This window comes from Meles meles, chromosome 21 (assembly GCF_922984935.1).
Source record: "Meles meles chromosome 21, mMelMel3.1 paternal haplotype, whole genome shotgun sequence".
NCBI lineage: Eukaryota > Metazoa > Chordata > Mammalia > Carnivora > Mustelidae > Meles > Meles meles.
Window position 1 is genome coordinate 21,062,711 of NC_060086.1, and position 121,896 is coordinate 21,184,606.

At 46.2% G+C, this 121,896-nt stretch overlaps 1 protein-coding gene across 2 annotated transcripts; it reads left to right on the plus strand.

Annotated features, from left to right (window-relative positions):
- Positions 1–19,201: 19,201 nt before the first annotated feature.
- On the plus strand, positions 19,202–121,111 carry XPO6 (exportin 6). 2 transcript variants are annotated; one of them, XM_045992988.1, is made up of 24 exons: positions 19,202–19,807; positions 50,344–50,434; positions 54,493–54,605; positions 55,391–55,588; positions 61,246–61,405; positions 63,287–63,364; positions 71,112–71,565; positions 74,869–74,995; positions 81,674–81,783; positions 90,539–90,647; positions 92,775–92,867; positions 94,036–94,105; positions 100,394–100,553; positions 103,760–103,852; positions 106,546–106,690; positions 108,060–108,206; positions 109,068–109,257; positions 113,554–113,709; positions 114,667–114,781; positions 114,958–115,129; positions 116,520–116,681; positions 117,444–117,542; positions 117,707–117,937; positions 120,425–121,111. In XM_045992988.1, the coding sequence occupies exons 1-24, from the start codon at positions 19,805–19,807 to the stop codon at positions 120,524–120,526; spliced, it is 3,378 nt and encodes a 1,125-aa protein (XP_045848944.1). In that variant the 5' UTR covers positions 19,202–19,804; the 3' UTR covers positions 120,527–121,111. The 2 variants fall into 2 exon arrangements, with proteins under 2 accessions (XP_045848944.1, XP_045848946.1); XM_045992990.1 differs by having other exon boundaries at positions 92,778–92,867.
- Positions 121,112–121,896: the final 785 nt, after the last annotated feature.

Sequence of the window (121,896 nt, forward strand, 5' to 3'; positions counted from 1 at the left end):
CATCCTGCTATTTTTTACTCACCAATATCTTGGAGCTTGTTCCAAATAGGTGCATATAGATTTGCTTAATTTGTTTATAGGTTGATTTTATAGGCTACTACAGCATGCCTAGTATTGTAATTTATTTAACTGCTCCCCTACTGATGGGAAATTAGGTTGTTTCCAGGCTTCCTCTGTTCCAGGCAAGGCTGCAATAAGCATTTTGTAACCACAATATCGCATAGAGATAAGGGCGGTGGCGCTGGGCACAGCACGTCTGGGACTGGAAACCCATGGCTGCTGCTAAGGCCAGTTATTTCATCTTTGTGTCCCTCGGTTTCTGTGAAATGGGGATAAAAACAACACCTACCTCAAAGGTGGTGGGGAGGAATGCATTCAGCAAATATTTGTTGAGCATCTAACATGTGTTTGTTGAGCATCTACTATGTGCCAGGCACTGTTTTAGACACAAAGAATTCAGTAATGAGCAGAACATAAAAAATCCCTGCCAGTGTGGAGTTTATATTCCAGTGGTGGGAGATGGATAATAAGCAAGATTAATTAATAAAATATATGATGATGAGTGCTAAGGAAGGGAAGCAGGGAAGAGGGATGGAGTGGGAGGTTTACAATTTTAGATTAGGCGGTCACAGATGGGCTCACTGATACAGGGACACTTGAGTGACAGAGAGCTGAAGGAGATGAGTGGTGAGTCATGTCAATACTGGAGGGAACACGCTCCAGGCAAAGGATCAGGGATGGGGAACTCAAGCCTTCCCAAGACGGCTGCTGGCAACGGGAAGGGCCCTACACCTTCCATCCTTGAGCCCTAAGTCTGTCCTTGGGGAGTCACACAAAATAGAACCCCTCCCCTGCATACAGCAGCCTGGCCAACAGATGCCAGCAAGAGCCCTGCTGCCACATGATCCTGTCTTATGATGGGTTGGATCCCCTGGCACCAGGGGACTTTGCCTTGAGGCCTTAGTGCTTCTTCTGGAATGGTACGTGCCTGGGAGGAGGACCCAGAGACCCAGAGAGTGAGGGGCTGGGAATGCCAACTCTGAGTCAGTACCCCCTGCGTGGGCTCGGCTCTGCAAAGACAAGTTGCACGGTTTGGGTGAGCAGTGTGTGTGTGTGTAGGTCCCCCGAGGCAGGTCTCAGGTCTGGGACAGCAGCCCTGTTAGGGCTTGGTGATCTTTCCTTCTGAACCCAAGTATGATCCACTCTAGAATTTCTTTGTAGACAACTTTGGGAAGGCAATCTGATGGAAAGAGAAAGAGGAGTTTGTTTTGAGGCGACAGTGGGTTTAGAACATGCTTATGTGGGATGACTTGGCCGGGATCTAATGAAGGGGGAGGAGGGCTAAAGCCCCTGAAGTCACCCCTTAGCATCACCCTAGCTCCAGGGTCCTAGCTTCAGGGGCAGGATGGTACTTCTCATTCTCCAGCCTCAAAAATCTATCTCTAGCGCCCCCTATGGGCAGAGTGTACACGGCGCTGACCCAGAAGAAAGCTGGCTTGCAGAGCCCTGCCCTTCGCCTTGCTGAGCGAGTGTAAAGAGGTAGATTTGAGCTTACTATCTGGCATGAGGGCACTTCAAATTCGTGAGGAAAAGATGGGCTACTCTATTTTCTTTTTTTTTTTCTATTTTCTTTGAAAAAGATAAATCCAGATCCTTACCCACTGCATATTTCACTCTTTAAAGCATAGGAAACACCAGACAGATCAAGGTTTTCAAAACACTAAAAATGTAAAAGAATTAGGAGAAAATACGAATGGATTAAAAAAAAAATCTCAATGGGAAAGTGTCCTGCTGGCGAGAAACCCAGTTCAGAAATCATAAATTTTAATATAAAAAATGTTAAAATCTCTACACAGTAAAAACTACCACAAACAAAATAAACACAGCCAGCTATTTTTTATTTATTTTTTATTATTTTTAAACTTTTAAAAAAGATTTAATTTATTTATTTGAGAGGGAGCGAGAGAGAGCAGAAGAGCAGGGGGAAGGAGAAGCAGGAAGCAGGTTCCCCGCTGAGCAGGGAGCCCCGATGGATGCAGGGTTCCACCCCAGGACCCTGGGATCATGACCCGAGCCGAAGACAGACGCTTAACTGACTGAGCCACCTAGGCGCCCCAACAAATGGTCAACTATTTTTAAAGTATGCAATCCAAATGACAGATAAAGGCTAGGATCCTACTCCAAAATTAGCTCTTCCAAATCAGAAAGAGATGGCCCACGAACCCCAGAGGACACACAGCAAAGACCATGAACTGGCAGTTCCAAAATAAAGAAACACAAACCGCCAAAAAGTATGTGGGGAAATATATTCCATTTGTCTTGTTCCTCAAGGGTCTTTGCACTTCCTGGTCTTTTATCTGGAACACTCTTGCCCCAGGTCGCAACACAGGTTGCCACTTAATTCCTTCAGGTCTGTGTCACTCAAGTGTAACTTTGTCAAGTGACACTAAGGGCTCTAAGTGACCAGGGGCCTGAATTATGGGACCTCTCAGGTGGAAAGTCCCCTGTAATGTCTTCTGGGGTGGGAACCCTTGCTGCTGCTATGAGATAAGTGGGTAAAGGGTTTTGATTTGATCTTAAGAGCAAGTGGAGGTTGATGTGGGGTTTGAAAATCTCCCTGTGGGTGCTGGGGGCCAGGGCGGTGGTGGAGAACCCACATGGATGATACGGTGGTCCAGGGTCAAGGTGACGGTGATCTGGAGAGGACTGGTGGTAGTGAGACTGGGGAGAAGTGAATGAATTAGAGAGAAAGGGTACATCTCAGGACTTGGTGAGGCTTGATGAAGAGGAAGGTGTTGAGGATCCCAGCATCTGGCTAGCATCTCTAGACTGATGGTTTTACCAGTTACTGAGGGTGAAATGGGGGACCCAGAAGGCAAGCTGGGCCTGATGGGCGCCAGGGACCTTGGAAACAAGGTGGAACTGTGGGGCAGGAAGTTAGTGCTATAAAACTGAAGGTCTAAGGTGAGGTTCGGCCAGACAGCGATTAAAGCCAAGGGTGTGTGTGATGTCAACTAGGGTCAGTGTGGAGTGAGAGGACCCCAACCTCAAGGAACCCCAGCACTGGATTGCCATGTATGGGGCATGAACCTAGGAAAGGAATGGAGGGGAGGGCAGCATCAGAGAAGTCAACTTTTTGGAAAGGAGGAAGGGAGAGCCAGTCAACACGCTGAATGCTATGAGGGGTCAACGTACATGAAAACTTAGAAAAAGTCCACCAGATTGGACACCAGAGATAATCCTAATGCCAGGAATCTCAACGTTGGCACTGTTGACATTTAGGCTGGATGATTCTGCAGTGCGGGGCCCGTCCTCTGCCTTGGAGGACGTTTAGAAGCATTCCTGACCTTTACTCTCCGAATGCTGGTAACACCCCAGCCCCAGCCGTGACAACGATAATTCTTTCCAGCATTGCCTGATGTCCCCTGAGGGGCAAAATCACACCGGGTTGAGAACTCCTGCCTTGGCAGTGTTTGGGGTAGGCATGCACATGGAAGCAGTGACATTAGACAGATGTTTCTAGAAGTTTCCTTGTGGAGTAGAGATGAGAAATAGGATAGCACCTGGAGAGGACAAAGGAGAGCACTTTGAAAATGTATAAATAATGGGGGTGCCTGACTGGTTCAGTCTCAAGAAGGCGTGACTCTTGATCTCAGGGTAATGGGTTCGAGCGCTACGTTGGGTGTAGAGATTACTTAAATAAATAAAAAACTTAAAAAAAGAAAATGTACAAATAATGAGGAAATGTCAACCTTTTGCATTTTTTGGTCACTGTTTAATAGGTGAAAAATAGCTCTTGGTATTTTTTTTAAGATTTTATTTATTTATTTGCCAGAGAAAGAAATCACAAGTAGGCAGAGAGGCAGGCAGAGAGAGAGGAAGAAGGTTCCCTGATGAGCAGAGAGCCTGATATGGGACTCAATCTCAGGACCCTGGGATCATGACCTGAGCCGAAGGCAGAAGCTTAACCCACTGAGCCACCCAGGTATGTTTGGTGGACATTTCATTTCCCTTATTACAGGTGAACTTGGCAGCTTTTCATCGGTATGGGGATATTTAGAGACTATCTTTTTTATGTTTTTAATCCATTTTTATATTGGTTCCCTGGTGTTTTTATTATTGATTTTAAGTGTTGTATGTATTAGGCAGGGGAGTCCTTCATTTGTGATTTGGGTTACAAATATTTTCCCCTAGTTTGTCATTTTTCTTCTGACTCTAGGGAGCCAAAAGAGACATAGCCACTTGTGTACATTTCTGAGGGGTTTGGCAAATTTGTACAATTCTTGTGATTGACGATTTGTCACTATCTATCAAAATGACAGGTGCTTTTATCCTTGACTCAACAGTCTCGCTTCTGGGAATTTATGCTATGGAGCTACTTGGCATGGAAAAAAATGTGTGTGTGTGTGTGTGTGTGTGTGTGTGTGTGTGTGTGTTGGTCATTGTTGCTGTTGACTTTTTTCTCACGAGACTGGAAAAGCCCAATGGGGCACAGATTAAATAAACCATGGTACAGGCATAAACGGAATATTTTGCTGCTATAAAAAAATGAAGAAAGTTTCTATGTACTGTAATGGAAAGATTGCTGGGATATACCATTGGGGGGGGAAGGCAATGGGAGGAAGTGTGTATTCGGCTTGCCATCTTTTGTGTAAGTCATGGGGAAAATAGGAACGATGACAATATTTCTGTATTTGCTTATATTTGCATAAAAAACACTGGGGAAAACAGCAAAATGTGGTCCCACCAGGGGTCAGGGCATGGGGAGGGTAGGGAACAGGGGTGACAAATATAACTTCATTTTTGTTTTTAGGGTTTTTTTAAAACTGGTAAATTATCTTTATTTTTATTTTTTTTAATTAATTAATTAATTTAACAGAGAGAGAGAGAGAAAGGTAGCAAGAAAGGGAACACAAGAAGGGGGAGTGGGAGAGGGAGAAGCAGGTTTCCCGCTAGTGGGGAGCCTGATGCGGGGCTCGATCCCAGGATCCTGAGATTATGACTTGCACTGAACGCAGATGCTTAACACGACTGAGCCACCCAGCCACTTCCATGAATTATCTTTAAAAAGTTAATGGGATGGGTCCAGTTAAAAGGGGTTGAAAATATAAAAGAGAGAAGTTTTCAAGAAGGTGGGAGAGGGTGGGATTCCAGACCCTGGTATAAAGGTAGGGATTTGCTTCAGTTTCTCCATCTGTAAAATGAAGGTTCTCCAGCTAACCATGAAAGGCATCTAGAATGGACTTTGGTCAGATGGAACTCTTGTCTCTTCTCTGAAGCCTAGGGAGGGCTGACCACAGGGACAGGCCTCGTCCTCAACTTCTTCAGGTGCATCATGGGAGGACTGTCGGTGGTCAGTGTAGGGCCTGAGCCAGTCCTAGCCTCCTGGCGGGAGAAGGAGGGAGGCCAGGAGGGAAACTGTGGGCTCTCAGCCAGCACTGTGTCAGTCTGCCCACACTCTTCTCCAGCTACACCAAGCCCACGATGGGACAGATTGGCCCTAAATTTAGCTGAAAAGCATCCCTACAGGGAGCTTTTGAGAAGCAACGTGAACAACAGCAGCCATCGACCTTTTAAGCCCCTTGCTTGACAAGAGAGGAAACTGAGTCGCCGCAAGGGCAGGAACGTGACTTACACAGAGCTGCGTCACGAGGTAGGCCTGGCTCCTGTGAGCAAGTGTGTGTGGGAGCTGAGTGGTATGGCCCTCTTACAGGGCACGTGCTGAAGTCCTAACCCCCGCAGCTCCAAATGTGACCATGTTTGGAGATGGGGGCTTTGAAGAGGTGATGAAGGTGAGAATGAAGTCATTCAGGGGGGCCCCGATCCAGTATGACTGGAAGAAGCGGACGGACACAGAGACACACAGAGGGAAGACCATACGAAGACAGGGATAAGATGGCCACCTACGCGCCAAAGAGGGAGGCCTGCTGACACCTTGCTCTCGGGTTTCTAGCCTCCAGAATAGTGAGAAAATATGTTTCTGTTCTTTAAGTCCCTCGGCCTGTGGCATTTTGTTTGATGTAGTGCGTCTCCCATTCATGTCAAATATGTCCAGAGGCAGTCAGGCCACATCCCAGAGACTCAGGCTCCACTCCCCTCCCCCTTCTGTTTTCAAGGTCACCTCTTGGACCAAGATGGCTGCTGGAGCTGCTTATGCCAGGTAGCAACAAGGAAGGAGGGGGAAAGACAGATGCTTCCTTTTGTTTGTTTGTTTACTTATTTGAGAGAGAGAGAGAGAGAGAGAATGAGTTGGAGGGGAGGGGCAGAGGAAGAGAGAGAGAGAATCTTAAGCAGACTCCAGGTACAGTGTAGAGCCTGACTTGGGTTCAATCTCACGACCCTGAGACCAGGACCTGAGCCAAAATTAAGAGTCAAATGCTTAACTTACTGAGCCACCCAGGCTCCCAGGTCTGTCTCTCTCTCTCTTATGTAACAGAGAGAGGGAAAGAGAGATCATAAGTAGGCAGAGAGGGAAGCAGGCTCCCCGTTGAGCAGAGAGCCCATGCGGGGCTCCATACCAGGACCCTGAGATCGTGACCTGAGCCGAAGTCAGAGGCTTAACCCACTAAATCACCCAGGCTCCCAGGTCCCTCTCTTTGAAGGCGACTTCCTGTAAATCCCACAGGGCAGTTCTGTAATGACTTTTTGGCCACCACGTGGTCACATGATCACACCTTGCTGCAAGGGAGTCTGGGAAATGTGTTCAGCTAAAAGTAAGGGTTCATTCCTAGGGGACAAGGGGAGAATGAATGCTGGGGGAGGCTACCAGCCATCTCTGTCACAGACTATCCCCTCAGTCCACATACTCAAGGATACGTTTTTCATAATTCACCGCCATTTCTGTTGCAAGCCAAGATGGCAGGTGCACCTTTCTGTGTGAATGTGTCTAATTCCTAGGTGGCTTCTGAAATGCCTGGCTATGGTAGGCAGTGTCGGTCCTGAAGTCCATGTAGGTGTGCCCAAGGCATCCATTCTCAACCATCCATCCCTGGCCATCAGCTTACACAGGCCACTCAGTTTCTGTCTGTGCAACTGCTTTGGCATCTCCTGGACTATTGCCACGGCTCAGGGATCATTCTGCTGCTCTCATGCCCGCTGGGAACCAAGGTACTCTGGGAAGCATTTTTTCCATCCACTCTTGGGCTTCTCAAACTTTCTTTGGAGTCTTGCTGCATCCCCCACAAGAAGGAGGGCTCAGGGTCTGGCCTTCAGAGACTTTCCAAACTCTCTCTTTTTTCATTGCATCTCCTCTTTCTCTTTTCCCCTATACCCCAGGGAAATATTCCTGATCTGAAGGTGGAAAACCTTATTTTTGACTTTTATGTTTCTCTGATTAGGACTTAAAGTATTGATACACAAACCCAGACTCATGGCTTTTTTCTGTTTTTCACTTTTTCACATTCTTCTCATGAGGGGACAAGCACAACTTTTAGCTGGATGGCAGGGAAGAAAAAAAAATCAGGAAATTGAAAAGAACAGAGGTTGATGTCCCCAAAACATTATGCCAGCATATTTATAATAAACTTTCCTGTGGTTGACACTGTCTGGGATTCCTCACTCTTTCTACAATCACTGTAGTCTAGTAAACTAGATTGTCTCCTTTCCTAGCTGCTCTTGCTGCTTAAGGAAGCTGTTTTTCTCTGTTCTGATCAATAAGATGGGAGCAGAAGGCTGCTCAAGGTTTATAGGAAGGCTTTTCCTTTATCCAAAAAAGGCAGGGGCCAGTGTGGCTGGCACATTTTCTTTCCCTCTTCTTCTTACTTAGAATGTGGACACAATGTCTGGTGCTGCAGCAGCCACCTTGCCACCATGAGGGCAAGGCTAAGAGAATCATAGAGAAGCCATAACACCACTGAACAGCTGAGTCTACATAGTGTCCTATCGTTTATTTACTATTAGGCCAAAAAAAAAAAGTCCTCATTTTTAAGTCTTTGTTACTTGTTGCTGAAGCATTCCTGATGTATATACTGTCACTGTATTTAAATGAGCACAAATGGGTTTTTGTTTATTGTCACATATGCTGCCTAAACAGTGGCAGCCTCTTGAATTCTGAGCCACGTGGATGCAAGACCGCTCCTAACCCCACTCCAGCCTGCTCAGCTCAGGCTCAGCCACCAGTTCTGTCCCAGTGGTTCCCATGCCAGGCTCTGTTTGTCAAAGCAAGTCATGTGGATAAGAGAATGCTGCTCAGGGGTACTGAACAGAACACCTTGCTCCTTCAAGCAGGCTGGAGGGTGGGGATGGCTCACCAACTGTTGTCAATGTTGGGACCTATCACATCTTTTTGGCTCCCTTTTGTCCAGCAGAAGCCTTGATTCACTGAATGTTTAAAGAAAATCCAGACCTGTCTACTAAAGGTTTCTATAACATGTGTTATTGAGCAGGTTCCTGCTCCAAGAGGAGGTGCCAGGCTAAGGTCTCCTTTTATGCAGGGAGAAGTCCCTTTGCTAGTCTTTCCCTTCTCCATCCTTCTTCACCAGAGGTTACCAAGCTCTGGAAATAAAGGAGTGATAGAGTACAGATAAGTATCATCCAGGACTTCAAATTAAATTCCATCCTGCTCAAAAGTGATGGCTCAACTAAAGCTAATCGAGATTAAGTCCTAGAATCCTTTCCAGAACAATTCAGGAAGAAAACTGTTCTTTCCTTTAGACTTATTCCTGAGAGGGTAAGTCTGGTACAGCTAGGGTCTAACACTAGCGGAGAGCTTGGCCAAGAGCAAAGAATCAACTAAAAGACAGCAAGATCAAGTTCCAAGGACCTGGTAGGAGTCCCTGGATAAAACTATGCCTGAAGGCCACCTATACCCAGACTTTTAATATACATGAATCAGAATATATACCTGTTTTGTTAGAGCCAATTTGAATTGCTTTTCTCTCATACAAGCTAAAATACTTTTGAGAATTTCAGCCCATGACAAATAGTGTGGCAGGTGAGCATTTAGGCTGACACCGAAAGTCCAAATTGCCTGCTGTCGAATCCAGTGCAGCGTGCTGTTTGACCAGAGTCTGAATCCAAAATGTCCCTGGGAGAATTTGTGTACACATAGCTTCTCTTGATGTTTGAGCTCTGCCTTTTCTTTGAAGATTTCCCAGACCACTGGGTTCAGCCCAGAGTGAATCTCTCTTGGCATGGAAGTGTGTGCCATTTTATTCCATTGGTGTCCTGAGATGGTCTTTAAATCTTGGCAAACTTGGCTCTTCTTCAACTTTTCTCTTTTGATGTCAAGTCCTCCAGGCCAAAGGCTGGCTCTGATCAATTTCATTTTCCCCACACAGCTCAGGGCTCAGCACACAGATGGAGTGGCACAATGATTGGGGTGACCTCCATGATGAACAAGTACAGGCCACCCAGATTCGGGTAGAGAGGTTAAGGAGAACTTCCCAGAGGAAGTGATATTTGATCTGAGGCTGGAAATCTGATAGGAATCTATTACGTAGGGGTGCCTGGGTTGCTCAGCCATTAAGCATCTACCTTTGGCTCAGGTCATGATATCGGTGTCCTGGGATCAAGCCCCACATTGGACTCCCTGCTCAGCAGGGAGCCTGTTTCTCCCTCTCCCTCTGTAGCTCCCCCTGCTTGTGCTCTCTCTCTCTCTCTCTCTCTTGATCATGCTCTCTGAAATAAATAAATAAAATCTTAAAAAAAGAAATAAATAAATAAAGAAATTTACTACATAAAGGGAGAGGGCGTGGAAGAGGAGTGAGCCTGCATAAAGGTTAGGAGGTACCAGAGGAGATGTGAATTTCTTTTTTTTTTTCTCCTCACTGAACGTTCAGGACTTGGAATCAGTGAAAACACTCTCCTAAAAAAAAAAAAAAAGAAAAGAAAAGAAAAGAAAACCCTCTTCTCGATTTTCAGTCATCTCTAAGAAATGAATGAAGGGAGGTTTCCTTCATACAGATTTTTTTAAAACATTTTTTTTTATTTATTTGACAGAGATCACAGGTAGGCATAGAGGCAGGCAGAGAGAGAGGGGGGGAAGCAGGCTCCCCGCTGAGCAGAGAACCTGATGCGGGGCTTGATCCCAGGACCCTGGGATCATGACCTGAGGAGAAAGCAGAGGCTTAACCCACTGAGCCACCCAGGCGCCCCCAGATTTTTTTTAAAGTAATCTCTACACCCAACATGGGGCTCGAACTCATGACCCCAAGATTCAGAGTTGTGTGCTCTACCAACTGAGCCAGACAGGCGCCCCTTAGATGATACAGTTTCATACCTGGAAAACCTAAGTGAATCTGTTGGGAAAATAAAGCAAAACAAAACAATAAAACACTCAGTTGGCTGGGTCCAAAATTTAACGAAGGAAATCAATAGCTTCCCTATTTTTACTAACAACAACCACTTAGAAGAGATAATGGAAGTGATGACCTCCCTCCACAACAGCAACCCAAAAGGTAAAAGACCCAAAAATAAATTTCGTAAGAAATGCATAAAATCTATATGAAGGAGGGACACCCAGATGGCTCAGTAGGAAGAACATGCCACACTGGATCTCGGAGTCATGAGTTCAATCCCCACACTGGGTGTAGAGATTACTTAAAAAAATTTTTTTTGTATGAAGGAAACTTTAAAATGCTTTTGAATGATGTAGAAGAACAATGCATTTATTTATTTTTTCCTAGGCTGGAGAACGGAAGCTGCTACCCAGGTCCTTCTCCTGATCTCCTTGTATCCTAGTGCTGGGTTAACCCACTGAGGTTTGCTGTCTTCTTGCTGTCACCTTCCTGGAATGTGGTGCTGCCCTGGCTGTCCTGGCCAGTTGTGGGCACTTCTTTCGTTTCATGCATCAGGTTCAGACAATAGGTCTGGTGTCTTTCTGGGAACTCAATCACCTTACTCTGTGCCTGGTTTGAGTTTGGCTTCTCCTAGCTCAAACAACAGATTGGATTCATACCTCATGCCATATACCTAAATAAATTCTATGTAGATCGTACTGGAAGAGAGTGTGGGTAAATTCCTTTAAACATTGGCATGGAATCATCCTTATTAAGTATGACTCAAAAATCAGAAGCCATTAAAGATTGATTCATTCAACTATTAAAAAATACCAGGGGGCGCCTGCATGGCTCAGTGGGTTAAAGCCTCTGCCTTCTGCTCGGGTCATGATCTCAGGGTCCTGGGATAGAGCTCTGCATCGGGCTCTCTGCTCAGCGGGGAGCCTGCTTCCCTTCCTCTCTCTCTCTGCCTGCCTCTCTGCCTACTTGGGATCTCTGTCAAATACATTTAAAAAAATCTTTAAAAAAATATCAGAACTTCTTCATTGAAAAGCAAAACCATAAGCAAAGTCAAAAGACAAAAATCTGGGGAAAATATTTGCAAGTCAATACCACAAAGGGTTACTCTCCCTATTGCATAAAGAATTCCTAGAAACGTAGCCAAAGAACCCAACAACTCAAGAGCAAAGAGGGGCAAAGTACAAAAATGGACAGTTCACCAAAAAAATCATGATGTTGGGGCATTTAGGTGGCTCAGTTGGTTAAATGTCTGTCTTCGGCTCAGGTCATAATCTCTGGGTCCTGGGATTGAACCCTATGTTGGGCACCCCCTGCCCAGTCAGTGGGGAATATGCTTGTCCCTCTCCTTTTTCCTCTACCTCGCTCCCTGCTTCTGCTCTTTCTCTCAAATAAATAAATAAATAAAATCTTCAAAAAGAAAGAATGAGAATTATGATGTCAACTCTCAGATGGGCAAAAATTCAGAAGATTGACAGTATATCCTATTGGCCAGTCTGTGTGGAAATAGATATAGTCCTTATACCTGGTAAGAGTAGACAACTCTTACCTATAGAGGGCGACTCAGGAAAATCATCAGATCACAAAGGCATTTATCCTTTGACTTAGAAGTTCTACTTTTGTGAATTTCTCCTACAGACACACCTGTGCATTTATGTGTATGCATAAGATTGGCTTTTATGGCATTGGTTTTGTTAATAGATGAACAGAAACCACATTATCTTGGGTCACATGCTTACCTCTGACACCAAGGAGAGGGGTCAGCCCCACCCAAAAACTTCAAAAACTGAGTATAAAGGAAAGGTGGTTCTTCATAGCAAAACTGGAGTTATCAGAAGGGATATGAAAACCAAATCAAACCAAACCAAACCAGATATCCCCGCATCATCTATACCCTTCTTGTTTCACACGATGGAGACAACTTTGTATATGGGAATGCTCCAGAGCAAACACAGTCGATACAGCACTTGGGTGTGGTCAAGTAACCAGCAATGGTGGGTCTACCACCTTCTATTAATGGTGGGTTCTATTAATGAGAGGGCCCTTTGCACTGCCCATAATGAGCATGAATATACAAAGATGGGGTAGCATCATGGGCAATGTTGACGTGCCTCTCTGCACCATAGGAGAGAAACTTCAGATTTGGAATGAAATTCTGGAGGGAAGAAAGATAAAGGAGACAGTCAGGCATTATGAGGGGTAAGTAGCTAAGGCAAAAATAATCTAGGAGCAGTATGGAGGATGAACGATTGCAGAAAATGAGAAAGAAGGGCTTAGATTGTTTGCTATGGAATGTGCGATGTAAGTCCTTTCTTCTGCGTCCTTATGAAATCTTCAGTAAATATCGGTCCCTATTGTTCTGGTGCAGGGTCTCTCTGTTGAGGGGAATACTGCCTCCAGGGACACTGGAAACATGTGGGCTTGGTTTTACTTGTCGTAATGACTGCTGGGGGTTGAGGGCATGGTCGTTACTGACTTGGTGACCAGGATCACATTACCTGGTGAGATGTCTCTCACACAATGCCAGTGGCATCCCCACTGGAAACATTGCTTTGGTATGAGTGGATTGTTATGGGAAACTTAAAGATGCTCAGAAGTTTGTATCTGGGTTGAAGTTGGACAAAACCAAAGCACACAGGAGCCAGAGGACAAAGGAACAGCTGACACTTGGGTCACACCTGTATTGAAGACTTTGAGGATGCATACAGTCATCACATAATGAGTCTTTTTCTATCTTCCTTTGTTACAGCCTTAGTTTATTTCCTCATTTGTCATCTGCTTCATAACAAGCTGTTCTTTTAATTTTCTGCCTTTTACATTTTTTATTCGTTCTAATCTGCATATAAAATAGACGTATTTTGTACTCAATTTGTATGCATTGGTCCACAGACCAGGTCCCATCCTCTCTTTTGTCAGCACCATATTTTTGGATCCATTTGTGATCTTTTATTATCCTCCCCATTCTTGTGTGCCATTAAAAAAGTAATTATTGTTCCATAACACACTGGATTTCCTAAATTTAGATCTTGTTCGGGAAACAATTTAGATAAAAATAACTATCACACACATTGTTCAGAATTGAGGTATTGCAACATCCACAGACTTTTCACTTTGTCATTTCTTCTGAAGTTTCCCAAGCCAACAGAAATCCATTTCAGCAACTAGCTCACAGTGAAGGTGATGAGTTGGCCTCAAGCTGGAGGGTCTCTATCCAGAAGGTCACCTGGGGCTCACTGAAGCTGGGAGACCTGGGTGTGTTTTGGGGTTGGAAGAGAGGTGACCTTGCATAATGTGGGCCTGAGGTACCTTTGGTCCTTTAAGGACCCAGTCAACAGAGATAGGCCAGGTCTTATGTTAGGGGGTTGCTCAGTGGTTGATTGGAGCTATAGACAACTGATTTTTCACAGGGCTCCAAGAAAGGAGCCGTGATGGCTCCTTATGAGTTGTTTTATCCCCAAATGTAATGACTTAAAATAACTATTTATTGTTATCCCTTCTAGTCCTGCACAGTGCTGGGGCCTGGTTGGGTGGTTCTCGTTTGGGCCTCCCATGCAGTTGCAGTCAGAGAAGTGCCGGCAGCTGGAGTCTTCCCAAGTCATGACTGGGCTCAACAGTCCAAGATGGCCTCTTCCCTCCCATGGCTGGTGCCTCAGCTGAGCCAGCTATGATGGATGGAACTGGTCAGACAATACTCTCTCTTTTCACATGGTCTTTCCACCTATCTGGTTAGAACTTTCTCACAGCTTGGGGTTCTCAGGTAATCAGACTTCTTCTTTTTTTAAGATTTTATTTATTTATTTGACAGACAGAGATCACAAGTAGGCAGAGAGGCAGGCAGAGAGAGGAGGAAGCAGGCTCCCCGTGGAGCAGAGAGCCCGATGTGGGGCTTGATCCCAGGACCCTGGGATCATGACCTGGGCCGAAGGCAGAGGCTTTAACCCACTGAGCCACCCAGGCGCCCCAGTAATCAGACTTCTTAAATGCTAGCTGGCTTGTCCCAAAGGAAATACCTAAGAAACCTAAGCAAAAACCATGCAGCTTTTTAAGACCTGACTTTGGAAGTCACGTTCAATTCCATTCCATTTTACTGGTCAGAAGTCAACCCAGAGACAAAGTCAAGGGACTGTACAAAGATGGGAATTCTGACAAATATGGTTCAATGGGGGCCCTTCTTTGTAGACTACCCACCACACATAGTCTCATGTGCTAGTCAAGATAGGTCAGGTTGTGTTCCAGTAACCAAGCACCCCTAAGTCCCCGTCCCTCAAAACACAAAGTTTGTTTCTTGCTCTTTCTGCTGGCCTGGTATAGTTGAGGGCAGAATTCTGCCCCATGTAGTCACTCCATCCATCTCATGGTTCCCCCCCCCCCCCCAGTCTCGACATGATGCCTCAGAGTTCTCTGTGGCAGGAGAAAGCAGAATCAGAGGGATTTGGACAGGCAAGGGAACACTCTGCCTCAGAAGTGACACGGTCACTTGCACCCAGTTGCCATTGTCCTATTCAGCTGCAAGAAGTGGGGAGGTATAAACCTCCCTTGAACTTGGAAGAGACCCAAGGCCGATGTTGCTGAGCATTAGAAGTCTCTCTCTCATCATGCCTTGCCCATGGATAATTCCTGTTGGATATTTCTGGTGGATGTCCTAACTAGGTAAGTCTTCAGACAAGATTTCTCCTTTATTCGTACTAATGGATATTTGTAAATTGCTATTTATTTATGGGAGGAGGTCACTCAGGAGGAGACATTTGAATTGGGTCTTTGGGGTAAGTAGGAATGCAAGGGAATAGATGAGGAAAAGGACATTCCAAATGATGGAATGACATAAGCACAGGCTCAGAGACAGGGAAGAGCCTGCTGCTTTCCAGGATCCATGAGAAGTCTAGCTCAGTGGGCTTGCAGAGGGAAAGGAGATGGGAAGGTGGGCTGCAACTCGGATGGAAACAATAATCAATAATTAATGTCTAAACCTTATGGAACATCTTTTCCATGTGCCACAGTTGTAAATATCGTGTGCTTTGCCACAGTAACGGTAATGTCCTGCTGGATCTCTTCCATGTGCACCTCTGGAGTCCCCTTCCCCCTTCTCTGTGTCCAGGAAGTTGGCCCCAACAACCACATCACAAGACCCCCTTCCTCTCTGGCTTCTGGATGGATTTGTCCAATGGGGATCCCCAACGGGAGATAGAGGGTGGGAAGAGAGTGAGGCCGGGGTATTTATTCCACTGTCTTCCTCCCTGCAGGAACACCTCGGCTAGCTGCTTCCCCAAGCTCTGCTCACACCATTCTCTCTATAGAGGTTCTGGCAACTGTTCCTCCTCTTGTCCCTTCAGGCCTAGTGGTACTCAGAGTCCTGTTGTTACTAGACAGGGGCTATTGTATGATCTTTGGTAGGGTTTCCTACACCTCTTTAAAAATAGTTCCTTTGTCAATTCTTCAAATTCTAACTAGAATTTCCTGATAGGAGCCAAATGATACAGGTATCTAAGGTGGGTACTGGTACTATTCCCATTTTATGGATGAGGAAATTGAGGTACAGAGAGCTTAGGTGACCTGCTCAAGGCCATCCAGCTGCATAAGAAGAGTAAAAACTCGACCAGAGAGTATGGCAGGAGGTTCAAAGGCCTTGAATGCCATGTTAAACAGAGACTGTTCCTGTCACCTACAGAGGGTGCCAGAAGCTCATCTTTTCTTTATTCATTAAATCCATATTGAGTGATAAGACCTCTGCCTCTTGAGAAATCAATTCCTTGCAGGAAAAAGGAGAGAATTTCTCATGCTCCGATGGCTTCACAGAGTTATGGTGGGGCTCAGAGAGATTTTAGTCATAGGAAGAGCTATTCTGGAAATTGGGGTATAGCATGTGACTGAGGTTCAGCCAATCAGTGCATCACATTCCCCTGGTCACAGTGATTGGCTCAGGAGTGATCCAATCAAAGCCAAGGGGATTATTTCGCTGGAATACTTGGAGGAGAGGCACGCTTTCTTCTCTGCCAGGCTTCCATCTGGGAGAAGATAAAGCCTAGATATGCCAATGGCGACGGTGTGGATAAAGGACCCCTGGTCAAGGAATTAGAACCAAGAAATGGAGAGAAACGGAGTTCCGTGATGACATTTCAGATTCTGCATGTAGCCATGTCTGAAATCAATGTAAATCTTTGGATGATTCTCTTACATGAGACAATAAAGTTCCCTTTCCCCTCTGATAGAGTTCCAAATTTCAGAGCTACAGTCTCATCACTTGCAATGGAAACAGTCTGGATGCCGTGGGAGACCTTGGAGTGGGAAGGGGAGTGGGGTCTCTGTAGCAGTCAGGAGAAACTCTGTTCATCCAGCAAGACCCAATGAAAATGTTACCATCTTTGTTCAACCTTCCAGTCACTCCTCTGTCTATAGCGAGTTGCTCCTTCCCTTCTTCCTTGCGCACTTAGGTTTGCACACACCTCTATTACAGTGCCTTCTTGTGCCGGAATTTTTTTTTTCTATGAGGCATTGAACAATTTGCCTGAATCTTATTCATTTCAGAGTTTTCAGTCTTTAGGAAAAGGCCTGGCAAAACGTAGATACTCACCAGATGTTTGTTGAATGAATAACTGAACGAATGGGACCAAGGCAGGAGAGTAGGAATGGGGCAGAGAGATGGATGGGGACCATCTCTGGAGTGCCAACAAAAAGTAATAGCAGCCTTAAGTCTTTTTTTCAGAGTAGACAGGCTTGAGATTAATATTAATAACAAAGTGTTATTTAGTTGACTTGGACAAAATCCCTGGAGAAAAATTAAAAATAGCTGTGATTTACTGCATGCCTTATGTGCCAGGTGAAGAGTTGAAATCAGCTCCAGGAGAGGGTTCTCAAAGCCAGTCATAATCAATTCTATCCTCCTCCACAGTAGCTAGCTCAGGGATGGGCAGGCATAGGGCCAACCAGGACCAGTAGGATACAGCTTATTACCACGAGAAAGGATGTGAGATAAGGGGGTCTCTCTTGCTGGATGTGAAATTGGATGCTTGTGGTCTTGGCTGTTCCTAGCAGTCATCTTGAGGACGAGGCTGATCCGCTGACAAGAGCAGAGCCAAGAAAATCCTAGAGGAATGGACCCAGGGCCTCCATTACTCACAGCATGAACCTGACTTCTCTTCTCCTCTCTTCCCTTTCCCTACCTTCCTTCCTTCCACCTTCCTTCCTACCTTCCTAGCTCTCTGCCTAATATGGGGCTTGAACTCATGAGCACGCATGTACTATGGACAGAAACAGTCTAGTGCCCTGAACACGACCTATTTCCAGATGTCCAGTTATGGAAATTATGTGAGTCAAAGGCATACCTCTAATTGAGTCTGACTTGAGTTTCTGTTATTTCATCCACTTACACAGTGAGGAAGTCAAGACTTTGATAGTCATGCGCTTAACATTCTTCAGCGAGTGCTAAGAGCTGGGATTCCACTCCAAATCTGTCTTATCCTACAGCCTTTGGTCATCCCACTAAGCTGAGCCAGGAAAGGTCAAGTTGCTTGATCTCGCTTCTGATTCATTCATTTACCTTCGGATGGATTCTCTAATACATGCCGTTTCTACTGCCTAGAATAGTCTATGCCTCCTCTCTCTGCCTAGCAAACTACAAGGTGTCTTTCAGGCCTCAGCTTAAATAAATGTCATTTCCTGACCTCCTCCCCATTTCTACCCTGGTGATTAACCTAGATCCCTTGGCCATTAATTCTCATGGTGGTTTGTATTTTTCTTTCACACCCTTATCACAATTATAACTGATGACTTATCATATAATACTTTTATAATAATGTGTCTATTTCATAAGAGCACATGTGTATGTTTTCTTGGCACTGAATCCTCAGAACCCTGGATGTCACTTAGTGGGTTGCCATAAATATTTGACGAAGGAATAAATGAAAGCTGTTGCTCTTTGGAGGGTCAGGAGTTCCCCCAGCAGCTCTCCAAGGGTGGTCCCAGGACCCGCCAGTATTAGCATCATCTGGGAACTTAGAAATGTAAATTAGGCTCCCCCCAGACCTACTGAGCGAGAATCTTTGAGACGCGGGGGTGGCATGGGTGATTCTGGTTCTCGCTAGTTTCAAAACCACCGGGTCGTACAGATTTGCTCTAGTCTATGCGGTGGGAACACGCGAGGGCTCAACCTCTACTGGTCGGTGTTCTTTACTGCCTCTGTTCCTTAAAATCAGCACTTTCACAAGTAAAGCATGTTGGAGGATAGGAACAGGAACGCCTCACATTCTACCCCCTCAGCACCTCTGCTGTTGTTCTTTAGCTTTTTTTTTTAAGTAATCTCTACACCCAAGGTAGGGCTCAAACTCAGAACCCTGAGATCAGCAAGCTCCATCGACTGAGCCGGCAGCCGCCTCTTACTGCTCCTTCGGCTTTGATCATGCTTTCCATTATTGACTTTATTCTTCGGGCGTCAGTTTACATTTCCATGCCTCCCTTGCATTTTCTATCTCAGCCCGCTGCAGTTTGTTGCGTTTACAACATTCACTCCTCCTTTCTTACGGTTAATTTATTCATTTGCCCTCGTTGCTTCTGGCCTCCTCGAGTGTAGGGTCTACAGCAGGCTTGCTGACTGTACCAGTCCTAGCGCCTGGGCCATAGCAGGGCTAAATGAAGGACTGTAGGCTCCACGAGGGCAGAGGCTGTGGGCCACGGACTTCCCGGTCCGGAGCCTGGCGCGTAGAAGACGCTCCCTAAAGACTGGCGGAATGAATGGGCTACCGAAGCGAAAGGGAAACCGCCCCTTTACTAAGATGGCAGACCCGGGCCCTTTACCAACATGGCCGCCGGCCCGCGTGGATGGGCGGGGCCAGGAGGGGGCGGGGCCAGGAGGGAGCCGTCAGGTGCGGCCCCGCCCCGCACCCCCCCCACCCCCCCCTCCCCGCTCGATTCCGGATTGGTCCGGTTCCAGCGCCGCAGCCCGGCGGCCGCGCCGTGGGGCCGCGCCGGGCGCTCGCCACTTCCGGCGCGTTGGGGCTGTTGGTCCGGGGCGGCCGCGCGGCGCGAGCTGGTAGCTCCGGGGCGGGCGCGCGCAGGGATGCTCCGGGGGGCGGTGGCGGCGGCCGTGTGGGCTGAGGCGGCGAGGACAGCGCGGGCCCCCGGGCCTCTTCCCTGAGCCGGCCGCTGGGCTGCGTCGCCGAGGCCCCTTCAGCCTCCGCCCCTTCAGCCTCCGGGCCGGGCCCGCAGCCGCTTCTGAACGCGGAGGCCGGGAGCCCCTGCCTGGGTCCGGAGCCTCCCCTCGGGGGTCGGGCCCGGGCGGGGGGCCCCCCGAGCCGCTGCCCTCCTCACCGGCTTCCGAGCCCCATTTCCTGCTTTTTCAGTTTCCTTGGGGAGGGGCGGGTGGTTCTAGATGAATTGTTCAGGGGGTCCCCGATGAGGTGGGCCGGGGGGCTGCGCTCTTTTTAGAGGGTCCCCGCGGGGCCCGGGTGGAGCAGCGGTTGTCTTTGCATGGGCGGGGGACTTCCCGAGCCTGCCGGGACCATGACCTGAACTGTGCGAGCGGGACGTGTCCGAAGCTCGAGAGCCAGCTCACCTGAGCCGCCCCTCCTCCGGCCAGCATGGTAAGTGGGATCCGAACCCCTTTCCCTCCCCAGTGCCGGGTCTGAGGGGTGGAAGCGGGCCCCGGGACTGCTGAGCCATCGCTTCTGCCCGGGGCGGGGAGAGGCGCGTGCCGAGCCCAGCAGTGACACATGCGTGCAGGCTTTGCAGCCCGGGCTCGGTGCTCCCATCCCCCCAGGGATGTCTCAGGACTGGGAGGGACCCGAAAGCGCAGCAGGCACTACCCTGGCATCTGGGGTTTGCTTCCCTTACAATGTAGCCTATTTGACTGGAGCTATCCTGTATTTTGAGGGCTTACTATGTGCCTGGGCCTGTGCTGAGTGATTGACATGTGTTACTTAATGAGTTCAGTAGCTCTCTCCTGAAATGGGGAGACTGAGGCACAGAGCAACTAGTTACCTAGCTCAAGGTCACTCTTAAGTGACAGTGGCACGATTTGAACTTGGCCCTTTGACTTCAGAGCTTCTGCTAGCTGTAACACAGGGTTGGATGGGGTCTTGCAGTGGGTTTATATAGAAGGAAACAGGGTTTGTGATTTGCAGAGGTCACCTATCCGGGTAATAGCAAAGTCAGAATGGGGGTGTTCTTTTGACACCCAGCATGCTGTTGTTTCTGCTTCATGCCCTGGCCTTTTTCCCTGGTAGTGCCTGGAAAGCTCTTCATTCTTCCAGATCCAGCTCAGAAGCCACCTCTTCTGAAGATCCTTTCCACGTTTTTCAGACCCAGAGACACTCTCATCACTCCCTTCGATTTGTGTACTCACATCTGTTTATTAAGCCTTTGTCTTGTTATAATCGTTCCTGAGCCTTATCTCTCCACAGCAGTGGATTCAGTGCCCTCCAAGATGAAATTGTCTGAACCTTTATCTGCTCCAGCTCCTGGTACATAGTAAGCCTGTGGGGGAGTGCTTGAGTGCTCAGGCTGTGTTTGAGCACCTCCAGTGAAGGAAGTGTTGTTAAGGCCGTCCATTTTACTCCTGTTAGGGACTTAGTAGAAAAAGGGACATAATGACATCTGTGATGTAGATATTTAGGCCAGTGGGACTTTTTAAAAAACATTCAAGGGGCCTGTGGGTGTTGTGTTAGGTTCTGGGCATAGAAAGAAGACCTCAGTCATGGCCCTTTTCTTCATGGGGCTTACAACCAGTGGGGTAAAATACACCATGAATGCTGGGCAGCTCTGTGTAGTAGATACTGTATGTAATGTAGTGGCAGATAGGTTAAGCTCTCTGATGCCCAGTTTTCTCATCTGTAAAATACGGTGGTAGGAATTCCTTAATGAATAATCCGGAGGTATGAGATAGAACACTGAGTGAGCGATGAAGGTAGTACTCAGTATTCCTTTCTTCATGTATTCTTTCAGTTAATTTTCTGGTTTTTCTTTTTAAGTTGTAAAATACATAGAACATAAAAAGTACCATTTTAACCATTTTTAGGCATTACAGTTCAGTAGCATTAAGTACAGCTGACCCTTGAACAACGTGGGGGTCATGGGCGCTGCCCCCCCATGATGTGGAAGGTCACCTATAATTTTGACTCCCCCAAAACTTTACTGTTAGTCTCCTGTTGACCAGAAGCCTTACTGATAACGTTACCTGTCAATTAATATTTATTTTGTATGTTATATGTATTCTATACTGTATTCTTAACAAAGTAAGCTAGAGAAAATAATACCACTAAGAAAATCATAAGAGAAAATGCATTTACAGTGCTGTGCTGTTTTTATTGGGGAAAAAAAAAAAATCCTTGTGTAAGTGGCCCGTGTTGTTCAAAGCCATGTTGTTCAAGGGTCACATTGTACTTTCACATTGTGGTGAATGTACATCCCTACATCCCCAGAACTTTTTTCATCTTGTAAAACTGAAACTGTACCCATGGAGCAATAACTTCATTCCCTTCTTCCTCATCTGCTACACCACGCTCTGTTTTCTGTCTCTGGGAATTTGACTACTCTAGGTATCTCACAGAAGCAGAATCATACAGTATTGGGTCTTTTGTGACTGGCTTCACTCAGCATGATGTCCGGGAGGTCCACCCATGTTGTAGCATGCGTCAGATTTCCTTCATTTTAAACACTAAATAATGTTCTGTTGTGAGTACATTACCACCTTTTGTTTATCCATTCATCTGTTGACGGACACCTGGGTTCCTTCCACCTTTTGGCTGTTTGGAGTGATACTGCCTAGAACAGGGGTGTAGAAATCTTTCCTTGAATTTTAAGTTGCCACTGGACACCAGGCTCTAGGGAATGTCTGATGAAGGGGGAGACAAGCTCCTCCCCTCAGGGAGCTTGTCAGGAATGGTGGTTTAGGACCCCTGGGCAGAATCTTGCCAGCTCTTGACTAAGCTAGCCAAGCATCCTTGCATTCAGAATTCATTTTAATTGGCAATCAGAACATTATGAAAATGGCCACTTCTGAGCAACTGTTGTAGAGTAGTTGACTTCACGATTACAGTGTACATTTTTTTCTGGGGCTAAGTTTTGAGTCAAGGTTTTTGTCAGCTAGACCTCACATACTTGAGCAGGCAAGGGGTGGCTACAGTGGCTGTGACCAGGTTAGGACCTTCTAATCACATCCTTTCTTCATCACTGACACCAGGGGTTCATATCCTGTAGGTATCCAAGGGTCAGGGGTGTGGTTGGGGCAGATGACAAGTCACCAGAATGCGAGGAAACCATTGCCTGGTGTGTGTCTTACAGGAGGAGGAGCTTTTTTCCCTGGGATCACATCTCTTGCTTTATTCCAGGAACTTTTTTGCCTTTTTATTTCTTACTTAACATTTTTACTTTTAGGAGTAATAGTTGACACATGTTTGAGCCTCTCCCCCCGCCTTTTTTTTTTTTTTTTTTAAGATTTTATTTATTGACAGAGATCACAAGTAGGCAGAGAGGCAGGCAGAGAGATAGAGGAGGAAGCAGGCTCCCCACTGAGCAGAGAGCTCAATAAGGGACTTAATCCCAGGACCCTGGGATCATGACCTGAGCGGAAGGCAGAGGCTTTAACCCACTGAGCCACCCAGGCGCCCCAACCCCTGCTTTTTTAAAATAGAGATTTTATTCATTTATTTGAGAGCGATCGTGTAAGAGCTCCTGCACAAGCAGGGTGGAGGGGTGGAGGGAGAGGGAGAAGCAGACTCCCCACTGAGCAGGGAGCCCAGTGCAGGGCTCTATCCCAGGACCCCCGAGAACCTGACCTGAGCCGAAGGCAGACGCTTAACTGACTGAGCCAGCCAGGCCGCCCCTGTTTGAACCTTTTTCATGTCTTTGTAAAACTTCAATCCTGATGAGATAAAAATAGTATAATACGATAATAGTATAATTACGTATCTGCTGTAAGCTAGCTATCATTTTTCTTGTAGTCAGTCCGTCTGGTCTGGTTAAGGAGACCACCCTGCTAGGTTACATTCTTGCCAGTTTTACCAGAGGGGCTGAGGACAGAGGAGCTGTAGGATACTTGGGTGGAGCTGGCATCTGGACCAAGGCACTCTACTGCAAAGCCTGCGCTTTTTGGCAGGACAGATCTTCCTCCATTTACAGTGGAGTTATGTCCCAATAAACCCCTTGTAAGCTGAAAATACTGTCAGTCGAAAATGCATTTACTACACCTGACCTGCCGAACATCAGAGCTTGGCCTAGCCTCCCTTCGATGTGTTTAGAACATGGAAGCATACAAGGGATGGCTTGTTGGGCAGAACCATCTAACACAAAGCTCGTTTTATATTAGAGTGTTGACTATCTCATGTCACTTATTGAATATTGTACTGAAGGTGAAGGACAGAATGGTTGTGGCTATATTGGTTGTTGACCCTGGTGTTCATGGGCTGACTATGAGTTGCAGCCAGCTGCCACTGCCCAGCATCTTGAGAGAATTTTGTACTGCATGTCACTGGCCCAGGAATAGATCCAAAGTCAAAATTCCAAGTATGGTTTCTACTGATTGTGAATTGCATTTGCAGCCTCCTAAAGTCGAACCATTTGTAAGTTGGGGCCTGTCCGTCTGCACATGCGCGGGTCTCACACGGAAGATCATCCGATATATTTTGTTTGGTTTGGAGGTAGATGGTGATGGGGGCTGGTTAAGTGTCTGACTTAGGCTAGAGTCCTCATCTCGGGGTCCTGGGACTGAGCCCTGCGTCTGGCTCCCTCCTCAGTGGGGAGTCTGCTTATCCCTTTACCTCTGCTCCTCCCCACTGCTTGTTCTCTCTCTCAACTAAATAAATAAAAATCGTAAGAACAAAAAATTTTGTAGTGTTGTCCAGAATTACTGTAACAACTATACTGTAAGTACATTTGATTAAATCATTGGGTTTTGTTGAATTCCCATGAGTTCCTAAGTGATGTAATATCTTAGAGGTTCCCACTACTTCTCTGAAAAGTTGTTACCTAATACCGAGTGAGCTGTTGGTTATTATGGAATTTGTGTGCAAAACAGAGTTCTTGCTTAAATTAGTGTTTCTCTAGTTGCTTAGAAAATTGCTTTGGTTACAAAGACTTAAGCTTGAATGTCCCCTTCTGTGGCATTCCCGTAACGAGTGGGGAGTGGTCCCTATAACGGAGGCAGAATCAGACCTTAGATTCGGCCACTCGGGTGGTGTGTCATCCGCTTGCTCATCAGTGTTGTTCCATGGTCCCCCCATGCGTGGGAGGTATGAAGAAGCCATGGTGGTGTGGGGAGATGCTAGGGAAGGGGTCCGTGGTCCTCAGAGGTTCTGTAGGCAGTCGCGTAATTAGAGCTAGGTTGGGAGGCAGGTTCAGTAATCAAGAAATGACTTTAACAGCTTTTGAGAAAATTTGACATGACCTGGTTCAAATGATGGAATTACTTTACTGGTAAAGTAGACAAAAACACAGTCTTGTAATGTACAGAGCTTTTTAATGCCTCAGTTTATTCATTCATGATATCATTGATTGATTTCCTATGTCAAGCTTATAATCTTAGGTACTCTGGATACAATATAATAATACAATAGTTAATAGTTAATAGCGTTTAGAGTATGCCCTGTATTTTACATAGGTTAACTCCTTGACTCTTCCAGACAATGCCAGGCGGTAGAGGCTATTTTTATTTCTCATTTAATGGATGAGAATATCCAGGGCCCTTCCACACTGCAGCTGAGTGATGAAGTTGGGGTTCGAACCCAGGCAGTCTGGCTCAAGAGTCAGAGCACAGCGAGAGCTTTTCATTGTTACACTTTGACCCCACAGGGGTTAGTAGCGCCTGTCCTCCAGGAGTCATTTTCGTGAGGCAGATGGGACTGTCTTCCAGCCGTTGCAAGAGGCCGTGGTGACGGTGAGAGTGGAAGAATGCGTGGGTACAAAGGTAGCCCAGCTGAGTGGGACTCGCTGAGGAGAGGTGCCAGGGAAGCGGTCCCAGGAGGCCCATTTGAGTCTTGAAGGGTTAGGAAAAGTTTGCAGGTAGTTGCACAGATCAGGTATGCGCCAGTAAGAGCAAAATCGCAGGTATCAAGGGAAAGTGAAGGAATGAACGTTTGTTGAGTGCTGAGGACTTTCTCAGGGGCTGGGTACTTGGAGGACACAAACATGTCATGTCTTCTCATGGTAAATATCTTTCTTTACTGTTCCTACCCAGGTTGGCTGTTGCCCCATTTCTTTCTTCCCCTTTGCAGTAGAACTCCAGGGGAGAGCGCTCCCAGACCCCGGCCTTCCATTCTCTCTAGCTCACAGTCAAGGTCCCTCCCTCTTCCGACGCATAGCGGTGGTTGGTTCTCAAGTCCTCCCCGGAGCTTCTGCTCCTACTCCTTCACACACTGCTTTACTTCTGTTTGTAGCATTGACCTTCTTTCTTATTTATTTCTAGTAAGCTTGATGTTCAACGTGGGGCTTGAACCCATGACCTTGAGATCTAGAATTGCGTGCTCTACTGAATGAGTCAGCTAGGCACCCTGTGTAGCATTTACCATTTTATTTATTTTTAAAAAATATTTTATTTATTTATTTGACAGAGAGAAATAGTGAGAGAGGGAACACAAGCAGGGGGAGTGGGAGAGAGAGAAGCAGTCTTCCCACAGAGCAGGAGCCCGATGCAGAGCTCGATCCTAGGACCCTATTAGAAAATTGCTTTGGTTACAAAGACTTAAGTTTGAATGTCCCCTTCCGTGGCATTCCCATAACGAGTGGGGAGTGGTCCCTATAACGGAGGCAAAATCAGACCTTAGATTCGGCCACTCGGGTGGTGTGTCATCCGCTTGCTCATCAGTGTTGTTCCATGGTCCCCCCATGCGCTTGAGGTATGAAGAAGCTGTGGTGGTGTGGGGAGATGCTAGGGATCATGACCTGAGCTGACACTGAACAACTGAGCCACTCAGGCGCCCCATCTATTTTTATTTTTTAAAATTTATTATTAAATTATTTATTTTATTTTTAAAAAATATTTATTCATTTAAGAAAGCACAGGCAGAGGGAGAAGCAGACTCCCTGCTGAGCTGCGAGCCCAATGTGGGGCTTCATCCCAGGGATCATGACCTGAGCCATCCAAGCCCCCTCACAACAGACTCTGTCTGACCAGGCCATTTGGTTAGAATTTCTCAAAACGCAATACCCCAGAACCAACTGTGAAATTTAAAAACCCAGTCACAAATTAGTTACTGTAATTAGGGCCCTGCAGCCCGATTTTCACGTGATTTGTTCAGGGCTGGCAGTGTCGCCGGGGCTGCCCATGTCTCACTGGACTAACGCTACGTGGTGTTCCTGCAGGCTTCCGCCATTCTTCGAAGAGACAGCTTCACCCTGCAGGACTTCTTTTTCAAGTACCCAGGTCATCACATCTTCACCCTGCACGCTGCCCTTCAGAACTGGTTGGCAGCCCCACAGGCCCGTAGGCTCCCGCCACCCTCCTAAAATTTATTATTATTTTTTAAAGACTTTATTTATTTATTTGACAGAGAGCATGAGAGGGAACACAAGCAGGGGGAGTGAGAGAGGGAGAAGTAGACCTCCTGCTGAGCAGGGAGCCCGACGTCGGGCTTGATCCCAGGACCCTGGGATCATGGCTTGAGCCACAGGCAACTGCCAAACAACTGAGCCACTTTGGTGCCCTGCATTTACCATTTTTAAACATTTTATATACATAACGTTATTTATGAGGTCTTTTTTTGTTACCTCCTTCTGCTAAAATATTGACTCCCTAGAGCCTGGGATCTTCACTTTGTTCATTGATGTGTCCCAAGAGCCTGGAACGGTTTCTGGCATGGGAGACAGTTACATTGGGGTAGGAATGCCACGGAGGTCTTGGGTGCTCACGGGGCCTTTAGAGCATGGGAGTCAGTGAGGCTCCCTGTGATGAACAGAACTTGCAGAGAGAGCACGTATTTCAGAAGAGAAGGCTGTAACTAACTGTGTAGTGTTCAAACCATTGGATAGACTGGTTTGGCTGTGGTGGTTTTTGTCAAGTAGTAGTTGGAGAGAAGGCCATAGAGGCGGTTTATGGCTAGATCATGGAGGGCTTTCGATACTACTCTCAGGAGTTTGGCTTTGTGTTTTCCGTGAAGGAGAAGGAATCCATCTGCCGTGCAGGGTTAGATCAGTGTGGGAAACCGGATATGACACCTTGCATGTCTGGATGTGACAAAGGTCGGTTCTAGGATGTGGAATTAGGGTGAGGAGGACTTGAACAAGAGAGTTTTCACTGCTTGAAAAACTGATTCTAGAATCAAGGGATAAAGGAAAGGGGGGATAGTGGGGGTTTTACTGGGTGATTTAATGGGTGATTTGGATTTGGTGGGAATGGAGATGACAGGTAAAGAAACTGACAGGAAGATGACAGGAGACTTTGCTGTGTGGGGAGATGGGCAGCTACTGCTGTGTTGAGATGCAGGTGGTTGGCGTTGGGCAGGACAAGGGTCTCGACGATGTTACGAAAGTGGATTGTTGGTAAATGTGTCCAAGTCAAGGAAGATGTGACAGTACAGGCTGGGGTGAAGAGGGAGGGGGCTCCTGAGCTTGTAGCTGCTGCTCTCGGCCTGCACTTTTTACAGCCCATTGTATACTGACCTTCTGTCTTCAGTTTTCCAGATCACCTCTAACTTATGTGTGCTGAAGCCGATATAAAGGGCCTCTTTTCAGTCCTTATGCTGACTTTTCCTTTTGGCCCCTGGCAACCACTGGACTTTTTCTTGGCTCCCATGATATTACTGCCTTGGTTCAGAATCCCTTGGTCTTTCTCATGGCTTCAGTTAGGACCTGTGTGTCCCAGAGAACTCAGCCTTACTCTCCTGCCATTGGTATCCACCTGTGTCCTGCAGTCATCAGATTAAACATGTCTAAAACCAAATCCATCATCTTTCCCTCAGGTTAGTGCCTCCCCCTCCACGCCCCCCAGACCCCCCTGCCTTGTGCCCCGGTTCTGTTCATGACTTTATTCACGGACACTCAAGTGGTAAACCTGAGTCATCTTTAACTTCCTCTTCACTTTTAGTCCCCTTCTTATAGACCTGTGGATGCTCTCCTGACTTGTGTTCTGACCCCAGCCTTTCTTTCCATTCCGTCCACTTTGGTCAGGCCACGTCTCTTGCTTTTTCACTGGTAGTGTCTTGACAGCTTCCAGGTTCTCCCCCTAGCAGTTCATCATCTGTATTCCTGCCCGAGCCACCTTGTGGAGCTCAGATGGGAGCCTGCACTTTGACCCCAGATCATTCAGAGCAGAGGGCCCCCTTTGTTAGAGACCAAGTTTGTTTGTTTTGTTGTTGTTGTTTTGAGAGAGAATTGAATGAGAGGGAAGGAGGGAGGGGCAGAGGGAGAAGCAGAGAGAGAATCCTAAGCCCAGTGAGAAGATGGGCTTTATCTCCTGACCTGAGCTGAAATCAGGAGTCGGATGCTTAACCTACTGAACTGCCCAGACTCCCCAAAGACCAAGTTTTTATCACTGCAGAATGATGGAAAGCACTTGGGCCTTGGATTTTTCATTTTTACTTTTAGTCCTCTCAGTACGGATTGAAGATGATTTATTAAATGCTTAAGGTGATTGATTTGGAATGTCTTTTAAGACTTCCCAGACTGTACCTGTTCTCTAGCCACAACAAACCACCTGTCATTGCCAGAACACTGAGTATGCTTCATACTTCTCTTTGCTCAGTGCTGTTCCCTCTGCTCTGCTGTCCTTTTCTTTTTTGCAGGTGAGACCTTCCCTACCATTTCAAGGTCACCCTAAACACCATCTCTTTGAGGCCTTCCAGCTAGTAGTTTAACAGTTACCATCTTTTATTATAGTTAGGTTTTTTCTTTTGGCTTTTATTATTTTGATGTATTTGTTATTGCTATATGGAAATTATGAGACTACATTCTTCTAGTAAGTGTCAAACAGTTCAGAAGTTTGAAGAGCACAGTATAAGACTCTTCAAATCCTCTGGTCTCTGTTTAGTCCCACTCCAAGCCTGCAGGTGGGGAGGATTAGTTCTTTGTCTTTAGGAGTCCATATCAGAGTGAGTCTTAGGCCTCTGCATTTCCAGTGCCTCTTAAGCATTCGGCACATAGTGAGGCAGTCAAAAGAGGCAGGGTTGAAAAAAAAAAAATCCGGGAAGGTCAAGGTGGGCCCTAGACCTTAGTAAATGACAGTGGCAGTATTTGGAGAGTGTGGTAAGATTGAAAGAGTATGAATATAGTAAGCACTGTCTTTTTCCAAAACCCATGCAGCCAGCAAGCTCTGATAAGGGCATTTTTCTTCTGGGCAAGTAGACAGGATGGGGAGGGGCGGGGGGAGTGAGGGTGGTGGTGGTGGTGGTGGTGGTGGTGGTTTATGGGGCTGGGGGCGCTGGACAGGCAAACAGGGGAAGTCGTTACAAGAAATGCTGTGTAGATGTGTACTTAGGGGGAGGCTCCAGACAGTAATTGCTTCTGGGAGAACTGCTGGGGCACAGTTGGGGTGTGGTGTGGTGAGGGAAGGGGTTGTGGATACTGAGGAAACTCCCAGTGTAGAGAGAAGTGAGGGAGGTGCAGGAGGCTGATGGGAAAGGAAGGAAGCTGGGGGTCAGAGGGAGCAGAAGGTCTGCGTGTTTCATAATTACACTCGGCACTAGTCATTGTTGAGGGGCCCTCGTGTACACTGTGCACGGTACTTCATTCAGTTTAACGGCAGCCCGGCAAGGTAGGTCTTACCTGTCCCCATTGTCCATTTGGGAAGATGAGGATACTGAGGGTCAGGGAGGGCAATGTAAGTAACTTGACCAAAGTTACACAGCAAGTTGGTAGAGGTGGGATTCGGACTGAAGGTTCTAACTCCACAGCCCATGTTTTTTCTGTATGAGTAGGTTTCTCCTTAAGCCAGTGCACATTTACACAGGCATATTCACTTGAAACGTAGCCCAACTTGGTGTACTGTCCCAGGAAAAATAGTACATCTAGTCCTCTAACTGTAAAACCTGTAAAACTGACTTCCTAACAGAAAGGGCAGGATGGTAGAAGTTTGCTGATAACAGAGAAGCTAGGTGTCTGCATATCCTCTAGTGCTATAGGAATAGAAAAAGCATGATGGTTGAGGGCACAGTGGTAGCTGGACCACATTACAGGATGTCAGCAGTGAGGAGGGTGGCTTGACTTTCTGCAGTTGAGTTCAGCAAAGCCCATTAGGTCTAGCAGGTGCAGTAGCTCAGGTACCTCACAGAGCCTGTGGCTCTTTTATACAAACGTCATCATGAAAAAGATCTCTGGTCTCAGACTCCCTGGAAAGGTAAAGGTATTTTATGAGCTGAATGCACCTGGGGGGAAAAAATCATTGGTTTCTAAATTGGCTTGTAAGCAGACCTGAGAAGATGTCTTTATTTATTTAGAAAAGAGTAATAACTGGGTAATTTTTACAAAAACGACATGTGCTTATTAAAAACAAAGTAGTATTAAAAGGTGCCAAGAACGTTGGCAAAAAAAGTTACCCCAAATCCTACCAGCCTGAACTACGATTAACCTTACATAAACATCCATATGTTTTTGTATGTATGTATCTATCTGGATAAATGAGATGAAGTCCTAAAATACGTACTTTCATTTAAAAAATGACCATTCTGATTTTTGGGATCATGTTTTTTTTTAAGTGAATGAAAAATCAATTTACTATTACTTGCATTTTTTAACAAAGTGTATACTTTTTGAAATACTTAACTACAGAAAGTTGCAAAAGGAGTATTATGAGTCCCCAGTGGTGACATCTTTAATAGCTGTGTCCAGTGTCAAAACCAGGAAATTGACGTTGGTCTGTGTCAGTTATTGACTCTAGACCCCATTTAGTTTTCACCTGTTTTAACCTACAGTCACTTATATTATGATGCTGTGCAGTTTAGTCCATGTGTTGATTCGTGTAACTACCACCTCAGTCAAGGTACAGAGCGGTCCCATCAGCACAGAACTCCCTCAAGCCTAATGCTCTCTGTGTTCTAGCCCCACACCCTCTCTCCTAGCATCCACTTGTTTCTGTGTATAGTTTTGGCATTTTAAGAATGCTGTATAACTGTAGTCAGTATGTGACCTTTTGAGATGGACTCTTTTCACAAAGCATAGTGCCTTTGAGGTCACTTGAATTTAATAGCAAAAAAAGAAAACAAGTGAAATGGAAAAAGGAATTGTCAAATTTCAAATAAATCTTTGCTTTAGCAATCATTAGCTCTTAATAAATCGCTGTAGGTTAAGGAAAAAGATTATGAAAGTTATTAAGAAGATGGCATCATTTTTATTTACTTATTTTTAAGTAAGTCTTATGCCCAATGTGAGGGTTGAACTCATGACCCCAACATCAAGAGTTGTGTTTTCTACTGACTGAATCAGCCCAGTGCTCCAAGAAGATGGCATCATTTTAAATAAATACATTCCATGTTTCACTTCTAGGCAGTATCAGCGAACTTAATAATAGGGAAAATAAGAACATTTAGACTCCTATTCCCTCTTCTCATTCTTGGTTGTTATTGTACTTTGTCAGGGTCTTTAGAGCATTTATAGTATGTTCCATGACCATAACCAGTATTTAGTCTTCGTTTTATATTTTATTTTAAGATTTTATTTATTTACTTGACAGAGAGAGATCATAAGTAGGCAGAGAGGTGGACAGAGAGAGAGGGGGAAGCAGGCTCCCTGCTGAGCAGAGAACCCGATGCGGGGCTTGGGACCCTGGGATCATGGCCCGAATCGAAGGCAGAGGCTGTAACCCACTGAGCCACTCAGGCGCCCCTTCGTTTTATATTTTAAAGGAATCAGTGTTCCCCATTGGTTCTTTTAACTGTGGTTCATATCTGAAGTCTTTAATTCATCTTCCTGCTGGCCAGATTTTATCATCACTTATTTGGTGAATCAGGAATGCCTGCTTTTATGCTTGAAGAACATCTTGGCTAGGTATAAAATTCTGGGTTTGCATTCTCTCTTGCAGATCCTTGAACAAGTCATCATTTGGGATTAAGCATTTTGTTGACCCTTTTAGTCTATTCAACATTGATTAGCTGATAATTTGGGGGGAAGATTTTATTTATTTATTTGTTTGTCCGAGAAAGGAGAGAGAGGGAGCACAGGCAGAGTGAACAGCAGGCAGAGGGAGAAGTAGGCCTCCTGTTGAGCAAGGAGCCCAATGCAGGGCTCATTCCCAAAGGCAGATGCTTAAATGACTGCACCACCCAGGCATCCCTAATAATTTTTTCAGAAGAGTTTATGGTTGCTATATTCCTTGAGTTATTTCATGTTTGAGTATGCCTATCTGTTGTCCTCCATAAATGGTAATCCTCAGGGTTCGTGTATTCTTTTCATAAGTATTTTGTTGATATTTCTGCATTGTTTTCTGCCATGGAATGGTGTTGTGTAGAAAAGCATTGTTAGGGGTGCCTGGGTGGCTCAGTGGGTTAAGTGTCTGCCTTCGGCTCAGGTCATGATCTCAGGGTCCTGGGATCAAGCCCAGCATCGGGCTCTCTCCTCTGTGGGGAGCCTGCTTCCCCCTGTCTCTCTCTGCCTGCCTCTCTGCCTACTTGTGATCTCTGTCAAATAAATAAAATCTTAAAAAAAAAAAAAGCATTGTTAGCCTAATTCATATAGTGCTGTTCCTTTACGCCAGTTAGAGATAGCTTGCTTTTTATATGTGGTTGTTAGAAGAAATCTATGTTGCTGAAGTTCAGTAACTCAGGATATCTTTTAGTGTGGATTTTTTTTAAAGATTTATTTATATTTTGTTTTATTTTAAATTTTTTTTTTAAAGATTTTATTTACTTGACAGGGAGCAAGATCACAATTAGGTAGAGAGGCAGGCAGAGGGAGGGGGAAAGCAGGCTTCCTGCTGAGCAGGGAGCCTGATGTGGGGCTCGATCCCAGGACCCTGGGATCATGACCTGAGCTGAAGGCAGACGCTTTACCATCTGAGCCACCCAGGAGCCCCCAAAGATTTATTTATATTTTAGAGAGAGAGTGCAAGCAGGGGCAGAGGGAGAGAATCTCAAGCAGACACCCCACTGAGTATGGAGCTTGCCTTGGGACTTAATCCCATGATCACAAGATCATGACCTGAACTGAAATCAAGAGTTGTATGCTCAACCGACTGAGTCACCTGGGCACCCCAAGTGTGGATTCTTTTTTTGTCATTTTGCCCTGGAACTTTGTATGCTTGCCTTAAGGTATTGTAGCTAATTCCCTGATGTTGGCTCTTTTAGATTTCTAGTGTTTGCTGCTAATACTGTAGTAAACATGTTGAATATATCTTTATCCACTTTGGGAAATTGTAGGATAAATTTCTAGAAGAATTGTGGGACAAACAGTAAGTGTATTTAAAAATTCTGATAGTGCTAGTCCTGTGAAAAGATACCAGTTTCTATTCTCATTGATGCAGTAACTTCCTGTTTCCCTGCCTTCTGGTCGACCATTATAACTTTTTTTAACGTGAAGAGTGAAAATGGCACATCATATGCAAGCCTTTCTTTAGTTGTCAGTGAAGTGGAATATCTTTTGATCTGATCTTTTATTGCCATATGTATTTTTCCCATGTCTGCTGACCATTCCTGGTCTTCTGATCTTTGTACGTTTTTCTTTTGGGTCAGCCAGCAATTTTTTTTTAATGTAATTTGGCTGAATTTTAGAATCGATAAAGTTATGTTTGGAATGGCTTGCGCATTTGGTTGGTGAATTTTATGCTGCTGATTTTATTCAGAATAAGAACACTAACATTTCCTGTATACTAAAATTTGGACTTGACTAATGTGTTTGTTTTAGTGATGGGACTGTATAACCTTACCATTCTCTCAACTTTTTTTCTGATGATCCATGTGGTTAAGGCTTACGTTCTTTCCCACTTGGCTTCGTGTTTGTCATAACATCCCATAAAAACGGGTTTAATTGTAGGAAGCAATTCCATTGCCAGAAAGCTGTGGAGCTCACCTTGGTGAAGAGAGTTTTTTTGGTAATCGTCTGTTAACTGGGTTTATGAACCAGAATGTTATTTTAGAATGCTAAAGGATATATGAAGTAATTTCACAAAGGAGTTTACCAGTCATGCATAGTGTGTCTCTGATTTTATTTTCTCCTGAAACTCCCCTAATGGCAGAGAGCACCTCCACCTGGTTAAAGGAAGGCACCTGTCCTGGGATATAGGTCAGAGCATCTCTGTAAATCTCACATTTCTTGAAAATCTTGGGTTGTACCTTAAGCATTTATTGTTTAAAAATCATTATACTTTCATTCTCTTTTCCGTCCTCCCTACCTGCCCTCCTCAATCTTCACAAGTGAATTAAAGACCCAGGCACATATGTTATCTTTAAGGAACTCCAGGTGGCCTTCATCTCATTTTACTGTGGGAGTGACCGGTCCATGTTTCCAGACCTTTGTGGACAGACCTACTTGGCTGAGAAGTGCTGAAAAATCCCATGCTGGTGTAATCTTAAAGGAGAGTTCTTATGAAGAGAAGATACTTGAAGGCTTTCAAAGACCTTGAAGAAATATCAGAAAAGATTTTGAGAAAAAGAATACCTTGATAATGAACAGCTCGAAAGTGAAAGGGCTTTGAGTGGACCACTTTTATCCGCACATACTCCTTGACATTTACCCCTTGTGGTTTTGGTGATTGCCAGTGACCTTCAAAGCCTTTGATAAATCATTTGTTATTTTAAAAAGGTATTTCTTGCAGTGTCTAGAACAAGTCACTTGGCTAGTGAGTGGGTCCAGCTGACCTCCTAGCTCAGTGCAACCTGGGTTTTTTTACCATTCTGGGTTGTGACTTGGGAGTTACAAGAGTCTTCATTACTTTATAGAAGATAATCCCCAACTGGTGATACAAATGAAAAGATGAGGAAGTTAAAGTTCTTAGTGAGGAAGTAGAAGTCCTGGATAAATTCAAGAGTAGAATGTTAAGTTTGGTGTCTTGGATTCACCATGCACTAGGTGTAGAAGGAAAGGAAAGCAGTTCCTAATACTGGAGGAGTGCTGGGCTACTGCAAATTTTGCTGATGATGGAGGGAAAGTTGAAAAGACTTTTTAACTTGTGAGGCTCCTGGGTGGCTCACTCAGTAGAGCGTTGGAGTCTTGGTTTTGGCTCAGGTCATGATCTTGTGGTTGTGGGATTAAGCTCTGCATTGGGATCTGCGCTCATGTGTAGTCTGCTTCAGGTTCTTTCTCCCTCCCTCTGTCCCTCCCCACTCATATGTCTCATTCTTTCTCTCAAATGAATATCTTAAGAAAAAGGAAAGATTTATGGTACGAAGTCTATGCATTGATATGTGTGTGTGTGGTTTTTTGTTTTTTTTTAAGATTTTGTTTATTAGAGAAAGAGCAGGAACAGTAGGGGAGAGGGAAATGTAGGAAAGGGAGAAACAGACTCCCCACTGAGCAGGAGTCCAGTGTGGGGCTGGATCCCAGGACTCTGAGATCATGACCTGAGCTGAAGGCAGACACTTATCCCACTTAGCTACCCAGGCGTCCCTATGTGTGTGATTTGTAATTTGGTAATTCTTTTACCAAAATGGAAAGTTAGGAGGTGGAGGAAGCACTGTTGGTGAATTTGAGGCTTTCTTGTAATAGCGTTGCAAAATAATTGGGAAGAAATCTGCTCTACAGTTAATGTGAGGATGGAAAGGGTAAAGAGAAGTTCTAGAATTTTTTAACTTCTGGAATTTTATAACTCTGGATGAGGAGGTACATGTCAGCAGATGATTACTGTGCTAGGGGATAAGTGCAGAAATAGAGCCTTGTAAGGGGTACAACTATATTAAAAAAAAAAAGCCTGGCCAAATTGGAGAGCTGTATCAAGGAAGGCTTCCCAAAGGAGTTGATACCTGGGTTAGGTTTCAGAGCAAAAATAGGAAGTCACGAGGCAAAGAATTTGGCTCTTGAGGTGGAGAAGCAGAAGGGCCACTTTAGGGCAGATGGAGCCACAGATGTGCATGGAAGAATGGTCAGTTCTTGAAAACAAAAGCTTTGAAATGCTGCAGAGTGAGCTGTCTACCAGGCAGCCCCGATGATTTCTGTAAAGGCATCCATTCCAGAAAAGGCTTTATTTAATTCATGACAAAAGGAGCCCTGTGCTTTTATCCAGCCCAGGAAATTATTCATCTATATTCCACATTGTGTTTTGAGAGAAAGCTTAGTGATCTTCCAAGGATTTATTTATTTACCTTAAACATCTTATTTTGAAGTACTTTTAGACTGCAGAGGAGTTGCACAAATAGCACAGGGCGTTTCTGCATCCTCTTCTCCCATGGGGATTTAGTTTTTAAAAAAGTAGTCAAGCCTTCCGAGACTTGTGACCAGTGAGTTAGTTGAGTTTCTGTGGCTACTTCGTTCTCTTACCGTTTGGTGACTGAAGTAGCTGCTGACGCTGTCACGGTCTTCTCCGCCACCTCTTGATTTTGCATAGTTATTTTTTCCCCTCATAGGAAAAAGTATTTTGAACTCTGTAGGTTATTGTTAAAAGTACAAAACAGACAGGAGCTCACTGTCCTCTGATTCAGCTTCTTGCATTTTGTTTCCTTCTAGTCTTTTTTCCTGTTTACTTTTTAAATATGGCTGAGATCACACTGTAAATGCACTTTTTTCCTTCTGTTTTTTCCATGTAACATTATAGTATAAGTGGTTTTCCAGATCATCAAATACTTCATAAATATTTACAGTGGCTGTGTAATATTGCATTGCATGGATTCTTGGGCAGTTGGGTTGTTCCATTTTTTTTGCCATTGTAAATAATAATGTGATTAATGTTTTCGCAAAGAGCTTTTTCTGTATTTCAGAAAATTGCCTTAGGCTAGATTCCCAGAAGGACCCAAGGGTATGAAGATTTTTTAATAAACGTTTTATTTTAAAATAGTTTAAGATTTAGTATGAACATTTTTAAGGTACGTCACCAGATATTTTCTGGAAAGTTTATACCAGTTTATCCTTGCCACCAGCTGTAGATAATGCACCCCTCAACACTGGGTACTCTTAAGAAAATTGTTGCAAACTTAATAGGTTAAAAAAAATGGCTTCATTTTTCTGTAATATCTTTTGGGGGGCAGGGTAGGAAAAATTATCACCAACTTAGATTTTATTTTTGTTTTTTTTCTCCTATCTGTGTCCTCCCCGTTTTTGTCTCTTTATAGGATTTATGGGTCACACTTGTAGGTTTATTTTATGTTTACTTAACTATTTACTTAAGCATCCTTTATACTTAACTTTAATGTATTAGAAATGGTGCCTTAACATATTTTTTTCCCCCTACAGTCAAGGGTTTTTTTTTTGTGTGTGTATGGTAAAATAAACCTGAAATTTACCATTTTCAAATGTACAGTTCAGTAACAGTAGAGAGTGTACATTCACGGTGGTGCGCCGGTGTCCTCACTCCTGGCTTGGCACGCATGTGAGGCGTGGTCATCTGTACCCTGGGTGGGAGCAGTACTGGAGCGCCTTCTTCTGAGTGCTTTCTTCCTCTTCTCGTTCTTTCCTTCCCACAGGAAGGATGTAGCTCCTGATTTATTCATGAGGGTTGCATTGGGAAGAGCCCAACACCACTGGCCCGTGTCTCCCAGGTGTGAGGTCTCTGTGTCAGAACACTGCCTGGCTCTGTCCTTGGACTTCTCTCCCCTGCTTATCTTCAAAAGAAGCTGTCACCTGCCGTGTCCTGCCTTCCTATTGTTGCTAAGCCTGACTGGGCAGTTCAGGATGGGAAGGAGGAGGCATTGTAGCTTGGCCAGTCGTGAAGAGGACATTGGACTTTGATCTGCACTTGGTTGCTTGTGACTATGTAGCAGCTGGCTAGAACCTGGAAGGGAGAAAGGAAGTGATTATGCTCCTTCAAAACCCAACAGTCTGAAACGGCCTGCCGCTTTTTGCCAAAATGAAATAAATGTTATTTTAACTGGTATGTAAAAGGCCAGTGCTGTCTGGGAATAGTTCAGGATGAAGGTGGCATGGGTTTTTACAAACTTGCCCTTAAACAGTTGCAGGTAGTAAGAGCAACTGATGTGAAACCCTTTATGTATGAGCTGTAGCGTCGATTGGGGTTTTAGATGGGCAGCATGCATTTATCATGCTCTGTCAGCTTCATACTCATTCATTCCCTGATTTCATGCTCTGCAAGGTAACGCCAGCTCACTCATCATCCTCATAGCCCTAGAACGCTGTGTCCTCCTTTAAGGGGTAGAGGAGCTGCTGCTGGGAGAGAGGGCTCTGGTGGCCGTGTTCAGAGCCTTCACTTCACCAATAATAGCTGGTCGACTTTGGGCAGGATACTCTCTCTGAGCTTCGTTTTCCTTCTTTGAAAATGAGGTTGGACTTGCTGTTCTCTGGGGTTTGTGTTTCTCTCTTAAGATTCAGTGGTTCTGTTTTAGGATTTCTTGATAGCATGCTTTTTGTTAATGTGCTCAGTATCTCTTGCGTTTAATTGACTAGGCGTGCAGATATAAATATTCATCCTCCTGGGAGAAGTACCTGGGAAAACGCAGCAGATGGAATTGTGAAGAGAGAGCCTATTTGGGGCTCTATTACTCACTTATGTTAGACAGTTTCTTGCACAATAACTATTCTTATCATTTGCTTTTTTGGCTGTGTAATTAAAGCCTTCCACTGTAATCTAAATAAATAAGCATGTAACTTACATGTATTTGAGCTCCTAGTGGGATATGCTTGTTGCCCAGCCAGCAGATGTAAAATTTTTAATGCCTAGGCTATGTACTATTCTCTTTAGAAAACAGCGTGTGATAGTAAACCTGGCATCTGAGAGAACCGTCAGTCTCCTCTTGCCTGTTGGATCCTTGTTTCTTACTTTCCTGTTCCTCTTTACCCAGGCAGGTTGGAGCAGTGCGGAGCAAAGTCGGAGGTACCAATCTAACAGAAGTTTTAAAAAAACTTTTTATTTTTACTTTTTTATTAACATGTACTGTATTATTTGCTTCAGGGGTACAGGTCTGTGATTCATCAGTCCTAATGCAATTCACAGCACTCACCATAGCGCATACCCTCCCCAGTGTCCCATCAGCCAGCATCCTTCCCACCCCGCTCCCCTCCAGCAACCCTGTTTGTTTCCTGAAATTAAGAGTCTCTCATGGTTTGTATCCCTTCTCTGGTTTGTCTTGTTTCTTTTTTCCCCTCCCTTCCCCTATGATCCTCTGCCTTATTTCTCAAATTCCTCATATCAGTGAGATCATATGATTGTCTTTCTCTGAATTTTTTGCTTAGTGTAATACATCTAGTTCTATCCACGTCTTTGCAGATGGCAAGAGTTCATTTTTTTTTGATGGCTACATTTAAAAAACTTTTTATTTGGAAATCATGTCAAGCTGACAGAGATTGCAAGGAATGAGTAGTACCGAGAACACTCTCATGCCCTTGACCCAGACTCCACTATTGCCAACATTTTGCCCTGTTTGCCCTATTACTTATGCCTTTTCTGTGTATGTATATATGCACATACGTATATATACACATGTATGCATGTGTAGTGGTTTTTTTCTGAACTGTTGGAGAGGAAGTCACCTCCATCCTGGCCATTGACCCCGTGTAGTGTATTTTCTCACAGGGATGTTCTCTTACAAAGCCACAGTGCAGTTATCAACATTGGTTAATATAACATTGATTCAGGACTTTGATCTGATCTACTGTCCATATCCAGTGTTGTCCTTTGGCCCAGTTCTGTCCTTCATAGCATGTTTTCCCCTTAAGCACAGGATCTAGCCTTAGAGTGTAGCATTTACTTGTCATGATGTTGTCATCTTCTTTAGATTTGTTCTAAATTTTTGAAACCGGTGCTTCTGTCCAGCGGTAGCTAATTGGTTCTTCTTGTTTTTATGTATTGTCCCATATGTACATGGATAGGTTTTCCCAGCATCAAACATACTGTCCTCCGTGTATAAGATGTTTCCTCTAATTAGTCCCTTGGTGGGGGGCAGAAAAAGTTGCTTTGATTTTATCACCACCACAGGGGGACCAGTTGCACCTTCTGGCCCAGATGCCTGGCAGTTATCCTGTTTCTACCTCCTAGTCCCCAGAAGCAGACCCCTTTTGTTCATGGAAGAGTCTGACCCAAGCCCAAGAAATACTTGGAGGTATTTTTTTTTTTGCCATTGGTCAGCTTAATGCAGAAAAGTGCCTTTTAATGGTTAGAATTCTGTTCAGATGTGGCTAAAGTCCGTGTTTTAATCAGATATTGATCTGATCATTATGCATCAGTATGTGTGTGATGATACTGTACAAAATTATATCCGTGGTTACTCCCAAAGGGCACATATTTTCAGGGTTATGCTGTAGGCAAGACAGTACACAGCCCTTGTGAGGCAAATGCATAACTTTAGTAGTTAGTTCCAGACATCCGTTCACGGACTCATGGTAAGTGCATCGCTCCGGACTTGCTTTCCCAGAACATGGAGTGTCTCCCTTTCTCTCCTACAGTAGGAAACATTTTTTTTCCTGTAACTCCTGTACATAATTTTTGGAGTTAATTACTTCCCTGTACATCTGGAGCCCTAGATGACCCCTCTGTTTAGCCTTGCCTCTACTTCTCTATCACAGACTGATTAAGGGACACCTGGACAATGAGCGTGGCTTGACAGAGCCTTGTGTGAGCAAGGCACTCGGCTCACCTGGTTTCAGGGCCTGCCCTTCTGAGCGCTGGACTTCCAAGGTCTAATTGGTTTTGACACTGCTTTTAGAGAGGTTAAGTGAGATTTCTACTTAATCATGATGTGTGGTTTCTTTCTTTCTTTCTTTATTTTTTTTTTTAAAGGTTAGTATCTGCCCTTTCAGACACACAGAACAGAGACAGGAAAGTGGGAAAAGACGGGTGAACGTTGCCCTCCTGGCTGGGGCTTCCTCTCCAGGCTTTCCTATCTTAGCATTCTGAGCTGGGTGACATCAGAGGGGCCAGGGAGATGTCACACTGATTGCCGTCATGCCTTCTTTTAAGCTTTGTATTTCATCTCATGTTCGTAGGGAGGCCTCAGGGCCGGAGGGACTTCTTTGCTCATCTGTTTTCTTTGCCGTGAAGAGAGTAGGGGACAAAGAGTGGAGAGTTTGAACACCCACGATAATCCTGTTAGGTTCCCAGAAGTTTATATGAGATTGAATGTCTCTGCCGATGGTATCTGTCCTGACACATCAGGCATGCTTCGCGCACTTCACAGCCTTGCTCAGCGGCTAGTACAGAATCGCTTTTCTCAGATACCTTCTTTGTACACAGGCAGGTGGAGTAGTAACATTGTTCTGGATATGCCATGGGAATGTTGAATGAGGCTCTGGGATGCTAGTCCTTATTTTTTTAGGTTTGGTGTCAAGGAGGCTGTGAACCTAAATATAGGGGGCTCATCTGATTCGCCTTTAGGATATGTGAGATGTGGCTCCTGGAAATGGTGCCAAAAAGCTTGATAAAAGCTTCTTTGAAAAAGAGTCATTTTTTCCCCCAGCATCAATTTTGTAAAAAGGTTATGCTTTATTTATTACTTTTTACTTCTTTAAAGTAGGCTCCATGCCCAGCATAGTGCCCAGCAACGTGAGGCTTGAACACAGGACCCTGAGATCAAGACCTGAGCTGAAATCAAGTCAGATGCTTAACTGACTGAGCCCCCCAGGTGCCCCAAAGGTTATGCTTTAGAGGGGGTATTATAGAGACAATTAGATAAAACATAACAAATTTTAGCCACGTTTGAGAAACCTGTCACATAGGTGCCTTAAAGGACCATTTATCCACCTTCAGTCTCAGTGGTTTTTATTTATTTATTTATTTATTTATTTATTTATTTATTTGACAGAGAGATCACAAGTAGGCAGAGAGGCAGGCAGAGAGGAGGAAGCAGGCTCCCCGCCAAGCAGATAGCCTGATGCGGGGCTCAAGTCCAGGACCCTGGGATCATGACCTGAGCTGAAGGCAGAGGCTTTAACCCACTGAGCCACCCAGGCGCCCCGTCAGTCTCAGTGTTTCTTAAGATAAATTGTTAGTAGTCTCCTGTTTGTTTGTTTGTTTTTTAATGTTTATTCAGTGCTTGTGAGCAAAGGTCACTGTGTCAGAGGCCCTAAAGGGGGAAATTTAAATAGTCAAATGTATCTTAAATCTGGAGGGATCACCAGTATTCCTGAGAAACTAAAAGTGATACTGTCTTCTTGTTCCTTTTTCTCTCCTGAATTTGGACTAAAATGTCTGAGCAGCAGCCCATGCTGAATGTGGTAGAAAGTGCAGATGTGTTAGGCAGAGTTTCTTTGCAGGCACTTCATGTTCCGTTAAGGAGAGAGGCCCAGTACTGATGAAGTGTTAACTTACAGATGGGGCTTTTGGCCCTTTCTTTATTCCTGGCACTGTGTTCACTGTGTGCTTTATACAGTTTACTTAATCCCTAGAATGATCCCATGTGTTGGGTTCTCTTATCCCCAGTTGGGCACAAAAAGAAAAAAAGGAAAAAAACCCTGACAGATTAAATAACTAGGCCGAGGTTGAGGTACATTTGGAAAACTAAAACTGAGGAGCCCAAGCCCAGAGCCCGTGCTCTTCCGTCACGGCATGCGGAACTGACCAGAGAACAGGCAAAACTGCAGTACTGGCTACATGACAGATACTCAGGGTACAAAGAAGGAAGCCACGCTGTAAACTTCTGTTCTGTGAAAAATTTCATGATGGTAGAACTGTGAATTGCAGACCCAGCAGCAAATGCGGGATGGGAATTGACATTTGCTTAGGAGACCATGAGTGTTCAGACTGGAGTGATGGCTGCTTGTGGTGAGTGATGGTGAATCAGGCACGCTTTCCTTCTCCATTCATCCTAGTAAACTTCTCTGCATTGTTTAAAACCCAAGATATGTTATCTCCTCTGCGAAGCTCTCCTTCTGTCCCTCAGACAGAGTTAATTCCTTTTGGGCTCCTGAACCTAGCCATACCTCTGTCACTACTAGAAGATGTAAACCATCGTATTCTCCTTTTTTGTATAGGCTCTCCCCGTTTCTCCCCAGCCTTCCTCCAGTTCCTTGAAGTCAGGGACGGTCTTACCTTCATATCTCTGGGGCTTAACGCAGAGTCAGTTAGTGAGCATTGAGCTGATTTGTCACATGAATGGCTGTCCAGATTCAAAGGCTCTTTAAAGCTAGATTTACAATAATTGGGGACAAAGAATCAGTGTTGAGAAGAATTTATCTGGTGTGAAGCACAGATTGGATTGGATTTGGGGAAGCTGACATCAAGGTGACCAAGCTAAGAGAAATTACAGTAACCTTGACAGGAGGGGATTAGGGCCTGGGAGAAGTTGTGGTGAGGGAAAAGGTGCAAATCCAAAAGACAGTGGAAAGCAGGAACCAGCCAGCCTGATGACCTTAGTTGCGGGCATAGATGATATAAGGAAGAGTCAAAAAAGATTTCAGATTACGTGATCCTTCCCCTTTCAGGTTTTCCTTGTAATTTATTAGGCGATTACTGGTGTTGGTTGACTTCGTTGCTCCTTAATAAATGAGTCTGTAGTAGGGGCGCCTGGGTGGCTCAGCGGGTTAAAGCCTCTGCCTTCGGCTCAGGTCATGATCCCAGGTCCTGGGATCGAGCCCCGCATCGGGCTCTCTGCTTGGCAGGGAGCCTGCTTCCTCCTCTCTCTCTCTCTGCCTGCCTCTCTGCCTACTTGTAATCTCTATCTGTCAAAAAAATAAATCTTAAAAAAAAAAAAAGATTTATTAATAAATGAGTCTGTAGTAGATCTGTCTCTGAGCTGCTGAACCGTGAGCAGTGGTATAAAAGGAGCAGATGCAGTCAGAGCAGGCACAGCTGAAAACTCCTCCACTTCCCAGATTTTAACTCTTTGGGGAACACAAAGCTTTGGTTTATTTTGGATATTCACATAGCTCTCTGAGAATATCTTCTGACCCAGGTTTATTTTCGATTCCTGCCGCAGGGTTTTAATTTGCTGCTGCAGTAAGCCAGTAAGCCAGGGAACTCTTGGGGAAGCACACACAGGTTTTCGGGATTATAATCCTTTGTGTTTCGCCCTCAACAGCTCTGAAAACAAATAGGTGAGGCCTCCCACTCACATGTGACCTGCAGGCCCCCAGTTGCTCTCAGTAGTTGTGTTAGTAGAAGAAAAAACACACCTTCTAAATTCAGCATCTGAAAATACCAACCTGAACACTGAAAATAAGTATGACATTAGTTTTTTATATTTATTTATTTATTTTTAAAGATTTTTATTTATTTATTTGACAGACAGAGATCACAAGTAGGCAGAGAGGCAGGCAGAGAGAGAGAAAGAGGAGGAAAAAGGCTTCCCGCTGAGCAGAGAGCCCGATGCGGGGCTCGATCCCAGGACCCTGAGATCATGACCTGAGTCGAGGGCAGAGGCTTTAACTCACTGAGCCACCCAGGCGCCCCGGCATTCGTTTTTTAAATGGTGCTTGTGTATTTACAGAGAAGTAATGTAAAGATCACGCTTGTTGCCTAACTCAGATCAAGGAGACAGAATGGTACTAGCATCTCTGAATCCCTCTTCCCCAAAGGTGACCACTATTGTGATTATAATACACCACAGATGCATCGTGCTTCCTTTTAAAATTAGCATGCAGTGGATAATGAAGGATGTGTTTTGGCTTTTTCCTCAACGTTGTGTTTGTGGGGTTCGTCCATGTTGTTGCATGTAGCAATATTTATCCATTCTTGTTGTCTTATAGTGTTCTTCTGGTGAATAAACTACTTATTTATCCATTCCACTGGTGATGGTCATTTGGGTTCTTTTGACTTTTGGGATATTATGAATAATGGTGCCGTGGACATTTGTGTACCTTGTTTTTGATGTATGTGTACAGATTTCTGCTGTGAGTTATCAAGGAGTAGAATTGCAGGATCATAAGGTATGCATGTGTTCAGCTGCCATTGGTTTTTGTTTTTAAAATTATTTATTCTAAATTCCAGTGTACTTAGCACATGGTGTTTTGTTGGTTTCAGGTTTACAATATAGTGATTCAACTCTTCATATGTCATCCTGTGCTCATGACAGGTGCACTCCTTAATCCCCATCTCCTGTTTTACCCATCCTCTCATCCACCTCCCTTCTGGTAACCATGATTGTTCTCTGTAATTAAGGGTCTGTTTCTTGGTTTGTCTCTTTTTTTCCCTTTGCTCATTTTTATTTGTTTCTTAATTCCACATATGAGTGAAATCATAGGGTATTTGTCTTTCTCTCACCAAGTTATGTCACTTAGCATCCTACTCTAGCTCTATCCATGTCGTTGCAAATGGCAAGAGTCCGTTCTTTTTTATGGCTGAGTAATATTCCATTGTGTATATGTACGACATCTTTATCCATTCATCTATCGATGGATGCTTGGGCTGTTTCCATAATTTGGCTATTGTAAATAATGCTGCTATAAACATAGAGGTGCATATATTCCTTTGAATCAGTGTTTTTTTTTTTAAAGATTTTATTCATTTATTTGACACAGAGAGAGAGATCACAAGTAGGCAGAGAGGCAGGCAGAGAGAGAGGAGGAAGCAGGCTCCCTGCGGAGCAGAGAGCCCGATGCGGGGCTCGATCCCAGGACCCTGAGATCATGACCTGAGCCGAAGGCAGCAGCTTAATCCACTGAGCCACCCAGGCACCCCTGAATCAGTGTTTTTATATGGGTTAATGCCCAGTAGTGTGATTACTGGAGATAGGGTAGCTCTATTTTTAACTTTTTGAGGAACCTTCATACTGTTTTCCAAAGTGACTGCACTGAATGCAGTTTGCATTCTGACCCAGCAGTGATCGAGGGTTCCTTTTTCTCTACATCCTCACCAACACGTGTCATTCTTGTGTTGTTGGTTTTAGCCATTCTGACAGTTGTGAGGTGATATCTCATTGTAGTTTTGATTTGCATTTCTCTTATGATGAGTGATGATGAGCATCTTTTCATGCGTCTCTGGATGTCTTTGGAGAAATGACTTCTGCCCAATTTTAATTGCATTGTTTGCTTTTTGGGTGTCGAGTTGTATCAGTTCTTTATACGTTGTGGACACTAACCCTTTATCAGATATGTCATTTGCAAATATCTTCTGTTCAGCCAAATGGTTTTCTGAAGTGGTTATCCCAGTGCACACTCCTATCAGCTGCACTCTATGCATGCTCCCCCTGTTCAACATCCTTACCAACACTTGTTACTGTCCTTTAAATTTAGCCATTTTGGTGAATGGGTAACACTGTTGTGTTTTTAATTTGCATTTTCCTGACAGCTGATGAGGTTGAGCACTTACGCTCTGTATAGCTTTTGAATACCTTCTTACGATGAACTATTTGCCTGTCCAAAAAAAAATGAGTCATTTGTTTTCGTCTAAGTCCTCTGTTAGTTATTTATGTTGGAAATCTCTTTCCCTGCTTTGTGGGTTTCTTTTGAACTCTCTTCATTGTGCCATTTGATGAATGTTCTGATTAATTAACCTTTTCCTTTCCTTTATGTTTAGTGCATTTATGTGTCTTATTTAAGAAGTTTTTCCCTACCCCAACGTCATGAAGATGTTCTATATTATTTTCTAGAAGCTTTATTATTTTATCTCTCACAGTTTATACCTGTAATCCAACTGGAATTTTTTTCACGTGAATATATCTTACTTGGTTTTAATTTAATCTTCTCTTTCCTTTGTTCTTCAAGGTCTGGATCTCCTATCCCAAGCACAAGCTGGGAAGCATTCAGGTGTATTTGAACCTTGAATGTGCTTCATAAATTAGTGCAGTGCTTGAATAGTCTTTGGGAATCGGAACCTTTTCTTCCTACCACATTATGGCATTTGGTTTTTGTTTTATGTTTTTGTCCCTTTATTGCTAGGAAGTGTAGTCTGTTGGGATATTACCACTTCCTTACTTGCTTTTAATTCTTAAACCTGCAGCAATCTGGATTTTGGCTTTGCCACCTGTTTGAAACATCTGGCAAAGGTTCCAGTAGCTTTCTTGCCAGTTGGGGTGACTTTTCCAATATCCTGTGGCCATTTACAGGTCTTGAGCCTATCTTTTATGTTTTAACATCTCTTTTCTAATTGTATGACGTTGGCAAGGCTTCTTCAGCCTTCTTTTTGTCTCCTGTAAACTTACATAGTTTCATTTTTGAAATCCAGTTGGAAAAGCCTCACTAGATGTGTTTGGACAAAGCCTGTAAAGCCCGAGGACATGACTCTCCAGTTTCAAAGTAGGCCTGACCACTTCTCTCTCTCTCTTTTTTTGTTTTTTTTTGTTTTGGTCTGTTTTCATTTGGTATTTAAGACCAAAAAAATGATAGCAGCCATAACTGAATTAGATAGTTCTTCAGAGTTTACATGGCAGCCTTACACGGGTCACTGTGAGGTAGGTATTACTACGGTATGGGGTGATTGAAAACGCGAGCAGCCTGCTGTTTGTTCTTGTTGGGAAATACCTGGTGATACTACTGGGTTAGGTTTTGGAGTTTCTGTTTTCATGTGACCATCGTTTGGTGGAGGGCATCCAGTCCGATCCTTCTGGATGTTTAAATCTTTTCTGCTTTTCTGCTGGAATGCTTCTCGGGTTTGAGCTGGGGAGGAGTGGATGGGACTGGGAATGGAGTTAGAATTGCATTTTTTGGAGAGATTGTCCCGAACTTGCCCCAGTAGCATTTAATACATGGCTGGGAATTGGCGAGTTCACAAACGTCTGCCTCAAGAACCAGTACAAAATAGATCTTGATGGTTGAGTGTCTGAATGTGGTGAGCTCAGGTGTTTACTAGACTTGGCTTTGAAATGTTTAACTACAAGAAAAAGTTGTGGAGCAGGTGGGATTTGAAAATGTCTTGAGTTTTCAGGGACCCATTTTGGCTCCAGAAGACCAACTGACTTATTTTTAACTAAATAAGTGACTTAAATTCAACAGATATCTCTTAATTTATCTTAATTTTAATTTTAATTTTTTGCCAGTAAGTTGCTCGTGAGATTTTCCTTTGATTCTTTCAGATTTTTCCAGAAACTTTTTTTTTTAAGATTTTATTTATTTATTTGACAGAGATCACAAGTAGGCAGAGAGGCAGGCAGAGAGAGAGAGAGGGGGAAGCAGCCTCCCTGCTGAGCAGAGAGCCCTACGTGGGACTTGATCCCAGGATGCTGGGATCATGACCCGAGTCAAAGGCAGAGGTTTTAACCCACTGAGCCTCCCAGGAGCCCCCCAGAAACTTTTTTTAAAATAGCAAATCCTTTTTTCAAATGAAATGGGTATCCCAAGTCGATTTATGAAACAGACCAAGGTACTCTTTTACATACAGCAGTTCGTTTTAGGAATTTGAATTTTCAGCATTTACTGAGAAAGCAGGACAGTGAGGCTGTTTTGATCAACACAAAAACTTGAAACAGGTGAAAAAGATTTCAGGCTTCATTTAGCCTGACACTTCAGTTATTTCACCATTTGAAAAAAATGTGTTAAGGTTTTTTTTTTTTTAAATGTAGGCTCCAAGCCCAACATGGGACTTGAACTCACGACCCCAAGATCAAGAAGTCACGCGCTATACTGGCTGAACCAGCCACGTGCCCCAAAATGTGTAGTTCAGCTTAACCTGCGATCCAAGGATATTATTCAGTGAGCTGATATATTGGTTTGAAAAAAGAGTAAGATCCGAGGGCTAATCTTTTTTTTTTTTTAAAGATTTTATTTATTTATTTGACAGACAAAGATCACAAGTAGGCAGAGAGGCAGGCAGAAGGAGAGAGAGGAGGAAGCAGGCTCCCTGCTGTGCAGAGAGCCCGATGCGGGGCTCCATCCCAGGACCCTGGGACCATGACCCGAGCCGAGGGCAGAGGCTTTAACCCACTCAGCCACCCAGGTTCAAGGGCTAATCTTGATCATAAATACAAAATTCAGATAACTTCGAAGAGCTAAAACTATTACAGTAATTCATCACTCAGCATGTCATTGCAAGTTGTCATGGCATAGCCGTTCATATGTGACCGCAACATGGGAGGGACAGCTGTGCCTGGCACTGTTTGAATGCGGTCCCCGTGTGTTCTGAATGTGCGTGCTCTGCCCGTTGATGTCTGGTCTGGTGCAAGCCTGACCCCGCCTGGGTAATTAGTACCAGTCCTAAGAGCCAATTTACCCATAGAGGTGGCCCAGTTCCTCAGTGTCTTCAAAAGTCAGTTACCAAGTGGAGGCCTCCGGTAATATTACGGTTTGATACATACATTTGAGTGTGGACATGTTTTAAAATACAGTTTTCATAGTCTGCTCTCACTGTGGGGGGTGGGGGCGGTCACTGGAGAGGGTATGGAGAAGGGAGGACGGGGAAGGTAGGGAGACTGGAATTAAGAGATAATTAAGAAATCAGAACCGCCCTTGGCTCTTGATCATCTCTGGGTAGATAATGCCAGTGAGAATTCAGAAATGGTCTAGGAGTGCTCACCTTTCCGCAGATGGGTGAGTGGAGTGTTGACTCCAACTCTCTGCTTCAGAGGATGTCACCTACATGAGTGGGAGAAGAGTAAGTGGGTTGGGGGCTCCACATGGAGGAGGGAGAGGATGGGCATCGGGATCAAGAGCCCCTCCTCTCCTTCTCCGCCCGAGCGGCTCTGCTTAGAGTCCGGCTGTCAGTGGGTCCATGGTTGGGACACGCTCATTTTGAGTTCCCGCTCAGCTTGCCTCCTAGCTGTCCTACCCTTAGTCTCTAGGGGCTGCTCATTTGAAATTGAGACTTGTCAGAACATGTGACCCCGGAAGTGCCTTCAGAACCTCCACGGATCCATGCAGCAGCTTGACTGCAATTCTTCTGAGTCCAAATATGGCCAGTTATTTAGATGTGGGGTAAATGTATCATCGACAGGCAGTCTCTAGGGAGCCTTAACCCTCTCCCCTAGTCTCTTCACTCCGTCTGTTCAGTCAGGGCCGGGGGCTGTTAATTTGCTTTTAATATATTTCTGGAATGATATTTTGAGTTATTTGTTTCCTTTTTCCTTAGCATAAATAATTGAAAATCGATTGTACAGTAGCATGAATTTATAGGGTATACTCAAAATTCGGGTTTTAAGCCAGCTGGGAAATTCCCTTCAGTTTTTCTGAATCCCATGCATTTGAAGAATGTTGAGCCAAAATGCTGGAGGAAGTAAATTTACTAATGTGACCTGAAGGGAAGCAAGGAGAGTAGGAGACACAGTTACTGATCTTTTTCTTTTCTTTCAAATTCCTTTGTTAGGCATCTGAAGAAGCCTCCCTCAGGGCACTGGAAAGTCTGATGACAGAATTTTTCCACGATTGTACAACCAATGAAAGAAAACGTGAGATAGGTAAGTGAAGTGTTGAGTCAACAAGAGTCACTTGAGAGGAAAAGGCCCTAGTGAGGAGGAAGGAGTTTGCGGCCTGCACTGGTCAAGCCTGCTTGTTTCCCCTGGAATTCTTGCTCTTTTTGCTCTCATTTTGCTGGTCGGTGCCATCTGCAAATCTAGCTGTGCAAGGGCTGTGGTCCACGGGGCCCACTGTCATCTAGAGTGATGGCTTTTCTTCCCTTTGGCCAAGTGTGGAAAACCCCTCCTGCTGCTTTGTTCTTAATTTGAGCAATGTTGAACTTATATAAAAGAAGCCTGCGACTATTAATTAAAACAAACAAACAAACCTCAAAAATGACATGATTTCGGTGTGTGGAAGTCTCATCCAGACCTTACCTAGTGCCCACAGATTCTTTAACCGGTATTTCCTTTGGGGGCTTCTTGCATCTTTTTCCTTATCTCTGCCATTGTCTCTCTCATTCTGCAGGTTTTGATGAATAAAGGCTTCAAACAGCCCAGAGATGTAGATATAGTTACCTTAGGTCTTCGGGGAACTCAGTGCTTTGTAGAATTTCCTTTTGAATTTCATATTCATTTACGTGAACAATATTCATTAAAGCATACTGTAAACTACAGTGTGTATTCAAGAGTCTGATCTCTGCCTCGGAGACGTGTTGCACTGTATTCCTGGAGTAATCTTTTTTTTCCCCTCTGAGTCCACACGTAACCCCTGAACTTCAAAACGAGAAATGTTTCTTTTCTATCCCGTTCTAAAGGCTTTTCCCCTCAGATGTCTGACTGCTCTGTATGGACCTCATGTTCATTGCCTCTGGAGAGGGCTTTTTCTGTCTCTAGGACTCTTTGGTCCAGAGTTTGACTAGAGTCTGGATTTCCAGGTGGCCAGACCTTGGCTTATAGTCCATTTTCTCTTGCATTCTTCAAACACATTAGCTCCTGGTAGCTGTAAATTTCTTACTCTCTTTTTTTTTTTTTTTTTTTTTTTTTACTTTTAAACTTGGTCGTCTCTTTTAGGCCTGTCCTGTGCATGTCTGTCTTTTCTGAGGGCGTATACTGTAGAGAACTAGAATATTTGTAAACAGAGGGATGCTGATGGAAGCTGAACCCAATAGATAATCAGGCATTTGGCCTAGAAGATCCACTCTGCTTGCTTCCCTAGACTCTCTCAGTACTCTGCTGGGCTGACCGTACTACCTCCAGAGTGATCTATCTTCTCACTAGTTTTATGCTACCAGAGTACCTTATACTTACGGGAAAAACACCACTGATGGTTTTTTTTTTTTTTTTTTTTTAATTTTACTTATTTATTTGACAGAGATCTCAAGTAGGCAGAGGCAGGCAGAGAGAGAGGAGGAAGCAGGCTCCCCGCTGAGCAGAGAGCCGGATGCAGGGCTCGATTCCAGGACCCTGGGATCATGACCTGAGCTGAAGGCAGAGGATTTAACCCACTGAGCCACCCAGGCACCCCCCACTGATGGTTTTTACCAAAGCATGTGAAGGATCTGCCCCTTACATCAGTCTGCTATATCCTAACACTAATATCTTTGAAGTCCTATTTTTAGCTTATTGAGATGCTTTTGGTTTTTCTCTTAATTTTTTGGTTTGCAAAGCAGCTATTACTCACTTTCAGTGTTCATGAATTAAAAGTGGAACCTCTGAACTAAGTATTCTAATCTGATTTAAAATAGCATTAAATAACCAGATACTACAGATGTCTAATTTAAATGCAGGCTAATGGGGATCCCTGGGTGCTTGGCTCTATATGGTGGGTGTGCCTCAGTTCAGTTCTCTTTGTATCTAGTCTTTGGGGCTTTGTCTGAGTATGTGGGCTGGAACCGCTGGCTTTTTTGATATCTTGGGTAAACTGAAAGCTTTCGTGGTGAGGTGGGAGAAAGGAAGGAGGCCTTTTATTACAGGGGCTCTACCCACCCTCCACCAAAGGCATGTTGTTAGTGTTCTAGGGATACAGCTGTTTGCAGGGAAACTCTGGGGACAATCCGGCCGTTTTCACAGTGGAGGAAGCCGGAGCCTCAAAGAGGAGCAGTGATCACCTGGAATGAGACTCCGTGAACGAGTGGCAAAGTCTCTAGCCCAGAGTTCCTCATTTCTGGCTAGAGTAATTTTCTCTGGTTCGACTCCTGCTCTGGGAGTCTTACAGACTTTTACTTACTTGAAAGAGTAGGCCATTGGCTTCCTTGTGTGGGATTTTCAGTGAGGCTGTAGAGTACTAGCAGGGCAGTGATTTTAGGATTAGAATGGGCTGCTGAACTTCCCGCTTTTCCAGGCGCTTCCTAGAATCTGTTGGGGTTGTTGACGGGTTTTTTTTTTTTGTTTGTTTGTTTTTTTGTGTAAGATTTTATTTATTTATTTGACAGAGATTGCAAGTAGGCAGAGAATCAGGCAGAGAGAGAGGAGGAAGCAGGCTCCCTGCTGATCAGAGAGCCTTATGCCAGGCTTGATCCAGGACCCTGGGATCATGACCTGAGCCGAAGGCAGAGGCTTTAACCCACTGAGCCATCCAGGTGCCCTGGGGTTGTTGATATTTTATCTTTTACTTTTTTACAAAGTTGTTTTTTTTTTTTTTAAATTTTTAAATTAATTACTTTTTTATCCTCTTAAATTTATGTTTATTTTGATTTTAAAAATTTTTACCCCTTTTGTGTTGTATTCCATGACCAGAGTAGCAGGTCGGGGTGACTAAGGGGTAGTGTGTCCAGAGACGTGGTGACAGACTCTTAGCTTGCTCTCTTGGGGTTCTGGCTGATGCTGTCAGCCGTCTAAGGAGGAGGAAATCATTTCTAACTGATTTGATGTGGACTGGGCTGCTCCTGGCAGCTTCCAAGCCCATGATTGCTACTGTGATTTACAGACTCTCTTTGGTGTGTGTGGTATTTTAAAATAAAACCAAATGAAGACCAAATAAAGAGAATTACCCATCGTTAATTCTCTTGCATTTTTCCCTGCCCTATACTAATAAGGTTATCCTTAATATTTTCTTGTCCTGCTTCCCTAGCCATCATTTTGTGTTTGTGTGAACAGTGTGAGTCCTAAAGAAATATATATAGCCGGTACTCCAGAGGAAACAAGTTAATAATCAGCCATCATTCATAAGGTGAAATGATTTTTTTTTTGAAGTGGTATTTTATACCTGACCATACTTAGGTTAAGTAAGAACTTCTTTGTTTTTTGAGGAGGTAGGGGCAGAAGGAGAGGGAGAGACAGAATCTTAAACAGGCTCCACTCCCAGCACAGAGCCTGACATGGAGTTCCATCTCACAACCCTGAGATCATGACCTGAACCAAAATCAAGAGCTGGATGCTTAACTGCCTGAGCCACCCAGGCGCCCCAGGTTAAGTAAGAACTTTAATAGTGAAAGTTTCTCTGCCTAAACAAGTGCCCATAGGGTTTTAGACTGTAGATGGCCGAACACACCATCCATGCTCGTGGTCACGTTAGAGTCAGAAAAATGTACGGTCTGTCCTTTCTACCTCGAATACATGGCTGGACTGTTCTAGTGGTTTTGATATGGAGAAATATGTGTTTAAAAACTAATGAGGGGCGCCTGGGTGGCTCAGTGGGTTAAGCCGCTGCCTTTGGCTCAGGTCATGATCTCGGGGTCCTGGGATCTAGTCCCGCATCGGGCTCTCTGCTCAGCAGGGAGCCTGCTTCCCTCTCTCTCTCTCTGCCTGCCTCTCTATCTACTTGTGATCTCTCTCTATCAAATAAATAAATAAAAAATCTTTAAAAAAAAAAAAAAAAACAAACTAATGAGACAGGGGTGCTTGGGTGGCTCAGTGGGCTAAAGCCTCTGCCTTTGGCTCAGGTCATGATCCCAGGGTCCTGGGATTAAGCCCCACATCAGGCTCTCTGCTCAGCAGGTGGCCTGCTTCCTCCTCTCTCTCTGCCTGCCTCTCTGCCTACTTGTAATCTCTGTCTGTCAAATAAATAAATAAAATCTTTAAAAAAAAAAACTTAAAAAGAAAAACTGATGAGACAGCTTAGCCTTGTGTTGATTTCATGTCCCTCATAGCCTTCTTTTGTTGCTATTTAACTTTTCTAGAGGAGCTTCTTGATAACTTCGCCCAGCAAATAGGAGCCTGGAGACTCTGCCTGTACTTCCTCTCCAGCACCAGGAATGACTATGTCATGATGTATAGTTTAACGGTGTTTGAGGTAAGTTGTCAAACGACTTTCTGCTGTTTGGAAAAGTATTTTGTGGTCACAGTGCCAAGTTGTTGACATTGGACTTTAGCTTCAGTGTGCAGATGGCTGGGAAAGAATGGTAGCTCAGCTCAGGGGCTTCCTCCCACACACGGCCTCTGTCAGGGTATCTACTGTCCTGGGGCACCTTTCCATCTTCCAGCCCAGAAAGGTGAGATGGGGCTGGATTGGTAGGTAGGTTGTTTGTGTTAACATGCAAACCTTTCCTTCCACGTTGTCATTTAAAAGAGAAAGATAATGAAAGAAAAACACTTTGGGAGGAGAGATGGTACCCGTAACACCATTATCCCAACCACGAACATTTTCATTTATTTCAACTGTCTTCCAGTTTTTGTCTTTCTGTGCAATTTTTTAAAACCTAGTTATAATCATATTGCTCATGCTGCTAAGTGCGGTTATACCATTTTTCACCAAGCCATTCTCCTATTTTTTTTTCTCCTATTTTTGAATATTAGACTTGTTTTTGTCATTTTTGGTGGCCATTAGAGACAATGTATAATAGGAAGTTTTGCATGTGGAGCCTTTGTTTCTGTGAAATTATTTAGCACATCTTTCTAGGAATGAGAGTGTTGTATTACAGGGTTTAAATGTTCCTGCTACTCTTATTGCCAGTTTGCCCTAAACCTTTGTTTAAAAGCAGGGTTTTTTGTTTGAGATGGTGTAGGTAACCACTGGATGAAAACCAGTTACTTTTGTGTAGAGATGGTTAACTTCAAAGATGTGTATTTGTGTTTCAGAATCTGATCAATAAAATGTGGCTTGGGGTCCCATCTCAAGATAAGATGGAAATCCGTAACTGCCTGCCCAAACTCCTTTTGGCTCACCACAAAACCTTACCTTACTTTATCCGGAACAAGCTCTGCAAAGTTATTGTTGATATTGGCCGTCAAGATTGGCCCATGTTCTACCATGACTTTTTTACGAACATTTTACAGGTAAGGATATACCTAAGGAAACCTCATCTCATACACTGTTTGATTGTAGAAGTGGTTATTTCCTTCTCTTGAAGATGAGTTTTAAGATCAGCATTTTGGAACCATAGTAGAAAGTTCATTATAGGATACACAAACTCATTCACTTAACTTTGCTTTCTTGAGACATGTTGTACCTTTGTGCAGTGGCCAAAGTGGGTGGAGAACCCAATCCCTTTGTTAACTTCTTGTGAGATTTTGTTCAGCAAAATTTGAAAACCTGTTAGGTACTGCTCCAGGTGTGGGGGTACAGGGGTGAGCCATAGTTTTAATTTGGTGGGGGGGCTAGCTGTGCAAACAGTAATTATCCAGCACTGTGGCTAATTACGGTGTGGAGGTGTGTGTGGATGCAGTGATGGCAGAGCATTCAGCCTTTAGGAACTGACGTGTTTTCAGCATTGTTGGGTGAGGTGTGAGGTGGTGGGGTGCTGGAGTAAGTGGCCAGGTTGATGGGCTGGGGCCCGGCCAAGAAGGGCCTTGCTTTTGCAGGGGCCTTCAGTTTGTACTTCATAGTCCTTCCTTGGGAGCTCATGAAAGGTGTGTAGAGGGGGGAACACACAGCCACATTTTTGTGCCGGAAAGACAGCTCTGGAACAGTAGGGGTCTAGATTGCAGAGGGGCAAGGCTGGAGCCCTGAATGTGAGTGAGACAGGGAGGACCTGGCCCTGAGACCTTTCTGGAGGGTGGAGATGGGGCACTTGGGAGACCCAGTCAAGAGGCTTTGATCAGTAGAGGGTGGTAGGGGTGAGGGAAGGGAGGTTTCTGACTCAGGTAGCTGATTTTCCAGGCCAGGGATGAAGGGAGAGGAAATGGAGTTGGGTAGAAGATGGAGAGTTCAGTTTGGCAGAAAACGCATTCTAGGTTTGTGTGTTCTTCTGTGGATATCTAGTGAGACTTTGAGAACTGTGGATCTGGGGCTCAGGAAGAGGTCTGGCCACAGGTCAGGATTTGGAAGTCATCAGAGTAAGGGTGGGACCTAAAAGCCAGGCAGAAGATGCTGTTGTTCATTTGAATCCTGACTGAAGTTGGAAACAGTTTCATGTTTTTGAGATAGTTGTGGGTATGCAGGAAATGGGTATTATGTACAGTTTATAGGAATAAAATTCTCCGAAAATCAGTGTCTCAGTGACTATATATAGGTTCAGGACATTTTCTAACATTCTGTCTGCTCTCTCTGCAAGGCATCTGAATGATGGGACAGCTAAGAAAAAATATAGTATCCTTATTCCTTCTCTCAGATTGCCTCAAAGTGGCACAAAAATTCTTCATTCAAAAAAAAATTTTTTTTTGGTCCTGTATAGTGATCCGTTTTTCTGGAGATTTTTTGGGTTGATACTGCAAAGGAGATTCATTGATTCAGTAAGGTATTTGTTGAATACCAGCCATGTGCTAAATATCTGGTGGTGAAAGTAATGAAACAAAAGCAGTGTCCCTGCCTTCGTGGAACTTATACCAGTGGGCAGACATCCATAAACAATAAATAAGCTTATAGGTAGTTACAAGTAAGACGAAGAAAATTAAATCCAGAGTATGGAGAAAGAGAGAATGCTAGGGGGTGTCATGTAGCTGGGATGATGATAGAAAGCTTTTTTGAGGAGCAGCCATTTGAGCAAAAACCTAGGTGGAAGCAATGGAGTGAGCCATGTGGGTATCTAGGGGAACAGCATTTGCGGCAGAGGGAATAGCAGTTGCAAAGACCCTGAGGAATGGCAAGGAGGCTAGCAATTAATTATTAGCAAAATCTAGCTAATAGCTAGAGTGGTAGGACCTAAGGTGAGGGCTCGCTCTGATACACTTCCCTTTACTCCAGGATGAGGATAGTGGTGGTGACTCTCCATCGCCCTCCTAGAGTGGGAGTGCATTCCTAGGTGGGCTAGTGGCATGTCCCCTGAGAAGCAGTGGAATGTGAGCCGCAGATGCATGGTCCTAGCAGCAGCAGGTGGGAGGAGCCACGTTTCCACCCACCTGGGTTCACTTCCTTTGATGGAGAATAGACATTTTCCTGTCTGCCCTTGAAGTATAATTACTGGTAACAAATGACAATTTGGAAGAGCATTTTTAGGTAAAGTGCTCATGGAGTTTAAAAGGGCTAGTTTTCTTCCTCTGTTCACCACTTCCCTCTTTCCACCCTTCATGCTTACCTCATGCAGCCTTTGTGACTTTGAAACACTGCACAGTGGAAAGAGCACTGGAGAGAGCATGTGCGTTTGGGGTCTGTGTCCATTTTTGTCACCAATCATCTTTGATTTTAGCAACTCCTGCCCCTTTGGGAGCCTCTGTTTCCTCCTTTGTAAAACAAGAGGATTGGACAAAGTGATCTTTAAAATCCTTTTTGTCGTATTATTCCTTCCTCATTTATCCATGAGAACTGGTCAGCAACATAAAGCCATGTCAAGAATAATGGTGCTCAGTTTCTGACGTTTAAAAAAAAAAAAGTATTTATTTATTTATGTATTTATTTGAGAAAGAGAGAGCAAGCTGGAGCAGGGGGAAGGGGCAAAGGGACAAGCAGACTCCTTACTGAGCAGGAAGCCTGATGCAGGCTCTATCCCAGGCCCCTGAGATCATGACTGGAGCTGAAGGCAGACGCTTAACGGACTCAGCCACCCAGACACCTCCAGTTGATGACGTTTCTGATGATGATGATAAAGTAAACTCTTCTTTAGGTAGTGGCAAACAAAAGCAAACCAGTTCTGGAGTCAATTTCACCATCCTACGTCTTTTTTTTTTTAAATTTTTTAAAAGATTTTATTTATTTGTTTGACAGAGAGAGAGATCATAAGTAGGCAGAGAGGCAGGCAGAGAGAGGGAGGGGGAAGCAGGCTCCCTGCTGAGCAGAGAGCCCGATGTGGGGCTCAATCCCAGAACCCTGAGATCATAACCCAAGCCAAAGGCAGAGGCTTAACTCACTGAGCCACCCAGGCGCCTTTGCCCCCACCCCCCACGTTTTTTCTAAGTAGGCCCCATGGCCCTGTGGAGCTCATTGTGGGGCTTGAACTCATAGCCCTGAGATGAGCTGAGACCTGACCTTAGCTGAGACCAAGTGTCAGTCACTGAACCAGCTGAGCCTCCCAGGTGCCCCCGTACAATGAACCTATGAATAAACCATCTAGAAAGATTTTTTTCTGACTCAGTTCCATCATGGTCTACTGGCTGTATGGGATGCAGAGTTTTTTGTTTTGTTTTTAACTCTGTGTTGGTTGGCTGGGCATCTGTGCAATTTGTGCCATCATTGTGACCACATACCAGGCCGAGGGGAGTTGATTTTGGGCCCCAGAAGGACACTTGTAGTTCTGTGTATTGGTTATACCCTTTGTAGCCACTGGAGCAGGAAGTAGTTGAAGTCGAAACTGACCTTTGCTTCCCCCCCACCAAACAGAAGCCCAAATATCACACCTTTCTAGAGTCTGTTCAGATTCCTGAAATCTGCTGAGCTGGACCTGTGGTCACATTGTGCCTGGGACCAGATAATTAAAGGGCAAGCAGCATAGAAAGAATTGCCATTTCATTTCTGATACAGTGGTGTAGTAAAAATTATTGAACCTTTCAGAAGCTCACACTAAGAACCTGAACTTCAACCTAAAAGTGTTTATTCTCTGTTAAAATAAGTTCACAAGAATGATCTATGTTACAAGCATAAATTATATATGTGAAGATGGTAAAGGGAGACAGTATTTTACTAACAAGTCTTCTGGACACAAAGCTAGTGAGAAAAAAAATATTTGACCCAGTTGTTCTTTCAGGTAAAGAACAACTTTCATTTTCAGTTGGCTTTTTGCCTGGCCATCTCCCTTTCTTCCAAATGAGAGAAAGGGCTTTCGGCTGCTTTTTCCATAATATAGGAATTCTTTACTTCCTGCAGAGCACAGAACTTTTCCTATCTACAGGGAAATGGATTGCCAAATGAATATATGGCATTCCCAGCCGAGAGAGTAAGAATGAGGGCTTTGGGGAAAAATAGAGATGAAAGAGGTAGAGGAGAAAAACAGAAGAAGGGGGTGGTGGGGGAGGGAAGTAATGGAACTCTTTTATTTATTTGTTTATTATTTTTGTTTTGTTTTTTCAAATTTTTATTTAAATTCAAGTTAGTGAAATACTGTGCAGTATTGGTTTCAGGAGTTGAAATCCGTGGTTTATTCCTTCCATACAACGCCCAGCGCTCATCCCAACAGTCACCCTCCTTAATGGCTGTCACCCTAAAGTATGGATTGGTAACCCACAGGCCTCTGGAAGGAAGGAAGGAGATGTGTGTGAAGAGTCAGTTCTTTATTTGGTAAAGAAAAGTTGCTGCAGGGATGTCTTGTTCTTTCCGTCCTGCATCTTCTCACGTTAGAAGCAGCCCAGACTTGTAGAGGATGGCGAGAAAGCCCGTGGAGGCTGTGTCTGCAGTTGTAGCCTTCAGGAGAGTTGTTGCAGTAGACAGCATTTTCAACACGCCGCCAGTGGCCCCTGTTTTCACATCATGCTGCTCCTGAGGGCAGTTGAATTTATCCTGAGTTCCCGCCCGTGAAGGCATTTCCTGCTCTTGGGGATGAGCTTTCCCTCCATTCGCAGTGGGGAGAGCTGTTTGCAAAAGAAAGGCAAGTGCCCTCTGCTGCTTCAAGTGGAGGAGAGGTGTTCTGTTCCACCACAGTTCCCGTGCCCTCCGCCTCCCTCATTTCGTAGATTGAATAAACAAACAATTTATCCTTCTGGTTAAAGAAGTTGGTCAAGTGTTCCTTCAGTCGTGTACCCTTTTTAAAAGATTTGATTTATTTATTTGACAGACAGATCACAGGTAGGCAGAGAGGCAGGCAGAGAGAGAGAGAGGAGGAAGTGGGTTCCCTTCTGAGCAGAGAGCCCCATGTGGGGATCCCAGACCTTGAGATCGTGACCTGAACCGAAGTCAGAGGCTTTAACCCACTGAACCACCCAGGCGCCCCCGTGTGCCCTTTTTTAGAGTGTATCCTGTAAGTCTACAGAATTTTAGTGGCAGCTGGCTTTTACCATTTCTGGAAACTGAAAAATGAATGGTGAATAATGCTTTGAATTTTGTGAAGTTGATTAGAAAGATCTAAGTAGTGTTATGCTGTCGAAGGGGTACCTTATTCTGTCTTCTTGCTTAAGGCAGCTGTTAGAGCACAGTGGATATTGCAGGTGATAGAAAGAGTAAAATGTGCGACATAGGTATTTGTAAAATCATAACCGTTGTCGATGACGAAGTCATGGGTGAATGATGTGTAGGCATGTTTCTGCTTTACCACATGCTTAATCTCGAACTTCCATAAAGCAGGCAAAGCTTGGAAATGGAGATGTCGTAAATTGGTTTACACTTTTCTCTGTCACTATTACATCAATCTGGGCAGAGTGACCAAGGCTCTGTTGGGAACGTAGATGTGTAAAAAAATTGTCATATTAGGTGTAAAAGAGCATCGTGTTCATGGTTAGAAATTTGAGTCCTTTGAGATGAGAAGACACTTTGAATGGCTACAGAAGGGACTGAAATGGACTGCAGAGCCTTGAGTGATGTGGCCTGTGCCGGCAAGGCTCTACCATGGAGGGACTGCTAGGTTTACTGTTTCCCCGTCCTCCTGTACCCTCGTTGGCTGGACAGCCTGCTCAGACCTTCCTTTCATCTGCAGTTGATCCAGTCCCCCGTGACAACCCCCCTTGGGCTGATCATGTTGAAGACGACGTCAGAAGAGCTGGCTTGTCCCCGTGAGGACCTCAGTGTGGCTCGGAAGGAGGAGCTGCGGAAGCTGCTGCTGGACCAGGTGCAGGCCGTGCTCGGGCTGCTGACAGGTGAGCGGTTGGCGTTGGCGCTCTGCCGGTCTTGAGCAGTCGCTCTAGTTGTGACTGTGGCGGAGCCGAAAAACAGAATATGGCATGGGCTGCCCGCGCCGTGTGCGGTGTCCGGCCCGTGGTAGGACCTCTGAACGTGCTAGTGACTTACTTCCTTTACTGTCTTTATGGATTGGCCCGCCAGTCACATCAGGGATGTGATTGAAATGCCAAGTGCTGCCTTCTCAGGAAGGTGGGTGGCAAGCACCTTATTGAAAAGGATTTGAATTTAAAATCAGAAGAAGCCAGAGACGAGGAGGATGGGAAAGTTACAAATTTTGTGCCGGGAAGGAAGACCAGGTGTAGCATCAGCACGCGGTGTGCTAGGCTGTAGTTGTAAGTAGTATTTTCTTCGTCATCTTGTCTGCTTTATCAGAGTCTCGTGATGGCGTGTGGGGAGCAGGGTTAAACAGAAAGCAAAAGCAAACCACAGAAGGGGGCGGAAGGTGGGTTGAGGGTGGAGTGCGGTGGCCCTGCATGGCTGGGCTGCTCTTGAGGAGGTGCAGGTGCATCCCCGGGCCCAGGACCCTTGAGTGCGGAAGAGGGCCTAGGCTTGCTGCTTGAAGGGGTGTTGTAGTGGAAAAAGCCTTTTTATCCCCACTTCCTCTGCCTGGCTTTCCTCTTGGATGTCTAGGAACTTTTTTCTCTTTTAGGGGTTACAGAAGTGCATGACATGCAGTGGGCACTTAAAATTGGTGAGGAATGCTTGATCAAAAGTAAACTTGTCATTTGGCCCCTGTCCTTCCCCACATTCCTAGGGGGAGCCCATACCTCAGAGCATTTCATTCAGAGCACATTCTATGATGCCCCAACAGAGGTCATATTTCTGCACTCAAGGACCATGTCTGATACCTCTGTGTCCTACTGTGCAGACATTCAAATGTTTAAAATTGGGATTAGTTCACATAGCACAAAATCCACCTGTTTACAGTGTTATACTCGGTGGTTTTTAATATATTCATAAAGTTGCACAACAATCATACCATCTAATTCCAGAACATTTTCCTTACCACCCTTCCCCCCTCTCGAGCCCCTGGCAGCCGCTTATCTGTCTGTCTCTATGGATTTTCCTATTTGGCCTTTTCATTTAAAAAAAAAAAAATCATACAATATGTGGCCTTTTGTGTCTGGTTTCTTTTTCATAGTGTGATACTTCAAGATTCACCTATATTATAATACTAAATATTTTGAAAACACATTATTTTCAAAAACTTTTATGCTCCATTATCTTGGGTGGTAGGTTCTGTAGAAAGATACAGAGAGGAGTAAAACACAGTCTCTGCCTCTAATATGGGGTACTAGAGGGGACTAGGATACTAGGGGGGAGAGATAGACAGCTAAAACGGGTGTATTAGGAGTTACAGTAGAGGGCAGACAGAACAGAGCAGACAGAACTTTCTGGGAAAGATGACAGCTGGGTGTAACTCTGAAGGACAGATAGCCGTCAGTCTAGACGATCATGAAGAAGGTCAGGTTTGGAGGGAAGGAGGAGAACAGGGCAGAGGTTGGTGTGGAAGGAGTAGCGCACAGTTGAGCATGTGCAGCATGTGTGGGGGCAAGGCCGGATGGGCCAGCAGAGGCCTGAGGCCGAGGTCCTGTGGGATGGAGCCGTTGGCTGGGTGAGGAGCGTAGCAGGAGTAGTGGCAAGTATGTGGGGCATGAGAAATGGGGTTTGGACTATCCGAGTGGTGTTGTCCAGGAATGTCCAGTTGGACATACGATGGAGAGAGGGATGTTTAAATACTGATGTTTGATCAGAGATATGAGATCATTTTTCTTAATCTGATTTTCATAGGTTAGACTTCATTTCTCTCTTAAATTCCATTTCTCCTTTCTTGATAGGTATCTTGGAGACCGTGTGGGACAAACACAGCGTCACTGCTGCCACCCCCCCACCATCCCCGACCTCAGGAGACAGTGGTATGGTCTGCCCACCACAGATGGTGTTCCTCTTTTTAAATGCAGTTTGGGGTCTCGATGGGGTAGTGATTGCTATCTATGCCAGATACAGATGCTGACTCTTCCTTGGTCTATTTTTGGCCTTTCTGCCCATGTGTTCTGAGGAGCTAGCTCTGCTTAGTTCTTCGTAAGTACCTGTGCTTTCTCATATACTTTGAACAACTCATGTTGTTTCTTCCTCACCTGTCAGAAAGATGACTCCCCTGATTGTCTGTCATCCACCTCCATCCCCTTCAGTTTAGAGCTGGTGGCTGTCCCTTCTGGCTTGTTTTTTTCTCAGATTTCATGGTGTATTGCTCATGCTGGGTTTGGCACGTGCCCGTGGGCTTGACAGGTCTGCTGTGCAGGAGCTGGTTGGCTTCCTGAAGGAGGAGCAGGGAGGGGGGAGGAAGAGAGGGTGTGGAGGGCCTTCTTCCCTATGGGGCTCGGGGAAGATGAGATCAGCATGCGATATCAGCATTGACTTTACATCAGTTCCGAATAATTTGGTCAAGTGTGGGCATATTTGCAGGGTCACTAAGTCGTTTACTGGTGGCTCATTATCCACAATTAGTAATACCTTTTTCAAAAGTCAAAGTGCATTTTGCCTAAAGATGGCTACTTTCAAGGAGAGATAGAAAGAGGAAATTGTGTCTGAGCAGACACTTTTAGTTACTGAATGCTTGTGTTTACACTGAATGATCACAGATACTTTTCAAGTAGAGTATGTCCTGTGGGTTGCACACACTTCTTCCTCTCCTGTAAAGGTTGGTGGGGCTGATGAGAACGATTTCCCCATCTTTCTCCTTTACCCCAGGAAACAGGCTGTTGAAATCAGAAACCTCCAAGCCTGCACTGTTTCATGTAGCCGGTTGTTAACAAGCGGAAGTTCAGATTCTTGCAGAGCTGCTGTGGAGCTGAAAATACAGCATGACGTTTTGAGGACAGCTCATAGCATACTAATTTATTCCGGATTCCATTTATCATACTTGGATTAAGAACTGTTAGAGAGTCATTTGTTAGACTTGTTAGATTCAACACTTTCAATTTGAGAGTGTACTAAAAGCTGACAGGGATTTGAACTTTATTTACTTGGTAGCAGACTTTCATTTTCAACGTGGATATTTGTGATGACTTAGCAGATCTATATTTTGCAATACCTGATGATTAAAGAAAAAAATTGCAAATGAGGCAGAGCTTTGATTTTTATGAGTGCACGCTCTGGAATCTCCTGCCGTCTGGCTGATCTTAAAATGTGTCATTTCATTTAAACACTAGTTTGCAAAGAGTAGTTCTGTTGGATTGGATTTGGTTTTAGGTGAGTGAATACTGGCTTAACGTCCAACGTGGAGTTACTGCAGTTTGCTCTAATAAAACTTGTTTCCCAGAGATCATTTTCCAATGCCAAAGGCTGTGTGTTTTAGTTGGCTTTGTTCAGCTGCATGTGCTGAGCAAACTCCATTTCTGCTTTGATGGAGGCCAGGTTGGGGAAGATCAGATAATACAAATCCAAAATAGATGCCTGCCTCTCTTCTGTGCTGCTTAGGTTTTGTTGGTGAGGTGAGGTGAAACACAATGTGAACGGACTTGACATTTGCATACAAATAAAACCTGAAAGTGTTGTGCGTACTTCTTGAAAATTGCCTCTTAGGCACCATTAAAGCATTTTTGAAGTCTTGAATTTTAGTATTTGAGAAAAGGCAAAATAAATGGAGACTGTTGGGGGCCTGGGAAGTGAAGTAGGCTTTTTTTTTTTAAAGATTTTATTTATTTATTTGACAGACAGAGAGATCACAAGTAGGCAGAGAGGCAGGCAGAGAGAGAGGAGGAAGCAGGCTCCCTGCGGAGCAGAGAGCCCGATGCGGGGCTCGATCCCAGGACCCTGAGATCATGACCTGAGCCGAAGGCAGCGGCTTAATCCACTGAGCCACCCAGGCGCCCCAAAGTAGGCTTTTAAGCTGGCGCACGTCTCCTTAAAAAACAATAGGCTTACATGTTCATGTGATAGGCCTTTTTTCTTTCTGACAGTTGCAAGCAAAGCTGTCAGGTCCTGTTCCATTATTTGGACAGTGCTGATGATTTAATTAACATTTATTTTCATGGTTTTGCTCAACTGCCTCTGCGCACTGAAGATGCCAAGTGAAGCAGAAGAGCTTGTAGGAGGTTGTTTAACTCTAGTGACCGTGAGCTCACTGTTGTGGACGGAGATCTTAGTGGGGACAGGAAACCCAGTGAGTAAACCAGATACTCGGTCCACCCCCCTACCCCAGTCGGCACTCTGCCCCCCTCTCTCCGCCCTGCCTGAGTCCCCATGCAGCTCTCTGGCAGCCCGGTGGCTTGTGGCGTTTTTTTCCCTCATATGCTTTCTGGTAACATCGTTTTTGGTCTGATCTCTTTCAAAGAACAAAGCCCAGGAACTAGTCCCTGCAATGGCCACTCTAACATTCTGGATGTAGAAAAAACTTTGAAGTGTGCTCGTGGTCTGCTTCTCAGAATACTTCCTCAGATTGTTGCCTTATCTTTTAAACTTGCCTCACTAGACCAGAATCCTGTGAAATAGATGATGGTTTTATCTTTCATTTACAAACTAGGAAACTGGGGCTCATGGGGGGCAGAGTCCCAGTGCTGGTGTCAGAGTAGGGACGGAAACCCTTCTGAGCCTAGGTGCGTGGCCTTCGCCCCAAGTTTGCTTTCTCCACCACTCTCCTGGCATCTGCCTGCCTCCTCCTGCCCCTGGTTTAGAGCCCTGGCTCTGCCACATGTTCTCTGTGCCTTCCCTGACCGCTGGCCTCCTGGGCTGTGAAAGGAGAGGAGGGGTCCTCTGAGGATTGAATGGGGGAAGCCGTGGCCATGCCCTCCGCACATTGGGGCTGTGGCTTCCTGCTGCACGGGGGCAGGTTCGGCCCTCTTCCTTCCTTAGCCTCCTCTCGTCCTCACCTCTTTTTGCTTGGACAAGTGCGGGGGCAGGGAGGAAGCAGTTTTACAAAACGAAATGGTGTAAATAACTGAGATTCTGAGTTTGTTCTTGTTCTGCAGTAGAACTTGAGACGCTGTCTTTCCTGTCTCCGTGGCACATTCTGTCAAGTTTGGGTCTGTACACATCCTGGCACTGGCAGGTTTGCGGGGAGCTGATTGATAGAGAGTAGTTTATACCTTTCTGTTTTCTCCCGGACTTTGCAAATTGCAGATCTTTATGCTCTTGGCAAATCTTTTCACATTTCCTCTTATAAGCCATGTGTAGGAAAATGGGGCTGGGGAGGGCCACTCCACTCCCGTGAGCTCATTGTCTCCCTCAGACTCCTTGAATGGAGTTTCTCCCCATTCTGCTGGACTGAGGCTACAGTGAGATCCCTGATTGTCACTTGGGGCAATTTTTGCCCTGTAGGGGCTATTTGGCAACACGGAGAAATAATTTCGCTAACGTATTGACAAGAGAGGGTACTACTGGCATCTCGTAAATGGAAGCCATAGTGCTGCTAAGTGTCCCACGACGCGCAGGACAACGAAGAAGTCATTATCCCGGCCAAATGTCAGTTTGTAAGTGTAGAACAGAATAGAAAACATGAAATTTTAATAATTGAAAAAGCCAAAAAGCCAAAGGGATCTTTGCACAAATGCTTAACCCGTCTGGGTGGCTTCCAGTTGAGTAAATGCACCGGAGTTGTCCGCGACTTCTCGGCAGGGCTTGCATACTCCGCGGAGCCTGGCCCAGTTCAGAGCAGCTGAAGTGGTCCTCGGGCTTTATAATCCGGGGGTGGCCTCCTGCAGAGGTAGCTTGTTCCAGCTCGCTCAGGTTTGCATTGGAAAGCTGCAGCGTGAAGCAGAGTCGCTCTGTTCTGTGGGAATTCCTTCCCACTTTGATTAAAATACAATTTGTGAAAAACTCTTTGTAACCTACTAAAAGACTGGAACATTTAAAGTTGAGTAAAATCATTTTCTTCAAGAATAGTCTTCAGAGATTCTTGTTTTGAGGGGAGAAAAATAATAGGTCATTTTATCCACTTCAGTAGTTTTTACGTTTGCGTCACCCCGGCCGGCATTTGTCCTTGTGCCCATCCGTATCTCTGTGAAGTTGTGGTCATGGCCTACATGCTGTTTTACTCAGGACTTCGGACCATGGATATTTTTCTGCATTTAAATATTAGCTCTCTTCCAGATCACTTTTCCTGGCTGCGTGGTCTTTCTAGTTAACCTGCTTTCTGGAAAGAAGCACAGGCTTAGGGGACAGACCTCGGTTTCCGTTTCAGCTCTGCTTACTATCTGAGGAGCATAGGGGAAATGCTTAATGTGTCTGTATCTTAGTTATTCTAACAATTTTTAAATGCGGGTAATAATACGTACCTTAGAGCGGTGAGCATGAAGTGAGAATATGTAAAGTGCTTAGTGCAGCACTGTTCGTGTAGTAATAGCACATCGGGTGGGAGCTGTTCGCCATGTAATTATTATTGTTGTTTTGCTTCCTCCCTCCACCTCCCCCCCTTAGCAATTCTACTCTGGAAAAATTCTTCTGAGCTAAAGAGTAGGGACAACTTTTTTGGTTTTTTTTTTTTTTTTTTTTTTTCATTTTTAAAGCCACAATTTATTTCTACTTAAAAATGTTGAAGAGACTTTAAATAGGTCTTAGGGCCCAGAAATGTCCAGGTTTAATAGAAGATCATACTGAGATGGTGTCTATTTGTTTCTCCTTTGTTGAAGCCTCCATTTAATCCTGGTTAATTCTCTACCCCGATAATTCTTCTAGTTGGGTAGTGGTGAGTTGTCTGACTCTGTCATCTTCCGTAAGTGGTCCCCGGTTCATGAACGATGAGAAGAGCAATACGAGAAACTGTCACTTGTCGTTGAATGAGAGAAAGTTGCACATATGACTCAGGTGGACAGCCACCACGGCCATTTAAAGATCACTTTATTGGGGCGCCTGGGTGGCTCAGTGGGTTAAAGCCTCTGCCTTCGTCTCAGGTAGTGGTCCCAGGGTCCTGGGATTGAGCTCCGCATTGGGCTCTCTGCTCAGCAGAGAGCCTGCTTCCCTTCCTCTCTTTCTACCTGCATCTCTGCCTACTTGTGATCTCTCTGTCAAATAAATAAATAAAATCTTTAAAAAAAAAAGATCACCTTATTAATCTCATAACAAACTGGATAAATATGTGTAGATTGTATTTGAACATCCTTCTTGCGTTATTCTTTGAAACCAGGTTCTCCGATTATCAGTGTGGGTAGCTGAGATCATGATGAGTCTCATCCAGTATTAAATCAGCTCCTTCAGGGCACCTAGGGGCTCCATCAGTTACGTGTCTGACTCAGCTCAGGTCATGATTTCATGGGCTATGGGATTGAGCCCATGTGGGCTCTTCTGTGCTCAGTGGGGAGTCTGCTTGAAGATTCACTCTTTCTCTTCCTCTCAAATAAATAAATAAATAAATAAAATCTTTTTAAAAAATATAGCTCTTTCAGAACAGAAGCCAGGAAACACCTCATAAGATGCCAGGGGACAGCTTTCTAATTTACTTTTAACAGTAGAAATTAGACCCCTTATTAATAAATCGCAAATCCTCATTTTAATGGCCAAGGAGATGAAGCTGAGAAAGGTTAACTAATCTGTTCGTGTTCATCATGTAAGGCAGGAGTTCGCAATAGATCTGGGGGCCCTGGAGGTCCTGCAAGCCCTTTCAGGGGTCCCAAAGGTCAAATACATGTCCATAAAAATACTAGGACGTTGTTTGTCATTTTTGCTCCTTCTCTCATGAGTATACTGAATAAAACTCATTCAGATCCCACATTGCAATTAACCTTTAAGAGATGACTACTAGTAGAATTTTTATATCATATTAAGGAACAGCTGCAGTCACCTAGGAAGGCCACAGAAGCGCTTCTGTCCTTGTCAGTTTCATATCTGCATGAAGCCGTTGTCTTCATATACTTCAGCGAAAACAGCATATTGCAACAGATTGAAGCAGATGAGAGAATCTGTCTTCTTTTAAGCTAGACAGACATTACAGCAATTTCCAAAAATGTACAAACAGTGCTACTCTTCCCATTTATTTTTTTGGCGGCAAATACATTTTCTTCATTTAAGAATATTTTATGCTACCCTGTAATGTGTTTTAGTGAAAATTTTAAAATCTGAAGTATTCAAAAACTTCAGTTTTAATTTCTATGTGACCAATGTCAACAGAAATCACCTGCATAAAGGAGTTCTTTGGCAGCCTCAGTAAGTTTTAAGAGTATAAAGGGGTTCTAGGGCCAAAATGTTTGAGAACTGCTACTGTAAAGCACAAAATACAGTGTATAAAGGTAGCCAGTATTTCATCATCTGGAAATAACACCATTCCAGGTGCCTCTTTATACGTAGTTACAGAGAGAGTAAGCTAAATAAAAAGACAAAGTGGCATCATATCCATTTTTATTTTTTTATTTTTAGTTTTTTTAGAGATTTTATTTTGAAGTAATCTCTATACCCAACATGGGACTTGAACTCATGACCCCGAGATCAAGAGTCCCATACTCTTCTGACTGAGCCAGCCAGGTGCCCTCCATTTTATTTTTAATAAAAACAAATTGTAGTTTCACTTGAATTTAATGGGAAGTTTTAAAACGAAAAGGAATAGCTTTTTCCACAAGGAATATTAGTTTGTAAAAGGTATCTCTAGGATTAAGAAAAAGAAGATGAAAACCCCAGTTTCTTACTACATGTTTTAATTCTAGCCCATATATTTTGAGACTTCTTGCTTGTGAAAGAAGAGTCAGCCAGCACACCCTCTGAGATTTCCTCCATATGTTTAGTCTTTATTCTATATTTAATTCCGTGCTTGCTCTAGTCCCCTTGCCACAGCTGCTCCATTCCTTAATTCTTCGTTTTTATTTATTGCTTTATTTGCATGGTTTCACTATTCACTCTCCTGCTTAAGAAGAGTTTGTGGGGTGGGGGTGGGGGGCCTGGGGGGCCCAGTTGGTTAAGTGTCTGCCTTTGGCTCAAATCCTGATCCTACTCCCTGCTCAGTGGGGATTCTGCTTCTTCCTCTGTTCCCCCACCAACCCATGAGTAAATAAAATCTTTAAAGAGGAAAGAAGAGTGTGGGCAATATATTATTTGAGTTTCTGTGTTTGAGAAGATTGTCCTCTTCCTTTGTGCTCAAAGGAGAGCTTTGGGTTAAGTTATTCCTGCCCCAGCACTTGTGGACACAGTACCACTGTTGTCTGGCTTCTTGTGTGCTGTGGGGAAGTCTGAATGTGGGTTTTTCTCCTTTGTGTATGTGGGGTCTTTTGGCCTACATTTCTTCTTTATTTCTTAATTAATTAATTAATTAATTTGACAGGGAGATACTCGGCAAGAGGGGGAACATAAGCAGGGGGAGTGGGAGAGGGAGAGGCAGACTCCCCACTGATCAGGGAGCCTGACGTGGGACTCAATCCCAGAACCATGGGATCATGACCTGAGCTGAAGGCAGGTACTTAACTGACTGAGTCACTCAGGTGCCCTACACTGATAAATTAATAAAAAAGAACTGTGATGAATTCTGCTTATAAACAAATTATATGTTTTCATGAAAAATACATTCTCCAAAGGAAAAATTCACTGAGCCCTGGGAAGTAGGAGTAGCTTTATTTTACATTTTTATAGATCTCTTTAATATGGAGCTTAACGAAAGATGGCTTTTGCTTTCTCTCTGTTGTAGGTAAATTGGTTTGTAAGAAACTCGATAGTGTGTATGTTAAGAGCTTTTTGTATTTCCAGGTGACTTACTGAGTAACCTGTTGCAGAGTCCTAGTTCAGCCAAACTGTTGAATCAGCCAATCCCCATCCTTGATGCGGAGAGTGAGTATATCTGTTCCCTGGCCTTGGAGTGCCTGGCCCATCTCTTCAGTTGGATTCCTCTGTCTGCCAGCATCACCCCATCCCTCCTAACCACCATCTTCCACTTTGCGCGCTTTGGCTGTGACATCCGGGCCAGAAAGATGGCATCAGTTAACGGCAGCAGCCAGAACTGTGTGTTGGGTCAGGAACGCGGCCGGCTTGGGGTCCTGGCCATGTCCTGCATCAATGAACTCATGTCCAAGAACTGTGTGCCTATGGAATTCGAGGAGTATTTACTACGTATGTTCCAGCAGACTTTCTACCTCCTGCAGAAAATCACCAAGGATAACAATGCTCACACGGTGAAGAGCAGGCTGGAAGAACTCGATGAGAGGTAATGAAAACACGTGTTGAGTCGGCCGTGTCCTCAGAAGGGCGGCGACTGTTTATCACGCTGTGCTGCATAGTGTCTGTAATCCTCTTTGGTTTCAGAGTGTGGGGCTCCTGATGAGGAACGGACAGGTAGGTGTCTGCCAGTAAGCCTGAGCTTAGCCGGAAGGGCTAGGGTGGCTAGGGGGATGAGTTGAGCCGGGAAGGTGACTGTGAACTGTGTAGGTGTGTTGTCTTTTCCCCCCTCTGCCTCCTGTCCTCCCTTCCGCACCCCCCGCCCCGCCCTGTCCTCACGATTCGCCTGCAGGTCTCAGGTGGCGCAGGAGCCAAGTCTGCTGCTCGTGCGTAGCCAGGAACGTGAGAGGAGGCCATGGAGGTACAGGAGCTCTAATCCCCCCTTTCACTTGATGCTGCCCATCAGTTATTACTATTTGACTTCTCCCAAGTGAAATGGTGCGGTGCAGAGAGGAATGGTGTTACTGGGAGCTTCCCGCAGGTGGCACACTTGCATCCACAGAGGGGGTGTGAATAAGGGCACGTGTTAATGTAGCACACACTTGGGCTTCTTCGCTCCCTCCCCTTGAGTGGAGCCAAAAACGACCTTGCTTTTCTTTCCGAAGTACTCCAAAAGATAACCCATCATGGTTCCCCGAGGCATTGTCCTCTGGATGATGTCATTTGTCTGTCCTACAGCTTTCAATGATGCGATGCTACCACTGTGTACCAGTAAGAGGGGAAATTGGAAACTTATATTAAAAGCATCATATTGACTGTTCAGAAACATCCAGGTGGATAAATCGTATTCAGTTAGAAAATATTTATAGACTGCCAGGCAGCAAATGTTGTTCATATTTTAATCCATTTTCCTGGGCTTGTTTTTTGTTCTTAAGCTACACAGAGTTAAGGCATTTTCCTTTTTCTTAGAGTAAATAGCAGAATATAAAGTCAAGTGCTTAAAGACCACCTTAGTGCTTTTTAAATTTAGCAATTTTATTAAGGGTTTTCTAAAGTTGAAAACGTGGATTCATAAGATTCTTTTGGTTTGGTTCCCTATAAACAAGCTTTGTGTGAAATTTTCTTTGTATAATCACAAAAGAGCTCATGATCCCGTATGGTGATACGTTGATTTTATTTCTCATTATTTCGTAAGCGCTTTCTCTATGAATGCAAAGGCATCAGTATGCAAACACAATTTTATATCCTTTCTAGCTTTGGTTGAGAAAGGCTGTATTTTCGTATGTTAACAGAAAGTCCAGCTGCCCACACCAGCCGTCAGGTATCCGATGCTTTGAGTTTTACTTGTAGCACAGTGTTCTTGATGGCTTGCATCGGGCAGTAAAAAAATGTGGTCACGGGTTGTCAATGTCACGCTTTTGTTACGTGTAACTTCTGTGCTTTTGGTTTTATGTTTTAATCCTGTGCTTCCTCTTAACCCTGAGAAAGCTGAGAGGTTCCCGGAAGCAGAAAGGTGACCTGAACAGTACTGTGTGCTTGCTCCCCGGCTCTTGGGCCCCTGAGCGCTAGTTCTAAACAGCCACGTCCGTTCTCAGCTGTTTAGGAGCTTCCAACCCAAGGCCTCTGCTCCTCTTCTCCTCTGGTGTCTGTTTCTAACTTTGCACTGCTCATTAGCACCTGTACCAGAAGGTGGGCAAGGGGAGGAAAATGAGGTGGGGTAAATCTAGAGTGTCGGCTTCCAAACGGCCCTTGTCTGTGCGCATCAAAAATGGGGCTGGAGGTTAAAATCGAGGCAGTTCACCCTTTCCCCAAGACTTCCCTTTGCTTGATGGGTAGCAGGGAATCGAGCGTCTTCTGGTAACGGCTCTGGACAGCCACGGCAGAAGACGCGTGACAAGCAGAGCGAGGCAGGAGGCACCGCCTCTGGAGAATGCATGGGCCAAGGCATGGAGAGAAGTCTCCTCGCACCTGACTCTCTCTGAAAACTGTTCATTTGAATTCCTGACTATGCTTCAAGGCCTTGGTCCCATGATTCACAGAGACAGCCTTTCTCCTTATGAGCAAATGAATGGTTTTCGTTTTTGTTTTTTTAAGCTGCAAAGAAGCTTACACATCACGTGTTAGCTCCTAGTGGCGGTGTGGAGGTCAGATAGGCGGGTGGGCCGCCTGCAGGGTACTGGGTCCCAGGAACAGTACAGGAGGGGACGTTGGATTTATGGGCCGATTTGCCCTTCCCAGGAGTAGTCTTTTGCTCTCCCGCCTTTATTATTGCATAATCCTTGCTTTAAAAAAAAAAAGCAAAAAAAAAAAAAAGCTTTTTGCAGTGGTGAGTGTCATAATTGCCTGTGGCCAATAATTAATCTTTGACTAAGGCCTGTAGTGAATCTTTATCTTTGTTTATTGGTCTCTGAAATATGATTTATAGAGGTATGTCCATCTCATTTTCTAATCACCTTTTGGTATCGAGGGGCTTACAATGACGGTTTCTGAAATGTGAGCATGATGGTGTGCTGTGCGTTTAGTAACGGCAGTCTCTTATCCTTGCAGCTGCGACCCACACTCCTCTGGGCAATGACACTGTGAATACACATGAATGGGGGAGTCCCTGTGCTGTGAAAGGAAAGAGCACTGGCGTGGGAGTGGATGGGGGTCCCACTCTGCTGTGAGCTGGCTCAGCAACCTCGGGCGGGTCACTGTATCTTCCTGGGCCTCATCTGCCCCATGAAGCACCAGACTCAGTTGTCCCCGAGGCCTGTCCAGCTCGGGCAGCCCGCCTCCTTATTTTTGCTATCACTTTTAGAGTGGACTGGGATGGCCTTGTGTTTGATTAGCCACTGGGAGCCAGAGGGTGGGGGGAAGAACAAGCATCAGGTTGTAAGCCTGAATATATGTTACCTGGGTGCCATGCCTTTGGTCTAGTCTTATTTTGTTTTTGTTCTTAGCTCATTCATTTTAATACTTTGGCCTCCTAGCAAAGCCAGCCAGCCTCCCAGACTTGCCACATTGAAATAATGCACACGCTCTATCCATCGACTTTTTAGTACCGTTGCCTTTCATTTGAATTGGGCCATAACCTGAAGGGTTAGAAACTGTGAGAGCACTAGTTTATAGGATGCCTTAATGGATAGTGTCTGAGGATTAAAGTTGCTTTTCTGCTATGTTTCAGGTGGTAATGGAATGAAGGGTTGCCTGACCTGTAGGTAATTGTTGCAGGCCTTTATATTTTTAACTGAAAATATATTTTAAATCTGTATAGTTTTGTACTGAAAGAAATTTGGATTGAATTTGAATTTTCTTCTGAGGGGGTGGCTGGGGTTCCAATTGTCACCATTCGTCTTCCTGTCTTACGTAGCTACGTTGAGAAGTTCACCGACTTCCTGAGGCTCTTTGTGAGTGTCCACCTGCGAAGAATCGAGTCCTACTCCCAGTTCCCCGTGGTGGAGTTCTTGACGCTTCTGTTCAAGTACACGTTTCATCAGGTAAAACACCAGAACTGCTCATCCTGGCCGCCCCCCACCCCCGGAAGTCTACTCTCTTGCTTTCAGGGGAAAGAGCTTCTTTATTTCCCAAACATTTATATGGTGCTTACCTTGTGAAGGTTGACACATGTATCCTTTTAAACAATGCTTTGAGGTGGGTGTTACTGTCTCCATTTTCCAGATAAAGAAACTGAGGCACAAAGAGTAACTTGCTCAGGGTCATACGATCAGTAAGTGGTGGGGCCAGGGTTTGAACTCATAGAGTCTGTATTCTTTACCATGTTTTGCTGGAGAAGCAAAAGATGCAAATAGTCTGAAATTAGGGCCTTTAGTTCTGTAACTGTCACTAAAACTTCCTACAAGGAGTACAAGTAGTGAAGCTCTTAAGAGTGAAGTTTTGGTGGATCTGATTTTTGCCCCCATTCAGCAGGTACTTTCGAGCTTGTTTTGTGTATCAGGGGTTAGACACATAACCCTCGCAAGCGAAGTCTGTGCCTTCATTGAGTTTACATTTTGTGACCCTGTGTCTTTTCATATGTATGTGTGCCTGTGTGTGTATTTTAAAAGCTTTATTGAAGTAAAATTTACATCTTAACGAAATTCACCCATTGTAATCATACAGTTCAGAGATGTTCAGTCAGTTCATAGACTTGTGCAGCCACTTGGGCTGCAGACATTTCTGTCATACCCTATCCTGCATGTGCACGTGTGTGCGTGTGTGTGTGTGTGTGTGTGATTTATTTCTTAATTCCAGTAGACTTAGTGCACAGCGTTAGTTTCAAGTGTATAGTGTAGCGATTTAGCAGTTCTGTACCTCACTCAGAGCTCATCTTTTTGTGAGTGTCTCTAGAATAAGGTTTTTTCCTTGAAGTGTCACACACAGAGAAGTGCACAGATCATACATGGACAGCTTGATGAATTTCCCCCAAACAAACAAATCCATGTCACCGCCACCTCAGTCAAGAAATAGAACATTACTGCCAGCCAGCAACACCCCCCGCCCTCCCTCCCCGTATCCCTTCCCAATCACTTCCCCTTCACGTCTCCCTATACGTTATCCAACTCTGCCTTCATGTCCCAGATTCATTTTGCCTGTTGGAGCGCTTTTCTAAACGGAAGTATCCAGTATGTATTTGTTATGTCTGGCCTTTACAGTCAGTGTCCGCTGGTGCGATTCGCCTGTGTTGTGTGGGGCCGTAGTTTGCCCTCATTGCTTTTATAGTAAGTCATTATCTGCAAGTCCATCCCACAGCTGATTTGGGCTGCTTTTGGGTTTTTGGTGATCATGAATGGTGTTGCTGTGGACGTTCTCGTGCATGCTTTTGGGTGTCCTCCATGAAGCTCTTTCTGTTGGTGTATCCTGGTGATGATGTTACTGGATCAGTGAGGGCAGGTGATTTTATAAGTAGATGGTTTGGGTAGTTTATTTTTTTATTTTATTTTTTAAGATTTTATTTATTTATTTGACAGAGAGAGACATGGCAAGAGAGAATATAAGCAGGGGGAGTGGGAGAGGGAGAAGCAGACTTCCCACTGATCAGGGAGCCCGATGTGGGGCTTGATCCCAGGACCCTGGGATCATGACCTGAGCCGAAGGCAGGCCCTTAATGACTGAGCCACTCAGGTGCCCCTGTTTTGGTAGTTCAAACCACTAATGTTGTAGCTTAAATGAGGCTGGAATAGAGACACGGGCCTGGGCTGGGAGGGGTGTGTGTATGTGGTTGAGGGTACAGTGGTGAGCTAGGTTTCCTCAGGGCGTGTAAATTTAAGCACCCCCAGTGGGTAAGGGTGACCTGTTCCTGGGAGCAGTGGGGAGGGTGCAGGTGAAGGAGGACCTGGGTTGAGGATTGTCAAGACGTCTGGTAGAAGGGCTGGTGAGTGCAGAGCTAGAATGGTAGCACGCTGAGCTCACCAGGCCTGAGAAGGAATGGAGGAGGTGACGAGATGGGGGAGGGGGGAGGAGGTAGGCCAGAAGCACTCAAGGTGGGAACGATTTGAGACTGATCCCGTGGGGGGGGGGCAGGAAGAAAGGGTTCGGTAGACACCTTAGAGTAAGTGTAGCAGATGAAAGAGACGAGGAGCCAGTGCAGAGGTCAGGAAGAAGGGGTTTATTTGGGAAAATGGAATAAAATGTTTTGCTCTTTTGCTCTGTGTGTGAAGTTTTCTATCTGCCTTTTATACGCAGTATAGAAAAAAGCCAAATAGAAGTGTGATTTTGTTTTTTTTTTTAAGATTTTATTTATTTATTGGCAAAAGAGAGAGAAAGTGTGTGTGCATGAGCGGGGGGGGGGGGCAGAGGGAGAAGAAGCTGGCTCCCCACTGAGCATGGAGCCCAACGTGGGGCTCGATCCCAGGTCCTTGAGATCATGACCTGAGCCGAAGGCAGACGCTTAACCGACTGAGCCAGCCAGGTGCCCCTAATAGAAGTTTTAAAGTATGCAGCTCTTACACCTGCTTCTTTGGACCTGAACCCAACAAACAGTTCTGTGTTTGAGCTCTGGTTATATCTATGAGGTCTGTGTCCTTGGACCAGTCTTCTTAATTTCCTTAGATTTAGTTTCCTCACCTAAGGAGATGGACTATGGTGGGCACCTTCACAGTCTGTCCCAGTGTTCATCACCTGTGGTCCCCTCTCTAGAATCCCATGTGTTCGTTTTCTATTGAACTCCTAGTGGTATTGTGTATTTATATGTGTTATATTTGTATACTGGGAAAAGAAATGGCTATGGTCATGAAGAAAACAACAGGCTTCTTTCTTCCTCCGTTAACTGAGGTCACTGTCAGGTGAGCTCCCATGTTCTCTCTTGGCTTCCTGTATGAGGACCTTCCTTTCTGGGCGCAGGCTCCCGGGCTGTGGGAGTCAGTGTCCTTTGGGGTCCAGGCAGAAGCAGATTTGAGCATTGGGCAGAAGAGCAGGAAGCTGGAAGGTGATCTATGTGGCTCACTGCAGGCTGGGCTGCCCTTGCCTGCAGAGGCAGAGTGAAAAAAGATGGCAGAGCGCACTCCAGGATCAGGAGCTGGTGGGAGCAGGGGAGTTCTTTGGAATAAGATTTAAGAGTAAGAAGTGACGTGCTCTCAAGATAGAGCTTTAAGTTCTCATCTGTTCATTAACAGTGTGATCATAATTTATAATAATTTAATTATCTGTGGAGTGGGAACACATTCTTTCCTCTTGTCTAGAGGCTTATGAGTGTACTCAAGTGTTTCTGCCTTTTGTTTCTTTTCTTTCTTTTTTTTTTAAAGATTTATTTATTTGACAGAGAGAGATCACGAGTAAGCAGAGAGGCAGGCAGACAGAGAGAGAGGAGGAAGCAGGCTCCCCGCTGAGCAGAGAGCCTGATGTGGGGCTCGATCCCAGGACCCTGGGATCATGACCTGAGCTAAAGGCAGAGGCTTAACCCACTGAGCCACCCAGGTGCCCCTCTGCCTTTTGTTTCTAAAATTCCTAAGGGGCGCCTGGCCGGCTCAGTGGTGGAGCCTCTGATGCTTCATCTCAGGGTTGTGAGTTCCAGGAGCCCCATGTTGGGTATAGAATCCGTAAGAAATTTTAGTACTGGTTACCGTACACTGAAAGAATAATAATGAGACAAATGATGGTATTTGTATCTTTTGTTAACTCTTTCCTCTCTTGTTTTCTTTTCCTACATTTTTTTTTTCACCAAAGTGTCCTGCGTAGCGCCTCCAGCCCCTGCAGGCGTTGGCTTCCACCATTGCTCTCCTCACTGAGGTGTTCCTAGAAATATCTGATTTCTGTCTTCCTGCTCCATCTCTTACCACATCATCACCAGGTCCTTCTTGGTCTTGCATTTTCACCTGCCAGCCGTACCTGCCTGTCGTTCTTAAAACAGTGCCTGGGGTAGTGTGGCACCAGGGACAGGGCTCGGTACCAGGAGGCTTAAGTTCCACATCCTAGTTCTCTTTCTGTTCCTTATCTTGTCACCTTGGGTAGGTGACTTTGCTTCTGAGTCTTTGTTTCTTCATCTGCAAAATGGGAAGAAGAAAAACACCTGTCCACTTTTCGGGGCTGTTGTGATTAGAAAGACCAATGCACTGTGACGTGCTTGGAGAAGGGAGGCGTCGCTAAATTCTTGAAGGAACTTGTCAGGCTCTTTAGTGATCAGTCAGCCCTGGAGTGTGAAAAATAAATCTGAGTACAGATACTTTTGTTTTAAGATTTTATTTATTTATTTGACAGAGAGAGAGAGATCACAAGTAGGCAGAGCAGCGGGCAGAAATAGAGGGGGAAGCAGGCTCCCCGCTGAGCAGAGAGCCCCATGCGGGGCTTGATCCCAGGATCTTGGGGCCATGACCTGAACCAAAGGCAGAGATTTAACCCTCTGAGCCATCCAGGCGCCCCTAGATAGATTTTTAAAATGGGTCTGTGAGGGTTCTGAAATGTTGGATGACTCCAAAAGTGCAGCCAGCCTGTCGTCTTTATGAGCTTAACCATCTGTACCCACAGCAGTTGTCAAAGGTTAGATTATGCGCAGCACACAAGGGCCTCACAATGGGGCTTGCAGGTGGGGTTGTGTTTCAGGTCCTACTGAGGGTGTACCTGCCCACCTTATTTTCTGGTCCTCAGCCACATGGTAAGTCCTCAATTCAGAGGCATGGGGAGGACGTGTATAATTGTAGTATATAATATATATATTTTATATATGTAATATATAATATAATAATTGACATAACCATAAACCTTGAGTTTGTGTGGTGACTTTTCCCAAAAGCATTTCCATATGCATATGATCAGTTACGTTCTGTGGAGGGAGAGGTGGGTGTTTTCAGATCAAGGAGGGACAGCTGGGGGCGACCTACAGGAAGCTCAGTGAGCCGCAGCTAGGAAAGATTCCATCTCCTGTCTACAAGCCGCCCATACTATTTCCACCTGGCTTATTGTTTTCTCCCCTTATTCTTCTGGCTCTTTTGGTGTCATGGACATCCTGGCTTTTGCAGAGGATGAAGTGGAGACAGGAAATGGTCATTTTGTCTTCTGAGGATGGCCCTTTCAGTTTTCCTTATTAAGCTGTGCACTCCAGTTCCAGGGAGACACTGTGGGTTGTGAGGTTGGGCTCTGCCTGCGTCTGCTCCCGAAAAAGTTAGTTTTTCTGTCTCGGACTTAGCCTGGGTACAGAACTTCATCTCGTGCTACCACCCAATGTGTAAATCCCACTTACGCCCTTGTAAGCCTCTGGATTTCCTTGTAGATCTGAAATGGAAGGAAACTGATCCTAGAAGATGATGGTATTATTTCTTTTCCTGTCTGATCCTGCCAGCAAACATGGGGCTCAGTGAAGTAATCACAAATAAAACCAAAGAGCTCTTGGAGGTAGCAAGAATTTGAGTAGATATAGAAGGGATTGGGGGGTCACAAGTTGAAATTGAATGTGCGTGAGAAGGACTAGGTTGTGGAGAACACAGTGGATTTTTGCATGAAGTAGAATCTCAAGGCTCTTAAGGAATTGGAACGTGAGGACCTTACAAAGACTCACTCTTTTCTTCCGTCCTCATTTTGTCTTTATCAACACCTGGTTAGAGATTGCTATGAGCCTATTGGACACCGCTCCTTCTGCAGAAGAGATAACGCCTGAGGGTCAGAATGAAGCTCATTTTCAGTCTGTTCTGTAGGAAGATTGCAAAAAAAAATGTTACTTTCCTAACCTTCGGATGTGTAAACTTGGCACCTTTGGAGCCACTGGGTTTTTGTTTTTTTTTTTTTTTAATTATCTTAGTCATCATACAGTACTTCATAAGTTTTTGGTATAGTGTTCATGATTCACTGTTTGCATATAATACCCAGTGTTCCATGCAATACAGGCCCTCCTTAATACCCATCACTGGGCTAACCCATTCCCCCACCCTCTTGCCCTCTGAAACCCTCAGTTTGTTAACTGGAGTTCATAGTCTCATGGTTTGTCTCCCACTCCGATTTCCCCGCCTTCATTTCCCCTTTCTTCTCCTAATGTCCTCCATGCTATTCTTTATGTTCTGCATATAAGTGAAGCCATGTGATAATTGTCTTTCTCTGCTTGACTTGTTTGGTTTTGTAGGCGTATATATGAGAAAGAGCATTGGCTGGGGGTAAAGGGACCTGCTTCTACCCCTGGCCTTGAATAAAATGTCTCTGGATTTCAGTTTCTTTTTCTCTAAAACAGATTTGGATGATCTGTGAGAGCCACCCCGACCCCAGTCCCTCTCACATTTAAAGATTGGCATCTGCTCAGCTTATTTTGTAATTCAGTTTGTCCTGCACAGTCTCTCCCTAATGATGTGTTCATGACACCCTTGTCTTATTAGGATCACTAGGGCTCAGTCTTGAAGACCATCTAAAATATGCCAGTTGTGGGGCACCTGGGTGGCTCAGTCATTAAGTGTCTGCCTTTGGCTCAGGTCATGATCCCAGGGTCCTGAGATTGAGCCTCTCATCGGGCTCCCTACTCAGTGGGAAGCCTGCTTCTCCCTCTCCCACTCCCCCTGCTTGTGTTCCCTCTCTTGCTGTGTGTGTCTGTCAAATAAATAGTCTTTAAATAAAATAAAATATACCAGTTGTGGTTACAAGGAAGTGGAGGGAATCTAGGCATATGGTCGCACCATTCTGGTGGAAATAAGCACCGGTGGGTGTGTTTCTAAGAAGCAGTTGCATTAAGTAATTTCATTGTCTGGATTTCTTTTGCATCATAGCCTACTCATGAAGGTTACTTCTCTTGCTTGGATATTTGGACGCTCTTTTTGGACTATCTGACAAGTAAAATTAAAAGCCGTCTGGGAGACAAGGAAGCGGTTCTCAACAGGTAAACCCCAGAAACGCTGGTAACTAGAAATAGACAGTTTTGCCAGTTTTTCTTGTGGCCTGCAGGGGCAGCCATGCAGCAAGACCTTTTCAGTGAGACTGGGTCACGTAAACTGGTTAGGTAGTTATGTCATTGTGCATTTTATACTTTTTTTTTTTTCTTAGAACTTTTTTTTCTGATTAAAAAAGTGATTTGTACTATTAATATTTTAGGTGTGACAGTGTTTTCATGGGTTTGTTTTTAAATGGCCCTTATTTTAGAAATGAAAAACTGAAATATTTATTGGATGAAATGATAAGACATCTGTGATTTGCTTTAAAGTAATCCACTGAGGATAGAGGGAAAAGTGGGTTGGCCATTGTTGATAATTGATGTTGACCTTTATTAATGCTAACTTAGGGTTCATTATATTCGTGGTCATTTTGTATATGTTTGAAAATTTCCTAAATAAAGTAATAAAGGCTTGTGAAAAATAAGTATTTTAAAAAACTAGGAAAAGATAGGAAAATATAAAGAAAAGTTATCCATGATCCCACAGTCCAGCGAAAATCACTTTTATACTTTTTATTGTATTTTTAAAAAAGAGTAAATGGGGAAATGTTTTTCCCTTCAGGTGTTTCTCAAGATCATTTTTCTTTTTTTTAAATTAATTATTTTTATTAACATATAATGTATTATTTGCCCCAGAGGTACAGGTCTGTGAATCGTCAGGCTTACACACTTCCCAGCACTCACCATTTCATAAGCCCTCCCCAGTGTCCATAACCTAGCCACCCTGCCCCCTTCACCCCAGCAACCCTCAGTTTGTTTTGTGAGATTAAGAATCTCTTATGGTTTGTCTCCCTCCCGATCCCATTTTGTTTCATTTTTTCCTTCCCTACCCCCCACAACCCTTCGTCCTGCCTCTCAAGGTCCTCATATCAGGGAGATCATATGATAATTATCTTTCTCTGATTGACTTATTTTGCTCAGCATAATACCTTCTAGTTCTATCCACTTCATTGCAAATGGCAAGATTTCATCTTTTGATGGCTGCATAGTATTCCTGTGTGTGTGTGAGTGCACGTATGCGCACCCCCCCCCCCAATCTTCTTTGTCCATTCATCTGTTGATGGACATCTAGGTTCTTTCCATAGTTTGGCCATTGTGGACATTGCTGCTATAAACATTCTGGTGCATGTGCCCCTTCGGATCACTACACATGTATCCTTAGGGTAAATGCCTAGTAGTGCAATTGCAAGGTTATAGGGTAGCTCTACTTTTAGTTTCTTAAGGAATCTCCACACTGTTTTCCAGAGTGGCTGCACCAGCTTGCATTCCCTCCAGCAGTATAGGAGGGTTCCCCTTTCTCCGCATCAAGATCATTTTTCTTACAGGCAGAAAGTATATTTCCTGTACACTATGGTTACTTATTTCAGAAAAGAAATAATGAGCTAGTGTATCGAGAATGCTTGGCGCATTATGAACACTTGCTCAGTCCATGGCATCCATTGTTGGTGGTGGGATAGTGAACAGCCTTTCCCCAGAAGTGTGCCCGACGGAGGTGGTAAGGTGAATCCCCACCTGGGAAGAGGTCAGACTGATCCTCTAAAACCCTTTGTATTGCTGAGGTTTTACAAGTTTTTTTAAATTTTAAACAGAATATTAATATTCCAAGTTTAAACGTTTGCACTTTTGTTCCCAAACTGTTATTTTTGTGATTGCACAACAGCTTCCATGTTGCTGTGGTGACAGGTCAGATGTGCTTTATGGGTAGCACACTCATGTATCTGAGACTTGGTTACACAACAGTAGATCCTGTTTTGGTGAATTTGCCAACTCTAAGTAATAGTGTTTTTGAATGAGATTCTCAAAGAAAAGGTACATCTGCCTTATTCTCTATTTTGTATGCTGAATGGTTGTACTCTTTGGTTCTGGGACTGTGCCTGATTTTGCTATATTTAGTGGTAGATGTTTCTCATCTCTCAGGCTTGTTGGAAGAATAAACTGAGGAAATGATTAATATGCAGGTGCTTTTTAAAGCACAGTACCAACGTGTTTTAGGTTGGAGAATATGGTTTCATTGAGAAAATATGTGCTGGCAGATTATTAGTATTAAATAAACACGTGCACATTTTTGTACCAACAGAAAGAGCGCTGGTATAGAATTTTAATTCCTTTTCTGCTTCGTGGGAGCAGTGTTACTTTTGGTCAGGTTATATGCTGATCACATTTCCTGTTGCAAAATGCACATACTGACGTCTCTTGCAGGATGGTTAGGATTCAAGGAAATCATGTATATATAAAGTGCCTGGCCCAGTAGTTAGCCTATTGTTGGCACTCAGTCATTGATCACAGTGATGACCACAACTGTGATAAGTAGCAGAAGACATTGCTGCCCTGTGACCGTGGAGTTAAGTGATAGAGCCCTCCACCTGCACGAGTTGACCCGCCTGCCTGTGCATCTGTCTTCTGATGTCACAGTTGTCGGGGATGAAGGCTGACCGCTTTAAACATTAGGAATTTTTCTCATTGATCATTTGATTGTCATCCTAAGTGAGGCTTTCTAATTTTTAATGACTTTCTTTTTTAAACATACACTTAGAACACTTTTATGCCCTTGAAAAGACAAACAAAAAAACCCCAACTCTTCAAAGCTGGTCTGTGGTTTTCAAATAGTATATTGAACAGTAACCATCTCCCAGGGAACTGTTTGTTGATCAGACACTGCCTAGTGGTCTAGCTTGCTTCTCCAAAGGCAGTGTATAAGGTAGTCCCCTGAGGGGCACAAAGAAAACAGTTGAATTTTAACGTGTGTATTTTTCCTGTCACCTCTTACACTATACATTTGTGCGGGTGTGTGCTCACATCCATAGATGAAGGTTTTGAAATGTGGCAACCACTGTTGTAGGTTCTAAGAGACCCTGATATGTCAGACATGTGCAGTTCTGCAGAAGGGCTGATGAAGAGCCTTGGCTCGTGCTAATGACCTACTCATTTTAAAAAAGCACATAAGTATAATCGGATGTTTTCAGCTGATAAACATCTGAAAGAAGATGAGGTGCTTTTGGAATCACATTTGTGGCTTGAACCGGAATTTCAGAAGTAACTGATCTTGCAGGAACTAGTCAAGAATGTTTTCTTGGTGTCTTAAATGGGAAACGTGGGTGTGGTTAAGTTAGAGACAGCGCTCAGTTCCTGTCCCTTGTGGTCTATTGGTTTTGCATCATTCATCACAACAAAGTGTTGTAGGCTTTGTAGGCTCTCCATTTAGAAGCACAAATGTACATGGATTAATTTTTGGACCTCGGAGCTTGGGAATTGGAGTGCTGCATGTTCCTCACTCTGTGAGAATGCCCTCGAGTTTCTTGATCAGAGCTGCTGGGGCTCATGTCCCACTGTTGGAGGAATGTGTTCTGTAACATGACCCACTCAGCAGAGCTGCTGCTGGAGTGCATGGTCCACACTGGCCGTTTTCACATGGTGGTTTGCGAAGGCCTGAGGTTTGGTCTCCTTTTCCTGAGCTGTACTCCGGGGAGCGTTGTGTCTGCTTACAAGTTGTTGAGAAAGGGAAATGAACTGGAACGTGTTCAGTGCCTTGGCTGCCGGCAGGGAATAAGTGCTGGTTCTCTTCATTCTCTTTCCCGCTCTCCCTTCTCTTTGTGCTTGTCATGGTGGGAGCAGCCACCTGTGTAGAAACTTATTTTTACAGGAAGATGAGGAAACCTGAAGGGAGTTAAGCAACCTAGAGTTAACTGAGTCATGTCCTGTGATCCCCTTTGTCGTGAGAGTACTGGCAAGTCCCCGCCACAGACCAGCCAGGGCTTCTGAGTGACACTGGGCTGCACTGTAAACAAACATGGGCGAGCGTGAGAAAACCTGCTCCCCTCTCCTTCTGGGTGGGTTTTCTGCTTAACGAAAAGGAAGTGCCTTTGTGGCACGTGGCATTTTGAGACAGTTAATAAAAGGTGATAACTAAGTTTGTGTCAGGGCTCCAGGAGTTTTCTAGGTCCTGTGAGGAGGAATTCATGCTGTTCATGCTGTTGACGGCTGCAGAGAGCAAGTGAATGGGGTCTCAGTTACTGCATTGAGTTAAGAAAGCGGTCTAGGGGGAACGCCTGGGTGGCTCAGTGGGTTAAGCTGCTGCCTTCGGCTCAGGTCATGATCCCAGGGTCCTGGGATCGAGTCCCGCATCGGGCTCTCTGCTCAGCGGGGAGCCTGCTTCTACCCTGCTCCCTCTCTCTGTCTGTGATCTTGTGATCTCTGTCTGTCAAATAAATAAATAAAATCTTTAAAAAAAAAAAAAAAGAAAGCAGTCTAGGGTCCTGCCCCAGGCTTTGTAGTCACCTGACTAGGACTTTTGTCCATTACTTGCCTGTGCATTTATTCATTTTTTTGTCCATTTGTACTTATACTCATCGTTTACTGAACACCTGTGCAGTTGCTGCCGTTTTATTTAACTCAGATGTTGGGGTGCTCAGCAATCACATTTGTGGCTCCAGCCACACAGGTCCTTTAGGTTTATCTCCACTGTGTGTTCAAGCATGTCATGCTGCAGATTGCCCTCTGACTACTTCTTTAGCCGCACCCATCAGATTGTCCTATGTTCCCTTTTCTTGTTTGCCAAAGAGATTTTCTGATTTCTCTTGGGGTTTTCTCTTTGCTGTTTAACTTCCAAACATCTGGAGGTTTCCCATCTATCTTCTTGTTACTATCTTCTGCTTATTATGATCTGCAGACATAGTTCATGTGATTTCAGTTCTTTTCAATTTGCTAAGGTTTGTTTTATGACAGTCTTCTTGGTGATTGTTCAGAGTGTGGTTGACAAGAGCGTGTAGTCTGCTGCTGTTGAATGGGGTATTCGGTAGATGTCGGTTAGGTCAGGTTGGCGGTTGGGTTCTGTGTGTCCTCTGTCATGCTCTGTCCGTGACCAGGAGAGAGGCGAGCTCTCTGTGTATAATTGTGGGTTTATCCATGTCTCCTTTCAGCCCTATCATTTTTGCTTCATTTATTTTGGGACTCTTGTTAGTTTCACACAAATTTAGTTTCCCTTTTCAGTGTATTTATTGTTTTACGATATCTCTTTGTAGTTTCTAGAGCTTGCTCTCGTATTACAGTATATTTGCTTTTCACATTAGCATTTCACCACTGCAAGTGTATGTAGGAACCTTGCTGCCACATACATCATTTACCCTCCCTTCTTTGATGGAGGTTGCCACATTTTACATCTATATCCATGGAAATCCCCATCAGATGTTTTATTATTGCTTTCATCCATCATTAACATTTTAAAGATCTTAAGAGGAGAGGAGTAGTCTGGAAAATACTAGAGAAATGCTATTTACCCAGACACTTGCCAGTTCTTTCTTTTGTCCTTCATTCTTTAAGTTCCAGGTTTCCTTCTCTTGATCATTTACCTACTGTGTTGATCAGCTCACATAACAGAATACCACTGGCTGTTTTACAGGCCTTACCTCCAAATATAGTTACATGGGTGTTAGGGCTTCAACATAATAATTTCAAGTGGACCCAATTCAGTCCCTAGGACCTTCTATCTGAAAAACCTTATGGAGGATGCTTATAATAGCTGCCTTACAAGTCTTTGGTAATTCCAATGTGCTGGAATCTCTAGGTTGGCTTCTGTTGATTGTCTTTCCCTTGATAAATGGTCAGTGCCTTCTCATTCTTTGTATGTTTACTTGTATTCTGGATCCTTTTACCTGTTTATTCTACCAGCCTCGGGCATGGCTTCTGTCTCCACAGTCACTTTGTGGTCAGAGATGGATGCTGCATTTACAGACATCACACCACGATTCAGGTAGCAAGAGTAAGAAGGGGAGATGTTGGACAACAGATGCTCTTCCAGAGGCTCTGCCCACTGACTTCTATTAATATGTCCTCAACCACTGCCATCTGCAAGGGAGGCTGGGAAATGTAGTCTTCCAGTTGGCCTCAGTGCCCGATTGTCTAACTGAAGGAGAAAAGAAGAATGGGTATTGGGTAGACAACCAGAGTCTGCCCCACCCATATGCTCTCCCTACCCTCATCAGACACTTTGGGGGACCAAATACTTCCTAAGTGTGCTTTAGCCTGGTTTCTAGTTGGGTTTAATTTTCTATGTGATAAGCTTTTTTTTATGCCAGCGTTGCTAACTGCCAGTAGGGTTTTAGGTCTAATTTAAGGTTATCCTATGCATACGAAGTCTTTCAATTCTCTTTTAGCTCAGCAAAACAATTTGTAGATGACAGGTTTCATCTGCCCTCTGGTCTGAAGTGGATTTTCTTTCCTAGCAAAATTGTGAAAATGTTTTGGTTCAGTATAGCAATTTATAGCATAAAATTTCTGTAATTAACTTTAGGAATTTTTGTCTGAGCAAATGGTAGATATAAGCTCCAGGCTTAAGTGTTTGATCTTACCTTTTTCTCTGAAGTCTACTGAAATGGGATTTTGAGGCTGTTGGCAATTTTTCCCACAGATGCTGCCTATGTTATTAGTGATTTTCGCCACCAGCATTCATTTCTGGGCCATGCTCAGTTGCCTGTCTAGCCCAAGTTAAGTCATTTGCAAACACTGTGGGGAGAGGTGGTCAGTGTTTCCATCTCAAAGAAAAGATGAGCTCTTGTGCCCAACAGACTCTGCAGTGTGACTTGACTGTTCAGGAGGACTCTAGTGGAGTCTGCAGACCCTCTACAGAGTCTCATTCCAGGGGCTGTGACTTAGACTGGATGGACTGTATTTGATCTTGCCACTGGATACCTTTTACCTCTGGTTAACTTGTGCCGGAACTCACCTGCATGGGCTTAGATGGTTTATTAGGTAGAGACCTGTCAGGAAGATGGAAACCAGACTTAATTATTTTAAGAATTCGGTGTAGGAAAGTGCTGAAACTGGTGTTGGAGGTTTGGAAGAGCAAGAAGGAAACACCAAGGTAAAGCAGATGAGAACTACAGGATGCAGCCCCACTGCTAGGGCTGAGGGTCCAAGGGAACGAGGTGGAATTACTGAAATCTAGATCAGAGAGCTGGACCCCATGCAGCTGGAGCTCAGGTCTCTGAGGAGGGTAGCACCCAGCTGCCACAGGAGCTCAGAGGAGGCACCCCATGGAGCTGGAGCTCACTCTGCAGAGGAGAGGGTGCAGGCTGGCTGTGCATGAGGCTGGTTCCAGGAATGGGGAAGCTGAAAGTGGAACCATTTATTACTTCCGGGTGATTGTTGGCCGGGGCGACACAGCCAGGATGGTGAGCGCATAGGAAGAATGGTGTGCCTGTGCCCCTTCTGCCGCTCGGTCTTCCTGCAGTGCCCACGCCATGGAGGCTCCCCGAGGCGGAGGACCAGGGTGCTTTATGTGCTCACAGCCCCGGCAGCCTAGAGTGCGGGATAGAGTGATGCTGAGTTCCTGGCCTGGATGCTCAGCTTTGTGAGGAGGGAGGAGTCCCTGAACCTATCTTTGAAACGTTCTGGGACAGACAGACATTTAGCAGCCGGTTTGTTCTTGAAAATTAGTGGCTTGTTGGCCCTTTTGGTGTACCTGCTGCAGGTAACTTGCTGTTTTCTGAGGTAGGTTCTTACCACGTATGGGAGATATCCAGGCCTGGAGCTTTAAATGTTTCTTCGAGAAGTTCTTAGATATAGGTCAGAGGAGCAGGGTTCCCCCAGACTTTTTCCAGTTCTTCCTTTAGGTATTAAGTGTTCTTAAAAACTGACTAAAGATGAGGTTTTGGGGAGTGGTTGGAGCAGGCCCAAAGACTGCTGGTGGTTTATGGGGAGAGCATAGGATGTTGAGTTATGGAATCACAGGTTCAAATCACCTAGCTTGGTGACCTTGGCTAGTTTATTTAACTTCTTTTAACTCTGGCTTCCTCATCAGAAATAGACCAGTAATACCAGCCATCTCTCTTAGATGGTAAAAGGATTGAATTATTGAATCCTATATTAAATCAGTATAAATTGATATTTATATATAATTACCTATAATCCCCAGGGCAGCCATGGAGAAAATGACTCACAAATGCATGGTGAAAGGAGTGACAAGGGAATGAAATGGCACACTAGACGTCTGTTACACAAAAGAGGGTGGTCATGGAGGAGTTGAACGAAAGCCATGACCTAGAGGGAAGAAGTAGCAGAATGGCAGAAGTCCTTCCTTAGCAGTAATGACATTAAATGTGAAGAATTAACTTCTCTAGTTTAAGAAGCAGTGATTGGCAGAATGGATTAAAAAAACATGATCCAACTACATGTCTCTAAGAGATTCACTTCAGTTTCAGAGACACAAATAGGTTGAAAGTAAGAGCTTTTCCATGCAGACAGTAACCACAAGAGATCTGGGATAGCACGGCAAATATCAGGCAGGATAGACTTGAAGAGTGGTTGTCAGTGGGTTGCCTGGGTGGCTCAGTTGGTTAAGCGTTCGACTCTTGATCTCAGCTCGGAATTTCATCTCAGGGCCATGAGATGGAACCCTGGGTTGAGCTCCATGCTGGGCATGGAGCTGACTTTAAAAAAAAAAAAAAAGATCCTTCAGTCCATCCGTGCAGATGAACCCATCAGTCCATCAGGAAGATGCCTGGCACGTGGCGAAATGAGGAAATATCCCTGCTGCTATTCCAGTCTGACACACGCACTTGTCAAGGCCCAAACTAAATCTAGTTCGCATGCTGCTTGTATACAGTAATCCGGCAGGGATGTCGTTCTTTCTCAGAGTGCAGGAGGCCGTTTCAAAATCCTAAGCTAAAAGCCCGCTGTCACCTGATGTAAATTTTTCTCTGCCACGTAGGTACGAAGACGCACTAGTCCTTTTGCTCACGGAGGTGTTGAATCGAATCCAGTTCAGATACAACCAGGCCCAGCTGGAGGAGCTGGATGACGAGACTCTGGATGACGATGTAAGCAGCGTGTCCTCATCGACCTTAGTCGTTGTTGTTTTTGGTGTGAGTCCAAACAGAGACTGGGAACCTGTAAGCTCTCTGCTCTGGAGCCAGAGTAGCCTTATAGTTTGAGTTGTGCATTTGAACTTTACAGCTGACCTTGAACAGTGCGGGGCTTAGGGGCACTGACTACCCGCACAGTCAGAAATCTGAGTATAACTTATGACTCCCCCCAAACTTAACTGCTGATAACCTAACTGTTCATTGAAAGTCTTATAAAAAAAATTGTTGATTAACATGTGCTTTGTATTTTACTGTATTCTTACAGTAAAGTAAGCTAGACCAAAGAAAATGTTACTAAGAAAATCATAAGAGGGGGCACCTGGGGGCTCAGTCATGAAGTGGCTGCCTTCGGCTCAGGTCATGATCTCAGGGTCCTGGGATCGAGCCCCGCATCGGGCTCCCTGCTCGGCGGGAAGCCTGCTTCTCCCTCCCCCTGTTTGTATTTCCTCTCTTGTTGTCTCTCTCTCTCTCTGTTGAATAAACAAATAAAATCTAAAAAAAAAAAAAAGTCATAAGAGAAAATGAATTTCTAGTACTGTACTGTGTTTGTTGAAAAAAAATCCCACATAAGCGGACCCGCACAGTTCAGACCCCTGTTGTTCAAGGGTCAGCTGTATATCCTATTCATTTTTTGAGGTTCCTTAATTGTAAAAGTAAGTTGACAGGCATTTTTATCTGTATGGACTAGAGATATAAGCAGAAAAGCCATATGCACATTGAGAAGAGGTTTCGTAAGGGCTCTGTATTCCTCTCGTTCCCTTGCCTCGCCTCCACCCCTCTGCTCCCCACTTTGGGCAACAAACAAAAGCCAGCCGGATGCCGGTGGAAATAAAGCACGACTTAAATGGTAAGCCTAGAACGAAAGGAAGTCTCTTCTGAGTGTATTTTATAAATCTGTGTCTTAAAGTCAGTCTTGACTTTATTGATGCTGGTGTGCCCATCCAAGAATATGTGTCGAGGGACACAATTCCCATGTTCCTTTTTCTTACCCACCATGCACTTCAGAATTTTCAGGTCACTGGTATGCCTTTCAAAATAACAGTGATGGTGGCATGGTGAGACCTTGAGGGGTGGCCATGTTTGGTTTAGAAAGAACCTTGTACTTGGAGCCCAAAGGCCTTGGACCCCAAGGAGGTAGAAGTCTAGGCCTTTAATTTCTCTGAGCCTTAATTTCCTCCTCTCCCGAAAGGGGAGCAGTGTGTCTGACAGTTCCATGAAGGTAGCTTGTGGAGGGACTGGCTACATGCCTGGCACATTGTGTGTATGTGGTAAATGTGAGCTTCACTTCTTGTTAACCGTATGATTTCGTACAGTGCTTCTCCTGGTTGAGCATGGGTGAGAATCACTGGGACAGCTTGGTAGGCAGACTTTGATTTGGGGGTGGGCCACAGAATTTGCATTCTCTACGAGCCTGCAAGAGATGCTCCCTTGCCTGTGGGCGATACTTTGAGTGGCACTGATGTGGTCCGTTGTACTGACAGGAAGGTAGTCAGGGACTGTCTCAGAAGGTGACGAATGCGTGAACATTTCTATAGCTGGAACGTCATAAGCGGGGCTCGAGCACTTCACAGGTGGCTTTTTGAAATCTGTATTCCTTTGACCGTAGGGGAAAAATTAGGCCATTCTGTGTGGGTCATGTGCTGTCTGAGGAAATAACTTTTTAGGAAGTTAATTCATTGGATTAAAAAAAATACTCTAGGTTGATCTTTTTATTTTTTAATTTTTTAAAAAGATTATTTATTTATTTATTTGACAGAGAGATAGATTACACATAGGCAGAGAGGCAGGAAGAGAGAGAGGGAGAAGCAGACTCCCCACCCAGCAGAGAGCCCGATGCCGGGCTCCATCCCAGGACCCTGGGATCATGACCTGAGCTGAAGGCAGAGGCTTAATCCACTGAGCCACCCAGGTGCCCCTCTAGGTTGATCTTTTTAAAGTACTGAGTAACCCAGTTCCATCATTTGCCATTTCTTCAAGATTTTCTGTGTGAGAGTGGACTTGAGGTTGCAGATGAAGGGGCAGGGGAGATGTCAAGACTCTGCCTTCCCGGGAGAGCTGATCCTTCTCTTGTTTCCCCCGCAGCAGCAGACAGAGTGGCAGCGCTACCTGCGCCAGAGCTTGGAGGTGGTGGCCAAGGTGATGGAGCTCCTTCCCACGCACGCCTTCTCAACACTGGTAACTCACCTCTCAGAGGGGGATGAGGAGCCTAAGGTTTTTCCCTGCACATGTAGCATGAGTAGTAAGCTTTTTTGCTCACTGATACTTTTGTGTGTGTATATATATATATACATGTGTGTGTGTGTATATATATATATTTTTTTTAAATTTTATTTATTTTTAAAGAACATAATAATTACCATAACCAACCCTCAGGTTTAACAAATGTTAACATTTCCCCCAAATATTTTAAAACAACTTTTGGAAGTGCTGTTTTTCTTTCCTGAACTCTTGGATGTAATAGGAATTTTCCTAAGGCCTGCCTTCATGCCTGCATTAGTAACTCAGAAATGGCCAGGCCCCATAGAGGACTTACAAAGATTACATTGCTGGAAAGCGAGCCTTTGTAAAGCTCATCACTAGCACTCTGCCTGTATTTATGTGCTAGACTCTTGGGCGTAAGGACTGCTTTCATTCACTAAGTGGTGCTTGTTATTTGGGGAAATTTCCCTAAACCTTCAAGGGCGAGGTGATTTGGGGGGCTTGTGTTCTCTTGTAGAAAGTGCTGTTGTGTTTTCCAGCTGCCTTTCATAGGGACCTGTCACATTAAAGTCTGATCTTTATCTTAATGGTGAGTTAGCAGCTTTAGAAAGAAAAGATAGAGCTTTGGCTGTGAAGGTCCTGTGTACTAAATGACTAAGGGAATCTGACTTCCAGAAAATTTGGCCTGTCTTTTCACTTTGTTATGCACTTTAATAAGGCATATCTGGTAGTTCTTTCCAGAACAGTTTCCCTTGGAATTGAAGGGAGATAGATAGGCCCTGTCTCTGAGCTCTAGAAGGTCTAGACCATTTGGGGTTTGACGTCCTCTTTTAGGAACATGACAGTTCTGATAGTCCTACCCAGCATCCACTGCTTTGTTTAGAAAAAGAGTATAGAACTGATAATGTTGTTTTCTTTCTTACTCCAACTGTTAGTTGGCGGTGTGAACTGTAGAAATTGCTGAGGGCAGGGCGCTGAATGGAGACACTTCTGCTTAGCTGCCTGTAAAAGTTCCCAGAGAAGTTTCTTTTATCTGATGCCCACCCCCCCATAGATACTTACAATGTTTTAATGTTAAAAATGCTGTTAAAATTTGCGTTTATTTTTATTATTATTTTTTTAATCTTTGTTTCTTTGTTTTCAGTTCCCAGTTCTTCAGGACAATTTAGAAGTTTATCTGGGGTTACAGCAGTTTATAGTTACTTCAGGGTCAGGTAAACTGGTTTTTATTTTCTCACTTTAACCAACATTAAAAAAATTTCGGGCTGATATTTAATTATTGCCGTCTTTGCTGTTGGAACATGATTTCTCCACCACCACTTCCCTGTGGCTCTATCTCTCCCCACTTCTACACAGGGAAAACTTTTCTAAAGAATCATGATAAAAAGGACCTGTGGGGAGGCAAAAGATGAGACTCTGACAGTGCGTTCTGGAGAGCTGTTTCGGGGGGGTGGGGGGCAGCTAATTGGAGCAAAGAGGGAGAACTTTGAAGAGAAGAAAACAAAAAAACACAAAATGCCCAGCACTTAGAATATTTCCTTAGGTCTTTTCAGCCAGCAAGGATGCTAGGGAAAATGGCCTTGGGCTTCCCTGCCATGTGCTCTTTGTTCCCGGCTCTTTGGAAGCAGGACACAGGAGCGGCTCCCGAGCAGGCGGACTCATGTGGAACACGCTGACAGCCAGCGATCGGCAGCTCTCCTCTTGTCGATGGCCCACGGGAGCCCTGGCTATAGCTGGGCGGAAAGATTTTGGGTGGCCCTTTGTTGGCTGTGCCTGCTTGGGGTTTCTTCTTGGCATTTTGGGGTTATTTTGTTGATAACAATAATAGCTTCCGTTTGTCATATGTGCATTACCTGCCTGGCCCTTTAGTATTTGCCTACGCTCTCCTTAACTCTCTCACCTGTCCTGCAGCTGGGAGGATTAGTACCCGTTGCTTCTGTTTCACAGAACGGGAAATTAATGTCCGGAGATGTTTATTTGTCCCAAGATGGTGTCACAGGGAATGATTAAAAAGTTGAATCAAGTCCAACCTGACTTCTGTTTTGGTAGCCAAAAACATCAGAAACCCCAGCAACTTACCATTGTGCTTGCAGATGTACCTGTGCTCACCCCAGCCCCCCAGCCCCCCAGCCCTTCCCATCTCTTCTGGTGGGTTCACACTACTCTTCTTTAGTGTTTCCCCTCTGGGAGTTGTGCCCAGCCCTGGCCTCCGGTCCCTCTGTTGTGTAACTGTTGTCTCAGCCTGGCACAGAGCCGTCCAGGGTAGAGACCATCTCCTGGACGAGCTTGTTATTCATGGCAGGACCTCCACAAGAGGCTCTTTCTGAGGCTGCCCTTCTTGGTGGCCTGTGACAGTTTGTTTCCATGACTGTATCAGCTTCTAAATAATCCACTGGGCCCCAGGAGGTCGATGGGACTTGGCATGCCCCAGAGTTTGTAGATAGGCTAAGAACAACTTAGAACTTTAAAAAGACTACTTTTCAAAGCAAACATGCCTGTAGAATATGCTGTCAACATTAACAAAAATCCTTTTGACCGTGTCCCAATGCTACCGATATTTCTGGCATCCATTCTTGGGGAGAAATTGTGCCCCGGTGGTCTCTTCCTCAGGGCCACTCATCAAATTAGATTGTACTCGGCATCCTCAAGACATTATTCTTAATCTTTAAAAAGGTTGAGCAGGCACTCCCTCCCCTTCTTCCCTGCATTGACCCCGTGTTCCTTTTTGAGGGTGTCCCTGCCTTCTTTACGTTGCATTGAGTCTGTCTTTGGACAAAAGTCTGAGTGATTTTTAAGTCCTTTTTCTGAGACATACTGATAACTTCTCATCCGAGAAGGATAATCTGTTTTATTTTTCCTTACGTGCAATAGCACGTACCTGTTCTCATCGAAAGCCCTTTGCTGGCAATTTCACAGTGTGCTTGGCTTTCCCAGATTGTAAATCTCACCCCTAGCGCTGATCCTTGGTGCACACTCCAGGGGCAAAAACCTCTCAGGCCAAAGAAATACTTACTTCCCGTTTTAAAACAAGTTCTCTTATCCATGACGAAGCATTCCCCCACCCCTTGGTGGCTCCAAAGCCAAGTTTCCAACGCAAGGCCTGTTAAAAAAAAATGGAAACTCTGAATACATTTTGTTCCCTGGTCCCATGGCCATTCACCCTCTGACATAACCTCCATGCCGTGTCAGCAGCCTTACTGTCTCTTCCCAGAGAGCGTGGCGTCTTCTCTGACAGGGTGGGCCCCCGTTCCTGTGTGTTTCTTCCCACCAGCCTTTCATTCTTCGGTCTCCTCTGGAGTCTGTGTCGCTGGGAGTCTTCCTGTTGACTTGCTAGTCTTCTGCCTCCACATCTGAGATCAAGTCCAAGGCAAGACATGTTGCTGCTGTGGCACCTCAGTGGCTGTGTGCCCCTCTAGCCCCTGGGAGCTTCCCCTTTGCTCCTGTTGGTCGTTCCCACCGTTCGTGGGTTGAGAAGTCCTGTCTTTGGTGGTTGTGTCTGTAAACATTCTTCGCTCTGCTCAGGTTTATTTATGACCTACTTGCTCTCTCAGAGTTGAATTCCTCTAATGATTTTCACACCCCTACTCCCCAGCCCCCGAACAAAGAGAAGACAGAGTTCTATTTAACATTAAGATGTGATTTGCCAGGAAGCTGTCCTTTGGACGTGGTAAAGAGTGCATCTCGACAGCTTCAGGCTAACTTGCTTTAGGGGAGAGGATATTCTCTTTTGAAAACCTCTGTGTAGCAGAGGGTCCCCCTTCGTGGATGTTCTTTGCTGTCAGGAGGACATGTAAGCCTTAGCCAAATAGAAGATGTGGGTAGTTGGGAACAGCTTTCTCGGTGGACACTCAGGCCTGCCCCTCGAGTTGAGGTTGGCTCCTTGCCACATTTTGTGCTTCCGGTGGTATGAGGGTTCTGGGTTTGGAGGTGGGGGCGACGACTTTGCTTTGGGGTACTTCCTGCCTGTGCATGTGTCTGCCTTGGCACACAGCAGGAAGGAAGCAGCTACAATTTGCATTAATGTGAACCTTACATGGCACATGTGTATTCAGTTGAATTGTATGGAATTGCAGTGTTGGTCGGTCAGAAATGGTCAAATATCAGCAATTTCTTATGGTTCAGACTAATACTTTAAAATCAGCAATTTCTTATGGTTCAGACTAATACTTTAAAATCACGGCAGTCCCAATCCGTTTTCTACTCCAAGTACTCTGAGTACTGCTCTTTGACAGATTCGGGGTGGGTTAGAGGGGAACGGTCAGGATGGCAAGGATTCTCAGCAGGAGGGTGACACAGGAAAGGAAGGGACCCAGGGCTGCATTTCAGCTGAGGGGAGAATCCTCACCTCTCCCCAAGACTGGCGTGGGTCAGCAGGCTTAGGCTGGTTTTGTGTTCTCCCCTCTGCGGGGGGGACCGGTGATGATCATAAGGAACTGGGGAGACTTCTTTCCTCAGTGTTTCTGACCAAGCTGACTGAAGAGGGGAGACTCCCTGGAGGGGCATCAGGGAAGAGGCCCTGCCTCAGGTGTATTCATGTGGGGGCGGGGGGTGGGGGCGGCGGGGACGGCGGGAGGCAGGCCCCTTAGGATGACTGCTGAGAACCCACTCCAGTGGAAACCCGATTTAGGGTGGTATTTTGGTTTGGTTTTTAAAAGGGAAACATTTTGTGTAACTGCTCTTCAAGCACCTAGTTCTTCGGTAAACCTAAGGGTACCTAGCTGTAGGGTCAGGTGTGGGTAAGTTGAGAAGCAGTGGGCAGGGTGGAGCCTGCTGGGCCCGGGGCGTGGGGAGGGTGCAGACTCAGGATGGCCGCCTTGCTCTGGGGAAGAAACTCCAGCCTCTCTTTCGGCCCATATTACCACCACACCCACTTCCGGGTAGAGTTTTCTTCAGGCTTTCTTCCCACAGCCCTAAAGCTTGCTTGGTGTCTGAGGAACAACAGGTTTTAGCTTATTACCTCGGGAGTCTGATATATGGTGCTGTAGCCCTGAAAATCCTTGATGTTCAAAAGGTGCATAATTGTGGTGTTTTTCTTAGCTGGGAGAGGGGGAGAGGCAGCGTTCTCTCCACAGGACCAAAAATACCTCCTGGTTCTGTCTGTTCCATGGGCTCATCTGGCTGGCACTGTGGGTGGTTGTCCTCTTGTTCTGATGGGAGGGGGGACTGCCTCGCCTTCCTTGACGTTCACCCCTGGGGCCTGGGCAGGGCCACCTGCGGGCTGAGAAGCCTGCTTAGTGTTTATTCCCCGAGGCACTGCTCCCTGTGCAGGGTGGAGGGTGGAGGAGCAGGCGACTGGGGGGCAGGCAAAAGCTGGCCTTTGTCACTGGCTCTGTCCCTGAAAGGTCCTTCCCCGCATCGCCCTTTCCTTTTGTCCTCTTGCTCCCTGGAATGTGACCCACACCCTTTTCCAGACTCCTGTCCACGCTCGGGGGCTGTCCCAGGCTGTGTTCCAAGCCTCAGCACTCGGAAGTCCGTGTAGGGTCTGAGGCCTCAGACTTGTGGCTTCCTGGCACCTTCTGAGGTGTTCGGGCTTGCTGTTTGCGGCTTCACAGTGCCTGTTCATGGTGGCTTTTGAATAACAAGGGAACATTCCCGAGGGCTGGGCCGAGGGCTGTATGAGGAACTCAAGCCCCTGACACACCTGGTCCTACTCAGTTTGCTCTGTGTTCTGTCGCATCTCATTCAGTCATTCTTTGTGGTTGCCTGTTCTCTACCTGGTGCCATGCCAGCTCCTGGCCACAGTCCTTCCCCTTGTGGAAGTCCATGGTCCGTGAGGAGACGTGTGGCTCCTTAGTGTATCTCCCTGTGTGCGCCGAGGTGCCCTGGCGGGGAATGCAGGATGGGAGGGAAGCCTGTTCCTTCTGCTGGGCAGTGCAGAGGGCAGGCCTCCCAGAAGGACTTGGGTGAGTCTGGAGAGTGGGGAGAGCACGCAAGGCAGGAGGGACCAGGGATGCCGGGAGCAGTCCAGGTGGGGACCTCAGGCACGGGGGTTCCCGGGGGATCCAGGTGGGAAACGGGAATGGCAGGAGGCAGTGAGAGCCCTGGAGTGGATGCTGGGGGTTCAGGTTCTCCTGCGGAGCCGGGAGGGAGCCCCAGGAGGTTTGGCACCATGCTTACAGGGTGTGCTTAGGCCTGGTTTCTGGGAAGATGTTTGGGGAATGCCGCAGGAGGGGGTCGCCGTTAGCCAGTTCTTGTCTCCTCACAGAGAGGAAACTCCTGACTTGGCGGCAGGAGAGGGATGGTATTTTAGGAGTGGTGGCATTGCAGGTGCCCGCCCTCCCTCCCATGGCGTGAGGGTGCAGAACTTGATCCAGGGCCGAGTGAGCTCTCCAGGCCAAGCGATGCTCACTGTTTTCTGGGGACTTTTGTGAGGAGGGGTCTGCAGGGCAAGGAGGTGTCTGAATTGCAAGTATTTTTGTCCCTCACCTTTGTGCCTTTATCACTCAGTGTGAAGAAATTATATTGAAAAGAAAGTTTCAGGTCTTAGAAAACCACATGCTCTTTGTTATATATAATGACACAAACACTGAGTGATGCTTTATACCTTACAGTTCACAGGGTTTCCTGTACAAGCCGTCTGACTTTGCCCGTACACTAGTGAATTCCACAGGAGCAGTATTTTCCTTTTTAGAGACAGGGAACTGAGACTCAGAAGGGCTGGCTGAGGCCCAGAGCCGGCAGGTGTTTGGGCCCCTGTGTCTTCGGACTCCAGGCCCTGTGCCTTTATCCCAGACTGTGCTTCTCCGGACCTTCTGGGGTGTAGAGTGCTGACTCCACCCTGTTCTTTGTGGAGCGGGGGATCCTGCCTGTCTGTCCACGGAGGCTGCATTCTGTGGCCGGCCCAGGGAATGGCCGGCCGGCGAAAGTGGGCAGCTTTGCAGGTGTAGGGGCCAGTCTAGGACACCAGTTCTACCCCAGAAGTATGACCCATATCAGCAAGTGACTGCGCCGCCCCGCCTGTTTCCTTGGGCATAGGATTGCTGATGTCGCTACCTCTGGCCCAAGAGGAATCACATCAGGTGCTCAGTCCATGTTTGCACACTGTGGGCTATGTGCCCCTCTTGTTCGCTGTCTCTGGGCCTACAATGCTTGTGGGTGTGGGTTTGGGTGGAGGCAGGGCCTGCTGTTCTGGCTTGTTACTGGGAAACAGCCTGCGAGTTGCTGTGTTTCACAGTTGTTTTTGTTTTTAAGATTTATTTATTTTAGAGGGAGAGAGAAAGTGTATGAGTTTACACACGTTTGGTTGGGGGAGGAACAGAGGGAGAGGGAGAGTCTCAAGCAGACTCCCCGCTGACTGCAGACCCTAATGCGGGGCTCGATCTCATGATCCCGAGATCGTGACCTGAGCTGAAATCAGGAGTCCGACGCTTAACTGACCGTGCTACCCAGGCGCCCCTCGGCAGTTGGTTTTGCTCACTCTAGTTGCCCAGACGAGCTGTTGCTGTAGCAGTAACTGCAGCACCTTCTTCCCGCGGGAACCCATTGGCGGTGTTGTGTTGCAGGACACAGGTTGAACATCACAGCAGAGAATGACTGCCGGCGCCTGCACTGCTCCCTGAGAGACCTGAGCTCCCTCCTGCAGGCCGTGGGCCGGCTGGCCGAGTACTTCATCGGAGATGTGTTCGCGGCGCGGTTCAGCGATGCCCTGACGGTCGTGGAGAGGTAGGCGGCGGCTCCGTCGTGGTGCCCTCCCTGCCTCAGAGCCCAGTCGTTCCTTCTAGTGTGAGGGCAGCATGTGGCCAGTTGTACGGTGCACACGGAGCAGCACGTACCCTCTGAGAACTCCAGGCCCGTCGTCTGTAACAGGGAAGGGACCTGCTGTCTTGCAGCTGACTGTGAGAATTAGTGAGAGGAAGCACTTAGCACAGTGCCCAGCACATAGCAGACAGGTCTGTAGGTAAAAAGACAGGATTGGTCTCAGAAGAAACCAGGTGAGGTCAGTCGTACGTCTCTGCCCACACGGTAAAGAGACAGTAGGAAAGGCCTGGTAGGTGAAGGACAAACAAGTAGTCACTCAGCCTCTTCCAACTAGATAGCCAGATGCCAGAGCTGGGACTTCTCCCTGTCCTGTTAAGTCCTAAGGAGTCAAAGCTGACCTGAGAGGTGGTTCCCTACCTCTCTACCAGCCTTCTCCATTACCCTCCCCTTGGGACCCTCCCAGGTGTACAGCTGCGTTTGCTCAGGACCACTTCCCACTGCCCACGCCTCCCGCTCCCGTCTCACAAACCCATGTGCTTAAATATTAAGTCAGATACTCGGCAGACGAATGGATAACGATGTGGTAAACATGTACACGCGCGTGCGCACGCGCACACACACACACACACACACACAGAGGAATATGACTCAGCCGTCAAAAAGAATAAATCTTGCCATCTACAATGGTGTAGATGGAACTAGAGAGTATTATGCTAAGTGAAGTAAGTCAGAGAAAGACAAATAATGTACAATCTCATGTGGAATTTAAGAAACAAAACCGATGAACATGGTGGAAGTGAAGGAAAAATAAGATGAGAACAAAAGGGAGGCAAACCGTAAGAGACTCTTAACTCTAGGAAACACACTGTGGGTTGCCGCAGGGGAGGGTGGTGGGGGAGCCGTAACTGGGTGACGGGCGTTAAGGAGGCATGTGGTGGAATTTGAGTGGGTGTCATGCAGCTGTTCTACCCCAGAAACTAATGATAATACTATATGTTAACGGATAGCTGGTGGACTGATTAGATCAAAACTGGTGGATGTGGGTCCAACCTGAAGTCAGGTCACCGGACTCTTTCATTGGCCCAGTAGCCAGATCATTGGTAGCTCACTGAGCAAAACCGAGCCCCAAGCCTAGTGACTTGCACACCTGAGTTTTCTTTAACTGTTACTCTTAGTCCAGAAGCACAGATAACTAAGAGTTTTAAGTAAATCTTTAAAAGGCAGATTAATAATAGTAAAAGCACACTTTTCAAAATTTTCAAAAAGTGGCTTTGCACGTTTTATTTCGTTCTGTACTTTGAGGGACGGGGGTGTTCATGTGATCTGTGAGCCAGCCGTGGCCCAGAGATGGGGAGTGCCTTCAGGTCACACGTTTCACGAGAGGGACAGTGGATTGTGACCAGCTTCCTGAGTCACATGCCATGCTGTGCTCCTTCCGGACCACAGGGATTCCACCTCCAGCGCCCCTCCTCTCCTTCCTGAGCAAGGCCTGGGATGCGTCTTTCCTCCTGTCTGATACCACATTTTTTCAGACTTCGGACTCCCTGCCTTGGTGTACCTCTTTGTGCACTGCTTGGGTTTGCAGGTCCAGTACTCAGAGATACTCGGCTGTCCTGTCCTCGTTTAGAATAGAGTGTGAGAGAAGGCTCCTCGTTAGGGCTGTGTGACCTTCATGGCCAGGTTGCACACGACAGACCTGGCGAAGCCGCCAAGTGCAGCAATGGTGGAAGGCACATTTAGCAGTCGTTTCTAGTGTGGAACGGCACTAAAGATGCTGTAGACGTGAAGCCGAACACGGTGTGAACCCACTCACGGGAGAGGCAGACACTAGTCAGAACCAGAGAGCAGGGGCAGTGACGGGCCAGGCTTGGGGCAGGGGCGTTGTAGTTGTTCTTCAGCAGGTGGATGTGGCGTTTTATAGGATGAAAACGTAAAGGGGACGCGTGGCAGTGCTTGCCCACTGTGTGTATATTCAGCACTGCTGAAATGTACTCTGGGCACAGAACAGAGAGCGGTTTGCAGAATTACACATGGGTGCACGTGGGTGTGTCGTGTTACCATGCTGGCCCCTTCCCAGAATTTCGATTGAGAGCCCTTGGCTCTTTGACCCCCATTGCTCCCCAGCCCTGCATGCTTTGGGACTCAAGCTTGGGGTTTTCTAGGCAGGTCCTGCTTTCCACTGCCTTCTGAGGGGAGTGGTTTTCAGAATGTGGTCCCCATGCATGGAGTACCAGATGCAGACTTGATGGCTGCTCCTCGCCGCACCGGAGTCCGTCTATGGGGTCGGACCAGGGAGCTGCACAGTAACAAGCTCCCCAGTGGGCTCTTTGGGTCGGTGAAGCTTGAGAAGCTGTGCCCTGGGACACCGCAGGAGGAGAACGTCCTCTGTCTTCCCTGATGTCTGCCTCAGACCTGCTCCATTAGAGAGCTTCATTGCACAGCAGCCACAGACAGAGCTGCCCCAGGCCTCTGGCTTCTTCCCTTTGCCCAGAAGGGAATGTCGGTCTCCAATGAAAGAGGCGTTTCCATTTCCCGAAAGCTGGCTCTCAGTTATTGGACTGAAGGCTCGTTTGTATGCAGTGAGCCTGTGGGCAGCCAGTGGGCTCAGCAACTTGCTTCTGAAAGGATTGTGCTTGAAGTTAAAAGCCCTTCAATTTGTTCTAAAAAGTTTTGCTTTATGCCCTGCCCCCTCCCTCAAATATTTTAACAGGAACATTTTTTTAATCTTAAGAAAAGTTGGAAAAATTGTGCAGCGAATACCCATATATACCCATCACTTAGATTCTACAGTGGACATTTTGCTCTATTTTCTTTATCATATATCTATCCATGTGAAGCATTTACTTTTTTCTTATTTTTGTGGTAAAATACACAACATAAAATACTTTGATTTTAACTATTTTTATGGTGTATATTATACTGTATTTCCCTGGTAGATACTTACTTTGTGTTCAGAATTTCTTGGCTGTGTAAATCATGCCTTAGTATCTTTGTATAAACCTTTATGCACATCTCAGATTAGATCTTTGGGATAAAACTGAAGGTCTGGTCTTGATTCTTGTTTGGATGGAAAAATGTCTGTCCTTGGGACCTTTGTTGGTACCTTGTCCATTTTGTCTGTTTTAGTCCGTAAGCTGAGTGTCTCTTCCTGCCGATTTCTTTGCCAACAGGTTGGTCAAAGTCACTCTCTATGGATCTCAGATAAAATTGTACAACATTGAGACTGCTGTGCCATCAGTCCTGAAACCTGATCTCATCGATGTGTAAGTACAGAGTGGGCTGCTGGTGCATGCTTGGGAAAGACCCGAGTCTCCTGTCCCAGTCCATTTATAGATAAAAAGGAACAGCGGTGGTTGCTGTGAAGAAAAGACTCCCTCCTCCAAACCTAGGAAGAGAGGGTTGTCTGGGGCAGGGTGGTTGGAGTAAGTGGAATGCAACAAGCAGGTGACAGCCGAGAGCAGAGTGTGCACGGAGTGGGCATTTCAGGAGGGAAGAGTGGCAGGAGCCCAGACACAGGTGTGTTGAGGGGTCCCACAGTCAGGGAGGCGGTGAGCAGTTTGTGTGGTGGGAGAGGAGGCCGGATAGGCATGGGAGGACCACAGTGGAAACAACTTGAGTGCCTCAAGTCTTATTCTGTAGGCCAGTGGCTGAAACTGTAGCTTATGGAGAGTGACTCGGAGAGTCTGACTACAGCAGGTGGCCTGAGGCTCCTCGGGTGTTTGTGTGTTACACAGGAACTTGAGTGATTTTGAAGGACGTTCAGGGACCACACTCAGAGAAGCCTTTTGGACAGTGGAGAGCCATTAAGAAAGTGACTGTGGGAGGGTTAGAGGAATGGGGACTGGAGGTGGGGCTATGTCCCTGAGATCACAGTGCCCAGACTTGCTCTAGAACAGAGCAAAGGTTGGCAGACTATGGCCTGTACCAAATCCGGCCCACTGCCAACTTTTGTAAATCAAGTTTTACTGGAACACAGCCACGCCCATTCATTTACACATCGTCTGTGACTGCTTTTGTGCCACAGCAGCAGAGTCGAGTAGCTGTGACGGAGAGAGTATGTATGGCCTGCAAAGCCCAAAATATTTATACTCTGGTGTTGGCAGAAAAAGTCTGCTAACCCCTGTTCTAGATAGTTCTTGAGCTGCAAATTAAGTAAATGATAGAGTTTTATTTACTAGAGCGGTTTGGATTTTTTTTTTAAGAGTATGTGTATATGCGTGTATATATATAGCTTTCCTTTTTGAGAATTTAGAGAAAGCTGTGAAGCTTCTGCCGAGAAAAATGCTAATTTACTCATAAACACAACATCTTGCACACAGTTTCAGGAAGTTTCAGAGCCCCCTCTCTCCAGCCTTACAGAGCTCTGTGAACTGGTTAGATTGACTAAAATTCCTAGACCCCAAAGGTGCACTGATACTCTTTTTCTTAATTTTGGTACTCAAAGCTTGAAGGGTAAAACAGTCAAGCATTCTAAATATAAAATACAAAGGAACTGCTTGGTCACTATGAATTACCTGTATTTCCATAGTTTAAGGTACTTAATAGGTTTTCTTACCTAACTTCTCATCTTGAAAAAGTTGCTACCTTTAGCTAAAGGGGAAAAATAGAATGAACACCCTTACACCCTCAAACTAGATTCACCAGTTATGACTATTTTGCCCCATTGGCTTTTATTTCTTACGCATTCTTTTTGTATTCACATGTAAACACATACTTTTTTATTTTTTTAGGTGAACTGTTGGAAAATAAATTGCAGACAACATGTCAGTTCACCTATAAATCCTTTAGCATGTTTCTCTAGGAACAGAGTCATCCGATTTTATTTATTTGAGGTAGAGAGCGAGCACACATGAGTGGAGGGAGAGGGAGAGAATCTTTTTTTAAAATTTTTTGAATAATTTTTTATTATGTTAGTCACCACACAGTCCATCATTAGTTTTTTTTGATACAATGGTTTAAGATTCATTGTTTGCATGTAACACCCAGTGCTCCATGCAATACATGCCCTCCTTAATACCCATCACTTGGCTTACCCATTCCCCATCCCCCTCCCCTCAGAGGGAGAGAATCTTAAGCAGACTCTGCACTGTGCTGGAATGGATCTTAATGACCTTGATATCATGACCTGAGCCGAAACCAAGATTTGGGATGTTCAACTGACTGAGCCACCCAGGTGCCCCAGTATGTAGCATTTTTAAGAGAAAGAGAGAGTGTGTGTGTGTGTGTGTGTGTAGGTGTGTATCTGTATTATTTTTCCATACTCAGATTTTCCCAGTCATCTCAGAAATGTCCTTTGTATCTTTTTTTTTTTTTTTTGACCTAAGGTCTAACTAATCACAAATCACAATTCATTTACCGTCTGTCATCTAGACCAGCTTTCCAGATTGTGCATGTTGGTAGGGGACAGGGGAGAGAAAGAGAGAGGAAGAGAGGGAAAGAGAAACTGAATTTTTGGACATTGAGACCTTTATTTATTTTAGAAAATCGTAACAATCTGAATTTGTCTAGTTGTTTTTGTACTGTATGAGATTGGTGTTTAACATTTATGTGGCCGTGTGTTCTTCCTGCCTCGAGATCAGCTTGCCCTCCTGAGTTGATGCTCAGTTTGATTTCCACGTGGTTTGCCTGAGTCCTAGCTCTGTCGCCCAAAAGTTCCTGGGAACAATGAGACCCCAGAAAGAACTCTCCCCTGAGGACCCTGGCTCTTGGTTTCTAAAGTGCATTCTCCACTAAAGGAGCCACAGCTACTTAGAGGGCTGACTGCCTTCTGTGTTAGAGGCAGTGGTGGCAAGGTTTAGATGGTGTTTTCATTTTTAGGTCCTACCTGAGCAAGTAAATGATTTCTGTGCCATCACACGTGTCTTCAAACAGTAAATGCACTGGGCGGGATTCTTCCTTTAATGCTAACATATTTTGACCTTGACCTTTAACATCGTATCTTCTCTCCCCTTCGTAGGCACGCTCAGTCACTGGCTGCTCTGCAGGCTTACTCGCACTGGCTAGCGCAGTACTGCAGCGAAGCCCATCGGCAGAACACACAGCAGTTTGTTACGCTCATCTCCACCACCATGGATGCAGTCACACCTCTGATCAGCACCAAGGTCCTGAAACAGCGGGCGCTACACTTTGTAGCTGACTCCTTGCCCTTCTGTCCAAATAACCCACTTACTAGAGAATCCAGATCTTGCTTGGTATTAGACCCTTAATTCTCACCACTGTGGTAGAACAGTGTGTCATATCATGTTCCTTTTGAACTGTGGCCCACATAAATTCAAATATAACTTTATTTTTTAAGCTAAGTCCCACATAAATATATGCTCATTGTGAGAATGTAAAATACCCTTCAAATTTATAGAACAGAAAGTTGTGATATTCTCTAGTCCCCTCCTCCGAAACCCTGCCGTTCTGTAGTGGGATGTTTTATAATTTTCCTGTTGATGGAAGTTAGTTCTTGGTGTGTATATCCCTATAGGATGGATTCCGGGAAGTGGATTTGCTGTCAAAGGTGTATCCACGTAAATTTGATAGATTCTACTCAGTTGTCCTTCAAGAAGACCACCGATTTATATTATGTAACATATAGAAGTTTATTTGTTTTTTTGAAGTTTTGTAATTTTAACCACGGATAGCATTCTGCCCTGCTCTTTACAGTGTATTGTTTTCCATAAATTTTTATTGAGTTTGTAATCGTAATTTGTAAATGAGTTACAGTGTCCCATGAGGGGGGGGTTTCTATAATTTATAATTTACCTAGCCATTGCTGGACTTTAAAGTTGCCTCCATTTGAAAAAAAGTTACCCTAGATAATTCCGAAATGTATGTACTCCTGAGCTTAGCTTTTATCCTTTTGGGTGATTTTTTTTAGAGTAAGTGGGATTAAAGGTTAGGAATAATTTATGGTTCTAGGAAATTCTAATATTTCTTTCCAAAATAATTCCCATGACTCTTTGGTATGCCTTTTTTCACCAGTCTTGCCAGCATTAGGTCCTATCTGTAATTTTCTCTTTTGCTAATTTGAAAAGGACAGATGGTCCTGAACCAAGGTTTTGATTGGCACACCGAGGGGAGGAAGCAGGAGAGCCTGGCATGACTGGTGGGGTACAGGAAGGCAGGTGGAGAGAGAGGTTGGCTTGGTTGGAGTGAGATGAACAATCCCGAGTAGTTTGAATGGTATGCCAGGGGATTTGCCATGGGATTGTGGAGCTGACAAGTGACTGAGCCCAGAGGTTTCGGTGTCTAAGGCCAAGAGGAACCCGAGGGGGTTGTTTCCATCTTGACGTCAGGAGCCACGATGTGGCACAGAGGAGGGGGCTTCGTTGCTGGCCATCATCCCTAGAAGCTTTGATACAGAGCCTAGGTGGTATAATGGCTCCCAGCGCTGTATTTGGCTTGCGGCTACCTCATTTAAGTTCTTCTGATAGCAGCCCCCCAGGAGAGCGAGTGAGCCGGTATGTCCTCTTCTGTCTCCAGGTCCAGGACAAGTTGCTGCTGTCTGCGTGCCACTTACTGGTGTCCCTGGCCACCACCGTGCGGCCTGTCTTTCTGATCAGCATCCCCGCGGTGCAGAAGGTGTTCAACAGAATCACCGATGCCTCTGCTCAGCGACTTGTCGATAAGGTGAGACCCCGGCACCAACCCGCAGCAGCCCTGGAGCTGTGTGGCTCAGACTCCGGGAGGCTGAGGAGGAGGAGGCTGGCTCTTCTTTTGCACTCAGAGTTTACAGGCCACGCCGACAGGGGCGGTTTCCTCCACAGGTGGCACTTGGGGCAGCCTCTGTGCTCTCCTGATGGGCCCTTCCCGCGCGGCCGCACGGTGTGCAGAACACATGAACAATTCCTTCCAGGAGGCAGCCGGGGGTGCTGCCTTGAGAGCCGGCCATGTGGCTGGTGTTGTCAGAGTCCCCTTGCACTCCTTTTGGTTTACAAACGGTCTGTTTCTGTTGTATTTTCTTGAGGTAGAGACACTCCATCCAGTCAACAATTTTCATAAAATCCTTCAGGAGGCTCAGGCTAGAAGTTAAAAAACAAACAGAACAGAGGTGGTGTCAGAGGGCAGTCAAGCAGTTACTTGAGAGCACCTGGCTGTAAACGTGCTGCTTCTGACCCAGCGCCGAGGGCAGAGTGACCGTGAGAGCTGCTCTTGCGGCCTCACGCTCTCAGCCCTGTTCTGAGCAGCGTCTCAGAGGGTGTCGAAGGCCAGTGTCTGTGACTTCTCCCTCTGTAATGCTCCTGGTGCCAAGGGGAAGGGATGGTACCAGGAAAGATTATTGGGGCTGGCCCTGAGTGTGCTGGAGCCAGACTAGGTGTCACTGCTTCAGTTTCCCCTCCCGGCATTACCTTAGACTTGGACCAAAGCCCCAGGCCAGCCTGTGAGAAAGGAGCTGGGAGGTCAGAACTGTGTGTGTGTGTGATGTGCTTAGGTCGTGTCGTGTGCACTTGCATGTTGCTCTTCGCCCTTTGACGTGCGGGTCTCCTCCAGGCTCAGGTGTTGGTGTGCCGAGCCCTCTCCAATATCCTGCTGCTTCCGTGGCCAAACCTCCCCGAGAACGAGCAGCAGTGGCCTGTGCGTTCCATCAACCACGCCAGCCTCATCTCCGCACTCTCGCGGGACTATCGCAACCTGAAACCCAATGCTGTCGCCCCGCAGAGGAAGATGCCACTGGATGACAGTAAGTGTCTCCAAGGCAGGGATGGCCGGGGACAGAGGGCAGGCGCTGTCTTCCTTTGTGGCTGATGAAGTATTCACCTGTCTGTTGTCGCACGGCTGCTGGCTGGGGAGAGCCAGCATTAGGTGGTAGAGTCCTGGTTCTCTGTGGAGTTCTGTGCCCATGTCAGCTGCCCCTATTTCCTGTATGTAGGACACCCCTTTGCTTAGTGAAAATGTTAAAAATAAGAAAACCATCGATGATGCCTTCTGTGGATAAACAGTCTTCAGTGACTAATTGATCCATTTCAGATACTTGTATAAGCAATCAAAGCACTTCACCTCTGCATGTTGGGAAAAATGGATTTAAGTACTGTCTTTTTGAAATTATTTTTAACCTTTCTCTAAAAACATGTGTTTCAGAGGCTTTGAAAAAACTTGGTATCTTCACAAATGACACTTCAAGTCTGATTGTTTATATTCAAAAGAGAGGAAAAAGATAAGAAAACCCAGTTCAAGTAGAAGTCATCAGATTTCTAGAACTCCTATAGAAAGATTATAAAAATACAGTATTTTCACACTAAGACAATACTGAAACATTGGGAGACACTTTATAGATGTCAACAAAAACAGTTTGTGAAATGTTAGAAATAGTGATAAGTACTCAGCATTCTTGTTAAGAACATTATTTTTATAATCGGGAACATTAAGTGCTCACTGTACAAAAATATTAGAATACTATGAAGACAGGAAAAACTAAATCTCTCATTTCAGTATTTTAGGAAGTAACCATTTTAGCATCTTGTTGTCTTCCTTTTTCTCTGCTTCAGTGTCTTCTGTAGCTCTGTGGGTGCGTGAGAGCGGCAGAGTGAGCGAGGGCGCCCTGTGTGCGGGCCCCTGCCTGGGCCATCTTCTCTCCATCTCTGCATCTTGCTGTGCCAGTACCGCCCTTCACGGTCCGGTGTTCATCTGGTCCTGGGTCTCAGTGTTTAGCGTTCTGTCATTCATTTAATTCTCACATGAGCCTATGAGTCAGTTGCTGTTACCTGATTTAGTCCCTGAGGAAACTAGTGTAAGACGACGTGATTTGCCCAGGGGTTACATATGGCTAGTGTGGAATCACACTTTAGAAAGTTCGATGGTCTTTTCTCCCTTGATCTTACACGTACTTATCAGTCAGCATAGGCTACGTGGTAACAGACAGTCCCAAAATCTTAGTGGCATAATCCACGAAAGATGTACTTCTTCCTGCTACTACATGTTCATCTGGGGCTAAGGGGTTGGCGACATCCTGCTTGTTATTCTGGTCACTCGAGGCCTTGGGCTGCTGAGGGCCGCCCCACAGTCTGTGCTTACACTGGGACAGGGATGCAGGGGATGGTGCAGTGGCACTCCCAGCGGCTCCAAGCACTGGCCTGCAGGTGACACGTGGCCTTTGTATGTTCAGTCACAGTTCAGTGACTAGAGCATAGGGGTATGTGGCCGCGGCTTCCCTGCAGAGCGGATGCCACCCCTTTGCCCCCCACACCATGCCGGGGCGATCTGCTGAACAGGAGGAGCCATTTCCACAGGAAACAGACTTAATGGCAGAGCTCATATCTGTGGCATGTTCCCTGGGCCCCGCACTGGGCCGAGAACTTTCTGTACAGATGTTCGTTCAGTCTTCCCTGCGGCCCAGTGAGGTTTGTTTTCTCCTCTTTCTCCAAGTGATAACATGAAGGCCTGGAAAGTTTTTCCCATTGCAGCTTACTACTTTGACACATTTTGAAACCTACACCATAGTTGAAAGACTGAGCAAAGGGACAGCTGTGTATCTTAAGTGAGGATTTACCGCTTGTTAGTATTTCGCCACACTTGTGTTCTTGCCCTGCCAACTTTTTCATTTTAACACCCATTTAAATAATGTAAGTTGCTGAAATTGACACTTTATCCCTGAATTCTTAACCTTTATCTCAGAGAACAAGATACTGTCTTATAACTCAGACACCATAAAGACAACCAAGCTGTGCGGTCTGATAACAGTGACATCATGTAACACACAAGACCGTAGGAGGTGCGCCCCAGGCGCTACCAGAGTGGCCTTTTTTGCTTCTTAAAAATCCAGGATACAGTCCGGGGTCATGTGTTCTCTTTGCTGGTTACATCTTTCCAATCCTTTAATACAGAAAAGCATTCCTGGTTCTTGTTTTACCTGACATTGATGTTTGTACAGAGTCCAAAACCATATTCTCGTAAAATGTCCCAGAAGCTCTTCTGATTGTTTCGCCATTGGGGCAGGAATACTGCCTGGGCAGTGTTGTGTACTCTCCGTCGTGTCGCTTCCGTGCATCCCGTTACTGGCATGCTCAGGGTGATCATCTGCTCCGGCAGCGCTGCTGGTCTCTCCACTGTCAAGTCCCCACCCCACCTCCCCCGCCCCCTGCTTGGCAGGTGGAGGTTGCTCAGAATCAGAGAGAAGGTGGTGGGGTCAGGAGTCAGAGCTGAGTCTGAATGGCTCCGGATCCTGATTCTTCACCACATTGCCCCTTTGCTCTTGAAAGCGTTGTTTTTAATGGTCTGGTAACGTCATGTCCAGTGGGGGTACACGTGATAGACCTGTTCTCCTATTATGTATTTAATGGTGCTTTCAGTTTCCTCTTGTACATTTCTGTGAATGCATTTTGGTTCTTATTTCTATTTCCTTATACACCAGAGGTCAGATTTTGGTCTCTTTACCCTTTTTTCTTTCCCCCTAAACTGCTTTCCCTGTGCCTTGTATATTCTTAGGGAAACCTCTGACCCAAGTGAGTTTCCTGGCTCAGTTAAAGTCCCTGTGCTTGCAGTAGTGGGCGTGAGTGGCTTTTTCAGTGGGATGCATGTCTTTGGCTCATGTGCCAGTGTCCGTGTGACCAGCTGTTAGAAGACCAGCCTGTTGTGAGCCATTATTTTATTTTTAAAGATTTTATTTATTTATTTGACAGAGATCACAAGTAGGCAGAGAGGCAGGCGGGCGGTGGGGGGGAAGCAGGCCCCACGCTGAGCAGAGACCCCCAATGTGGGGCTTGATCCCAGGACCCTGAGACCATGACCTGAGCCGAAGGCAGGGGCTTTAACCCACTCAGCCACCCAGGCGCCCCGTGAGCCATTATTTTAAAATCCTTTGAGTGAAGAGGGGTCATCTGTCTGTCCACATTTTCAGAAGAGGAACTGCAACTTAGAACGCAGTGGAGTCAGGAGTCAAACCTGATTGCATCCACCTCCAGAGACTCGATTCTTTCTGCCGTACTTTCCCTGGAAGCTGCTTCAGCCCCCCAGGGGCTGGGGACTGTGGGGGGCCAGGGCGGCCCCAGAAGCACGGCCAGGTGGACCAGCTCTCAGCCCAGCTCTGGTTTAGCCTCTGGTTCTACCTGTGGAACTCCGCCAGGGCTGAGTGGCAAGCTCAGGCTGAGCCACGGGGGTCTGCTGGGGGCAAGCCCTGTGTCTGAGGGCGAGAGGCAGCTCCACCAGTGCTGGAGAAGGACGGCAGCTTCCCCATGTGGGACTTTCTGATACCCCAGGCACTTTGCTGGAAACATTCTCAACCTTGTCTGTCTTCTTCCCAGCAGCCCTGCAAAGCTGGGGCTGTTGGCTGTCCCCGGTGCCCTGATAGGGGTCCTGCCCTACTTGTAGGGCCAATCTAGTGCTCACCTTTCGTTCCTCTGCGGCTCGTCTGGGCTGGGCCCTTGCTGTGTCATCTTGAGCTCCTGCCCGTAGGCTGACCACTGCCTCTGCTCTCTTGGGGTGCTGCATGGCGCAACATCGGGGTCTCGTAAGGAGTAGATGTGGTTAATAACACAAAGTCATATGGTAATCATCGTACGTATCATCAGGCCCCGGGTGCAGATGGCGTCTTCCCAAGCGCAGCTGCAACTGTGCTGCTGGGTGCCTGTGCGGACTGCCCCGCTAGCCGTAGACCTGGAACTGATGGCGAGTCTGATGTGCCCATGTCCACTCTCGCCTGGGGTAGTCCCCTTGTGAGGCTTAGTTTCTTACCCGTCATCTAACCGGAGGCCGCACTGTACCTTCCTCTCTCTCTGGACTTTTTCTGGGGGACAGAAGCAAAAGAGAGGCAAAAAACTGAGTAGGCAGGCCACCGGAGTCCTGGCGGTAAAAAGGGGAAAAAGGAGAGAAAAGGATGTAGAGAGAGAGAGAGGACACTCCATCAAGAGAGACCGTGTTCTTTTAGCAAGACTTCTGCAGCTGTCCCCTGAACACCCGTGCAAATGTCCCCTTCCCGTATGTTTCCCGTTATCCTGCTTTATTCTCAGACAAGTCCTAACACACACTGAATCTTGATTTGTAGCCAAAGTGATTATCCACCAGACACTTAGTGTCTTGGAAGACATCGTGGAGAGTATCTCCGGGGAGTCCACCAAGTCCCGGCAGATCTGCTACCAGTCGCTGCAGGAATCCGTGCAGGTCTCCTTGGCCCTCTTTCCAGCTTTTATCCATCAGTCAGGTAGGAGCTGGCGGCAGGCCCCGTGGTGGCGGGTGCCCGCGAGTCCCAGAGGGACTGCTGGGCTCTGTAGAGCACACCGAGTGGGTAGCGCGGGCCTTGACGCTGAAGGCAGAGTGGGGGTCGGTTATGGGGAGTCTGGGGCCAAGCCCCCCCACCCCGGGAGCCCTCACCTGGGCCTTGCGCCTGTGTTGTGTGGCCCAGAGTCACTTGGGGCATCTTGCCTCATGCACTTCTAAGTCTTCGCCTTCTCCCAGTGCAAAATGTGAGAGGATGAGGCGATGGGGTCATGGTACAGGAGAGGAAAGAGCTTTTTCCCCACGAGTGCTGCTTATTTCCTTAGAGGGCGGGGTGGCTTTTGCTGATACGGTTCCCGCCCTCCATCAGTGTCACCTACAGAGGCTCTCCCAGCGCAGGTGGCCGGGCTCTCCTGAGAGCCCTTGCACAAATCTTGTCAGTCAGCACGCGCTCCCTGATTGCCTCTTGTGAGCAGAGTGTGTGAGGTTAGAGCCAAACACACTGCATGAGATGATGGTTTAGATCTGCAGCCAGTATTTTCTGCGATTAATCCCTTTCATGGGCCGGGGCCATTCAGCCTGAATATACCCTCCTTGTCCACTTTCAGCCACTTAACCCCTGCCCCAAGTGCCCAGATTAGTGGTCGGAGGAAGAAAAGTGACACTGGGTGCCGGCCGGTAAGGGCGACTGCCCGGCGACCTTCGCTTCCTCTAGTGAGCTGTGGTCAGCCAGAGGTTCATGACTCCAGAGCTGTTTTCCCGGCATGTCCCTGATGGTTTCCCACTTTCCATCATGGGCTCCGGGGGTGTTGGGGAAACTTCTTTGAGCAGGAAGCTTTCAGGCGAGATGGTAGTGCGGCTTGTCAAAGGAAGGCCATAGGCCGCGGGCTTCTGCTTACCCTCTGTGCCAGCTTCTGACCTTTCGCTTTGCGCCTTCATTTAGATGTGACCGACGAGATGCTGAGCTTCTTCCTCACTCTGTTTCGAGGCCTTAGAGTACAGATGGGCGTGCCTTTCACAGAGCAGATCATACAGACTTTCCTCAACATGTTTACCAGGTAACTGCACACCTGCTGTCCACGGCTTCCAGACTCCCGAGGGAGAAGTAGTGGGGCCCCGGCTACAGAGCCTGGCGCTTTCTGCTCCTTCTCTTCACTTGCCACAAGCGCTGGTGTTCATGCTGGCCCACAGAGAAATGCTTCCTTGGCTACCGCGCGTTTCCCCTTGTCCACAGAGAACAGTTGGCCGACAGCATCCTCAACGAAGGCAGCACTGGCTGCCGGGTGGTGGAGAAGTTCCTGAAGATCCTGCAGGTGGTGGTCCAGGAGCCCGGCCAGGTGTTCAAGCCTTTCCTCCCCAGCATCATCTCCCTCTGCATGGAGCAGGTGTATCCCATCATTGCCGAGGTACGGAAGGCCCGGTCCCCGGTGCTGCCTCCAGTCTGGACCTGGGGAGGGAACGAAGTCGTGAAGAAAATGCATTGTGTTTTAAAGCTAATTTGTTATTTTCTTGTAAAATTAATTTTTTCCAAGAAAGAATGCCTTTAGTCCAGTCTTTCTGTATTGGTTGGATTAATCCGAGCTGGTCTAGTGAAAGCACAGCAAGGCTGGTTGTTGAGGGAGATCAGTCTGCTGTGGCAAACACTAACTTTAGGTGAATACGGGGTTTTCTCCAGCGAACACTGTACCACATGTACTTTCCAATAAGAACGTCCATTGATCTCAAGACTCTAAGGCTAGTTCTTGGATCCGTGCAAAGGTTTTATTGTTAAAGGGACGCTCTTCCTCCGTAGAAAACAGGCATTCAGAATGACAAGATCCAGAACAGGTGTGGATTTAACTACGTTCTATGTGATAGTTAAATAAGAGCTAACCTTTGTAATTGCCCCAACTAAGGCTTAAATAAGTCAGTTGCTTTGCATCATTAAACATGCTTGGGTCCTCTAAGGATTCCTGCCATGGGAGCTCGTGCCCTCTGGTCCCAATTTAATTTTAATCAAGAGTGAATTAAATATTATCTGGGCCTTACAGTTTTAATTCTACAGAGACATCTAGAATACCGTGACCTGGCCTGCCCTCCAATGACTTGGAGATTTTCGGTTCAGTTAGAAAATACTGCTGAGCCTGCCGCCCTCCATCCCCTCCTCCCGGAATCCTGCTACCCATGACAGCGGAGACAGGCCTAGGAAGCAGTCAGTCCCACCCGCTGCCTCCCACCCGAGTCCTCTCCGCTGCTTTCCGTGGCTCTAGGTGAACTCCTGTTCCACAGAGGGCAGAATTGCTTTTAAAGCTTCTTACTTGTTTTGCATAAGATCAACAGGTTAGCTGGGAACAGCATTCTTTGTTCTGGGAAAAGGAACTACATGACGAAGACGTGACAGGTCACACCAGCTGCTTTCTAAATAGGAAAGCCATATTCCTGATTGTTCTGCCAATAGGTAGCCTTTCTTTCCTGGCTGGCTCAGTCGGTAGAACATGCGACTCACGATCTCGGGGTTGTGAGTTTGAGGGCCATGTTGGGGTAGAGACTACATAAAAATAAAATCTTTAAGACAAAAAATTGTTAGAAAAAAAGTAAAAGAACACAGGGTCCCTCAGCCCCGACCTGGGCCTCGTGTCTTTGCAAGAGAATGCCTGGTTTGAACTGCCTGCGCAAGGGCGACCTGACCAGCTGAGCATGTGGGCGGGACACTGACTGCATGCCGAGCCGTGCTGGTGCTGGTCGCAGGCTCGCTTGGTCTGTGTTTGCTCTGGAGCTGCAGGAAGGGCCGTTGTGAGGGTCTGTGTGTCCCCACAGCGTCCCTCCCCCGACGTGAAGGCGGAGCTGTTTGAGCTGCTCTTCCGCACGCTCCATCACAACTGGAGGCACTTCTTTAAGTCCAGCGTCCTGGCCAGCGTCCAGCGGGGCGTCGCTGAGGAGCCGATGGAGAACGAGCCTCAGTTCAGCGCCATCATGCAGGTGACGCGTGGGAAGGGCCCATGAGGCTGCCGCCCACTCCCTTGGCTGGCTGTCACTCGGTTTGCTGCCCTGGCCTACGGGGAAGCTCCGTAGTCTCTGGTCAGAGCCTGGTGCTGCCGCTTAGCATCTGGGCAGGTAGTTAAGTTCTTGGAGCTTCGGTCTCCATCTGTAGGGAGAAGCTGCCTGTTTTGTGGGCAGAGGGTGAGGGCAACCGAGTTCGCTTCTGCCCAGCAGCTGGCCTGTGGGATGCTGGATGCGTGCCTGTCTGTCTGCCTTGTCCGGTGCTGCCAAGGGTGAGGGGGCTGCCTGCAGCACATTGAGGCCCCCTGGCCCAGAAGCTGAGTGGAGTCTCTTGGGGGAAGGGCCCAGGGGTCTGCTGACAGAGGGTGAGAGGTTGGCTCTAGGGAAGGCAGGAGGCAGGCTTCAGAGTCCGCTGGGATTGCTGAAGATTTGACTAGTCACTTGAGTAGCTTCTAGCTTCAAAGGTGGAATCCATGATGGGATCCGGATGTTTATTGCAAAAGGTCAAGGTGAGACTGATGTGTGAAGTAAGGCCCAGTGGGGAGGACTTTAGAGCTAAGATGACTCAGGAGCATTCCAAGGTCTGATCGGAGACATTAAGGCCATGGGTACCCTTGTCCTGCCACTGGGCCCGAGGAACCAGCAGAGTGCTGGTTCTTTGGGTGTGGGGTGGGGGCTCCAGGAGGGCCGGGTCTGAGGTGCTTTGAATGCTGCCCCTAACACAGTGGTCTTACTCCCTAGGCTTTCGGACAGTCCTTTCTCCAGCCAGATATCCACCTATTTAAACAAAATCTCTTCTACTTGGAAACTCTCAACACCAAGCAGAAGCTATACCACAAGGTCAGTGCCCTCTCTCAGAAGGAGGGGGCGGTGGGGCGGGCAGAGTCCCAGCCTTCTGGGACAGCCACAGGGGCTCAGGGTGGGCCCATGGGATGGGATGTGGATGGGCTCGGGGGCAGAGTGAGCCCTTGGGCCATCGCTCAGCCCACCCTCTCTGTCTGCAGAAGATCTTCCGGACCACCATGCTGTTCCAGTTTGTGAACGTGCTGCTGCAGGTCCTGGTGCACAAGTCCCACGACCTGCTGCAGGAGGAGATCGGCATTGCCATTTACAACATGGCCTCTGTGGACTTTGATGGCTTCTTTGCCGCCTTCCTCCCAGAGTTTCTGACCAGCTGTGACGGCGTGGATGCCAACCAGAAAAACGTGCTGGGGCGGAATTTCAAGATGGATCGGGTGAGGAGAGAGAGGCCAGGCTAAAGGGCGGGCAGGCATGGGCTCTCACCCTGGCGCCCGCTCAGGGAGGAAGGGGCAGGCTACTTCTGTGTGTGGTCTGTGCCCACTGGTGGCTCCTGAATGACTCGGTGCCGTGGCTGGACGCTGGGCCGCACCTACCCACGGTGTGGGCTTCTGCAGCAAGTGCATTCTTCGTCCCAGCCATCAGTCCCCAGCCCCGGCCCCAGCAGTCCATCTGATTGCCTCTGCTTCTTCGGGCTCCCTGCACCGCATCAAGCACACAAGCCCCCCCGACCACAGTCATTTCCTCCCGGGTCCTGAGCCGCTGTAGCCCAGACTTGTAGATAGTCTGGGAAGACTGGTGCTCAGGAGCCACATCTCTGAGTCCCGCCAGGGTTAGGAATGTGACCCTGGGCTCTGCCCAGGCTTCCTGGTTCAGTGGGGCCTGACCTGGGAGGACCCTTGTCGCCCCCTGCTGTCTGCCCAGGGAATGTGGCAGGCAAAGGGTGGGGGCTATGGAGGCGGAGGCCCAGGATGTACACGGAGCCATGGTTGCCGTTGCATCTGAATCCCACAGCGCCCAGCTTCTCCTGTCCCAGGGTGTCCTGTCTGGGCACTCACCCGCCCTCCTCAGCCGTTAGGTCTCTGCACTTGCCTGCTGGACTCTTCCTGGAACTCTTCCCGAGGACGAGTCTGTTTCATCTTTCACTGCCTGATGTGCAGCAGAATGAAACCCTTCTCCCCCATCCTTGTGGCGTCCCTGCCTTGCCTTCTGTGCTGCAGTGGCCGGGCTGCAGCCTCACTTCGTGTGCAGACAGACACGCTGCTCCCGCTGGAACAGACTCCGCTCACTCCTTATCTCGTCTGTGATATGCGTCAGCGTAGTTTTCCTAGTTTTCTCTTAGATTCAGTGGCTCCTGTTTTCTTTTGTCTTGGAATCTTTCTTTCCCCGGGATCTGTCTTGTCTTCTCCTGAGCTTCTGGAAGCTCACTGTAGCTGCTTGGGTAGTTTTCCTTCCTGCTCCTTGAGGCCAAGTCCTGATATCTAATTCTCACTTTCTAATGATGTCCTTATCAGTCAACTTCTTGATTTAAAGCAGTGACTTCCAAGTCTAGTTCTGCATCAGCGCGCCTGGGGGCCTATTAAATGTACAGAGACATACTCTGTGTCCCCCTCCCAGGACATTTGGAATTTGGCATTTGAGAGCCACTGATCTAAGAGACACCCCTTTGGTTTGTTTTCTGGAGGACAAAATAAGTAAAAGAACCTGCACCTTCATTCATCTGTTTACGGGTACCTGAAACTGGTTGGCTCTCCAGCCCTGTGGGGCTGTTGGGGCTCCAGCCCCTCCCTGCCTTCAGAGGAGCCTTACTGGGAAGACAGGCAACATCACCCCCTGTGGATGACACTGGGCCAAGCAGTTCACGTGGCCTGGCTCGTGGAAGCCTTCGCAGCCTTCCGAGGGGAGGTCCTGTTATTAATCCCATTTCACAGATGAGCTGAGACTCAGCAAGCTCAGCTGGTAGTTGGCGGTTAGAGAACTTGGGAATGCTCGAGCCAGGAAGCGGGACTCCTGGCTGGGGGTTCCGGCTGTGGAGCCGGTGAGCACTGCCCACATGCAGGTGACCCAGGGCCCTTGGGGAACGAGGAGCAGAGGGGCCGGCCTCAGCTGTCTGGGGCCTCTTTGGCAGAGGCTGGCTTTGAGATGAGTTTGAAGAAGAGAGGAGGTTAGCCAGGGGAAGGATGCTGAGGGGACCCGCCAGCAGGCTTCCAGAAGGTACTCCCATGGCACTGCCAGCCACATGGGGTCCCACAGGCCCCGTGGCAGTGGCAGGCACCGTTGATGTTACTCCGCATTTGGACCTGCAGGCTGGCCCCCAGTGATCCCTGCCTAAGCATGAGGAGGTGGACCTGGGGTGGTCTTGCTGGATTGGGGGAGACTTGGGGGTTCCAGCTGTGCGGGACCTTCTCCACTGGTATCTGAGGCCTGTGGGCTCCTGCGGGGGTGTCCCTCCTGATCTGGAGCCCTGGGTGGGGAGGAGTCTGTGGACACGGCTTGGCCGGCTGTGGTGATGGAGAGGGGTGCATTGGTGGACATACCCGTGTTCACGGGCGAGTCCAGTCTGGGTTCCCTTCCCTTCTTACCGTGGAAACTGGGGCAAGTTTTGGAAGCTCTCTGTGCTTTACTTTATTCACTCTTCACGCGGGGACACTGACGAAACCTGCGTTGCAGGCTCGTGGGGAAGCTGAGTGGCCTGGGGCAGGGCCTGGCCTGTGGTGGGCACCCGGGGAGTGTTAGCTTCTGTTCTTTTGCCCCCGTAGGGCTGTTGCTGACACAGGGTGAGTGGATGAGTAGCAGTTCTGACTTCTATAAAGCATTTGCAAACCTCTGCGGCCTACCCCGGGATCGAAGTAGCTGGGGTGGGGTTGCTGGGGGATTTGGGGTGTTGGGTGGGGCTAGGCTGCAGCTGTGCCCCTGCCTTCCAGGACCTGCCCTCGTTCACCCAGAACGTGCACAGGCTGGTCAACGACCTGCGTTACTACAGACTCTGCAATGACAGCCTGCCCCCCGGCACCGTGAAGCTCTAGGCATGGCCTGCTTGTCGCCAAGGGACACGAGCTCCCACTGCTGCCACCCGCCTCCCCTCCGCCTCTGCCACACATGGCTCCCGGACAGGCCTCGGCCACTCCTTGGATTCTCGCACCCTGAACAGCGCTGCCTGCCCCCCGTCCCTCTCCACGCTCCTGTCCTGCTGCCCACCCAGCCAAGCTGGCTTCAGGGTGCATCTTAGCACTGGTTGGAGTGCCCAGGGCATCGGGAGCGGGCAGAGGCTCGTGCGGCCAGGTGCCAGGGAGACGCCCCCGGGAATCCTGTGGGCTGGTCCGCACCATCAGCCATGAGGCCGAAACGCCAAGGACTCCTCATGACAGTGCCACCTTCTCACCATTCCACCCCCACCTCCGGCCCGGCCGGCCCCGGAGAGACTTGATGCTGGAACTGTTGGGGCGCTTCTGTCAAGCCTCTCCTGCCCTCCCCTCCGATTGCCTTGAAGTCTCTGCTCTTCGTCAGAGATTTGCAGACTTGTGGGGTTTTTCTTGTTTTCTCATCATTCCATTGTGATACTAAGAAACTAAGAAGCTTAATGAAAAAATAAAATGCTTATGTTGTTGTTATATAAACGCTGGTCAGGGAGCATCTTTCCACTCAGCTCACCGGGGCCAGTGTGCAGGTGGAGGGGCCGTCCTGGTGGGGAGCAGGGCTGCGAGCCACAAGGCCTGCGGCAGAGCCCCAGGAGAGCCCAGCGGAGGAGGGCCAGCTCACACAGGGACTCCTAGGCCGCCTGTCCATTAAGCTGCAGGAAGACAGAGGGCCCGGTTTCTTAGAGTCAGAGGGTAGGGACTTGTCCGTACGGTTCCCCTTGAGGTGCAGGTGAGCTTGGAGCCAGGTTGGGTCCACCACCCCTGCTCCTCACGCCTGGCCTTACGCTCATCGTCCTAGAGAATAGACGCTGCCCGAGACACCCAGCCAGGCATTGGCCGTCGGTGGACTAAAGTCCTGCCGGAGGTCAGCGGGGGCGGGGAGGGCTGGGTGCTCAGGAGAGGTTGGGGGCTGGGGAGCACTCAGGGCTCACGGGTGTGTCTGAGAGCGGGGCCTTGTCGGCCGTGTTCGTGTGTGGCAACGGTGCTTGTCCTGGAGTTGCCGGGATGTCGCGTCAGCAGCTCCTCCTGCCTTAAGGTCCCGGTGACCGGACCGACTGGACTAGGCTAGATTCTTTTTTTTTTTTTTTAAGATTTTATTAAGTGAGCTCTACACCCAGCATGGAGCTCTGACCTACAACACTGAGATCAAGAGTTGCACGCTCCACCGACGGAGCCAGCCGGGCGCCCCTGGGCGAGGCTAGGTTGTCATGTGGACCCAGCCCTGGCGGGAAGAGGCTCGCTCACCTGCAGTGAGGGTG

Excerpts from the sequence above, each read along its gene's own strand:
- XPO6 (XM_045992988.1), top strand. Across the intron at positions 54,606-55,390 it reads ATAGTTTAACGGTGTTTGAG|AATCTGATCAATAAAATGTG; the intron begins GTAAGTTGTCAA and ends TTTGTGTTTCAG. Across the intron at positions 63,365-71,111 it reads CCCGACCTCAGGAGACAGTG|GTGACTTACTGAGTAACCTG; the intron begins GTATGGTCTGCC and ends TTGTATTTCCAG.